Source organism: Erpetoichthys calabaricus, chromosome 9 (assembly GCF_900747795.2).
Source record: "Erpetoichthys calabaricus chromosome 9, fErpCal1.3, whole genome shotgun sequence".
NCBI lineage: Eukaryota > Metazoa > Chordata > Cladistia > Polypteriformes > Polypteridae > Erpetoichthys > Erpetoichthys calabaricus.
The window spans coordinates 179,209,203-179,353,381 of NC_041402.2; the positions used below are offsets into that span (position 1 = coordinate 179,209,203).

The window sequence follows — 144,179 nt, forward strand, 5'->3', positions numbered from 1 at the left end:
ATTATTATAGAAAAAAATCACTCAGCATAATTTGAAAGAGGCATGGAATGGACTGGACATAATTACTGGACTCCAGCAACCCACGCTCAAGAACTAGAAGAGAATGTGGACAAAGTAAACCACCTGAATGAGTTTTTTTTAATAGATTTTCCTCCACCACCACCTTCATCCAATGACAAAAATACACACACACACACCATCTCTACTGAAACACAAACTCCTACCACTACAGCTTGAATGGCCCAGGGATGAGTGCACCTCTGCCCTTCAGTACGGGTTCTCCATAACTGATGGCCAAGTGAGGAGGCCTCACACTAGAAAAGCAGATTGAGTCCGTCCTTGAGTTCTTAAGGCCTGCGCTGACCAACTGTGTGGTTTCACCTGTTCAGCCTGTCCCTAAGGCTCCAGAAAGTGCTGCTGCTGCATTGTAAGGTGGGCTCCTCACCATCTAATGACTACAGGCCAGTGGCACTTGCATCTCACATTATGAGAGGCTGGTCCTAGACCATACGAGTCCTCCTGTGGTAGACCACCTGCAGTTTGCCTATCAGATTAAAATGGGAATGGAAGATGCAATTACAGTATCTGTCTGCACCACAAGGCTTATATTCCCGTCTGGACCAAGCTGGCAGCACCATGAGGATTATGTTTTTAATTTCTCTGGGGCTTTCAATACCATCCAGCCCTTGGTGTTACGGCTCAAAAATATGCACAGTGGCTGAAGTGGAAAAAGAAAGAGCTGGTGGAACTCCCTGTTGGTTCTTCAGCCGCCTCTTACAGATATAAAGTTATAGACTCGATGCAGAATGCCAATTTTAGAATTTCTGCTGAGACTGCGGAGAAAGGAGATCTGAAATCACACCTGATTTCATGGTGGGGAGGGTGTATTATATGGGGGGGGGGGGGGTGTAGGTGTGTGGTACTCTACCCTGGAGGTGTGAAAGATGCTAATGTACAGAATCTGTTCTTGGAGGGCAGGGAGGGAGGCCTCCTTAGAAGTGTGAATGCCTGTTGAAAGGACAGATGTTTTATTTCTAAATACAGGTTGGTCATGGGGTTTGCATTATGAGAAGTGCTGCTGCACACCAGTACACGTACATTTACTCCAATCTGGCACACTTCAAGCACTGGATATGCCTATGGGGTCCTGGATAACGGACTGTCTGTCCGGCAGGCAGTTTAAGAGGCTCAAGGTCTGTGTCTGCAACACCATAAGGAGTTGTCCTTCTCTTCACCCTGTACACCTCGGACTATAAATGTAACAGAAGGTCATGTCAGATGCAGACATTTTCAGATGATTCTGCGCTAATGGGGGGTATTGATAAGGGAAATGAGAGCACAGAAGTCAGGTGGAGGACTCCGAGAACTGCCTGCAGCTCAACATCACGAAACCACAGTGCTGCTTATTTGGCCACACCAAAGAGACAGTTTGTCCAGTCACCATTCAGGGAGTGGATGTGGAGGTGGTGCACTCCAACAAGTACTTGGGGGTCTACGTCAATGACAGACTAGATTGGTCTCTGAACACAGAGGAACTGGAGAAGAAAGGGCAGAGCAGGCTCTTTCTTAGGAGACTTCAATTCTTTAATGTGGGTAGTGATATCCTTTACATGTTCTAGATGGCCAGTGTGGTGGGCTGGGTCGGTAACATCACTTCAAGAAAAGCCCACCAAATCAACAAGGCAGACTCAGTTATGGAGGAGAGAATGAAGACAAAGCTGACAGCCATTAAGAACAATGCTGAGATAACATATAGAAACCTTAAGAAATGTAACGTAGATACTTAATCCCAAAGCAGAATGCGGTAAGGTTCCCATTTCCCCTTTTTTGTGTGCATCATCAACTCTTTTTCCATTTTTTTTTGTGTGAACTGTTTGCTTTGAATTTCATTAAAATCTCCTCATTCACTCTTATTTTTCACGCTCAGTTGAAATGCCTGTCTGGTAGCTGCATCTGAACTATTTGGAAACCCTCAACAGACGCAGCTACCATGTCTTTATTATCTATCTGTCTATGACTAGTATTATCTAATCATGTCATGTCATTTTCTAACCTGCTAAATTCAGACCTGTGTTGTGGAGGAAGCTGGAGCCTATCCCAGCCAGCATAGGGAGCAAGGCAGGAGCAAACCCTGAGCAGGCATTGCAGTATCTATCTATCTATCTATCTATCTATCTATCTATCTATTATATAGTGCCTTTTATATCTATCTATCTATTATATAGTGCCTTTCACATCTATCTATCTATTATATAGTGCCTTTCACATCAGATAGATAGATGGATTAATAAAGTATCTATCTATGTACAGTGGTGTGAAAAACTGTTTGCCCCCTTCCTGATTTCTTATTCTTTTGCATGTTTGTCACACAAAATGTTTCTGATCATCAAACACATTTAACCATTAGTCAAATATAACACAAGTAAACACAAAATGCAGTTTGTAAATGGTGGTTTTTATTATTTAGGGAGAAAAAAAAATCCAAACCTACATGGCCCTGTGTGAAAAAGTAATTGCCCCCTGAACCTAATAACTGGTTGGGCCACCCTTAGCAGCAATAACTGCAATCAAGCGTTTGCGATAACTTGCAATGAGTCTTTTACAGCGCTCTGGAGGAATTTTGGCCCACTCATCTTTGCAAATTTGTTGTAATTCAGCTTTATTTGAAGGTTTTCTAGCATGAACCGCCTTTTTAAGGTCATGCCATAGCATCTCAATTGGATTCAGGTCAGGACTTTGACTAGGCCACTCCAAAGTCTTCATTTTGTTTTTCTTCAGCCATTCAGAGGTGGATTTGCTGGTGTGTTTTGGGTCATTGTCCTGTTGCAGCACCCAAGATCGCTTCAGCTTGAGTTGACGAACAGATGGCCGGACATTCTCCTTCAGGATTTTTTGGTAGACAGTAGAATTCATGGTTCCATCTATCACAGCAAGCCTTCCAGGTCCTGAAGCAGCAAAACAACCCCAGACCATCACACTACCACCACCATATTTTACTGTTGGTATGATGTTCTTTTTCTGAAATGCTGTGTTCCTTTTACGCCAGATGTAACGGGACATTTGCCTTCCAAAAAGTTCAACTTTTGTCTCATCAGTCCACAAGGTATTTTCCCAAAAGTCTTGGCAATCATTGAGATGTTTCTTAGCAAAATTGAGACGAGCCCTAATGTTCTTTTTGCTTAACAGTGGTTTGCGTCTTGGAAATCTGCCATGCAGGCCGTTTTTGCCCAGTCTCTTTCTTATGGTGGAGTCGTGAACACTGACCTTAATTGAGGCAAGTGAGGCCTGCAGTTCTTTAGACGTTGTCCTGGGGTCTTTTGTGACCTCTCGGATGAGTCGTCTCTGCGCTCTTGGGGTAATTTTGGTCGGCCGGCCACTACTGGGAAGGTTCACCACTGTTCCATGTTTTTGCCATTTGTGGATAATGGCTCTCACTGTGGTTCGCTGGAGTCCCAAAGCTTTAGAAATGGCTTTATAACCTTTACCAGACTGATAGATCTCAATTACTTCTGTTCTCATTTGTTCCTGAATTTCTTTGGATCTTGGCATGATGTCTAGCTTTTGAGGTGCTTTTGGTCTACTTCTCTGTGTCAGGCAGCTCCTATTTAAGTGATTCCTTGATTGAAACAGGTGTGGCAGTAATCAGGCCTGGGGGTGGCTACGGAAATTGAACTCAGGTGTGATACACCACAGTTAGGTTATTTTTTAACAAGGGGGCAATTACTTTTTCACACAGGGCCATGTAGGTTTGGATTTTTTTTCTCCCTAAATAATAAAAACCATCATTTAAAAACTGCATTTTGTGTTTACTTGTGTTATATTTGACTAATGGTTAAATGTGTTTGATGATCAGAAACATTTTGTGTGACAAACATGCAAAAGAATAAGAAATCAGGAAGGGGGCAAATAGTTTTTCACACCACTGTATCTCTGTCATTCTATCTAACTTGGTCTAATGGAGTGTGAAGGAGGCAGTATGCATAGTAATGTATTCCGCAGTGCCTTGCACCAGCGCTGCCAGGAAAGGCTTCAACTCCTGGAAACGTTGAAGAGAAAGAAGTAAGTGGGTTTGATTAAGTAGAGGTATACCATACTGTATTACTAATTCTTATAACTGCAATACCTATTCTCCCCATTTAATCTATATGCATTATTATACTTGAACTCCCAGGTCAGTCACTGACTCACCGCCCCTTCCCTGGACTCGTCTTTACGGAGACAGAGTCAAGTCCAATTTAAAGAAGTTCCATGTTATCGTGGCGGCAAACCTCTGCGCTTGAGCTCCGTGTCTTTGTGTTTGAGCGCCCTCTGGTGCCTCTTCTTAATAATTCAACTTCTGTTTCTTTTGGGTCTGCTCGCGATGATCTTTCTGTATTAAAGTTCTCACTGAGGATGTTCTCGCTACTTTTTTTCTACACGTTGTATTGTTCACTGAGACATTATTATTATTATTATTATTTGTCTGATGCCTTTATCCAAGGCGACTTACAACATTTGCTGTATATTTGGTTACATTTTGCTAAAATTAGTTTTATTATGAATGAATAAGCTAATGCCACTAGTTGCTTTTTCCTTGATATTTAGTGTAACGTGACTTTGTTTATTTCTGAGCCCAGAGGTGGGAAATTTTGGTCGTGGCCGAAATGAAATGGGACGTGAAGTGAGCCCTCAAATGACTAGCTAAGTGAGGGCATGAAGCACCACCAATTTCACTCCAACCAGTTTCTTAATGAGACGCTGATTCTCGCTGTTTATTAAACCCGTTATTTTATTCCATTGCTTATTGCTGCTCTCATTCTGCCACAGCGGACAACTCCAAAACTGTTGATATTCTTTTTTTTCTGAGACCACCGTCAAATGTTGGACCTTAGCAGATCAACATTACTGAGACGTTCAGCTTTCTTTATTTTCAGATATCGTATGTTGGACACAGGTTAGCTGGTCATGTGTTGGCTTGTTTTGTACCTCATTATTGTTTGGCTGCTAGTTAAGGTAAAAAAAAGTTAAGAGGTCTGAGTCTTAAATAGAAAGGTAATTAAAATGAAGGCAAAAGAGCCAATCAGAAGCAAAAACTGGTCGTTAATTAATTAAAGGGTTAGAATGAAAAACTACAGCCACTGCGGCCCTACAGGACTGGAGCTGGAGACCGCTGCGCTAGGAGGATACAACAGATCAAGAAAATCCGAACCTGTGTGCAGCAAGAGTCCTTTTAAATCAACAGCCCCTTGGTATTTGGCAAATCTGTTATCTCTTCATTTATGGAGCCTGTTACAGATCTAAATAAATAAAAGTTCTTTCCGGAAGCTTCAAGTGGATGGCTCTTTTGGGAACCAAAAATGGTTCCTCTACGGTATTGCTCTGAAGAAACCATTTAGAACATCATCTATCTATCTATCTAATTTTATTTTATTGTATTTGGTTCATGCTTTTAGTGAAGCTGTAATATGAACTTGTTTGTGCCGTCAATCATTTTATGAGGCTGTGTAGCGGGGTTCCGAAAGCTACAACCCCGCAGTCAGAAGTCTGATTGGTCGATTGAGGTGACGAACTTCTCCCTTCGACTCGACTGGCTGAGACTCACACCCTTTGCCCCACCTTTTGACGCTGATTGGTCATTTGATTACGTTTACAGTACGTTTGGCGCGATTAAACTACGGTCTCAAATCAAAAATGCAATACGAATGGAGGCGCCGCTAAGCGAAATGCAATGCGCCTGCTTTGCTGTTAGATACGACACACGATCTATGAACTGCAAATAAACTTTTGGATTGCATTGTGAACTGACAAGAAAATTGTGTGCCGTAGTGAAAAGGAATCGATCATTTGGTTGATATGTGCTTAGTTATGACATGATTAAACCATGCCCGAATAACCTTTCATAGTTCACTGTAGTGTCAATGAAATAAAAAATAAAAAAATAAGCAAACAAGCAATATATGCTCACAAGTCATTGTTTTCGTTTATTTATAGACAAATGTCACGATACATGCATTTATTTATTTATTTAATTTTATCCAGAATTTTCTTCCATATACTCCTATTAGAGCAGCGGTTCCCAAACTCAGCCTTGGGGACCCACGTTTGCTGCAGGTTTTTGTTTCAACCACCTTCACAATCTGTAGGTCATTTAAACTAATTGAGTTCATTTAATTTTCTGGTCTTTTTTCTCTTCTCATAATCTGCAGTCAGTAGAGTACAGAAGTGGCAGTGTGATCTTTACATTGGAAAATGTTTGTACTTTTTGGTATAGCTTTAAACACTCACCCTCTCTTGTGTTGTTTCTCTATTAGTTTGCCCTTTTTGTGTAGTTTCTGCCCCTCATTCTATTCTAATAATGACAACAATCTGCAGAGAAGACACTCGGGCAAACAACACTGAATGATGAAAAGCCAAAACTACTTCAGACTCAAACCCACCAATGTGCTCTTTTAGTAAATAGTGGAAAAGCAGAATGAAAATCATGATTATGATAAAAACTCACACACTGAGGTAAAAAAATAAATTATTCCTATGTAACATATAAAAACGCTTTGCACGTAACAATAAAAATTTACCAAACTTAGTTTTGAAATTTCTACACTGACCCCAAAACATGAAAATTGGAAAATAAGAACCTTCTTAATTAGGCTAGTCCAATTTAAAAAAAAAAAAACGGGAACCATAGAGGGTCCTCAGGACTGAGTCTGAGAACAACTGCACTACAGAAAAGAGAGCTGAGAATTTGTGAGTGGGGATAAACGTCAGTGAAGTTGATGTCTTTTCTTTACTAGAACGGCCACTAGATGGCAGCATTTTACAACTGAAAGAAGATCTGTTCGCAACAGGTACATAGATTGTATAACAATCTGAGAGTGTATAACATTGAGCCCCTAGCCATGCCGTCTCCATTTACAAACATTTGTGAAACAAAAACGGGTTGTTCTGAAGAGCTCAGTGACTTCAAGTGTGGTACTGTGATAGGATGCCTCTTTTGCAATAAGAAGGTTCATGAAATTTCATCCCTGCTGGACATTCCACGGTCAACTGTAAGTGGTATCATTGGAAAGTGGAAGCGTTTAGGAAACGACAGCAACTCAGCCATGAAGTGGAAGACCATGTAAAGTCACAGAGTGGGGTCAACAACTGCTAAGATGTATGGTGCGGAAAAGTAGCCAACGCTCTGCTGATTCCATAGCTGAAGAGTTCCAAACTACCACTGGCATTAACTGTGCGGTGGGAGATTCATGGAATGGATTAACATGGCTGAGCAGCTGCCTGTAAGCCTCACATCACCAAATTCAATGCCAAGCATCAGATGGAGTGAAGCACACCACCAACTGGACTGTGGAGCAGTGGAAATGTGTTCTATGTATTGAGAACTCATGCTTCTCTGTTTGGCAGTCAGATGGGGGAGTCTGAGTTTGGCAGATGCCATGAGAACGTTGTGCTTCAGCACACCAAAACATTTTGGACAACACTATGCTGCCGACTTTATGGAAACAGTTTGGGGAAGACCCTTTTCTATTCCAGGATGACTGTGCCCTATAAAGCCATGGTGGGATGAGTTTGGTGTGGAAAAACTTGACTGACTTAAACAGAGTCCTGACCTCAACACCAACAAACACCTTTGGGATAAACTGGAATGGAGATTGAGAGCCATGCCTTCTCAATCAGCATCAGTGCCTGACCTCATAAATGCTCTACGGAACGAATGGGCACAGATTCCCACAGAAACACTCCAAAGTCTTGTGGAAAGCCTTCCAAGAAGAGTGGAAGCTGTTAGAGGGAGAACAACTCCATTTTAAAGCCTATGTATTTGAATGCAGTGTCATTAAAGTCCCTGTTAGTGTAATGGTCTGGTGTCCCAATACTTTTGTCCATCTAGTGTAGATATGAAAGGCACTATATAATAGATAGATAGATAGATAGATAGATAGATAGATAGATAGATAGATAGATAGATAGATAGATAGATAGATAGATAGATAGATAGATAGATAGATAGAACATTATTTCCTGGGGAAATGTAACTCTTTACTGGCTCTTTTTAAATAAATAATTACATAAATAGATAGATAAATAGACATTTCTACATCCATGGTCAGGGACACACACCTGAATGACTAAAAGGGAAGAAGATTTAAGAACAAAGAAAACTCCTGGCTTGGCAGTCCCAGTCACAGTGAGACATTATTGTGGCAGTGATGGTCTCATGGTGTCTATCCTCACAGTGGTCCCCCTAGCCTGTGTTTGGCTGTCTGTCCCCACGTCACCCTGTCTGTATTAACTGTTGCTCAACTGCACCAGTGTGTATCGGTCCAATCTGATACTTTTTGTTATTCCAATGGTGTCAGTTTCCACACTTGATTTTTCCATCCATGCTATTTTTTATATTCAAGCCACTTATTTATTGATTGATTGGTTTGGTATTTGTCGATGCTGCCCACCTGTGTGACATCACTTGATTGGGTCCTGCTTCTCTGCTGCCTTGTTTTTGACTCACTCCTCCGTGGATCGACTGCTGTCATTACTGGAACTATGTATAGTTAATGGAGGGGTCAGACCCCAAGCTGGAATATCATATTGCAGCCTTGGTGATGGCCAAGGTGCAAACCATTAGCACCCAACTGACCGCATAGATTGCTTTATTGATTGCATTCACAGCAGTTTTGCCAATCGATGTATCAACATTCCTACAGTGTCTTCTTCAATCAACAATAATGCACAGTAAAACAAATAAAGACCGCAAACTACACCACAACATCATCAACTATTTAAACACTGGGGAAAACCTGTCACCAAATGAACCGCAAGTCCTGATTGATGGTCTTTGAGCAATCCCCTCCCCCAGACTCCTCCATTCTTTAATTCTCTCTGCCAACTCATATGCCAACTTTCTACCAGTTTCCAGCGCCCACCTGCCTGTAACTACACCATCATTGGCCTCTGGTACTGGGAAGGAGATGGAGTTTCACTTTTTTGTGTAGCACCAAGTTTCCACAGCTTCTGATAATATGAAATGAAAACTGGAATATTCCTGCGGCTCGTGCTGCAATGTGAGAATCTCATCAATGATGTAGGCTCGCGATTGTCTTTCCCTTCAGATTGAGAAATACAATCCTCTGCCCTGCACTGTAAATACGAAGGGCTGAATTATTAAAGTATGATTAGATAATAAGAGGAGAGGTGCTTTATTGAGGGATGTCTGAGATTCCAAGAGTGTGTTTGGGGGTTTGTCTGGGGTGGCAATGGAAGCAGGCGACCCTCAGTTCCTTTGAGAAATTAGAGAAGAGGAAGACAAGAGACTATCGGCCTATCCAGGGTGCGCTCCTCCTTGGTACGCAATGGGGCCGAGAAGAGTGTTGGGTTACTGACCATGAAATGGAAAATGCAGGATACATAGATAGATAGATAGATAGATAGATAGATAGATAGATAGATAGATAGATAGATAGATAGATAGATAGATAGATAGATAGATAGATAGATAGATAGTGCCTTTCACATCTATCTATCTATGTTAGATGGATAGATATATAGTGCCTTCACATCTATCTAACATAGATAGATAGATAGATAGATAGATAGATAGATAGATAGATAGATAGATAGATAGATAGATAGATGTGAAAGGCACTATATAACAGATAGATAGATAGATAGATAGATAGATAGATAGATAGATAGATAGATAGATAGATAGATAGATAGATAGATAGATAGATAGATAGATTAAAATAACGCGCTGCAACCAAGCTCCTGCCTCACTGGGTCACATGTTCTGGGCCTGCACCAAACTAACATCATTTTGGACAAAAATTTTTAAGTGCCTCTCAGACAGCCTTAGTATCACAATCCCTCCTAACCCACTAACAGCTGTGTTTGGTGTCCTTCCAGATGGACTTGAATTGGAGAAGGACAAACAAACGGTGATTGCATTCACTACACTCTTGGCACGCAGACTTATTTTGTTAAATTGGAAGAATCCTAATTCTCCTCTTATAAGTCAGTGGGAAACTGATGTTTTATATTATTTGAAATTGGAAAAAATCAAATTTTCAGTTAGAGGATCTGTACAAAATTTTTTCAAAACTTGGCAGGATTTAATCAATATTATTTTAGAATAAGAGAATTAACTATTATTGTATTTAACTCCCTTCTCCATCTCTTATTTATATAGATATTTACTTCTCCCCTTCTTTTGTCTAATGTTGCCTTATTAAAAAGCTTAAAGAAATTTTCCTTTAGCTAAGCTCTCCTTCTCAGGGATGGGGTTTGATTTGTTTTCAAATTTGTTGGGTTATAAATGGATCTGTTTGTATGGAATGATTACAATGAAAATTAATAAAATAAAAATATAAAAAAAAAATAAAAAAAAAATAACTATATATCTATTTGTCTGATATTACAGTGGTTTAGAAAACACATTAATGGAGGTTCTGGGACACTGTAACCTTTACTATACCTCCTTGTCCCATCTCCATCTCCTGCTGCTGAACTGCACCAAGAAGATTTCCTTGATTCCATTTACAATTCTTGGGATTCTGTTTTCTGCGTCGTTAACCTGCAATGGGCAGCCATATTAGGGATCAGGATTGCAGGATAATGGGGACAGTATGGGACCTACAATAAGGTGGCCGGAATACCACAGGGATTGTACTGTAGGTCAAATATCATATATTAATCAAGCGATAAAGAAACAGGAGAAAGGCAATGGTGGGTAATAGGAGACATCAAGGAGGGCTTTTACAATACAAATGGACTGCTGTTGTGAGTTACGGGTTGGTGGGGCTGAATGGGCTGCCTGGTTGCAGTACACCTAAAACCTGTATGGGGAGTCCCAAGAAGTTCAAAGATGGGTTGGAGGATACATACAGACGTGACGTTTGCCTAAGGCTCAAAAACCCGGAGTTGGGGGACGAGCTTAGAAAAGAGCTCAGATGGGCGGAGGAAGAGAGTGTCCAGAGTTTTAGGGAAAGACAGGTGGAGGAGTGAGACGGGAGTGCTTGGTGTAGCACTGGGTAGGTGGGATGGGGTGGACCGGCTGTCCTACCTTAACCAATAAAGGGTTGCCTAGGAAAAGCAAGATGGCCGACTTGATTGGAATTACTCTTTTACAGGTGATTGTGAATATTCACAACAATGTTGGGCTCCCGTTGTTAGGATGCACGATGGTTGTTATGGGTGTGTTCTCAGAGGTCATAACCTGGGTACTGGAACAGCATGGATATAAAAGGTCTTCCGGGGCCATCTTTCCCTATCTGAGTTGTACATAAAATAAATACAATTCTATTGCTTGCTAAAAACCTTCACGCTTTGATTGTTTGTGTATTGAACTTTTGCTTACGTCTTTCACTTTGTTTCTTGCTCCTCATTTTGTTCTTGACACACGTTTTCTTTGCTTCTCCCGCTTCTGACCTATTTCTGACATTCTGTCTTTTACTTTGAGAAATCTGTGAACTCAAACAAGTAAACAACCCCAGGTACCAACTGTTATACCCTGTGACCCCCTGATGTCACTTTTTTTTGTGACCCCTGCTGTTGCCATTAGCAACTGCTAAACAAAGCCACTGAAATAGTGCAGCCTGATGAAAACAAAATGGCGCAGTGGTAGAACGCAAATAAAGAACACACACATTTAAACAAATCACAAAATGCAAAGTTACCTTCTGAATTGGTTAAAAACACAAAGAGATAAAATTTTTGGAAGAACATGGCAAAACAACCACCAGTCATGACAGCAATGTCATTTTCTCTTCCCCTTTTTGTTTATTTTTCACTTTTCTGTTGCTCATTCCCTCCCCTGTGTATTATACTTATAATAAAGATGCCCGTTTTTATGACTTTGGAATCTTTAAGTTTCACTCCGGTTTCAGAGAATTATGATTTATTTATAATTTAATGGATATAGCGCTTTTTACAGACAGAGTGGAATCCCTTCAACCACCTCCGATGTGTAGCCTCCACCTGGATGATGCGATGGCAGCCATTTTTGTGTCAGTCTGTTCACCACCCATTAGCTATTGGGGAACTTTCTACAACATTCATTAGGCCCTTTAGAAAAGCCCAGTCTCGATAACTGAAACTTCTCCACATGACGATCAGCCTAGCAATGCAGCCGGACGCATCTCTTTGGGGGTCACTTTAGGTGGAGAAGCTGAATGAATGCTGGGTTTCCTTACTTCTGTTGGGTCTTTGTGACCTTGATAAATGATGTCCTCCAGTTCTTCTGCACACTGAGTTCCAGTCACGTTTGCATGATCTTTACTGGGACCCTCAGTACCAGTAAGGCTGGTACCGCGCCTACTTCCCCATGTCACTCGTCCAGGCTCTGAGCTGCTACTCTCATTTCCAAATACTCCCAATGAAACTGAGATGGCTTTTATCTTTCGCTTGTCAATTATAGATGATAATGAGCCTTCATTCCGAAACTCAACACCTTTACGTCCCATAGCGGCACACACCCATCCCAGGGGACAGCTAGCTGAATTATTGATGGTGAATCAGATAATGTCCTCACGGAGAGCCCAGTGGCCCCAGTCTGTCGGAGGCACATCTCGTTACAGCTCACCTGATCTGTTCATCTCACCCATTACCAATCTGACCGGTGTCCTGCCTGGTAGATGGCTGTATTGGACAGTTCTGTGTTTTGGAAATGAGCTTTGAGTCATGGCGACATGGGGAATAGACTAGTGGGGGTCCAGAGTCTTTGGATAACATTTTGTGTCTCCTTGTTGCCAAATCTCAATCAAGGTAAGTTGCGTATTTACCGTTTCCTTTTTGATCTAGGTGGGCGTTCAATAAAGTGGGCCCACCTCCAAAAGACCCTGATGCTGTGTTATCTCTGTGTTCTGCTCCTTTCCTTTAAAAGAGTTTGATCCTGTTAAATCACAGCAGCCTGTGCATCTGCTCTCTTGGATTCAGACGGCTCATCTCGTTAGTTCTTTAGTCTTACTTCTGAGATTTGATGCTGGGCTAACACATCTGATAGTTGTGGACGGCTGTTACGCTACTACATCACTAAAATGTCGAATCCTGCTAGTCTTCAGTGATCTGTAACTAGTCTGATCCTGTCAGACCTCGGTGTCCTGCAGTATTAACTTCACAGACGGATCCTGTCAGATGTCATTGTGTGGGATCTTCTATCCCTTTCCTTCAAAGAAGTGAAATAATGGCAGTGCCCTGCAGCCATACCTGCTAGAGTCAGACCCTGTGTGATTTTGGTGCCCTGCTCCTTTCACTTACATCCATCTTTGATTCCCTTGCAATTCAATCCTATTAATACTTCAGAAAGAAGTGGCATCTGGTAACAGGATTAATTGGTGACAGTACATCTGCCAATCTGATCAAGTTGTGTCCTGCAGCCTTACAGTCACAGTCCGAGTCTATTTGAATCAGCCTAATCTTCCACATGTCACTCTCAGGAGTCCTTTAAGGGGTCAACAATTTTTGCTCATTGGCTCTCTTTATTTTAATATCTAGAGTCTTTTGTTGAGCCTCCGTAGTCTGCAGCTTGCATTCTTATCCAAATGACTCTAAGCATTAAGGTGTTTTCTACTAAGATCATAATCCTTACAGATCTCATACTCTCTTATATTTATTTTCCTGGACTGGTTTACCTAAAATAATTGTCTCAGATATTGATATTCTGATATTTTCTCTCTTTCCCAAAAGTGTTAAAGCCTGTTAAATGTTTGATTTCTAGAACTCTGCCTGTTGCAGTCTTGACCCAGTTAGATCTCGGTGTCTCATAGGACTACACTAGGAGTTGGATTCTATCTGATGCTATTGTTCTATAACAGTTCAACAGTCAAATCCTGCCAGCTGTGCCATCTTAAGGCCCATCTTGACTCTTTTCAGTTTCTTTCCTAAAGAGTCAGATCCAATTCAGGAAGAAATAGCCCGAAGCCTTCCTGCTTTGTATTCTGATTGTGTCGAGTACTACTACATACTGGTTTCCAGTAAACACCCGCTCCTGTTAGACCTCTTTATATGACTTTACCTTCTTTCAAAAGACTCAAATGCTAGTAGATTTCAACATCTTACACCCGGACCCTTTGTAGTCTGATCCAGTCAGATCTCCATGTTCTGCAGAATTAACCTCTGTTGTGGGATCTTGCTTTGGGGTTCCTTAATTGGATTGGCTGGCACAGCGCTGACTCAGTTATGGAATGGCCAATAGGGGGAGGCAGCTGGATGGCCGAGGTCTCCAGGAATCTGAACAAATCCAAATCCTATCGTGTGATATCATCTACTATTGAATTCTGCTCTGTACTTGTAATTTTTCTATTGCACTATTATATTGTATTGATGATTACTTGTCTTCTGTTCTGTGTATTATACGGTACTAGCCAACCCGCGGCGTAACATACGCCGCATAATTATGTATTGATGGATGAACACTTGCTGAACGACACAGTTGTCCAAATGGGGTGGGTTTGTGGATACCACTGTGAGTGAATGAAAAGATGGACCTCTGGAGAGAGCAACATACAATTGTCCGTGACTGAAAGCGGGATCGTCTGTGACGATGGAGGCCACGCTGGTGAAAGTTACTTCATTGGTAGGGATAAGTTTCAGCACTTGTTCATTAAGGTGTACCGAGTCTTCGTTGTTGACGCTTAATATAGCTTGCGTACTGAGTTGTTCTGGAGTTACAGTTGAGAAACACTTTTTTAATGTCTTTTAAGCACAGGGAAAAAAAATGAACATGTGAAACATCTGTAATGTAATAAGCCACCAAGAAAAGTAACATTGCAACAATGCACGCTACGATTTGATCGCTGTAAACAGAAGTGAAAACAAAAATCGAGGCCAGTGCATTCTTTAACTGCCTTGTAGTGCAATGGTAGTGCTGCTGTTTTGCAGTAAGGAGACTGTGGAAGATTTTGGGTTCGCTTCCCGGTTTCTCCCTGTGTGGATAGCGCTTTGAATACTGAAAACACCGGTATATCAATGTAATGAAGTATTATTATTCTTATGCGTCCAGCGCTTTCTCTCTCGTGTGTGTGTGTGTGTGTGTGTGTGTTGCTCGCTCTCTCTCGCTCGCTGCACGTGTTCCTGCAGGCATACCAGTAAGTGAATGAAAAGATGGAACTCTGGAGAGAGCAACATACAACTGTCTGTGACTGAAAACTGGTTTTGGCAAATACATGCACATCTTTTTGAAAGTTTGGCCCTGTGCCTTATCAATTGTCATTGCAAAGGCAAATCTAACAGGAAATTGTCTTCGTGTTAAAGTAAAAGTCAAATTATCCGCGACAAACAAACTGTTTTACACGCTGCATACCAACTATGCCGCATAATCACGCCGCTTTTTTAATGTTTTTTAAGCAGAGGGAAAAAATGAACATTTGCAAAATCCGTAACGCCGCTTTCAGCAAGTACAATGCACACGCGTTTAATTTGTCAGCCACTTTTTGCCAGCTGTCTTTTCTGGTTTGGGCTGCTTTTGCAGTGTTACCGCTTGTGCATATTAAATCTTGAAATCCTTCGAGTAACTAATTAACTAACTAACACCCACCCACCCAGCTTGAGAGAAAAAAATGTGCCCGTTCTTTCATCATTTTGTTGCAGCCTATCAAAGACTTGCTGATCATGTTTTCTAGACTCAATATACAGTGGAACCTCGGTTCACGACCATAATTCGTTCCAAACCTCTGGTCATAAACCGATTTGTTCGTGAACCGAAGCAATTCCCCCATAGGATTGTATGTAAATACAATTAATCCGTTCCAGACCGTACGAACTGTATGTAAATATATTTTTTTAAAGATTTTTAAGCACAAATATAGTTAATTATACCATAGAATTCACAGTGTAATAGTAAAAACATTGAATAACACTGACATAAACACCCAGGCTCCCTGCTCAGCTGCATGCGCTCTCTCTCTCAGCAGCACGTGAGCCTCCCCAGCCCCACCCCCCCCCCTCTCTCTCTCTCTCTCTCTCAGCAGCACGTGAGCTTCCCCAGCCCCCCCCCCCCCCCATCTCTCTCTCTCAGCAGCACGGGAGCCTCCCCAGCCCCACCCCCCTCTCTCTCTCTCTCTCTCAGCAGCACGGGAGCCTCCCCAGCCCCACCCCCCTCTCTCTCTCTCTCTCAGCAGCACGTGAGCCTCCCCAGGCCACCCCCCCCTCTCTCAGCAGCACGCGAGCCCCTCCCCCTCTGTCTCTCAGAAGCACGCGAGCCCTCTCTCTCTCTGTAACATTGCAGCAGTTGTATAAACACTTTTTTTTTAAATGAGTTCTAACCACAAGTGAAAAAAAAGGAACATTTGAACAAATCCGAACTTTATTTAAAAGCCAACCAAGATAGTAACATTGCAGGAGTTCACCATTTTTAATCAGGCGACTGACAGTAGTGGAGTCAGGCACAGAGAAGGTCAGCTGCTGAGAAAGCGTCTTGACTGTTGCAGGGCGGTGAAGCAGGTGAGACGCTAAAGAAAAAGAGGCACAGGGTTTATTGGTTTTTAAAGACTGCTTCCTTCATTGTGTTTTAACCTCAGTTTTAAAGGATTGCGCGGCTCTCTCTGTAGCGCTGCCTGTGTGTGCCTCTGTCTCTCTCTGGCGCCGCCTCTGTGTGAACCAAGGTTCCACTGAGGTTGACTACTGAAAAGTCAACGTGGCTCAGAGCTGCATGTGGACTGTGGCACAGACAAACAGAAATGACGGCATGTTTTCCGAGGCGTGGCGTCCGAGTTGGTGGGCGTGGCTCTGCGAGTTGTCATCGTATCCAATGGTCTTAGAGTTGGTGGGCGTGGCTCCTTCCTGCGTGCGCCATGGGTGTCTTACTTGTCGGCGGCTTAGTGAATCCACGCCCCTTCCGGCGTGCTTTCTATGGGTGGCTACTCGTCTTCCGGCTTAGTGAATTATATATATAGATTTACCCCTTTTTTTTGACACCCACTGCACGCCCAACCTACTTGGAAAGGGGTCTCTCTTTGAACTGCCTTTCCCAAGGTTTCTTCCATTTTTTTTCCCTATAATTTGGGAGTTTTCCCTTGTCTTCTTAGAGAGTCAAGGCTGGGGGGTTGTAAAAAGGCAGGGCCTGTTAAAGCCCATTGCGGTACTTCTGGTGTGATTTTGGACTATATAAAAATAAATTGTATTGTATTGTATGATTTTTCCTCTAAAGTGCCAAATCCTCCCAGGGGGAGTCATTAATGTCACGAGTTATAGACAGAAGGCCCTTTGACAATTTGAATGTGTTTTGTGTCAATCATGTCGCACAGGGATGTCGGTTGTATTTTCCCCTTATAGTCAAGTAGGGATTGAAAATAACATGGCTGTGGTTCTCTATTCTGAATTTCTCATTCCATCGTGTAGTCTGGCATGGGGATATTAGTTTACATTACTGTCACATGTACAGAGTAGTATTATTATTTATTTAGTAGACTCCTTTATCCAAAGAGACTTACAAAGCAAGTTATAATACAGACAGGAATGATTAGAAGGAGCGGGTATCAAAAAGCAACACAAAACGAGATAAAAACCGAGCTAGAGGGAGTCGTACTACTAATACTACGTTGTATATCATTATACCCACAGTTAGACTAAAACACACATCAGGGTCCTAAACTTTACTTTGAGCAGTCCCAAAATATTTAAAGAAAAAGTGTGTTCTCCAAAGACACCTAAACATGAGTAAATTGGGTGAAGTTCGATAGTCAAAAGTGAGATCATTCCACAGCTTTGGAGCATGAATGGATAAGCACTGTCCAGTCTTGGCACATCCGAGAAAAAGAAGGATGGTAAGCAGGCAAGCACTGGCACAACGGAGAAGTCTTGAAGGGATATATGGAGAGACCAGAGGTTGGAGATATGGAGGTGCAGAACCATTCAAAGAGCCATAAGTCGAGATGAGGGTTTTGAGCTGAATCCTTGCAGAAACAGGAAGCCAGTGGAAAGGCTGAAGCAGAAGAGGATTGGGAGTGAAAAGAAGAACAGAGAATGCCAGCTGAGCAGCTGCAGTTGAAGGAGGCCTCGCCCCAGAGAGTTGCAATGGCACAGCTGAGAGAGAAACACTGCCTGAATAAGGAGTCGTGTGCCATAATTAGTGAGGAAGGGTCAAATCCTTAGAATATTATAAAGAAAGAAGCAACAATTGGGTTATTGAAGAAATATATTTAATTAATGAAAAATAGCTGTGCTACTGTACCTGTCAAAGAGGGGCTGAAATCTAAGTGATCAGCGGTTCATTAACATTGGCAGTGCACTATGCCATGAATATGTCTGTTATATGCCACTTGGCATGAGGTTTGTAAAAAAACAGTGTTAATGTCTGTGATGTGCCATCTGTTGGAATAACAAATGCAATGCATTTTATTACTAAAAATGGTTGTGATGCACCATCTTTTGGAATGACAGAAACATACTAGACAGATACACAGACAGACTTCTGTTTGTCATTTGGTATGGGATTCGTAAAAGCAGTGCTAATGTCTCCAGTGTACCAACTGTTGGAATGAGAATATGTGTTGTGCATTCTTTTGGAATGACAGAGGCATACCAGACAGACAGTTATATGTCATTTGGTATGGGATTCATAAAAAGCAATGTTCATTTTTGCGATGCATGATCTTTCAGAATGAAAAATGCAATGCATTTTATTACTAAACATGTTTGAGATGTTTGCGATGCACCATGTGTTGGAGTGACAAATGCATTGTGTTTTATTATTAAAATGGTTGTGATGTGCCATCTTTTGGAATTACAGAAACATATCAGACAGACAGTTATATGTTATTTGGTATGGGATTCATAAAAAGCAACGTTAATATTTGTGATGTGCCCACCTGTTTGTTGGAATGACAAACGTAATGCATTTTATTAGTAAAAATGGTTGTGATGTGCCATCTTTTGGAATGACAGAGACATACCAGACAGACAGTTATATTTCATTTGGTATGGGATTGGTAAAGAGCAATGTTCATTTTTGTGATGCATGATCTGTCGGAATGAAAAATGCAATGCATTTTATTACTAAAATATTTGAAATGTTCACGATGCACCATGTGTTGGAATGACAAATGTAATGCATTTTATTACTAAAAATGTTTGTGATGCTCCATCTTTTGGAATGGCAGACATAGCAGCCGGATGGACACACAGACACTTATCCTTTTATTTAGGTGGGTGATGTGTTCAGAGTCACAGCATGATATTTGACCATGACTGATGGTGAAAGGGAAACATCTTCAGGAGAGACATCTGAGGAAGGAAGGCAGAATCAGAATAGGCAAATATAGGATGTCAGACTTTGGAAGGTTAAGTTTAAGATGATGGCAGAGAGACAGCTGGAGATCTGGGGTGAAACCAGTGGGGTGAAAGAGAGAAATGAGAGGAAGACCTGTGCATCATCAGCACAGAGTTGGTAGGAGAAGCCATGAGAAGTAATAACATTGCCTATAGAGCAATTGTAGAGAGAGAGAGAAAAGATAAGTGGACCCAAGACGGAACCTTAAGGCACATCTGCTAGAGGAGTTTGACCAGGAGATACCAAAGGGGTTGGTCAGAAAGATAGAACTTGAAGCAGTCCAACGCAGAACCACACATTCTGAGTTTATCGAGTAAAGAAATGAGTGGTGAGCAGTATTGAATGCCGATGAAAGGTCAAGAAGGATAAGGACAGAGGAGATAGAAGCAGCTCGAGCAGATCTTAAAGTATCTGTGACAGAAAGCAGCAGAGTCTCGGTACAGTAATCCTCGCAGAGTGCAGTGAAATTCTTACTTGCATGCGCTCATCAACATGCAACACGCTGCTACTCTCCTGTGCCATGATTAGTCAGTAGAACTACCTTACCTCAAAAATGCTGTCTTCCCTATGAAAAACGTATTGACCATTTGTTTTTGGAAAAGTAAGCAGCCATCCCTCCTCAAGTACGATCCTGCCTGATCTTTGTACTGTCTAAACAGACTGATCCTGGTACAACACAGGAGCCTGCAGCTTCACTATTTTACAATACAATACAATACAATACAATACAATTTATTTTTTGTATAGCCCCAAATCACACAAGGAGTGCTGCAATGGGCTTTAACAGGCCCTGCCTTTTGACTCTCTATGAAGACAAGGAAAAACTCTCCAAAAAAAAACCTTGTAGGGAAAAAAATGGAAGAAAAAGGGTAAATACAACACAATACACAGAACAAAAACATAAGTCATCCTCAATACAATATTATAGTGCAATAGAAACATTGCAGGTACAGAGCAGAATTCAACAGTAGATGATATCACACAATAGGATTTGGATTTCTTCAGAGATTTCCTATTCAAATGATATCAACACTTAATCCCGAGTAGTTTCCCAAATAACAGTCTCATCCTATTAAACCTTTTTATTCTTTAAAAATTCTTTCCAGACTCGAATTGTCTCATCCCTGTTGCATTACCTGTGAACAGCTCAGCTCTATTCAACTACAGCAGCAGCCTCAAAGTACCCAATCCTGATCTGTCCTTGAGCTGTCTGATGACGTCACACCCTGCTATTCTGCTACCTTCAGTCTTAAAAGCATGACCCCCTTAGGAGAGCTTTACTCTCATGCATTTGAATCTTGCCAAGTGACATTTTCACATCACTGCATCCTTGCCCTACATCCTGAACTCCGATCCAGTCGGATTTTGCTATTCTGGTGGATTTTGTCTAATTTGCCTGATCCTGGCTGGATCTCGTTATAACGCAGTCTTGATTTATAGACTGTGATGCTCGGAAAAGTTTGTATTCTACTTCTTTACCCATTGCTCAATTTTTAGATGTTGATGCCACACAGCCACATACAACTCTCTTACAGCATTATCCCCAGGATCTGGCCCAGTTCAATCTTTGTATTCTGCTGCTTTTCTTTAAGGAGCTGGGCCCTGCTAAGCTATAGTGGCCTGCATTCTCATCATTTCAAGTCTTGGTGTCCAGTGATTCCCACCCAAGTGTCTTATTCTTTAGTTTTGCTTCAATTTCTATCTTGATTTTCATTTACTTTCCATCCAGAAAATCCAATGCTGCTAGAAATTCATATTCTCCACCATTTCTCAAATACTAGTTTTCATCGAGTGACACCAAACACAGCAGAGCCCTGGGTTCAAAAGCTACTTCAGTCATTTATCTTGTGGAGTTTACACAAGGATTTTCCTCACACATGCCTGGTAACTGGTACCCAGTGCATGAGAGTGGGTCTGTGTGTGTCCAGTACTGCTGAGAAGTAAAGGCTGCCATTCTCCAAACTGGGTTTGAAAAGGATGGTACATTTAAATAAGGACAGCTACCAGTGTGTGTAATTCAGAGAGAGAATGAGCAAGACTTAAGTGTCTGTTGAGCTGGCATAATAGTGGGCACCTTGTGTGCTGGAAACAACCATCCTGCAGTTTTACACACATCCCTATGTAGAATAATAATAATAATAATAATAATATTTATTAAGGCAAAACCAGTCCATATGTGAAAAGAGGCAGAAGAGATGTGAGCCAGCTGGTGTGGCACTGTAATGGTGTGTATTCATGGCACACAATAGATTTGTTGAAATTGGTAATAACTGAAGACTTAATCATTTTTGTACACCAGGGGCATTTTATGGCCTCAATATACCCCTCCAAGTTTTTTAGACCGTTCAGGCTCTACCACCTAAGATTATCCGAGTCTGCGAAAGGTTTGGGAATATAAAAATAAAACCGCCATTCAGTGGACTCCCCAGAAATCACGTCATTTTAATGGAGTGTGTGTGGGACGAGATGCAACAAAATATTCCAAGTACAAAATCCATCAGCAGCTACGAAAGGATTCGCCCTGAGCCAGCCTCTCTTTGCAGCACTTTTAATAGCTTGCTGTGTCCATCGCGTAAAGAATTAATGTAAATGAACTGACTGTGAGACAGGTGGACCCAACAAAGGTACCATGAAGTGACTACCCTGTAGTCTCATCCTGTAAGATGGCTCTGCTGGCAGGTGGTGGCTCCACTAGCTGATGTCATCAGAACCTGCTTGATCCCTGACTTTCTTTACTTTCAATCCTGTACAACTGAGATTTGAAATGTAAAAGCAGGTATTGTCACTGTCGGAAACTCTCAAATGATTCTGCACTAATGGAGTGTATTGACAAGGCGGGAGGAGGAAAGGGACAAGAGTCAGGTGGAGCACTCTGAGAATTGTCTGCAACTCAACATCAACAAACTAAGGAACTTCTTAATGACTTTCACTATAGATCCTCTATGTGGACGCCATTCATGAGGTGGTGCACTCTACTTGGGGGTCCACATCAAGGACAGGCTGGTAATACAAAACAACTTAAAAGACTACATTCCTTTATCGTGAGTAGTGACATCTTTTACATATTCTATTACTCTGTGATGGCCAGTGCAGTGTGACATCACTTCACAGGAGGCCCACCGAATCAAAAAGCTGATCAAGAAGGCAGGCTCACAGGGCCATCTTACCACCTGGGCAGGGTAGTGTGCTGGGGCCCCTGTTTTGATCGCAAAACAGAAACATACATTGGCATCAGAAACATTGTGGGCCCCTATGATCCTGGGGCTCCCGGCCAGTGCCCATTGTGCCCATATATTAAGACAGCGCTGACTGGTCAAAACTGATGGCCATGATGAACAATGCTGCACATCTTCTCTCTGACCACACTATGACTGAGGACTTTTCACCAACAAATTATTCAACAGAAGTGGGTGAAGAAACACCATGGGGGCTCCTTTATACCAATGACTTTATGATGCCTCACTGTAACTTAAAAACAGCTTTTATCCAAAAGCAATCATGGCCCTGAACTCCAAATAAAACTGTTCCATATCATTCTCCCAATGTGCAATATAGACCTTAAGTCAACCAGTGAAATTTGTATATGTAAGAAGTGCAATTTGTATATTTTGTAAAGTACTTTTATTACTATTCGGTTTGTTATTATTTTCTCTCTTCTTGTCTTTTTAACTCTTATGCCTCACACTGTGTCGACTGCACCTTCAATTTTGTTGTTCCTTTGTAAAAGTGACAATGACAATAAAGATCTATCTATCTGATTATTAGCCAAGTCAGAAAATATTCTTCCTTTTGATAACTCTTTGTGTGTGTTTGAGGGGAGCTGTAGTTGTTATATTTCTTTAAACTTCCTCTTTGGATAAATAAAGTTCTATCTAACTATTACATGGGGCAGAGTGGTGGCTCTGAGACTAGGGATCTGCACTGGTAATAGGAAGGTTGCCAGTTCAAATCCCGTAAACACCAAAAGTGACTTTACTTCATTGGGCCCTTGAGCAAGGCCCTTAACCTGCAGTTGCTCCATGCTGGGTATGACGTTCATCTGCATCCACCCCTGCATGTAGGCCCTTCAACCTGCAGGGAAAAACTGGGGGGTTGGTGGCCAGCCACCATAAAAAACCTCACCCTGGTCCCATTCCTTCTGAACTGGTGTGGTGCTGAGGTGTCACCCGTTGCATGGCTGCACTTGGGTCCTAATCTGGGATCCTGAGTTGGTTCGTTATGTGGTGGGTATGGCAATGCGTGGTATCAGCGTCTGCTCCTAACCACTCTCTCTCCTCTATTACAATATTTTACATCTATGTCATGTAATCCTGTCAGATAGAAGTATCCTGAAGCTTCGCAGCCTTGCATGTAGATGTGTAAAGTGTACGGTCCTTACAGTTTTCCGCTGAATAGCCTGATGCTGTAAGACCCTGGTGGCTTAGTCCGACCGTCTGGACTCTGATCCTGATACACTTTTAGTATTTTGCTATTTTCCCCTCTGCTGTCAGACTACAAAACTCTGTTCTTTCACTTGATTGAATCTGAGCTCTGTCAAGTATAAGGCTGCTGCGTTTTTCCACTGAATAGCCAGATCTGCTTAGACTCTTAGCTTGACCTCATGGCTTCTGGTCCTGTTAGATCAGGCAGTGTCGCGTGGTTTCCCCATTTGCAGTAGAGTTTCTCATCTCAGTAACAATGTGTAGCTGATGATTTTCCTTATTACACATGAAAATTATGATATCCTGTTACTGCTCAGTGATGGCTGAATACAGAAGTCTTCCTCTGGTACTATGGAATATATAATAGACCAGCTATAGAGAATGCTACATGCATATCTTAAGTAGACAAATTGCATTCCTTATCAATACGCACTCTGCAAACAAAAGCAATGCCACCTCTGACCCACACGAAGCAGAGCACACACACCCTTGGATGTTATGGATGTGAAAGGTTGCTGCATGTACCTCAGTGCTAACTTTCTCTAACTCTGTTTAAATGATTCCACCTGTTGGCCCGACTTCCTGGACCCTGATCCTGTCAGAGCTTGGCATTCCGCTGCGTATTCTCTAAACCGCCTGATGCTGTTTGATCTCACGGTCAGGATAACATCAGCTCTGAGTGCTCTGTAGTCATTCTGTCACTCTAGGCGCTTGATTCTGCTAGCATATGCATTTTTGTTTTTTGAGATCATTATTGCAGAAGATCAGTGTGAAGCTATAAGAAATCCACTCACACTGCAGAGTTGCTCCACCATTGTAAAATATGGCTTATGTGGGTATACGAGGCTTTGTTATTTGATTGCACTGTAAAAGTTTGGAAGTTCCTTTGTCCAAGTATATGTTAAAATTGTGGAATACCAAATGTATAACTAGAATTGGTTGGATTCAAATTAATAGTAGTGATAATAAAACATCTAAATACTTCATAGAATTATTTAGGAAATTGATTCTCTTTCCTGTTAGGGCTGGATATTATGGACCCCACGGACGTGGAGTATAAAAATATCCAGATGAAGGGGGTCCAAGGACAGTCTGTCATCTTGGACTGTGGGACATCTCTGCCTCAGCTCTACATCTGGGGCTACACCAAGCCAGGGACAGACAGCATGAAGGCCCTGCTTTACAACTATGGAAATGGACCTCGACTGCAGAGTCTGGCCAGCAGCCTCGGGACAGTGAGCGTGATAACAGGAAGCACATCGTTGAGCATCAGCAACCTGCAGTTGTCGGCTGAGGGCCTGTACACCTGCCAGGCCCTGTATTTAACAGAGACTGACGTCAAGATGGTCTACTACTACGTTGTGCTGTTGGTGCTCGGTGAGTAACTTGTATTCCTCTTCCCATTACCTGTACCCTGTGGCCTCTGGGTTTTCATGTTAAATGGTACCCCTTACCCTCTCTCTCTCTCTCCACAGTGCCCATCTCCAAGCCGACATTCCAAATCAGCCATATTTCTCCGGAGGAGGGCGATCCTCTGTCAGTATCCTGCACAGTCGATGCTGGGACGGGGCCAATCAGTTATGTATGGATGCAAGAGCCCTTGTCTGGAAACCCTATTGTGGTAATGCAGTCCAATAACAGCACAATTAACATGACCGCCGTCCATCGGAACCTCACGGGTCTGCACTTCTGCACAGCAGCTAATGAGGTCAACGAGGAGAAGAGTGAGCAGATCAGGGTGGAGGTCATCTGTAAGTACCTCTTCTCTTCAGCGTTATTCTGTTTCAACAGGTTTAAGACTTTAAAAACTGACCTGCTAATTTAAAAGATAAAGAATGTTGAGGAGCAAGTGGACTCAGTTCTCCAGAGTAGAGGAGACAGCTAACCCAGGGGTCTCAAATTCCAGTCCTGGAGGGTGTGGTATAGCGTGTCCGTGGCTACAACAAAATATGGCCAGGTTTTAAATCCATGATGCCGTGTCCCTCTCCATGGGCACAATTGCACGACCGTGGGGAGTAAATGAGGTAGTTGGGGTGAGTTGCACCTGCACGTGTGGGTGCGATTGTTCTCAATTGCTTCATTGGCTTCCAGCGGAGTGTGATTAAGGCTCTGCGCCCACTGAGACAGGTGTGTGTGTGTGTATATATAAAATAATTATATATGGACTGGCACAGAGGGATTAAAGAACATAAAATAGAGAAAAGATAGAACAGAAAGAAAGGAAAAGGCAGTCATAGGAGATGATCCAGACACCAGGAAGGAAAAGGCAGCTTGAGCTGGGGCTCTGGAAGGGAGCGCATGCTGAGGCGCTCTAGGGGCTGGTTCGCCCCACTGACTAAGCGTGTAGACTTTTTTGGTTTAGCATTTTTAATAAAAGCACTTGGGCACTTTTTCCATCATTCTCTGGCATCATCTGAGAATTGTCTTCATTTGTCAGAACTATCAACATAACTATCGACGGTGTTGGTTCAACAGACTCCCATGTGGTAAGTGGGAGTCTGTAGAGGACCAGCATCATCACAGAGGGCCGCAGTGGCTACCCCTTTTCACAATTAGTGACTGGTTGTTAGTGCTAATTAACTTCTTTTGAATTAATTAACTTCATTAATTAATGAAGAAAATTAACTGAAGTAAGGACCCTCTGAACTTATTTTTTATTAACTCTGAGGGTCTCCACTTCAGTTCATTTTCTTCACATTTCAATGACCTTTCATATGAAGAAGTGTTTGCCTGGTGGCTGACCTGAATGCCCCGGTCTTCAGTTTCCACTCGGTGGCCTCAAGGGGAATGAGTCAACCATATTGAATTTTAAAGAGGTAGGTTTGATTTCCACCTCACTATCTCAGCTCAGTTTTCTTAGCCCAGAGGGTTCTTCAGTTCAGTCCTGGAGAGAGGCAAGTTTTTTGTTCCAACCTCCAATGCATTAGAAGTGTTGCTCAAGAATATCCTGACTCACTTGTTAGGACTCCCAGCGCTCAATCACTTCTTCTGCTCTTAAACATCCCCATCCTCCATTTTGAATCGCTCCTCGTTTTCTTGAGGAGCTTCTCAATGGGACGCAAAGGACAAAAGAAGGCAACATGTTCACCATATCAACCATCCTCCCATTGACATTTGTGTGTGTGTTTATCGTGAAGGATTTGTTTGAATAAAATGTTAGAAATAAAAGAGCTGAAAATGATTAATATCCATGCCACAAATTATTTGAAAGAAATAAAGAAAGAAAGACCTTGTGTCATAAAAGGATAACACTAACTATCTTTTCAATAAATTTGCTGTGTTATTGACATGGGTTAGTTTATTCTTGGGGTGGAACAAAAGCCTACAGCCACCATGGCCCTTCAGCACATCACTTAAGCACCTCTGTCTTTGTCCATCAGAGCAAATCTATAGATTTATATTGGGAAAATCATAATATGACACCTGCGGTGGGTTGGCACCCTGCCCGGGATTGGTTCCTGCCTTGTGCCCTGTGTTGGCTGGGATTGGCTCCAGCAGACCCCCCGTGACCCTGTGTTCAGATTCAGCGGGTTGGAAAATGGATGGATGGATAATATGACACAGGGGGTTTGTGGTTTAACATAATACAGTATATTAACTCTTTAAGGGCTGAAAATTTTTTGTAGGCAACTCCATTTTCTAAAAAGCACACAAAGCAAAGATTTCACATGTAAATAAAGGTAAAATGTCTGTAGCTGTGGCTGCTGTCGGCTCCTGTTCAGCGTCTCTGGTGGTTGTGTAGGGGCAGCACAATGGCTGGTAGGAATGCATGGCGGGCCAGCTGCCTGGCCTGTCTGCTACGCAATTTGTTTTGTACCTCTTGCCATCATAAGTGGCAGTCCTCCCAAGCGAACGTTGCCATTGGTGCATCAGCTACACAAGCATGTTCGGCACCACGATCAACTGGGGACCGATCATCTGAAGCTGGTACCTCACTTTCATTTTCAGTCTCCATCTTCAGATCATTTGCATCAAAATTGGAGTCCGGCAAGTCAGATAATAATACACAAAATGTCATCCATGGAGCATTTTGCTTTGTGCATTCGCTTTGGTCTCTCGTCAGATGTCGATGCCATTTTAGAGGTTGTTTGCTCTTCGCTACTCACGTCTGCGCAGGAGATCGAGGTCAAATCAATGTAGTTAACTTTCCTTCTAGCAAAGAGAGAGTTGAACTAAAACATAACCATCCTCTACCCCTGAATTTTGACAAAAGTCAACATCAGCCCTGAAAGAGTTAATAAAATATGGAATTGGGCAGTTAGAGTACTGGGTCAGTTGGTGTATATCATTAGAGTCTCAGAACTGGTGGAACAGAAGAGGGAAAATGAGGAGCCATGAAATAATTGGGTGGGCAGCAAGTGTGTACCCAAAGAAGATTCTGTAAGTAAACAATATGGCTGGTTAACGGCAAGAGATTTGACAGATTAGACAACAAAAGGAAACTTAGTACATTACAACAGTGAGGGTATATAATGCAATGGAGGGTGAGTAACAGAGTGGAGCAGTGAGGCAAATGTGTAGAACATGGCGGGGGAAGAAATGAAAAAGGCAGGGCACTGGTTATCACCAAGTAGTAAGTCGCACCCTCAGTCCATGGTTGGTTGCTTTGCCATGTCTTGTACATTCATTGACCACACCACACCATTCACCCCAGTGTCTTTTGTCAACAGATGGCCCCGACCCACCAGCGATCAACATCACCCCTTATACGGTGACTGAGCAGGGCTACTCAGCGGTGGAGCAGCGTGCCGTATCCATGAGCTGCCAAGCCCCCTCTAACCCCCCCAGCAGCTACATCTGGTTCTACAACAATTCGCAGATCTCCACCGGCCAACAGTTCAACATCACCAAGATTTACCGGACACATGCAGGCTTCTACACCTGCCTGGCCCAGAACATCCAGCGCAACACACGGACCACCAGCACCATCAGCCTGGCAGTCTACTGTGAGTACTGTGCTGTGTGCCAAAAGTGCCATTTCCTTTGCCAGCTGCCATGCTCTTGCCACTTCACTCTGGCTTTCCTGCTTCATCTCTTTGCTGTCTGACTCTCCCAAACATGAGCCCCCCCTCTCCAGTGCAGAGCTCTGAGGTCTGGTTGGCATCTGAGGTAATGTGCTTTGGCTATGAGTGTGGGACAAGTGGGATGGGGCAGGGGGGATTATCATTAATGTTACTCAGCACTAAATTAAGGCTGATGCCAGGCAAGTACCCAGACTGTAAACCACTAACTCATTTTTTTACTAACCATAAATATGTTTAGATCTGCCAGATGGGACTCCCAAATGCATGATCCTCCCCAGTAACAATCACTCAGACCTCACCCTATCATGCCAGTGGGAAGGAGGATACCCCCTGGCTTCATTGCGCTGGACAACACCCGGGGTTAAGGAGCAAGCCAACGGTTCATTTTCTAATGTCAATCTAAGTCTCATTGGACACAAGACCCCCAACAACAGTCCTTTCACCTGCCTGGCATCCCATTTGGCACTGACAACAGAGGCCAGCTGCAGCATCACAGCACGTGAGTACCAAACAGTACATTTAATCAAGGTGTCAGCTTTTTATAGAACACCTTTCACAAGAAACTCTTTACAAAGTAAAGACATAATTGGCCACTAGAGGTTAGTCATGTCATATTCTCACCAAGTCAAAGTATATTCAAAAACTCATAGGAGATTCCACAAAGCTGGTGGCACAAAGTAAGGTCAGACATTTTAATGTAATGTCAAAGATGAGAAACTGAGTTCAGAACTTCACCTCCACCCATGATTCTTACGTCCTGAAGAAAGAGCTCTTATGCAGTATCCACCTCGCAAAGCAATTTACACTGTATTATCTACTAGCCGTCCTCCGCCCACGTAGTAGTGAAACACGACAGTGAGGAGGACCCTGCCCGGCTCCCCAATCCTGACGTCATGCTTCCCCCTCCCCTCAGCTTCTGTCTTGGATTAGTGCAAATATATCGCTCCTGCAAGTGAACTATGATACTTAGCATGATGAGAGAAGTCGCAAAATCAACTAGAATGTTCAAGCAAAATTATAGAAGAAAAACCACAATCGAAATCCATGAAACAGTTCTCTCCTTCGTTAACTATGCGGAGGTAAGGAGCACCCCGAGGCTGGTGCGTGAGTGAGTAGGGCGCTGCCCCCTCCTCTCGGTCCGCTGCGTGTCTCTTGGATTTGCACAAATAAATCTGTACCACAAGCGAACTATGATACATAGCATAATGAGAGAAGTCGCAAAATCAACTGGAATGTTCAAGAAAATTACAGAAAAAAAACACAATCTAAAATCCGTTAAGTAGTTCTCTCATGAAAAGTGGACAGACATACAGATAGACGTTGGATTTTAATAAAATTTTATATATATATATATATATATATATATATATATATATAAAAAGAGAGAGAGAGAGAGACTGACTTTCAGCATTAGTTCTAGTGCAGCCTTCAAGATGGAGCACTTAATAGTAATGGGTGTCTCACTGATCACAAGACGAAATTATGAATAGCCAAGAAAAATGATCAGCTGTTTGAGGGTGCCAGCTATCTTTACACCCCTTATCTTGCATGTAGCGCCTTCTGACTTGATTCTGTCCTCCTTGTAGTGCTGCCACCCAACGAGCCGGTCTGTTTGGCCATGCCCACAAGATTAAACGAGTACCTGATGTTAAAATGCAGCTGGGAAGGAGGCAAGCCACAAGCACTGCTGTGGTGGGCAGTCGGAGATGACCAAATGTTGGAAACTCCAGAAGAAAACTCCAAGATCGTCCTACTCCAATCTAACTCTTCCTACGGTGGAAAGCAGGTTGTGTGCTATGCCAAGCACCCTCTGGTGTCACAGATCAAGAAGTGCACCTTAAAACTTGGTGAGGGCCAGTGATGTACTAAGAAGTGTCACATGTGGAGATTTGGTGTTAGTTGTGTGTTGTTTTTAGTATGAATTTATTTTCTAACCCACAATGAACTCAAGTTGCTGCTGAAGTGGAAGTATAATGAGAACCAATGTTAGATATGGTTTCAATTTATCACAGGGTGCAGTCACACACACACACACACACAATCATTCACACCCAGTAAAGGGAGTTGCCGGTTAACGTAACACGCAAACTTTTTTAAGGTGTTTTTTTGAGGTGTTTACAAGTGAGCAAGTGGATAACCTCCCAGAGGTAAACGCGACTACTAAGGAGGTACTGGGGGATTTGGAAATTGTAGAGGGAGAAGTGCTGCTCACATTAAATAAGCTGAAATCAAACAAATCACCAGGACCAGATAATATTTACCCTCGAGTTCTTAAGGAGGCTAGTGAGTGCAGATATAAACCTTTGACACCTGTTTTTAGGAAGCCACTGCGCACTGGAGAGATTCCGAAGGGCTGGAAAATGGCAACTATCATCCCATTATATAAAAAGGGTGACCAGGCAGATCCAAGCAACTATAGGCCAGAAAGCTTAACATGCATCACAGGAAAATTAGTGGAAGGAATTATTAAGGATAAGATTGAGCAACACCTGGCAAGAATAGCAGATATTAGGAACAGTCAGCATTGGGTCAGAAGAGGAGGTCATGTTTTACTAACATGATGGAATTCTATGAGGAGGCAACAAAAGGATACGATCAGAGTGGAGCAGATGATATTATTTATCTTGACTTTCAGAAAGCATTTGATAAGGTGCCACATTAGAGGATGGGCATCACACTAAAAGAAGTGGGAGTTCAGGGTGATGTTTTTTAGATGGGTGCAGAATTGGCTAAGACACAGGAAGCAGCGGGTGATGGTGCGAAGAACCTCATCAGAATTGGCTGATGTTAAGAGTGGTGTCCAGCAGGGGGCAGTGCTAGGGCCGCTGCTATTTTAAACATGTATTCCTATCTAAATCATTTATATAAGTAACAAGCTGGTTAAGTTTGCAGATGATACCAAGATAGGTGAATTAGCAGATAATTTGGAATCAATTATATCATTACAGAAGGACTTGGACAGCATACAGGCTTGGGCAGATTTGTGGCAGATGAAATTTAATATCAGTAAATGTAAAGTATTACATTATACACTAGGAAGTAAAAACGTTAGGTTTGAATACACAATGGGCGGGCGGAAAATTGAAAGTCCACCTTATGAGAAGGATTTAAGAGTCATAGTGGACTCTAAGCTATCGACTTCCTGACAGTGTTCAGAAGCCATTAAGAAGGCTAACAGAATGTCAGGTTATATAGCGCCTTGATATGTGGAGTACAAGTCACAGGATATGATACTGAAGCTTTATAACACACTGGTGAGGCCTCTTCTGGAGGTATGTGTGCACTTTTGGTCTCCAGGCTACAAAAAGGACATAACAGCACTAGAAAATGTCCAGAGAAGAGTAACTGGGCTGATTGAGGGGCTACAGGGGATGAGTTATGAGGAAAGATTAAAAGAGCTGAGCCTTTACAGTTTAAGCAAAAGGAGATTAAGAGGAGACATGACTGAAGTGTTTAAAATTATGAAGGGAATTAGTACAGTGGATCAAGACTTATTTTAAAATGAGTTCATCAAGAACACAGGGATACAGCTGGAAACTTGTTAAGGGTAAATTTCACACAAACATTAGGAAGTTTTTCTTTACACAAAGAGCGATAAGACACTTGGAATAAGCGACCAAGTAGTATGGTAGACATTAAGACCTTAGGGACTTTCAAAACTCGACTTGATTTTTTTTGGAAGAACTGGCAAGCTTTGTTGGGCTGAATGGCCTGTTCTCATCTACAGTGTTCTAATGTTCTAAAGGTGGAAGGAAAATCAAAGTGTTTGGAGAAAATCCACAAAGACACGGGAGGATGTGTAAAGTCCACAAAGGTTATTTCTGAGCCCATGGAGTTTGGAGCTCTGAAGCATTAGCGCTGATCACTTTGTCACAATGTTGCCCTAATAACATGTATTATTATTGATTATGATGATGGATCATTACCATCCATTCATTTTCCTAACCCACTTATTACAATACAATTGTGTGGGGAACTAAAGCTTATCTGACAGCAATCAAGTCAAGATGAACTAACATGAGAAGACATCGCAGAGCACACACACTCATAAAGGGCCAATTTAGAATCAACAAATTGATCTAGCGTACATCTTCTAGAGTGGAGATATAACAAAAGTTCTTCGAAAAACCCAAAGGGAGAAAGTGCAAACCCCCTACAATGTGGTCAACCAGACAACAGAAACAGGTCCTTGCTATGTCCCATTGAGCTTGCAGCACCAACTACTATATAATCATGCCATGCCATCATGCTGCTATTGTTATTATTACTACTACTACTACTACTATTCGTGACAATTGTAGTGGCAGTACAGTATCCTTCACTCCTGATCTCAGTAAAGTAGGCCTAGATAATTAAAGAGTGATGAGGACTTATCATAGAGTAACATTCTCAAATGTATTAAATCCAGTTCAGAGTCGCAGGTGCTTGGACCCTTTCCCACTAGCACTGGGCACATGGCAGGAAACAGCTCTGGACAGGACAGAGTCCGCTCATACACATATATTCAGAAGAGATCAGTTTGAATTATCAACTCCCCTAAACACTACGTCCTCATGGATGTTAGGGAGGAAAACTGCAGTACTTGGTACCAAACTCACTCCATGTGGGAAAACATCAAGATGTGTGCGCTGAATCTGCAAGGCAGCTGGACTAACTACTGCATTAGCCATTCCACCCATATGGGCGAACTGTCCTGTCTAAATTGGGGTCGTATGAACGTGTGGTGCCCCACCCAGGTTTCATTCCTGCTGTGTGACATGCAGGCTGTGGTTCCATGCAACATTATTAAACAGGGTTACTAAATAGAAGGATCTGCATGTCCATTACTGCATGACATTCTTGTGTTTTATTGTTTGTTTTCCAGTGTTACTCTAGATGTAAAGTGAAAGTGTGCTCTATACAAATTAAATGAAATAAAAGCTCCCATCATGTGTGAAAAATATATTGATAAATTTCATTATGTTGTAACACTGGTGTCATCCTTCTTTCTTAATCCACTTTAAGACCACAATGACACTATGCCTGACCAGTCAGCATTTCACACTAGGCAGGAATCGGACACCAGTGACACATGGTCACTAGTCCATCACAGGACCCACTCTCTCTCGCACCCAATTTTGAATTATCAAATCACCCAATCTACACACTGGAGATGTAATAAAGGAAAACTACTCTAGACCGGGGTGGGCAAAGTCGGTCCTGGAGCGATGCACTGACTGCAGTTTATGTTCCAGCTCAGTTTCTTAATGAGAAGTCAATTATTGCTGATGACGCACTTATTGCTTAAGTGTTATTTTTGATGCTTCATTTTAGTGGTCTCGCTTGTTAATGTTCCCCACCCTTAATTGCTTATTTCAATCTTAAACTGCTGCATTCAGTGTTTTAATGGCTCCTTATTAGCAATAAGATGTAAATGACAAAGCAGCCAGCAGTTCACCATCTAGCTTTTTTCCCCCCAATTACATCTGTGTGTGTTCGTCATACACGGTTTGATTTAATAAAACACTTAATAGAAAAATGTGACAGACTGAAAATTATCCGTTTTAGGCTTTAAATCATTTGGATGATATCCTTGGAAAGGAAAAAATCTACGATATAAGAATCTAACATTGGTCTGAGATTGGCAAGGATTGGTTTCTAATTAAGCAATTGGGTTGGAATGAAAACCTGTAGCCACTGCAGCTCTCCAGAATCAACATTGCCCATCCCTGCTGTAGACAAAAGAAAAGCATGGAAATATCAGCTAGGGCAGGGGTGGGCAAAGTCAATCCTGGAGGGCTGCAGTGGTTACAGGATTTTGTTCCACCCCAGTTACTTAATTAAAAAACAATCCTTGTCAATAATTACATTTCATAGCTTGTTAGTGCTTTAACTCTGCCATGTCAGGTCACTCTCGTATCCTACATTTGTTTTTTCCTTTCTAAGGATATCTTCCAAATGATTTGAAGTCTAAAACAGACGAGTAATTCTCAGTCCTTCACTTTTTTTCTCTTCACTTTCCTTCCAAGTATTTAATTAAAGCAAACAGTGCATGAGAAATACACACAGGTGTAAATGGACACAAGCTAAATAGAGAAATGCTGGTTACTTTTGTCATTTGCATCTTATTGCTAATAAGGAGCAATTAAAGACTAAAGGCAATTAAAGGCTGTTTAAGACTACAATAAGCAATAAGGGTTCCAAATCTTAATGAGCGAGACAACTAAAATGAAGCAGAAGTATCACTTGAGCAATAAGCACTTCTTATTAAGCAACTGGGTTGGAACAAAAACCTGCAGCCACTGTGACCCTCCAGCCACTTTGCCCACCCCTGGGCTAGGGATTCAAACCTTAGGATACTGAATGATGGTTACCTTAGAAACAATGCCTTCAAAAACAGAGTGAATGGGTGCTTTGACTTTTATTTCCCCATAACAGTTAACGTTTTCAGGGTTTGACGTCTTCCTCCCTGACCACTCACTAAAGCTCTGTGTCTTTCAGAGGCCCCCGTGCTGATTACTCAACGTAGCTCGGTCAGCGTTTACGAGGGCAGTGACGTCCAACTCACTTGCCTCCTGAAGGCCACCTACCCTTCCTCCGAGATCCTCTGGTTCAACAACCAAAACCAGAACACTGTGAACGACCCTCAGAAGTACCTGCTACAGTACGAGTCTTCATGGTCCAATCTGACAGTGCGAGAGACAGAGGAGAACAGTGACAGTGGCGAGTACTGGTGCACAGCTTCCAACGCCGTGGGAGGGGCGCAGATTCCCATTTTTCTTCAGGTCAAGAGTAAGTGTGTCATTAAAGGACACTGGAGACTAGTGTATTTTATGAGGGAGCGTTTAATGAGCTTATGTAGAAGTGTACTGCGCGAATGTGTGTGAATCGCAATGGCTTGTTCTGATGCATGCCATGTTTTGTAGGTGCGTATAATGTGCACGTCTATATATGTGCTTCATTCAGTTCATGATACCAAGGGTGCGAATTCATAAGAGTTATGGTGCTCGAAACAACACCACTACTAGGCGACAGGGCCAGATTAACTCTACGGTTCCTCTGGCACCACTTGTTCCCCCCACAAGCACACACACTCAGGAGACAAATTAAATGCAACATCTAGTATAAATTAAAAAATGTAATAAGGGAGTATTGAAGGCAAACAAACTTCCAAAAGACATACACCTGGGACCTAGATCCATTTTCTTAAATCCCAAATGAAGGCCCATTGGAGTGAGTTTCTATTACAGTCCATGGAATCAATCGCAAATATTAATGATTTGAGAATCAGTTTTATTGTTCTTTTCAACATGCACAAATATTAGAAAACTTTGCTTTTAGTTTGCAATTCCAGTTTCTCTGGAGACATCTTTTTGCATTTAAAAACAGAACGAAGAATACCCAAGGAAGCTAACGACGAACAGCGAGACTATATGGAATAATCTGCGCACGCGGAGTGAAGTCTCGCGATCTCGCGTGATTTCAAATTGCATCCACAACACCTGATTCCCCTCCCCAATTGGAAGCATCATAAAAAGTACTGATTTGACAGACACGCAGATTACAAGAAGAGTACGAGCCTTTACATAAAGTGCACTGTTCGCCATTCGCTAAACATAAACGTGTGGACAAATTACCAAAGCAAGTGATTTGCGTTTGCCTGTCAGTAACACTCAAGTGAGGCGGACGGCAGGCTGAGAACTCCTGCACTAAACTGACGCCTGGCGATTTAATTTTCTCAACCTGAGCCACCACAGGCTCAACAGAAAGCTGGTGCTTAGTATAGGAGTTCCAACGTGAACATTTCAGTTTCATTTAGGAAATTAAGTTACTCGTTTATTTCCGAGGGCGTATGTTTAATTTTAATTAAACCGATGAATGTAGGCGTGCAGACGCAGCCATCGAGAGGTTTATAAAGCTTGAATTCGATATTTCGCGTTTAGGTTTTTTGGTGCAGGTGCAGGTGCCCCCCCCGGACACATACTTATTACCCACATGGTTATCCCTGCCCTGCTTAGATTTGTGTAAAAAAGACAGGGCACCCGGGAGTCACGCTGCTGTTCGATATCCTTTTATGCTATGATTAAGACAACATGGGTGCTGAATGAGATCGTTAATAAGACGAATTAAAAAAAGTCAGCCTTTCCACTTGTACAAGCACAAAACAGCGAAGAGAAGGACTAATAAATGTCATTAAAATATCCCTTATTCATATATTAGAACTATACAAAGTTTAACAGCACTTTAGTTAGGTAAACGATACCTTTTAATACTACCATAAAAATAATCCAAATAAAAGCTCCCTCTGTACTTGCCTCTCTCTCTCTCTCTCTCTCTCTCTCTCTCTCTCTCTTCAGCCTAATTTAGCGCGGACTGAGGAAAAAGCGCGCAAAACCCAGAAATAATGCAACAGCTGGGGGGGCAAAGGTCAACAAAAAAGAAAACAAAACAAAGCAGAATAAATAATTTAATCATAATTTAGATTAAATAAAAATTACTAAATGAAAGTTTTGGGGTGAAGTTAAGCACATTAAATAAAACCCTGTTACACGTGCATATCAGCCCTGTCTTCACTTTCTTTCAGCGACCTGAGGCAAAGCTGCCAGTTGCGCGGTCATCCCGCCCAACGGGGCTATTTTTGATTGGTTAGAGGAATGACTTTCGCGGGTCGCGTTTTTGTTTTTTTTCGGGGCTTCTTTTGAAGAAACAACACGATATTTTGTATACGGAAAGACCATTCATGGCAGCAAAAGTGAAAAGAATCTGGAAGAAGCAGAGCCAAGCTGCAGTATTACCACAAACCCCAGAGCTGCGTTATCACTCCCTCCGTTTCAGGTCATTAGGAAAGACACCTGGGCAAGACAGTCGTCCGAAATGCTGGACACAGGTGCAGTATGGTTATTAAAAAAAAAAAAACAACTTACAGCTGGCTATTAGTTAGTAATAGTAATCGGGGATGCGGCATATGAACGTCGACCAGGAAGTGAGGCGCTCAAATAAATGAATGTACTGCAGGATGTGGCGACGCACTTCACTGACAAAGAAAATAAATACTCACCAAGAATCAAAAGCACACAAGAAGTATTAACAATTCTTAATGAACGAAAACAGGAAAAAATTTGTTTTATGTGCACTCAAAATGTGAACTATTCAGGATTTTCAATTTTTAAACTTGAATGTTTATGTTTGCTATTAAGATTGACCTCACTTTTTTTTCTGGTTACTATCTATCTATATATATAATTCACTAAGTCCATGGCAAGCAAGACGCACGCAAGACAGAGCCACGCCCACCAACAATTCACTAAGCAGCCGACCATGGCACGCGTGACAGAGCCACGCCCACCAACTCTAACCCTCCTCCCACGTCCATTACCTTCACATTGTTTTCCTTTTATTTCTGATCCCGTTCAACAACTATATGGCGACATCGACTTCTCAACTGTGACTCCGGAACAACTCAGTACGCGAGTTATATTAAGCGTCACCAACGAAGACTCCATCCATCCATCCATCCATTGTCTCCCGCTTATCCGAGGTCGGGTAGCAGCAGCTTGAGTAGAGATGCCCAGACTTCCCTCTCCCCGGCCACTTCTTCTAGCTCTTCCGGGAGAATCCCAAGGCGTTCCCAGGCCAGTCGAGAGACATAGTCCCTCCAACGTGTCCTGGGTCTTCCCCGGGGCCTCCTCCCGGTTAGACGTGCCCGGAACACCTCACCAGGGAGGCGTCCAGGAGGCATCCTGATGAGATGCCCGAGCCACCTCATCTGACTCCTCTCGATGCGGAGGAGCAGCGGCTCTACTCTGAGCCCCTCCCGGATGACTGAGCTTCTCACCCTATCTTTAAGGGAAAGCCCAGACACCCTGCGGAGGAAACTCATTTCAGCCGCTTGTATTCGCGATCTCGTTCTTTCAGTCACTACCCATAGCTCATGACCATAGGTGAGGGTAGGAACATAGATCGACTGGTAAATTGAGAGCTTCGCCTTACGGCTCAGCTCCTTCTTTCACCACGACAGACCGATGCAGAGCCCGCATTACTGCGGATGCCACACCAATCCGCCTGTCGATCTCACGCTCCATTCTTCCCTCATTCGTGAACAAGACCCCGAGATACTTGAACTCCTCCACTTGGGGCAGGATTTCGCTACCAACCCTGAGAGGGCACTCCACCCTTTTCCGGCTGAGGACCATGGTCTCGGATTTGGAGGTGCTGATTCTCATCCCAGCCGCTTCACACTCGGCTGCGAACCAATCCAGAGAGAGCTGAAGATCACGGCCTGATGAAGCAAACAGGACAACATCATCTGCAAAAAGCAGTGACCCAATCCTGAGCCCACCAATCCGGACCCCCTCAACGCCCTGGCTGCGCCTAGAAATTCTGTCCATAAAAGTTATGAACAGAATCGGTGACAAAGGGCAGCCCTGGCGGAGTCCAACTCTCACTGGAAACGGGTTCGACTTACTGCCGGCAATGCGGACCAGGCTCTGGCACCGATCGTACAGGGACCGAACAGCCCTTATCAGGGGGGCCGGTACCCCATACTCTCGGAGTACCCCCCACAGGATTCCCCGAGGGACACGGTCGAATGCCTTTTCCAAGTCCACAAAACACATGTAGACTGGTTGGGCAAACTCCCATGCACCCTCCAGGACCCTGCTAACGGTGTAGAGCTGGTCCACTGTTCCGCGACCAGGACAAAAACCACACTGTTCCTCCTGAATCCGAGGCTCGACTATCCAACGGACCCTCCTCTCCAGGACCCCTGAATAGACTTTTCCAGGGAGGCTGAGGAGTGTGATCCCTCTGTAGTTGGAACACACCCTCCGATCCCCCTTCTTAAAGAGGGGGCCCACCACTCCGGTCTGCCAATCCAGAGGCACTGTCCCTGATGTCCATGCAATGTTGCAGAGGCGTGTCAACCAAGACAGTCCTACAACATCCAGAGCCTTGAGGAACTCCGGGTGTATCTCATCCACCCCCGGGGCCCTGCCACCAAGGAGTTTTTTGACCACCTCGGTGACCTCAGTCCCAGAGATGGGGGAGCCCACCTCTGAGTCCCCAGGCTCTGCTTCCTCATTGGAAGGCATGTTAATGGGATTGAGGAGGTCTTCGAAGTACTCCCCCCACCGACCCACAACGTCGAACCAACGAAGACTCGCTACACTTTAATGAACAAGTGCTGAAACTTATCCCTACCGATGAAGTAACTTTCACCAGCGTTGCCTCCATCGTCACAGACGATCCTGCAGACCAAGTTTCATTCCCCGAAGAATTTCTTAACTGTCTTACTCCCACTGGCATGCCTCTGCATAAACTCCAAATTAATATAGGTTCAGTCGTCATGCTTCTCAGAAACCTCATGCCAGCAAGAAGTCTCTGTGATGGCACTAGACTGACTGTTCTCGGCATTCACCGCAATGTACTGGAGTGTAAAACTATCGTAGCTCCTACCTCACAAACTGTCCTTATTCCCCGGATATCCCTGACCCCATCAGATTCAAATTTGCCTTTTACTTTTACACTTAGACAATTTCCTGTTAGATTGGCCTTTGCAATGACAAATAATAAGGCACAGGGACAAACTTTCAAAACAATATGCCTGTATCTGCCAAACCAGTTTTTAGTCACGGACAATTGTATGTTGCTCTCTCCAGAGTTCCATCTTTTCATTCACTCACAGTCGTATCCTCAAACCCACCCCATTTGGACAACTGTGTCGTTCAGGAAGTGTTCACCCATCAGTAAATAATTATGTGGCGTATGCTACGCCCGCGGGTTGGCTAGTAATCCAAATTTCTTCAATGTAACACTAACACAATTCATTTATTTTGAAACAAAGCAATTCAGTTATCTTATTTTAACAGAAGCAACATCCATCTCAGGGACTGTTGTCATTGCTCACTTATTTTATGTTAATCCATCCATCCATCCATTATCCAACCCGCTATATCCAAAACTGCAGGGTCAGGGGGGTCTGCCAGAGCCAATCCCAGCCCACCGCAGGGTGCACACACACCAAGCACACACTAGGGCCAATTTAGGATCGCCAGTGCACCTCGCCTGCATGTCTTTGGACTGTGAGAGGAAACCGGAGCACCCGGAGGAAACCCACGCAGACACGAACCCAGGTCTCCTTACTGTGAGGCAGCAGCGCTACCACTGCTCCACCGTGCTGTCCCTCCTCAACACATGATATTCCCATTTTCCCTCTACACAGTTAAATAAAGTTGATTTAACTGAAAATAATCAAGTTTTAATGCACATGACTGTTCCATGTTTGCATGAAGTGTGATATTTTGCATAAAGCTCCGCCCCTTTTTGTTGACAACACATTCCGAGGGACCCCCACATCGCTGTATACTTGGAAAGAAACGTTAAAGACTTTTAGTCAGTTGATTTTTTTATATGCTTTCAGAAAAGCATCTTTTTCTTTGTTTACGATAACAGTGTAATTAGTGTTAAGATCACATTAGAAGTTCTATCAACCAAAATATCATATAATATGAGAACCACTTCACACTTAGCTGACCTTTTGTGTCCTATGCATTTACTTGATCACACCACTGTCCTCAATTTTCATTCGTGTGTAATGAAATAAGGTTCAGTTGACTTAAAAATACATACTCTCAATGAAATAAACATATGTAATTTAGGTTTATCAGTTACTTTACGTCTACACAAAGATGTTCATTTAAATTACCTTAACTATGTCATGTTTTGTTTCTTCCTACAGTCTAAAGACATGCAGGTTAGGTGTATTGTCGATTCTAAATTGTCCCTAGTGTGTGCCTGGCGTGTGTGTGTGCACCCTGCGGTGGACTGGCGCCCTGTGTTGGCTGGGATTGGCTCCAGCAGACCCCAGTGACCCTGTAGTTACGATATAGCGGGTTGGATAATGGATGGATGGATGGATGGATGTCATGTTTTCTGAACACAAAGTGAATGCATCAATTTAAAAAAAAAGTTAAAGTTTAAAACTACTCAGACTAATTGTGTGGAACCAGCATCCATGTCTGAATTAAGTTTATTTAACAAATCATTTTTTTTAAATGTGACAATCCGATTTAGGTTATATATGTTTTTGTGTAGGTTTGGTGTAACTACATGACCAGTTCAGGTATTTTTTGGAGGTTTCAATTTAAAAGAAAATAATCCTTGGTTTGTGGTGTGTAATTTACAGCATTCCACGACTTATTATTTTTTTTTCCACTTCAAACACTGCCGCAGATTTGTTACATGATCTGTAATTATGTATACATTGCACCCCCACCTGTGGGAGATACAATCTGTGCTCCATGGACTCTCGTCTCAAGAACGTGCAGTGGCAGTGTGAATGTGCACTTTTCGGGGGTGTGTGTGATTGTTTTGCCCTGCGTACACAAACGCATGTTATATGAGCTGAAGTGTGCAGAATATGCATGTGTGTGTGCTTGACTATACACTCACCAGCCACTTTATTAGGTACACCTTCCTGGTACCATGTCAAATCCCCTTTTGCCTTCAGAACCGCCCTAATTCTTGGTGGCATCGATTCAACAAGGTGCCGGGAAGCATTCCTCAGCTCTGATGACTGTAGAGGCCTATTGAGTCCAGTGAACTCATTGTCGTGTTCAAGAAACCAGTTTGAGATGACCTGAGCTTTGTGACATGGTGTGTTATCCTGTGGGAAGTGGCCATCAGAAGATGAGTACACAGCGGTCATAAAGGGATGGACATGGTCAGCAGCAATACTCAGGTAGTCTGTGGCATTTAAATGATGCTCAATTGGTATGAAGGGGCCAAAAGTGTGCCAAGAAAATATTCCCCGCACCATTACACCAGGTGGCGCAGTGGGTAGCGCTGCTGGCTAACAGTAAGGAGACCCGGGTTCGCTTCCTGGGTCCTCCCTGTGTGGAGTTTGCATGTTCTCCCCCGTGTCAGCATGGGTTTCCTGGGTGCATTGGCGATCCTAAATTGTCCCTAGTGTGTGCTTGGTGTGTGTGTGTGGCCTGGGTTTGTTCCTGCCTTGTGCCCTATGTTGGCTGGGATTGGCTCCAGCAGACCTCCATGACCCTGTAGTTAGGATATAGCGGGTTGGACAATGACTGACTGACCATTATACCACCAGCACCACCAGCCTGAACCATTGATACAAGGCAGGATGGTATCCATGTGTTCATGTTGTTTACACCAAATTCTGACCCTGCCATCTGAATGTCACAGCAGAAATCGAGACTCATCAGACCAGCAATGTTTTTTAAAGTTCTGTTGTCCAATTTTGGTGTGAATTGTAGCCTCAGTTGCCTGTTCTTAGCTGACAGGAGTGGCCCCTGGTGTGGTCTCCTGCTGCTGTAGCCCACCTGCTTCAAGGGTTGACGTGTTGTGGGTTCAGAGATGCTCTTCAGTTGTAATGAGTGATTATTTGAGTTACTGTTGCCTTTTTATCAGCTCAGACCATTCTGGCCATTCTCCCTTAACCACCGACATCAACAAGGCATTTTTGCCCACAGAACGTCTCACTGGATATTTTCCCTTTTTCAGACCATTCTCTGTAAATCTTAGAGATGGTTGGGCATGAAAATCCCAGTAGATCCGCAGTTTCTGAAATACTCAGAACGGCACGTCGGACACCAACAACCAGGCCACATTCAGAGTCACTTCAGTCCCCTTTCTGATGCTCAGTTTGAACTTCAGCAGGACATCTTCACAAAGTCTATGAGCTGAAATGCTGTCATGTGATTGGCTGATTAGACATTTGAGTTAGCAAGCAGTTGAACAGGTGTGCCTAATAAAGTGGCCGGTGAGTGTATGTACTCTGTGTATTCCTGTGGCAAGAATGTACAATGGCAGAGTGAATGTGCGCTTTCAGAGTTATTTGTGACTGTTTTGCCCCACGTGTATGGACACATGTTATATGAGGTGAAGTGTGCAGCATATGTACTGTATATGTGTGCGCTTGGACCTGAAAGCCTGCAGTCTAAAGTGGATTTATTGAACTGATTTCTCAGAAATGCCAACTGATGAGTGGATGACTTGTGAGTGTGTGTGTGCTGTACACAAGTGTCCACACAGTCTGAGAACACACATACAGTGGATTCAGAAAGTAACAAGACCTCTTCACTTTCTGTTCACTTTTTAGTATTTTAATTTTAAATGGGTACAATTGCAAGTTTTTCCCATCAATCTACACTGGACTTATAATGTTTTCAGTTTCTCATTATGGGTTATTGAGTGTAGCTTGAGGAGCAAAAATGGCAAATGTACCCATTTCAAATTAAGTCTACAATACAGTCGTGGCCAAAGGTTTTGAGAATGACACAAATATTAATTTTCATAAAGTTTGCTGGCGGCACGGTGGTGCAGTGGGTAGCGCTGCTGCCTCGCAGTTGGGAGACCTGTGGACCTGGGTTCGATTCCCGGGTCCTCCCTGCGTGGAGTTTGCATGTTCTCCCCGTGTCTGTGTGGGTTTCCTCCGGGCACTCCGGTTTCCTCCCACATTCCAAAGACATGCAGGTTAGGTGGATTGGCGATTCTAAATTGTCCCTAGTGTGTGCTTGGTGTGTGGGTGTGTTTGTGTGTGTCCTGCGGTGGGTTGGCACCCTGCCCGGGATTGGTTCCTGCCTTGTGCCCTGTGTTGGCTGGGATTGGCTCCAGCAGACCCCTGTGTTCGGATTCAGCGGGTTGGAAAATGGATGGATGGATAAAGTTTGCTGCCTCAGTTTTTATGATGGCCATTTGCACAAACTCCAGAATGTTCTGAAGAGTGATCAGATGAATTGCAATTAATTACAAAGTCATCTGAACTTCATCTCATAAAATGACTGCATGCCAGTCCTGCCACCAAAGGACCTGCTGACATAATTTCAGTGATTTCTTGTTCACACGGGTGAGACTGTGTGACGAGGACAAGGCTGGAGGTCATTCTGTCAGGCTGATCGAGTTACAATAGAGAGGTGAAGAAGGCTTCAAGGCGCCCAAGAAAGTCCAGCAAGCTCCAGGAGCATCTCCTAAAGTTGATTCAGCTGTGGGCACCACCAGGGCAGAGCTTGCTCAGAAATGGCAGCAGGTGTGAGTGAGGCAAAGACTTTTGGAGGATGGCCTGGTGGGTGTCAAGAAGGGCAGCAAAGAAGCTAAGAAACACATCAGGGACGGACTGATATTCTGGGATTGGACTGCTGAGGGAAAGTCATTTTCTCTGATGAATCCCCTTTCCAATTTTTTGGGGTACCCGGAAAAAAGAAAAGATGAGTGGTGCTACCATCAGTCCTGTGTCGGGCCAACAGTAAAGCATCCTGAGACCATTCATGTCACATGGGGTTGCTTCTCAGCCAAGGCAGTGGGCTCACTCACAAATGGGCCTAAGAACAAAACCATGAATAAAGAATGTAAACAAAACATTCTACGAGGGCAACTTCTCCCACCCATCCAAGAACAGTTTGGTGACCAACGATGAACAATCCAGCATGATGAAGCACCGGGCCATAAGGCAAAAGTGATAACTAAGTGGTGCAGGGAACAAAACAGTGAAATTGGGGGTCCATGGCCAGGATAGTCCCCATTGAGAAACTTGTGGTCAATCCTCAAGAGGCGGGTGGACAAACAAATCCCCACCAATTCTGACTCATTCATAACTCCAAGTATCAATTGTGCAAGAATGGGCTGCCATCAGTTAGGATTTGGCCCAAAAGTTGATTGCCAGCCTGCCAGGGTGAACAGCAGAGGTCTTGAAAAAGGAAGACGGGCCAACACTGCAAATATGGACTGTTTGCATAAACTTCATGTCATTGTCAATAAAAGCCTTTGAAACTTCTGAAATGTTTGTCATTCTACCTCAGTGTACCATCTAAAAAAACACTGAAGCAGAAAACTTAATGAAAACCAACAGTTGGGTCATTCTCAAACCTTTTGGCCACGACTGTACAATAACATGCAAAGGAAGTGAAGCTGTCTGAATTCTGTTTGAACCCACTTTAAGTGTGTGCTATCATGTGACTGTGCATTAAGTGTGACCAGGACGTTCTCAATTCTCATGCTTGTCCATCTATCAATCAGCACTAAAGCTTCTTGCACTTCTTTTCAGAATACCCAACACCACCTAATGTGACCATCAGCAGAATCCTGTACAGCCGGCAGAGAACCGAAGTGGACCTTGAATGGCAGACCAAAGGCCCTGGAGACTTGACTGGCTTCTTGGTCCAGAGGCAAGTGGCCCGAAAATCTGGTCGTTCCAGTCGGGCCATGTCTTGGGAAACGGTGGCCTCTTCCATAGAGCCAGACATCAGGGGTCATAAGCTGAGTGGACTGGACCCCTCTGTCTTATATGCTTTCCGCATTATGGCTGTCAATCATCGCACCACAGGGTACCCCTCTGAGGTGAAGACTCCAGGTAAGATGCCTCTTCCTCTAAGACATTGGGAGTCCAGTCTCAGTACGGAAAGGTCAAAACATCTGGGATCTCTGCATTTGGGGTGAAGTGAGCTAGGGGATATGTCAGATGATGCAAATTTATATAGTACCTTTCACTGGATTTATTCTATGATTGGTTTTAGAACAATTACAGAAAGTAAAAGGAATGACAAAAACTGAAGAGCTGACATGCTCAAAAAGCCCATCAGCTATGCTGTCATTCCTCAAGTCTGGCCAGACCAAGAGCTGCTTAGAGCATTCTAGAACTAGCCGGAGTGGTAGACACCCCGTGCTACCACTCCGACTGGAGAGAGGGGGCAAGTGTAAAGACCTAGGGCCTCCCTTCAAGCCACTCATTCCATCTGTGAGGTCTGCCTACTGACCCCCATCACCTGTTCAGATCTCCCTGTCTTCTTTCCTCACTCTTTCGTTTGCCCTTTTGTTTGAGTGTGTGACCTTCTATACTTTTTACCTTGATGGTACAGACTGTAGAAATATGCCAGGGAATATTTTATAGACCCGGTTGAGTCAGAATTGCATTTGGAAGTGTAGCTTATGATGTCAAAAGAGGCCAGCTGTGAACAAGGAAGGTTAGAGGAGAAGGAGTGCAACTCAGATTAGATAGAGAAGATGGTGAAGAACTCACCCAAACCCCTGGCCCCATGCCCACTTCTGGTTAACACCAGTGTGGCATTTTGCTCTGATGTCCATCAGGTCTTGGAGATTGTACCGTAGATACTCGCATATTAGTCAATCTTGCAGATAAGTCGAGTGTATTGTTTTAAGCCGAAAATTACGAAATTTGTTATGACCCGCGTATAAGTCGAGGGTAAAACTTGACAGCTATCAGAGATAGAGGGTGACAAACAGCTGTTAATGGTGACAAAACTCACTGTAATGTCACAGGCATTCCCCTTTGTGCTTGGAGAAATGCTAGACTCGTTGACTCTGCAACTAATCCTTACGTGTGCGTGAGTTGCGAAATGTAAACAAAGGCAAGATGGCATCGATATGTCGCAAGGGAGCGAAGCGAGTGCAGAAAAGGAAACACTCGGCAGACGATGTTTTGCACATTATTGCTGAGTCGGACTCTGATTTTTCAGAATCGGATTTTATTGACAGTGATCAGGAATCGAGCAAGAGGGTGAAATCCTTGCGTGTGCGTGAGTTGCGAAATGTAAACAAAGGCAAGATGGCGTCGATATGTAACAAGGGAGAGAAGAGAGTGCAGAAAAGAAAACACTCGGCAGACGATGTTTTGCACATTATCGCTGAGTCGGACTCTGATTTTTCAGAATCGGATGTTATTGATAGTGATCAGGAATCGAGCAAGAGAGTGAGAATCCGGCATCAGCTGATCGGACACCAGCCAATGCTGCCCCAGCTGATCGGCTGCCAGCTGAACGCATTCGCAGATGCAGCTACGGCAAGGTTTGCGTGGGAGGAATACCCAGACATTGATCTGTGGGAGCCGAACTGGCTACCGGAGTTGACAAGACAGCATGGCTTGCTGTTGGACACGACAGATCGAACTGGCTACCGGAGTTGACAAGACAGCATGGCTTGCTGTTGGACACGGCAGATCACCCGCTGCTGGACTACTTCAGGCTGCTCTCTCGTGATGCTGCTTTTCAGCTACTGTCAGACGAGACAAACAGGTAGGCAGAGAAATTTTTTGAATCGTGGGCTGCGCTTGCATCGCATTGATAGCGTGCGTTGCCTTGGTTCTTTTGATTCCAAATCTGGTTGCACGTGGCAGCTAATGGTATGTTTGTTATCTAAAACCTGCAAAAGCTAATGCTCAAATTCAAGTATTTCACAGTTTAAAGAATTATTTAATGAAATTAGAAAAAAACTAGCTAATTAGCAATAGTATTGCTGGCTTATAATTATTTCAAAGACCTTGGGAAACGGCAGATGACCGGTGACTTAACACCGTGAAGCGTTGAGTGTACAATGTCATTACCCAAATTCTATGGACAATTGTGTTGCCCCGCGGATAAGTCGATTCTGTTTTTTTTAATGAATTTTAAGGCATACATTTTTCGACTTATACGCGAGTATCTACGGTAAGTCAGAGGCCAAAATGCTCTTCCATATTATGGGGACACCCTCTAGTCCTTAATGACTGGCCCCATGTCTAATAAGAGTGTATTATTGATGGCCTTTTGGTCCAACTTGTGCACCTACACTGAGGCGCCCATGTAGTAGTCAGCGTCCAGTGCCTCTTGTATACGTATATTTGAGGATGGTCAGTGTCTGGGCCCTTTATGCATGCATATCTTTAGAGAAGCACAACATTTCACGGTCAGCATGTGGCTAGGTTTCACATGGTGGTCCTAAATGTGGGTTGTTTTATAGTGGTCAGCGTTAGTATTCACAGACAAGTCTCCCTGATCTTTGTGTTCTAGCACTGTGCAAAAACTCAAATTCCAGATTCAGTATGTTGTTTTGCAGCGGACCCCCCATTCAATGCCTACCCGGCTGTCATCGGAGCGGCTGTTGCTGGCATGATCTTGGCCACGGTGGCCACGATGTTGGTTTTCCAGTACATCGTCCGCAATCGTAATAACAATCCACGTAAGTTGACCTAATCTGGGGTAGGGGAGTGTCATGGGGGGCAGTTCACTAGGTCATCAGGGGCAGTGTGGTCACACAGCTGTTCACATCTCTTTGGTAGTTTGGCTGGACACATCACATCAAAGAAGCTCTACTGACCAAATATCTCTCAGTCCTTTAATGGTCGTCCTCATTCTGAGGGCCCCACACACATCCCTCTGTTTCACATCCTTACACTCTGAGCCTGATCTTTGCCTAGATCAGTGGTGTCCAACTCCCGACCTGGTGGGCCACAGTGGCTGCAGGTTTCCATTCTAACCATCTTCTTAATTAGTGAGCCGTTTTCCTGCAGATTATCTTGTTGTGCCTTCGTTTTGATTGACGTGACTCAGACCCTTTAGTTGTTTCTTTTTTTTTCTTTTTCTTTTTGCTGCTGCTGAAGAATGTGAATTTCCCATTGGGATTAATAAAGTATCTATCTATCTATCTATCTATCTATCTATCTATCTATCTATCTATCTATCTATCTATCTATCTATCTTTTTCCTTAATGAGCAGCCAAACAATAATGAGACACAAAACGAGCCGTCGCATGACCAGCTCACCTGAAAATAAAGAAAACTGAAGGTCTCAGTCACGTGGGGCTGCTCAGGACAACAAAACATCTTGATGGTGGTCTTAGAAAAAAACAGAAAATGAACAGTGTGCCGTGGCGGAATGAGAGCAGTCACAAGTCAGGATATTCAATCACGGCTTGAATTAACAACAAGAACTGGCTTCTCATTAAGACACTGGTTGGAGTGAAAGTGACTGGAGTTTGAAATCCCAGTGTAGCTGGTCATCTGTGAGCTTGCTTCACGTCTCATTTCTGTTTGGCGGCCATTTAATGAAGAAACGAATCAGAGCCCTTAAAAACAGGGCTACTAAAATGAAGGGAAAAGGAGTTCATCAGCAGTGAAAACTGCTCACTGATTAGGAAAACGGTTAAAATGAAGACCTGCAGCCACTGCAGCCCACCAGGACCGGATCTGGACACCCCTGTCCTAGATGTTCAATGGCACACTAGTCTTGCTCTGATGTTCTTTTTCCTGACACCCCTCACATACAGGATGCATCTGTCCAATGCCTTTCTGATTGTAGATGCAGTTGGATAACAACTTTTATTTTACCTGTAGATCTCACCATAAAGTTTTTGGGGTTTCAGAGACTTCTTTTAATATGAAATGATCAGCTCTCAGGCTGAATTTGCTGGGGGTGGCCAGTCCTGGACAAATTCGCAGTCGTTTGAAGTCTATGCCCACTTGTAGATAATTTTCCTTGCGGTGAAGTTACTGATTTCAAACACTTTGGTCATCTGCTAGGATTCCACAATCTTCTTTCAGAGGGCCTTAAACAGCTTTTATGGTCTTGGCAAGATGACACCACACATACGTCAATAGAAAAGAGAACACCAGACCCCCTGGATATCCGTAGTTTAAATTGGACAGTCCGGTCCACTTGCACATGTTGGAACGTATAAATGCACCGGAGATTCTCACCTTGAAAGAAGGCTCTAGGAGTCGAAGTAATTAGTATTATTGTAATAAACAATAAGGTGGACTCGACCCAATCACGATGAGCTGAGCCCTGATCAAGCCAAAAGTCACATCATATATAACCATTTCTTATCACCCTGGCCTCACTAGCAGCAGCTCATTCGCTGACTACCCTGACTCCCTATTCTAACTGGCCTCCTTCAGGCCGTCCTTGTAGCCACCAATATTTCTTGTGTCTCCTCATTCAGTATCATTCCTTGCCACCCTTATTTCCTGGCTGGCTTCCAACCGGTATGTGTTCCCCCTTTTCTGACCTCGGGCTGACCCCATTCATCTTTCTCCCCCTTCCTCATTCTTTGGGTTATGAGATATTTGTAGCTTTCCTGCTTTCTGATCTCATTAAAAAAGAAATATGGCATATGCCTTAATTACTTAGCATACCTTCTTCTTCTTCTTTCAGCTGCTCCCGTTAGGGGTCGCCACAGCGGATCATCTTGTTGCATATCTTCCTGTCCTCTCCATCTTGCTCTGTTACACTCACCACCTGCATGTCTTCTATCACCACATCCAAAAACCTTCTCTTAGGCCTTCCTCTTTTCCTCTTCCCTGGCAGCTCCATCCTCATCATCCTTCTCCCACTATACCCAGCATCTCTCCTCTGCACAGGTCCAGACCAACGCAATCTCGCCTCTCTGACTTTGTCTCCCAACCGTCCAACTTGAGCTGACCCACTAATGTCCTCATTTCTAATCCTGTCCATCCTCGTCACACCCAATGCAAATCTTAGCATCTTTAACTCTGCCACCTCCAGCTCGGTCTCCTGTGCCACCGTCTCCCACCCATATAACATAGCTGGTTTCACTACCGTCCTGTAGGCCTTTCCCTTTCCCTCTTGCTGATACCCATCTGTCACAAATCACTCCTGACACTCTTCTCCACCCACTCCACCCTGCCTGCACTCTCTTTTGTAAAAGTCCACACTAAGTTTAATTCTCATAAAAGTTCATATTAAGTTTATATCTACTTGTGCTAATACACGACTTTTTATTTTCCATACACACTCCCTAAGGAGACGCTAATCATTGGCACCTCATCTGGAACTCCTGATTCTGAGTCTTTTGGATTTGAAGTGGTGACAAGTGTAGGGGTGGACTTACTTTTTCCATGTGACAAATTGGCATTTTGGTTTATTTGGATTATGAGAATGAATATGCCATGCCAATTTTCTGCGTCTTTTGTTCAAGTACATCACATTTATCTGTAGGCACTGCTGGGAAGAAGATCGAATGTTTGTCTCTTTAAATATGTCAACAATTTCCATGGGGATGGAGTTCCTCACATGAGTTTAGATGGTGCCAGTCTTTATCTTCAGCGTCACTGCCCTCCTGTAGAGACCCCGAAATCCCTCGGAGCCTCATCTCTCTTCATATCACATCCTCATGTGAAGAGGTTAGCCATGAACTTGGGGGCTCCAAAACTCTATTGCCAAAAGTATTGAGACGCCTGCCTTCACACACACATGAACTTTACTGACATCCCACTCTTAATACACAGGCTTTAACATGGAGTCGGACCACCTTTTGCACCACTAACAGCTTCAGCTCTTCTGGGAAGGCTTTCCATAAGGTGTAGGAGTGTGTTCATGGAGACTTGTGACCAGGAGAGCATTTGTGAGGTCAGGCACTGATGTTGGATGAGAAGGTCTGGCTCACCCTCTCGCAGCCTCCGCTGTAAGGTCGAGGTCAGGGCTCTGTGAAGATCACTCAAGTTCCTCCACACCAAACTCGCTCCTCCATTTCTTTATAGACCTTGCTCTGTGCACTGGTGTGTGCGCAGTCATGTTGCCATCCCCAAACCGTTCCCACATAGTTGAAATTGTCCAAAATGGCTTTGTATGCTGAAGCATTAAGAGTTCCTTTCATTGGAACTAAGGGGCCAAGCCCAACCCCTGATAAACAACCTCACACCATAATCCCCCCTCCACCAAACTTAACACAATGCCGTCAGGTGAGTACTGTTCTACTGGTAACCACCAAACCCAGATTTGTCCATCAGATTGCGTGATTCGTCACTCCAGAAGACACTTCTGCAGTGCTCTCGAGTCCAGTAGGACGCGGTGGGCTTTACATCACTGTGTCCAACGCTTTGGTGATGTCATGCTTGGCCATGGAGACCCATCCCATGAAGCTCTCTGTCTACGCTGCACTGTTCGTGAGCTTTTGGAGGTCTGTATCTATTGACTCAGCAGAAAGCTGGCGACTTCTGAACACCTCCGCATGTGCTGTCCTCGCTCTGTGATTTGATGTGGCCTACCACTTCATGGCTGAGTTGCTGTTGTTCCCAATTACTTTCACTTTGTCATAACACCACTGACAGTGGACCGTGGAATACCGGGCTATTCAAAATGAAAGAGCAGATTTCAAACATGTATTTCAAACAAACCGTATAAGATAGAAACACATTCCGCACATCACTGGATAGAGAAAAGTTTATAAAGTTTAAAAGCCCGCCTAAAAGTACCAGTGAATGCCACTGAGCGCTGTTTCTCGTGTATAGTAAAATGGCAACAACACCACATGAGAAATCATTTTGCGTGCTGGAATTTGCGAAGTGCGAGTCCATTGTTCAAGTGCAACGTGAATTCTGCCGACGGTTCAACAAACAGCCGCCTCTTCATTAGCAAATTTATGAGTGGCATAAAAAATTCGTAGAAGAAGGTTGAAGGTGCAAACCTAAAAGCACTCACTGGTCGTCCATGCAGGTTTCCGAGTTTCCGAGGTGCATTCAAACGGAGCCCCAGGAAATCCACATCACGTGAAGTTTGTCAGGCTACACATGGTGCTCATGTTGACTGCATGCAACCTCAAGGACCACAGGACCAAACTTTGAACTTTCCTGTACCAGTGTAATGTGTTTGGGTTTGGATACTTTCACGATTCTCTGGGAGACCTTCGATTCTATTATTCTTCCTTCTGCATCCATCTTTCCAGTACAGCAAGTCTGTCTCCCGAGTTTTTTGCATTCAGAATTTGCAGCCATCGCTTTTCCATCAGATGTTCGGCTGTTTCAATTCTAGTCGTGATTTCTGCTTAACGTCTTCCAAGTGCTCTCCGTTTATTCTCAAACTTAAGACGCATTTTCCTGAATTTGTTCCTCAAATTTTTTTGTTAGCATACCTTTAGAGCAGGGGTCCCCAAGTCCGGTCCTGGAGGACCACCATGGCTACAGGTTTTCATTTTAACCCTTTTTATAACGAGTGCCCTGCTTGTGCTGCTAATTATCTTCTTGTGAATTCATTTTAATTGACTTCTCTTTTTAAGATTTGTTCCCCTGAATTTCTTTATCGTTCCTCTGATTTGCTTCATTTCTTTCCTTAAATGGCACCCAAACAGAAATGAAATGTGAAGTGAGGGAGCCAACAGAAGACCACCTAAGTCAGGGCCTCCATCTCCAAACCAATTTCATTCCAACCAGCTGCTTAATGAGGCTCTGATTCTTGTTGTTAATTCAACTCGTTCTTTAATTCCGTGGCTTTGTTGATTCTGACTTTGTTGATTTTCTCGTTTCTGAGAGCGCTGGTCAAATGTTTAGGGGACCTGAACAGATCGACATTCCTGAGACCTCCATCTTTCTTTATTTTCAGATTTTGTATGATGGACACCAGTTGTTTTTGGCTCATTTTGTATCTCATTATTGTTTGGCAGCTAATTATGGAAAAAGAAACAATTGAGGGGTCTGAGTCTTCAAGAACAGGTCAAATAAAATGAATGGAAAAGACGTTAATGAGCAGCAGAAACAGGTCACTCATTAAGAAAAGGGTGAGAATGAAAACCTTCAGCCATTGCGGCCCTCCAGGACCGGAGTTGGCGACTCCTGCTGTAAAGGCTGCCTCAAAGCGATTATTCACACGTCTCTCCAGGTCTTTAATATCCTGCCGCAGCTTCTCGTTTGTCTTGAGCAGATCATTTCTTTCTTTCTTTCTTTCTTGAGCTCCTTTATGTCTTGAGCGGTGGCCGTGGTGGCCATTGCACTGATCATTACCTTCAGTTCGGACAGATCGTTTCGGCCTTCGTGCTCTGCGGGTGAAGTGACAAGCCCTGTTACAGCCGATGCTCCCGGCACACGAGGAGTAGATGAAAACGCTGAAGGCCAGGCCATTTCTAGTTTCAATGGATCTCCTGGAATCGACGAGCCATCCTGACTGCATCACTTGCACTTTCACTCTCGACTGGGAGACGATGCAGCGGACCGGGGTCCCGGGAGATCCATCTCTGTAAGGCCGTACCTTGAGGTTGGACTTGGACTTGATGCCTGTCTAGGCTTTGGATTTCTTTCTGAGCCCCTTTCTTACCGCTTATGTTGTGGAGCTTGACCTGGACACAGGCAGGGAGACACGTTCATGTCACCCAACGCATGTTTATTTACGCCTATACTATTTACAATTGTGCCACACAACCTCCAAAGACCCCAAAAGTCCTGGCCACCACACAATGCCTTTTCCTTAAAAGGGAAGGCGGCCCCTTTTATACAAGCCCGGATCGGCTCCAGGTGCTTCCCGAAACTCCTCCGCGGACACTCCCCTGTGTGGCAGAAGTGCCGACTGTGCACCCGGAAGCCCTCCAGGTGTCCCCAGTCCGGGTGTGGCGGAAGTGCTGAGGTCCAGGGCTCTCTAGGCACTCTAGGTGACCACAGGCCCCTACAGGGTTGGGCTTCCAAGCCCTGCACCCGTGGCCCCCAACACAACCAGGGTGGTCGCCCCCTTGTGGTCTGGAGGAGGCGCAAGACCTCCTCCGGTCCTCCCGGGCGTCCCGGCTGGGTACCACCCCCAGCGGTCTGCCACAATGTTTATATGTGAACCTCCTCAAGTTGGGTGAATACAGGATACCTCGGGATGATAAAAAATAAGACAAAAATTAACACCGCAGCTGACGGACGAGACCAACAGCTGCTCTTTCTTTTTGAACAGCCTGGTATTTAGTAGCGAGGACATTTCACGAATGGACTTAATGCACAGGTGGCATCCTATCACAGTGCCAGGCTTGAACTCACTGAGCTCCTGAGAGCGACCCATTGTGTCACAAATGTGCATAGAAACCAGCAGTCTGCATGCCGAGGGGCTCGAATTTATACACCTGTGGCGATGGAAGCAACTGGAACACCCAAATTCAGTGATTTGGAGGGGGGGGTGGAGATTGGGGGGGGTCCCAATACTTTGGGCAATATAGTGTAAGTCAGAAAGTACCAGCTTACCCAGTTGAGCTAAACTGAACAGGCGGGCTTCTTCTGACTTCCATCTGCAGTTGTGAGGGTGTCATATCACACAGTGGTGGGTTTTCTCTCTCCATCTTCATCCTCACTGCCCCTCACCACATTTAGAGTGGTCATTGACATTGGTGAAAATTAGAGGCGGTCACTTGGGGTCAAAGGTTGCAACAGGGCCTCTCACCTTGTCCTTGTTCTTCTCCCACAGGACTGCATGACATGATCTTTGGAATGTAAGTATCGCCACTCCTGCTCTCTTCATTTGAGCCCCCCCCCCTTTTTAGAAGCCACCACCAGGTGATGACCACCCTGTGTCTTTTTAGGCCTCCACCCAACATGCAGGAGAACATCCAACCAGAAGATGAGCTGGAAGCGGGTCAAAATGAAGATGGAGAAGCTCAGGCTACACAGGTGCAGGTAGCTCCACAGCAGGCAGGTGAGCACAAGGGCTATGGGACCACCTGATAAGGGGGAGGACAGACTGCCCAGGTGGAAGGGGCAGGAAGGTTACATTTGGACTGAACATCTGGCACTGTGTTATCCTACAGGAGGCTCCCCTTCTGAAGGTCCGTCCCCCTCCACAGAGGCCGCTGCTGCCCCCCCAGTAGCGGGGGATGACAACGAGCCAGTCAGCGTCACCATCACCGTGACTGCAAACCCTTGAGGTCCACCCCAGGGTTACTGTCACCTTAGGAACAGAAAGCCGATGATCCAAAATTCTGACCAGCAGCCAGTGTGCCAGTTGTCCAGCTGCCCAATAAAGCGCTTATTTCGTTTGATTTTTGCCTTCCTGTTTGCTTCTTTTCAAGTCTTTTGGATTAAAGTTCTTGGCAGGGCTCATAATGACACACCCGGGACCACCTCCAGGCGGTAAGAATGTTAACTACTGGGCGAGACAAATGACCATCCCTGACTCTTATCACATCTCCGACCAGAAGGATGAGCCGAGGAAAGGCTCCCCTGATATCTCTCGACACCACGGGATGGGCCATGGTGGGGGGGGGGACAAAAGGACCACTTGTTTCCAAGCTAAAGGCCAACAGAGCTGTCATCACATGGGCAGACAGTCTGGTGTCACAGCCCGGTGTCATTGAAGTGAAGATTGGGGGGACAAGCAGATAATGGGCTCTGAAGAAAGAAGTGCGGACAGCCGGGGTTAAGCAGGGGTCCTCCTCTGTGCATTGTGCAGACCTTCCAAAACTAAATCCCACCTCGCCCCCCCGCAAGCAGACACACACAAGAATCCATAGCCAGTGTTTAATCTCGAGACCGTGCCTTTCCACCGTGCTAATATGTCTGAACCTAGAAGAGACCAGAATCCCCCTTTGTCCACCAGTGTATGTCTGCTGAGTGTTGTCCGTGACGTCCCAGGATCCTCCGACATCATCCTTCACTATCATTGGTAAGGCTTTGGATATCAGACCCTGAGGCTGCGGGTTCAAATCCCACTACTACTCTGTGTGACCCTCTTCTACTGCCCATGCTACACTTACTGGAAAAACAACTAAAGAAATATAAGCACTTGCATCTCAGATGTTACATGAAGACGTCAGCTAAGTAATGATAATGGAAGTTGGCCTTTTCATTATTTCAGGTCACCTAATATGTTGTGGACCACCGGGGCGCGTACAGCCACACCAACCCGACACAGACAGGCAGAGACACGAGTTTGCCACACAACACACATTTTATCACAGCTGGGAAGTGCTTTACCTCGCTCCGCACAGCACAATACAGTCCAAAGTGCTAATGCCAATAGACAGTCCTTTTCTTTTCCTTTTCTTCTCCCTCCTCTTCCTCCACCACTGCTTCCTCCTCCTCCTCCTCCTCCTGACAAGCTTCGTCCACCTCCTCCCAACTCTCCAAATTCAGTGAGGCGGCTCCTTTTCTTCCACTCCTGGCGGTGCTCTGGGTGGTTCATCAGGATTACCTGGAATCACTCCCAGGTGTGGCGGAAATCCATTAAATGGCTCTGCAGCTCCCCCTGGCAGCTCCCTACGGAACCCAACAGGCCTGCACCAAACTCCAGCTCCCAGCATGCCTTATCAGAAACCCAGGAGGGCTGCCCTCTAGCGTCCCAGGGGAGGTATTACCTCAGCAATGCTCTCTCTCAGCCAAACCCCAGGTCCTTCCATTCCACTGGCGTCCCGGCCGGGTAATAGCCGAGGCCACCAGTCACAATGTGAATGCAAAAATACCCTGTACAGCTGCCATCCCAAAAAAAGCCCCATTGGTATGGCTTTACCCGTGCCTGGATAGCTGCCTTAAGAAAAATGAGACTCGCCAGCCTGGCATGAGTGGTCAGTGTGGATGTCTTCAGACCTGAGTGTCACTCAACCTTGGCACCACTTATGATAGCAGGTGCCCGCTCACTCCACGATGTCCTACTGAAGGCGTCCCATCTCATCCACTAACCTCTCTGGGACCATGGCAGTCACACACACTACAGTGCTTATAAAATGTCTTCACCATTTCTCGTTGTACAACATTGAATCCCAGTGGATTGAATTTGTCTTCTCTGACGCTCATCAACAGAATTGGACTCTTTAATGTCAAAGTGAGAACAAAAAATAAGATAATTGATGGCATTCAACCCCATCAAGTCCGCAGTTAGTAGATGGCAGCCATGATAACCTTGAGGGTGTGTGCTCAGGTCTTTCGCTATCAGCTCTGCCATTGTCTGCTTCTTCTTCCTTTTGTTCTCCTCTTCCTCCTCCTCTTCCTTCTTCTTCTTCGCATCCTCCTCCTCCTCATTTTTCTTCTTCATCTTCTTCTTCTCTTCCTCCTTCTTCTTCTTGATCTTCTTTTCCTCCTCCTCTTCCTTCTTCTTCTTCTCATCATCCTCCTCCTCCTCCTTCTTCTTTTTCATCTTCTTCTCCCCTTCCTTCTTCTTCTTCTCGTCCTCCTCCTGTTCATTCTTCATCTTCTTCTTTTCTTCCTCCTTCTTCTTCTTGTTCTCCTCTTCCTCCTCCTCTTCCTTCTTCTTCTTCTCGTCCTCCTCATTCTTCTTCTTCATCTTCATCTACTCCTCCTTGTTCTTCTTCTTGTTCTCCTTTTCCTCCTCCTCTTCCTTCTTCTTCTTCTCATCCTCCTCCTCCTCATTCTTCTTCTTCATCTTCTTCTTCTCTTCCTCCTTCTCCTTCTTGTTCTTCTTGTTCTCCTCTTCCTCCTCCTCTTCCTTCTTCTTCTTCTCGTCATCCTCCTCCTCCTTCTTCTTTTTCATCTTCTCCTCCCCTTCCTTCTTCTTCTTCTCATCCTCCTCCTGTTCATTCTTCTTCATCTTCTTCTTCTCTTCCTCCTTCTTCTTCTTGTTCTTCTTGTTCTCCTCTTCCTCCTCCTCTTCCTTCTTCTTCTCGTCCTCCTCATTCTTCTTCTTCATCTTCTTCTTCTCTTCCTCCTTCTTCTTCTTGTTCTTCTTGTTCTCCTCTTCCTCCTCTTTCTTCTTCTCATCGTCCTCCTCCTCCTTCTTCTTCTTTTTCATCTTCTCCTCCCCTTCCTTCTTCTTCTTCTTCTTATTATTATAAGCTCTGTCAAATGTAATGGCAATTGTGAATGAAGAGCCTTCTTCATGTCCAGCCATTGTGATAGAAACAAACATTTGTAGTAATAAAATACATTACGTTTGTCATTCCAACAGATGGCTCTTCACAGACATCTGTAGTAATAAAATGCAATGCATTTGTCATTCCAACAGATGGCAATCACAAACATTTGTAATAATAAATGAATTGCATTTTTCAATCCAACAGGTGGTAGATCACAAACTTTAGCACTGCTTTTACAAATCCCATACCAAGTGGTATATAACAGAGGCATACCAACAGGACAGCCACACAGACACTTGTTCTTTCATTAAGGTGGATTTGCTGCTTTCTGTCAGTCCGGCGTTTACTCCCTGTTGGATGGATTCAGTGTTAATGTTTGCAGTGCAGTGTGTGTCTGTTCAGGTGCTATGTCTCTGTCATATTCCATTTGCTATGGGATTTGTCGTAGCAGTGGTAATGTTTGTGATGCACCACCTGTCTGGACACACAGACACTTGTACTTTATGAAGGTGAATTGTGATGTACACAAACAGCAAGTAAGAGCTTCTCTTTTTTGAAATGTACCTCACATCGGCTCCATGTCTTTAGTAAATGGTTAACCGCTGGATTTCTGGCAAATTGATGACAGTTAGTGTTGGCTGGAGCACAGAGCAGAACACAAAGGGGTGCTTTGAGCAGGATTTCTTTTTAATGGCTAAATAGGCTGCTGTGGTTTCATGGACTCCTACCTCATTCTAGTGTTTTAGTGTTTGAATATTTTCAGGTCAGTAAATGAACTGCTGTGGTTTGTTTCCTGCCTTGCGCTCTGTGTTGGCTGGGATTGGCTCCAGCAGACCCCCATAACCCTGTAGTTAGGATATAGTGGATTGGATAATGGATGGATGGATAAATAAACTGAAAGTCTGGAAAGCGCCACACTGCCTTCATCTTGAGATCTTAGACTCGCCTTTGTAATATTCAGTCGGAATGGGCGAAATGGTGACGGAGCAACACAGGATAAAGTGAGTTTACAAAAGAAAATAAGTTTGTGAAAGAAGACAAAAATATAATAATAAAAGATTAATTAATATAAGAATATACTTTTTATTATGAATCTCTTCAGCTCTTATGTGTTTATGTTTCTTTTACCATTTGGTTGTCTTATATGTTGGGTTTTTATTGTACAGCACTTGATGTTGTTTTTAAAGTGCTTTATGAATTAATTAATTAATATTAGGAATATTATAGGAATATTTAAATTAGATGGAGCTTTTAGGTGCATAAAACACCAATCTAGCTGGACTTTTGATTGTGGGTATTTAACAGGAGTTTAACAGGCAGGTGACTTTTCGATGTTCCCAAACACAAAAAAATTCCAAAAATGCCCAGAAGAGAGGGAAATACTAATGGAAACCCTGGCCACAAACAACAAGATAGATAGATAGATAGATAGATAGATAGATAGATAGATAGATAGATAGATAGATAGATAGATAGATAGATAGATAGATAGATAGATAGATAGATAGATAGATAGATAGATAGATAGATAGATACTTTATTAATCCCAAGGGGAAATTCACTAGTGAATTCACTACCTTACACAAGTGCAGTGTATTATCATTATGAAGTACAGAATTATTTTCACAAAATGCTCTGCTAACAAAATAAGCTCCAAGGAGCAGAATAAGGCAAATGGCAGAGAAGACAATGCCTGCAAAAGCAAGCAAAGTCCAAGTGCGAAATCCAATGAGGGGTCAAAAGACACAGCAAAACAGTCACCAAAATCGAGTAAATCACAAAATAGAGCAAAGACACAGGAGGACTCACCACCACACACCTCAGCGCACTCACAATGAACCACAGGGGACTTGGGGGGTTTCTCTCAGCCTTTATAGGAGTGAGGGCAGTTCATTGGTGCTGATGGGCAGGTGGCCTCGCCTCTTGGGGAACCACCCACACAACACACAGAGCATCAAAGGAGATACATAAGTGCACAGAAACTAAATAACCAACAATATTAACATAAAGAAAAGAATAAAAATGAACAAGAAAGGGGAGGAGCTCTGGCTGAAACACAACAGCAGAAGGTTTGGCCAGCGAGCGCATGACACAGGCTCATAAGATGACAATAAGCCGAGGATACTGGGATGCATGCAAATAAACTGCAGAAAATGTGAAGATATGCAAATAACTCAAAGGTGTTATTACTATTCGATTTAAATCTTTACACTTCACCAAGTCATGGAGGAACCGTTATCATCTTACACTGACTTCACTCCCTGACCAGCCATGTTGAAGACCCTCCAAAGAGACAGAGAGAGAGAGAGAGAGAGAAAGCTCTTGACAAGATCACCCGGCTCCTTCAGGACACATGAACACTCGAGCAGCTGCCCCCGTTCTCAAAACGGAGAGGGGTCCGGCAAGGCTGCGCCATCTCACCCCTACTGTTTGACACTCTGAGCGATGCAGTAATGCCATCAAGGGGTGCGGTAAGAAGTCGACGGATATGTCACGGACGTCAGGGCCGTCTCTGTAGACGGTGACGCCGAAGCTACAGACGCTCTGCACACAGTTGCAAATGAGGGGCAACCGTGTGGACTGAAACGAAATGTAATGGGGTCCGCCGGGTCTCCAGCTTCAGTCTACTTTAATGGCATTCAGCCTGAGCTCAAATACAGTCAGGTCCATACACATTTGGACAGGGACACAACTTACATAACTATGGCGCCGTGTGCCACCACAATTTGAAATGACGCCATCAAGATGTGACTGAAGTGGAGGCGTTCAGCTTTAATTTAAATTTAACTGAAATATCAATGAGCCGTTTAGGAATGACAGCCATTTTTATAGATGGTTCCACCCATTTCCAGGGGCTCAGAAGTTTAAGGACATTTGACTGACCAGTTGTCCCATAGCCAGGTGTGAGCAGGCCTCTCATTATTTCATGAACTACTAAGCAGGTAGAAGGTCTGGAGTTGATACCAAAGTGTGTCGCGGTGAATTCTCAATATGAGGTCCAAAGAGCTGGCCATGTAAGTAAAAGCAGGCAGAGAAAACAAAACAAACCCTTTAGAGTGCTAGCAGAAACACCAGGAGTGGTCAACTCAACTACTTAAAGAGGAGGAACACACTGGTGAGCTCAACAACACCAGAAGACAACTGTGCTGGGTGATCACAGAATTCTGTCCTTGGTGAAGAAGAACAACTTCACAACCTTCTGCCAAATCGAGACCACCCTCCGTGAGGCAGACATGTCATCACCAAAGTCTACAATCAAGAGAAGACTTCATGAAGGTAAAGACAAAGGGTTTACTACGAGGGGCAAACCACTGGTGAGCCTCAAGCATAGGGAGGACAGATTAGACTTTGACAGAAAACATTACTTAAAAGCCTGTCCAGTTCTGGGACAGTTCTCTTTGGACAAATGAAACTAAGATCACTGTGTACCAGAATGATGGAAAGAGAAGAGTATGGAGAAGAGAAGGAAGGGCTCATGATCTGATGAATACCACATCCTCTGTGAAACATGGTGGAGGCCGTGTTATGGCCTGATCACAGATGGCTGCCAATGGAAGTCACTCACTGGTGTTTATTGATGATATGACTGCTGGCAGAAGTAGCAGGATGAATTCTGAAGTGTCCAGGGCTGCACTGTCTGCTCAGATTGAGACAAATGCTACAGAACTGGCAGGATGACACTTCACAGTACAGATGGACGATGCAACAAAATATACTGTGACTTCAAACCGAGGGCTTTTCAAGACAAAGAAGTGGAATTTTCTTCAATGGCCGAGTCAATAAACCAACCTCAACTCAACTGGACGTGTGAGTCACATGATGAAGACAAAACTGATGGCAGAAAGTCCAACAAACAAGCAGTGCCTTTAATCTCTTTTGGGTTTTGTATCTCTGTCTTTCCATCTCTGTGTTCGTTACAATAATATTAATGACGTTGCCAAATGGCAGCAATTCCGTGCAGCTTGGCGTGACATCCTACCTTATTTGGTTTTCCTCCTTTTTCTGGTCGTACTGCTTTGAATGTTATGATTATTATTATTACTGTCTTTGTGGTGAAGCCTCAGCGTTAGTATCAGAAAACTACAAAATGTCTTCAAGAGGGGTGCCGTAAAACCGTGATGTCGATCAGTCATTCTCAGGCGTCTCACTGCGACTGGGAGTTGGACCTTTCGTGACTTCTTCTCAGGTCCTACTCTGTGGTGGGACAGATTCTTATCCGACTCAGACTATCAGTGCATTTGCTAGAAGTAATTCAGAGAGAGAGTGAGAGAGAGAGAGAGAGACAGGTTGGGAGCATGCGCTGATAGCACGCTGCCGCACTCACCACACGTCGAACCACCTGGATTGGCACCCGAGTGCGGCGGGTGACACCTCAGCACCAAACTAGAACAGAGGTGCTGGAGAGCCAATCCTTCCACCAACCCCCAAGTTTTCCCTGTAAGATGGAGGACCTGTGGGCCCCAATTTCAAATCCTGCACTCAGTCTTTGTCCATATGGAGGAGGCATGTTCTCTGCATGACCAGTTAGGTTTTTTTCTTCCAAAGAATATGTGAGTGCATTCAGAATGAGGACATTAGAGGGTCAGCTCAGGTTTGACAGTTTGGGAGACAAAGTCAGAGAGGCGAGATTGCGTTGGTCTGGACATGTGCAGAGGAGAGATACTGGGGATATTGGGAGAAGGATATTAAGGATAGAGCTGCCAGGCAAGAGGAAGGTCTAAGAAGGTTTATGGATGTGGTGAGAGAAGACATGAAGGTGATGGGGATGACAGAGCAAGATGGTGAGGACAGGAAGATATGGAAGAAGATGGTCCACTCTGGTGACCCCTAACAGGAGCAGCTGAAAGAAGAAGAAGAAGGTCGGATCAGGTTGGAAGGTTTGGGAGACAAAGTCAGAGAGGCAAGATTGCGTTGGTTTGGACATGTGCAGTGGAGAGATGCTGGGGATATATTGAGAGAAGGATGCTAAGGATAGAACTACTAGGTAAGAGGAACAGAGGAAGGCCTAAGAGAAGGTTTAGGGATGTGCTGAGAGAAGACATGAAGGTGATGGGGGTGACAGAGCAAAATGGAGAGGACAGGAAAATATGGAAGAAGATGATGCGCTGTGGTGACCCCTAACAGGAGCAGCTGAAAGAAGAAGAAGAAGAGGGTCAGATCAAGTTGGAAGGTTTGGGAGACAAAGTCAGAGAGGTGAGATTGCATTGTTTTGGACATGTGCAGAGGAGAGATGCTGGGTATATTGGGAGAAGGATGTTAAGGATAGAGCTGCCAAGCAAGAGAAAAAGAGGAAGGTCTAAGAGAAGGTTTATGGATGTGCTGAGAGAGGACATGCAGGTGATGGGTGTGACAGAGCAAAATGGAGAGGACAGGAAGATATGGAAACAGGTGATCCACTGTGGCAACCCCTAACAGAAGCAGCTGAAAGAAGAAGAAGAAGGTCAGATCAGGTTGGAAGGTTTGGGAGACACAGTCAGAGAGGCGAGATTGCGTTGGTTTGTACATGTGCAGTGGAGACATGAAGGTGATGAGTGTGACAGAGTGAGATGGAGAGGACAGGAAGATATGGAAGAAGAAGAAGAAGATGTGTGTGCATTCGGCTACCAGGAAGCTCTAAACTGGTCTAACGTGTGGTGCGTGTATCGGTGGTCCATGCAGTAGGCTGGCGTCCTGTCCAGTGCTCTTTGGAGAGGCTCCAGTCTCACACAGACTAAAGGGGCTTGAGGGCCCCAAGTCAGAAGTTCCAGGTTGTGGTGCTTTTGGGGTTCTCAGGTACCAGGGTGTGGTAAAGCTTTTTAGAAATGTAAGATATTTTTGGTACATTACACCAATCTTTGCTGCCTCCTGTGAGGAATCTCTGGAACTTCTAAGGTTCTCATTGCAGAGTCCAAGAAATATTTTCTCAGAAACAGCAAAATGATCATAACAAAAAAGCAAGAACATGTAAAGAAAGCAAGCACCACAACCATAAGAAGAGGAAACAAAATACATTTCATACAGGAAAGAAAGATATATTCCATAAGTTGGTTACGTATATGGCTGCCAAGTTTATTGAGTACTGTAAGGGACGCCATGCGAAGACAGAGCTGTTTTGAGAACCTTACCCGATGGCCATGGATGGATACCAGGAGACAGTTTGCACGGGACATTGTCTCCCCCAGAACACTAGATGGCAGCCCTTCCTGGGTGTTGCCAGGAAGACCGCAGGGAGGACTGACGAGTCCTGTTGTGTCGGTCTCCTACTCCACAGCTTCGGGACACCAGGAAGTGCTGACGGTGTATAATAAAAGGAGCAGCCCCACTTCAACCTGGGAGCCTGAGTCGGGAGGAGGAGGAGGAGGATGAAGCTTGTTGAAAGAGGATGAGACAAAGTTGTAGTGCGGTTGTGTTGTGAGGAACTCATCCTTGTAAGAGTTTCACACCAAACACAAACCTGTTGTTTGTGGCAAACTTGTGTCCGAGCCGGTGGGTTGGGAGTCTGGGGAGCTGCAGCGCCCCCTGGTGAGCACAGCACACAAACCCCTCTGCCTATTGATCTAACTCCACTGCTGCCTACAAGGACTGTCTGACCCTGATGGATTACCAAAAGCTTGCAGCAAGTGACGCCATCTTGAACTTTTAGAGGCTGGCCCTGGATGCGGAAAGTTCCAGACACACAGTTGGCGACCTCACAAACCCTTCCAGAGACAACAGAGCCCGGCAGCGTGGCACACAGCAAAGGCTGAAGTGCTGACAGGCTGCTTTTCTTGCCCGTCCTGTGGATGGACACCTGTCAGTGGGCAGCAGCTCCCTATTTGGCGCGCGTTGACAAGCGGCTCTCCGACAGCTGGACAGGAGGCACAATGGGAACCGTTGTTCCGATAAGCAAGCTATAAATAAAGACCTCCATTTTGGAGGCAAAGCCACCGGGTCAAGTCGCACATCTCTCCTCACCTCTAGAGAGCCGCCAGCGTTCTCTGTTAGTGCAATGACGGCGTGTGGACTGCAGGTGGCACTCCTGGGCATAAATTACAGAGAATCTCCACCTGGGATGGCAAGGCAGCCTTCAAGCCACAAGTCTATGGCCATTTTAATTCATTTAGCCTTTCTATACGAGACACTGCAGAGTTGGAGAAAAGATTATTAGCACTTGGCATAACTTTGACTTTATTGTTCTGCAAAGGGCCTTAGCTAAATTGGCACAAAGTGGAGGTAAGTAGCAAATGGCAGATACCAGAAAAAAATGTCTGACATGCCCGGAAAATGATTCTCCCCCCTATATAAATAAATCCACGAGTTGAAAATAACAATCTCACCAAAATGTAAATTTACTGTACCAGCTCGTATGAGTGTGACCCGCTACGGGCAGATTGGACAATGTTGGTATATCACGTATACAGGTCACACAGAGTCCTCCCTGCGTGGAGTTTGCATGTTCTCCCCGTGTCTGTGTGGGTTTCCTCCCACAATCCAAAGACATGCCGGTTAGGTCGACTGGCGATTCTAAATTGGCCCTGGTGTGTGCTGGGTGTGTGTGTCCTGCAGTGGGTTGGCGCCCTGCCCAGGACTGGTTCCCTGCCTTGTGCCCTGTGTTGGCTGGGATTGGCTCCAGCAGACCCCCGTGACCCTGTGTTCGGATTCAGCGGGTTGGCGGATGGATGGATGGATGGATGGAGGTCACACAGACACAGCATACGCTTTTCATTCATGGTCTTCACTGGGCACTTTGTGTTGATTTGGCAGATTTTATTTATTTTACTTTATGTTTTCTTATTCACAACCTTCTGTTTCATGTATTGATGTATTATTTGGTGTTTAATGTTTGCTATGGCGGCACAGTGGGTAGCGCTGCTGCCTCGCAGTTGTGAGACCTGGGGACCTGGGTTCGCTTCCCGGGTCCTCCCTGCGTGGAGTTTGCATGTTCTCCCCGTGTCTGCGTGGGTTTCCTCCCACGGTCCAAAGACATGCAGGTTAGGTGGATTGGCGATTCTAAATTGGCCCTAGTGTGTGCTTGTTGTGTGGGTGTGTTTGTGTGTGTCCTGCGGTGGGTTGGCACCCTGCCCGGGATTGGTTCCTGCCTTGTGCCCTGTGTTGGCTGGGATTGGCTCCAGCAGACCCCCCGTGACCCTGTGTTCGGATTCAGCGGGTTGGAAAATGGATGGATGGATGTTTGCTATTTATTTATATGCATGGTTATTATTTCATCGGTTTTATTGTTTCTTATTCTAATTCAGATCCTTCAGCATCATGCATTAAAATATTACTTGGTGTTTGACGTTTAATATTATGCCTGCCTATGGTTATTATTATTTGATCATTTTTTGTGCTTTTATTCTTCTTGCACTGTTCTGTATATTTGTGAAGTTCTTTGAACACACAGTGTCACACTCGTGCGTACGGGAGGCTGCTAAATGGACCAAATGAAGGTAATGCCATACCAGGCCAGGGGGTGGCGGGCTGCACTAAACCTTCCTCTTTTATCTCTGCAGACCAAACATGGGAAACTCTGCCTGATTCAGGGCCAGTGATGTCACTTCCGGTCCCCAGCCTCAATGACATCACTTCCACCTGCCTGCCTTAAATTCAAGACAACTTCCTCTGTACCTTCAGCTCCGTACACATCTGGGCAACTTATTTTGCCTTTTTTGCAGCCAGGCTTCAAGTATATGGGTGGCTGTCCCAAACCCTTCAGCAGGTGGCACAGTGGTAAGTGGTGCTGCTTTGCAGTAAGGTGACTGTGGAAGATTGTGGGTTCGCTTCCCGGTTCCTCCCTGTGTGGATAGCGCTTTGAGTACTGAGAAAAGTGCTATATAAATGTAATGAATTATTATTATTATGTATCAAGAATGTTTATTTTCACAATGGAAAAGGCACTATATATATATATATATATATATATATATATATATACACATACTACTATATTATATATATATATATATATAACACAGATATATACATGTGTATATATATATATATATATATATATATATATATATATATATATATATATATATATACACATACACACATACACATACACACACATACTAGGGGGCTTTGCCCCCCTGCTCGCTATGCTACTTTTGTCTCACTGCCTTCTCTTGCAGGACGTTAAAGTGTCTCAAAGAAAATCACGTATCGTCTCCTTCCAATATTTTTTTTTTATAATAAGAGAGATACACACATACATATTATATATATATATATATATATATATATATATATATATATATATATATATATATATATATCCACCTTAATAAAAGCAACAGTACCTATGAGGTCAGTCAAGTAATGCCCCAACATAACAATTGACGTTGTGAGCATTACCTGACCTGTCTCATAGGTATTGCAGGCTGCACTTAGACCCATCTCAATAACAGGATAACTGTCTGTCTGTGTTGGTCCAGTTGCTATATCTCTGTCATTCCAGAAGATGGCACATCACAAACTGTTTTAGACATAAAATGCATTGCCTTTGTCATTCCAACAGATGGTGCATCACAAACCTTAACACTGCTTTTAAGAATCCCATACGAAATGGCATATCACAGAGACATGCACATGGCCTGGTACACTGCAAACGTTAACACTGAGGTCAACATTGCTTACTTGAATTTCAACACATCTTAGATGGGCAGGATAATGTGTGTATATATGTATATTGCATAGTTTACTCTCAAATAATGCATAGAGTATGCAACATGTGTTTTGCCCTCATTTGGTGGCAGGTGTTTGCCGAGGGCAGACCAACCACATGCGTTACCTGGTAGGTAACCACCCATACAATCAGGTCGGGACTCAGACTACGAATGCAATGAATATATACAGTATACTGTATATACTAGTCATTTAGCCCGATACAATAACGGGTGCTAGAACAGTAGTGCATAAACATTAGTAGGAACAGTCTGTATTAAATGGCAAGGGACTTTGACCTCATTCTTTTTGTTGGTCGTATTTTTCTTTCTTTCAGCCTTTCTTTTGTTGATGTTTACTTGCTGAGCTGACCGTTCTTCGTGGGCTGCCGCCGTGTATTGTGTGTCTTTAATTTTCTGTGACAGTAATACTGTCTTGTACATCAGTAATATACCTTTACTTTTCTCTGGCGGTAATACAGGCGTGCGCGTCGGTAATATGCCTTTAATCTCCTCTGACAGTAATACTGGCTTGTATGTGGCTGTAATATGACTCACTGGATTGTGTACCTTTAATTTCCTCTCGTAGCAATACTGGTTTGTATTTCCCTAAAATGCCTGTAAGTTTCTCTGACAGTAATATCGCGCATCGCACCGTGCCCCCGTGCATGCGCACTTCACCAGAAGACACACACACACGGACACCTGGACTCACACAGGGATTTTATTAAAGGAGGATATATATATATATATATATATATATATATATATATATATATATATATACATACATATATATATATATATATATATATATATACACACACACATGCATATATACACACACACACACACACTTAGCAGGCTTTGCCCCCTACTCGTTTCGCTCACCCACCTCACAACCCCCCCTTACGGCACACTTTATGCTAGCCACTTCGCGTCTCTGCCACTCGTGCTGTGAAGGGGGGGCTGAACGCATACTAAGGAGATGCAGATGGATCAGCTGCTGGCTTGCTGCTAGCTGCTACCGAGCTGCGTGATCTGCATGTCAGTCTGCGTGTTGATCATTTAAAAGCCTGTACAGCAGCTGTCCTTTTGTCTCATGGTACTTCAAAGTGTCTCCCCGAGATGATCACATCTCAACCCAACAATTTTTTTATGAGATATATATTAATATATTATTATATATTATTAATTATATATTAAATACATTATTATATATTACTATATATTAATATATAATATATATATACATTACTAGACAAAGAGCCTGTTTCGACAACGTAAGATGAAACGGGTACGAGTGGAATAGCAATAAGTATAAGCACCACAAACCTGATATAGGTGTATTGAATGAATGCGTAATTGAATCAGAATGTGTAATTAGGCCTCGAGCTGTAGTCGAAATCACCTTTCAGGCCTCTAGAGCTTTAATCGAAGTCGCCTTTCCCTTTGAATTTTTGCGGCCGTAAATCAGCCGCCTGCCGCGATTTCGGTCTCGTAAGGTTTTTCGGGAAGCTGTGCAGAAGGCGACTGCACATTCGGCTTCGGACGGACGTGAGTGAGTGAGTGAGGAGGCTGGCGAATTATGTATTAAGATATATACACACAGTACTGTACAAAAGTTTTAGGCAGGTGTGAAAAAATGCTGTAAACAAAGAATGCTTTCAGAAATATAAATAATGATTGTTTATTGTTATCAATTTACAAAATGCAAAGTGAGCGAACAAAAGAGAAATCTAAATCAAATCAATATTTGGTGTCGCTACCTTTTGCCTTCAAACCAGCATCAATTCTTATAGGTCCACTTGCACAAAGTCAGGGATTTTGTAGGATTCTAGTCAGGTGTCTGATCAACCAATTCTACCAAACAGGTGCTAATGATCATCAATGTCACACGGAGGTTGAAACACAGTCATTAACTGAAACAGAAACAGCTTAAAACTGGGTGAGGAACAGCCAAACTCTACTACCAAGGTGAGGTTGTGGAAGACAGTGTCATGTCATGGCAAGATTGAGAACAGCAACAAGTCACAAGGTAGTTCTACTGCATCAGCAAGGTCTCTCCTAGACAAAAATTTCAAAGCAGACTGGGGTTTCAAGATGTGCTGTTCAAGCTCAAAGCAAAAAGAAACGGGCAACGTCGAGGATCGTAGACGCAGTGGTCAGCCAAGGAAACAATGCAGCAGATGAAAGACACATCAAGCTTATTACCCTTCGAAATCGGAAGATGTCCAGCAGTGCCATCAGCTCAGAACTGGCAGAAACCAGTGGGACCCAGGTACACCCATCTACTGTCCGGAGAAGTCTGGCCAGAAGTGGACTTTATGGAAGAGTTGCAGCCAAAAAGCCATACCTCTGACGTGGAAACAAGGCTAAGCGACTCAAGTATGCATGAAAACATAGGAACTGGGGTGCAGAAAAATGGCAGCAGGTGCTCTGGACTGATGAGTCAAAATTTGAAATATTTGGCTGTAGCAGAAGGCAGTTTGTTCGTCGAAGGGCTGGAGAGCAGTACAATAATGAGTGTCTGCAGGCAACAGTGAAGCATGGTGGAGGTTCCTTGAACGTTTGGGGCTGCATTTCTGCAAATGGAGTTGGAGGTTTGGTCAGGATTAATGGTGTTCTCAATGCTGAGAAATACAGGCAGATACTTATCCATCATGCAGTACCATCAGGGAGGTGTATGATTGGCCCCACATTTATTCTGCAGCAGGACAACGACCCCAAACAAACAGCCAAAGTTATTAAGAACGTAAAGAACAACAAGAAGTCCTGGAAGTGATGGTATGGCCCCCACAGAGCCCTGATCTCAACATCATCGAGTGTGTCTGGGATTACATGAAGAGACCGAAGGATGTGAGGAAGCCGACATCCACAGATGATCTGGGGTTAGTTCTCCAAAATGTTTGGAACAACCTACCAGCCGAGTTCCTTCAAAAACTGTGTGCAAGTGTACCTAGAAGAACTGATGCTGTTTTGAATGCAAAGGGTGGTCACACCAAATATTGATTTGATTTAGATTTCTCTTTTGTTCATTCACTGCATTTTGTTGATTGATGAAAATAAATGATTAACACTTCCATTTTTGAAAGCATTCTTTGTTTACAGCATTTTTTCACACCTGCCTCACTTTTGCACAGTATATATATATATATAATATATAGTTAGTTCCTGCCAAATAATAGAAAGAGCACATGGCACATGTTACACCCTGACTGGGGCTCATCATCTGTATGTATGTTTGCTTCCCCTTGCAGGAATCAAACGTTGGACATCAGTGCCTGAAGCAAAGCATCAGCTGTTATGCCATGGCTGCTGGTGTAGCTCAGAGTATTACATGCATAGATCTGATCACAATCTCCCGCTCTATTTTTATATATACACACACACATACATACATACATACAGGACAGCACAGTGGCACCACCGTCTTAAAGTAGGGAGAGACCAGAGTTTGCATCCCACATCCCAACTGTGTCCATGTCAGTTTCTTTCCACAGTCCAAAAACATGGAGCTTAGGCAAATTGACAACATCAAACTGGCCTTAGTGGAGATGAGAATGAGGTGAACCCCTCAAATTACATTTCACCTCAAAATGTCGCTGGCTTCTGCAGGTACTCCATCCAAAAGAGGTATGGTGCAAACATCCCCCCCCCTCCCCCAAATGCAGGCAGGCACCCCAGCTTACTACAAAGTCTTGAAACAAAGAGCGACTTAAGAACATTGCTGTTAGTTACAATGGCCAGTGGAGGCCAAGTGGTCTTCTGGTCTTGATCCCCTGCAGATTGCAAAACCATTCCTGACAGTTTTTTGTTTTTCAGGCATAAAATGCATTGCCTTTGACATTCCAACAGACTGTACATCACAACCCTCTGACATCTGACTCATTATTGAAGACCTCGATTATGACGCCATCCATACAAGGACCCCTAATTTCAGCTAGTTACACATTTGTTATGCAAGCCTGCATTTGTTTGTTATTTATTCATTATTCTTCTCATCTAATTCTGCTTTCCTTTTCTTCTGGTTCTTTGACATCTTGTAAAGCACTCTTGAGTTGCCTCCTGTGTATGATAAGGTACCATAGAAATATAAATATTGTGGTTTATCCGGTCTGGAAATGCATACAGGTCTCCACAAAACTTAGCTGCTTGTGTCCCCCTGTACAAATCTGTGCAAAGATTCATTCTGAAAGTTAGTTGGTGTGCCCACCTCCTCAGGCAGCACGCACCACTTGGTGGCCCCCCGTTATTTACATACTGTACCATATGAAGGACTTTGATTTAAATATACCCCAATGTGTGAACAATAAGAAAAACGCAAAACAATGCGGCTGTTCTTCGAGCTAAATTTACAACGGACTTCTATTTAACGGACAGGAACTGCAGACCTCGGCTCAGAACCAATCAATGCACTTTATAACAATATTTTAAATGTATAAAGTGAAGGCAGCATGGTGAATCACATTCAAAGACCACGCACAAGGGGGATCGCTCATTTAAATTAAAAAATTAAGACAACTGAAACACCTCAAATTAAAATGCATCCAAATAAAGTTCGGGGAAAAAAAAAAAAACGTGCGTCTTAAATTAGAAGCAATACGGGGGTGTGTGGGTGTGCTCGCGTGCGCAGGCTCCATCAGGTAGCACGTGATTGGCTGTCAGAAAAAGGGGCGCGCACAACGGTGCTGGGAGGCGGGCACGCCCTCTCTAAATGTGACACGCCCAGCGATTTTCAGTAAATTGACGTGGCGACAAGATCAGCCACTGCAGTCGGTAGAAGTCGACTAGACGTCACGCAATGGGACATTTGCTTGTGTGCCCACAATGCCTAATATTTTATAATGCAGTCCATCACCGCACACACTCTTCCGTATTGGACCACTATATGAGGGGATGAACACCTGTGGACAGAGCTAAAACCCAAGCAAGGTGAAAGGGGAGACTGTCATGGAGGTGTGAGACGGCAGCTTTACCCATACTGTTGACCAGGTCGCGGGTTCCCAACTTGTCCTTTCAAAGAAATTACTGGTACTGAACGGCAGCAACTCCCCCACCCCAAAAAATAAAGCGAAGGAGTCAGACAGACAAACAAACATTTCAACAGAAGGAAGTGCAGGTTTATTATGAACTGAATACATCCGGGAGCCGAGCCCTGAGCGGCGGCGCTGTAAATATTTACATAGTGAAAGAGACCCGAGCTCCGTGGGCGACCGCTCGGTAGGTAAGGCTTTGCCTTTGTTGGGTGGGGTGGGGGTCCACCATTGGGTCGCTCAAGCATCAGAGACTACACAACACAGGAGAGCCGGCAAGTATGAAGCAGAATACAGGAGAAAAAAAAATATATAAAAAAACAACGGAGAATAAATAAACCAGGACTTCTGGCAGAGACTGTAGACTAGAAAACTTTCAAATAGAAAAATAACTTTCTCTTTCTCTTTACATTGCAGGATTGTCACAAATACAAAAGTCCACAAAACTGTACACAGACTCACTCTTGGTAAGGAAGAAATCAACAAAAAGCTAAGCACTGGTGGTAGAAGGGGTGCAAACGTCACTCGTAGAGGTGCCCAGGGTTACCAGAGGCGTCAGCGCCCGGCAGGATGGGCACAGGCTGGCACACACACATATACACACACCAACACAGAATGGGCAATAAAAAGCGGGGCAGATGACAAGAGGTCACAAATTGCCAACAAAGGTGTGTGCATCTAGAAGATTAAAAGGAGGGCCATGACAAACTGGGCTGGCATCAGAACGTGAGAAGAAAAATAAAAACAGCAAATGGAAAGCAGCCACACGGAGAGCGGATGATGGAGGTGACAATAAACAGGCCTGAATCGCTAGTTGTTGTCACCGTAGCTTAGAATTGCAAGTGGCGATCAGCTGTGTGAGCAAGTCCTGCAATGGACTGGCACCCTGCCCAGTGCTATCAGGATTGACTCCAGCCTGTCATGACCCTGAAGTGGTTTAAGCAGATGTGACCATCGATTATATATATTACTCGCAAACTAATTGGGGCTAAAACATTCACCTTGATTTTAAATCAAAAGTTAAATTACCCGATATGCGGATAGCAGCAACCGGGCGGGCATTTTACTAGGGGGCCAGAAAAGTTTATTCTAATTAAAGCACAGCGCCCCCCCCCATGTGACTTGGTATATACGTGTTTAGAGTTTACAACGAAGTGCACATTTTTAGGACCACACGTCCTAAAATGTTTGAGTACTTAGTGTTATAATACGAGAGGCGCTGAAAAACGTGTTATTTTAGGCTTACAGTTCATCACGTTAGCCACTAGGGGGCCACATAATCCAATAAAGCTTGGAAACAAGCAGGCACAAGGTGACAAGAGTAAAATAGAAGATGCTAGAAATGGGGGGGGGGGGTTAAAGAGGGGGCAGCAGAAGCGGCAAGTGCTGAAATGTCCAATAAGCTCAGGATGAGAAATAAGGGTACGAGGAAGAAGGGGGGATCCCAAACAAACCCAGGAGTGAGAAGCAAAGTATGCCTCAAAAGTAAAAATATGCAAAGGTGGGCAAGAGACACTGGGTGGTCAGTTTTTACAAAAGAGAAAAGACGGTTCAGCAAACACACACACAAACACACACTCTCTCTCTCTCTCTCTCTCTCTCTCTCTCTCTCTAGTGATAAGCTCAGAAGAAAAGTCCTGCGTCTTTTATATTATTTCATACCTTTATACACACACAACGGCCCGTGTCCCCTCTCCGTGGAGACATTTTCATCAGAAAGCATAAATAATTATAATATAATAATAATAATAATATAATAGGCAAAAACTCTTTTGAAACTGATACATTCATATCAAATATTTCACTACTAAAAAATAAAAATAAATAAATGTGCTCAGGAGTCCTGTAGCTGTGTCCGTCTGAACACTCCAGCACAGTTGTCCATAGCACAGCCGCCCAGCGTCGAGCACTCCGACGTCCAGGCGGCCGTCTCTTCAGAGTCCAATGGGGAGAAAACCAGCGCATCCCAACACAAACTGGAGCCCTCCAATTCTGGGGTCAGGCTTTGCTCTGAAAAGCACAAGAAACAAAAGAAAGAATTGGTCGAGTAAAGGAGGCTTAAGTTCAGACCTCAAGTCAGTCATGGGGGGCAAGATATGCAAGTCCAGGGCTCACACAGTTGGGTTACTGGACTGGGAATTGAGAGTAAGGGGATCAAGCAAGTGGTTAGGAGCCTGTCTTGGAAGGAACAGTCAGTGATGGGCTCATATGGTCGAGACCAAGACAAAAGTGTGGACGGGAGGAGCCCACCTGTCGGGGTGCAAAATCTAGAATAGGGGTGGAGGGGCTTAACTGGCTGGGCTAGTTTTAGGAACCACAGGAAGGAGATCTAGATAAGAAGAGCCTGTCTGGGTGGATGCAACACTCAAAGATTTAGGAGGTGGTAGGCCAGTGTCCCAGAACTTGGAACCATGTGCAGGGTGCCCAACTGGTCCAAGACACGTACCGTGATGCGACACAACTCATCCGTCTGGGTGCAAAAAATAAGTGTCGTGTAGGCTTAGTGGAGTAAGCACGGGAAACCAGACGTGAGGAGCTCATTTCGGTGGGGTTCAGGATGTGAAAAGCCAGGGCTATCTCCATAGAAGGATGGAATGGGTGAGGAGGTAGAATTGGGCTGCCCGGACAGAGTATGAGAACCACACGCCAGGAACAACTGTAGCCGAGTTCTGGTGGGGAATCTGGATGTGAAATGCTCATCATGGATTATTGGCAGAAGTGGGAAGGTCAGCTCAGGTTGGACGGTTTGGAGACAAAGTCGGAGAGGCGAGATTGCGTTGGTTTGGACATGTGCAGAGGAGAGATGCAGGGTATATTGGGAGAAGAATATTAAGGATAGAGCTGCCAGGCAAGAGGAAGGTCTAAGAGAAGGTTTATGGATGTGGTGAGAGAGGACATGCAGGTGATGGGGGTGACAGAGCAAAAGGTAGAGGACAGAAAGATATGGAAGAAGATGATCTGTTGTGGCAACCCCTAACGGGAGCAGCCGAAAGGAGAAGGAGGTAGAAGTGGGATTTAGGGTGCTGTTTGGTTGGCTGGAATAATCCTGGGATCTGAACAACAAGGGCATGGACAGTTAAAGTAGTGTTGGCAGCCAGGAGTTCAGCTGGTTAAGTTCAAGACTGGTAACTGAGTGTAAAGGAGCTCGCCCATCTGGGTCCTAAATGGGACCAGTTATAGGACTGAGCCAACTGTAGTAAGGCCTGGGGATACATGTGAGGAGCTCATTTGTCTGGGTCCTAAATGGGAATAGGTGGTGGAGGGGCTTGGCTGGCCGTACATGCGAGGTGCAATTTGGGGACGTTGCTTGTATTTACTCCAGTCATCTTGTACGACGGTGGGGTCGCTGGTTATACTCTACTCACTCTGCAGTTATGTATAAACCGGAACAGGCTGAGCTGGCTGGACTAGGCCAGGGGGACGCGTGTGAAGAGCTCATCTGATGGGACTGATTCATGACCAAGATCAGAATGTGAAGAGCCTGTCTGATGGGTTTCAACACTGGTAGGGGTGGTGGGGTTGGGATGGAGAGCACATTGCTGGGAGCTCAGCTAGCTGGCTTCAAGTACAGAGAAATCGGGATGTGAAAAAGCTTGAGAGTAAAACTGTACCCAAGAATGCCAATTGATTGAAATAAGCTTGGGATACGGCCGGGTCCATCAAGGTTTAGTACTGTGTCCCAAAGGGGTCGGGCACAGGACTGGGACGTAAGTGATCTGAATGTCTGCGGGCCAGTGCACCAGTTAAAATGCTGCGAAAGTGGCGGTTTCTGACAACAGGACAGGACATTGGGTCTTCAAGGAGCAGAACGCACCTGTAATAATTATCATCATTACCTGGCTGCTCTTCGCCTTGAGGCGCTGCCTGCACATCCCCAAGCTGGCAGCAGGCATGCAGTTCGTTTGGCTCACTGGAGAAAGTGCAAGGCAGTTCCGTGGAGGATGCGGGAACATGAACTCCCTTTACCCCATCACCAGAGTCTCCATGGCCCTCACTGACCGAGCTGGAGTCGCAGCGAGGGGTCGAAGGCGCGTGGTTCAAAGGCACCATCTCCAGACTGTCCTGCCGGCACGGCGACACTCTGTGAACAACAGGGAGGCTGTAGTTGGACTTGGAGAAACATCTGCAGGGGGAGACGGATATTTAAAACAAAAATCTGTCCAACCCATTTAAAAAAAAAAAAAAATCTTAAATACAGCAGGGTGAAAATTTTATAGGATGAGCATTAGGGGCGATAGTAGCAACTTAAATTAATGGACAGTGTCACACACGTGCACATGGGAGGCAGTCTAAGGGCTCCGGTTAGAACAAAGCGCAGAGTGTCTCCCTCTTCCAGCAGAAGGAAAGCCCGCCTAGAACTCCGCCCACTTCTGGCTCAGACCACACCCTCCTACACACCTCACTTCCGGCTGAGAACCCACCTCTTCCTGCCCCGCGCTCATAAGTCAGGTGGCACTCCACTTCTCTAGTCAGTTTTTCTTAGGACTCAGTCATTTATGTCCATCCTTTTTGCAGTTTTTTTTTTTTTTTTTTTTTGTGAAACCTTGCAATTTCAGGTTGTGGATCTCCCCATAACCGTTAACTTGTTTTTGTCCCTCTTTTAAAACAGATACTGTTGGATTCCACTTATGTTCATCAGTTTCAAACTACTTTGTTTTCCTGTCTGCGTCTTTGTGTACCCATTATATAATTACAATGAGAAGTCAATTGACTAACTGAACCAACACAAGGGGTCATTTTGCTTGACCTCTCATTGCATCCATAATGGCTAACGTGGTACAACAACCAACTATCAAGTAATTAGAAATTTGTAATGTTGCCATTGAATTTACCTCTGAACTTGTTTAGCCTCCTTAGCCTTACAATTTTTCTCGAAAACAAAAAGTGTTGTGTTTTTTGGCTTGAAAAATGGCATTTTTATTAAATCTCATTTTGCTACTGTAAAAATGTGCAAAACATTAAAAGGACAAAGTCAGATGTATAATAATGATACAAATAAAATTAATGATGAACAACACGAACAGCACACTGTACATGTGCGAGTGACGTGAGTGTCACTTTCGGATTCCCAGAATTCCCTTTTAGCATCACTGACCAGTTCAATTTTAGTGCTTGAACACTCCAAATCACATCATTACTGCTTGCAAGACCCCATTATGAGGCTAGAAGACTACATCAGTGCCCAGGTAACACTCAAGCCTGACTCATCCATACTGCTGCCCGCATAACACTTGAATGCTTTTAGCACCGTTCTTACAGCCCGAGTGATCCCCGGGTCTAACACTAATAAGGTTAAGTGGTCTGAGCCGGTCAGTGAAAAGTGCGATACCAAAAAAATGTAAAATTGTAATACAACAACTGCAGAGCGGGCGGCACAGTGGCAGCATTGCTGCCTCACAGTAAGGAGACCTGGGTTTGCTTCCCGGGTCCTCCCTGCATGGAGTTTGCATGTTCTCCCCGTGTCTGCGTGGGTTTCCTCCCACAGTCCAAAGACATGCAGGTTAAGTGCACTGGTGATCCTAAATTGTTCCTAGTGTGTGTGTGCACCCAGCCCTGGGTTTGTGCCTGCCTTGTGTCATGTGTTGGTTGGGATTGGCTCCAGCAGACCCCCCGTGACCCTGTGTTAGGATATAGCGGGTTGGATAATGACTACAGAGCAATGAAAATTCCACCCTAGTAGTGCCCACTCACCCACAGCCCCCACCATCAACCAAGGCAGTACACTGACCTGTTGTTGTTGCGACAGTTTCGACAGTTAACACACTCCGAGGGATCCATCTGGGGTAAAGCTTTATACATCCCACCTCCCTGTCAAAACGGAAAAACATGTCACGTTATGCCAGGAGCCAAAATGTGCCTCCACCCTGCCTGGCACAGACAGATGTCCTTGCTGCACCACTCTTGAATGAAGCAACTTACATTTCGAAGGTGTGGTGTGGTGTGCTCGTAGCCGAGGGACATCTCATAACATGGGCAGCCTGTACCGCCATTGAGAGTAGCTGTTCCTGCTCCAGACACTTTGTGGTGCAGATGCGGGCAACCATTGCAGAGAGAGCCATTGGACACGTAGCTGCTGTGAACACCACCATTAATCAAACTGGTGCCGGGCAGTGTGGTGTACTCCATGTGGCCATTCATCTCTGCCCCCTGATACAGGTACCCTGGGGGGTCATACTCTGGAAAGTGAAGAAAGGCATCATAATTAGAGGGATCCGTGAGAAGGAGTGGGCCATAAGCTGAATGCTTTTACCATTTGAGAAGGTAAGCGGGGCAACAAAGACTGAGGAGTGACAACAGTAGGCATCTGATCAAAAGCGGGTACACTTTGGCGGGGCATTAGGTCTATTTACTCAACTACTTTTACATGACGGGTTGGGTTTGTGGATTACACTCACTTTGTTGTGTGTGCTGCTGGCGGCTCTTCCACAGGCAGATGCAGATGAACACAACAAGGATGAGCACCATCAGGCCAAGCATGCAGCCCACAATCAAGTACAGGGTGTCTCTACTGTGCAGCACAGGACTATGGGAGCCACTACCTACTCCACGTTCCAGGGGGTTTGACGGAGTCACCAGGTCATCAGGTAGGACGACGGGGAAGTCCGAGGCACCAGGGGCCCGCTTCACTGAGGTGAAAGATAGAGACAGTTAGTTATATAAAACAATTTCCATCAACACCTGACGCACATTGAGGATTAGCCACCCATGGGAAGAACACAAGACGACAGACAAACAAGGGGATACCACTCAATCCATCAATTAGTTGGCAAACTGCGGAGGTGTCCGAATACAGTAACCACCCCCACCCCCCCCCAATTTAACATCTGAATTACTGTGAACTCGCACCACAACACATCATTTTGGTAAACTGCTGGTGGTCAGTCATGAACCTGCAACATCAGGCTCTGAAGTGTCCGCCTTGTAGTGTGCAGCAACAGCAGAGCTCCGCTACTCGGCGGACTCCCGACGCTGCAAGCGGAGCAAATCCTGGTAATGTCAGCCAATCTCTCGCTCTCTCTTAATTGGTCAGCCCCCCAACTCTTCTGCGCAGCACTGCCACTGCACTTCACCCATCCACAATGCAAATCCCATCCTCGTCACCAATTGATCTGCTAAAAGTGAATTGGTGTGGTCAGTCGTGACTCCACAATATCGGGCTAGTCACAGCCGCCATGTAACCTGAACAAACAAAAGCTCTCCATTTGATAAGGTTTACCATGGGGCAACAATGGGCACCATAGACCACTGTAGTATCAGAAAGGTTTTTTCTCATCGGAACACAAAGATTTAAAACTTTCTCTCGCCCATCACTACAAACTACATGGGAGAAAGCCACATATACACACATATATTGTGTGTGTGTGTGTGTGTGTGAATGTATATTGTGATGGATGGCCTGCTAAATATTCTGGCCCACACCTCCAGGCTGCCAGGTGGAGCCCTCCCAAAAGCATGGAGGTTCCCCGAATTCCAGCAGGGCCTTATGGACCGTGTAGTTTGTATACACAGCCCTGCTGGATACCCTGGGGACCACCGGGAGTCGCTGTAGGGAGACTGTCGGACGCTTACGTGCCCTATAACCCGGAAGTGCGTCATGGTCACATGACAAGAAGAAACGACGTGCTTCCGGGTTGAAGAAACGGACTTTTACCCTGACCCGGAAGTAATAAGGACTTGTGGTTTGTGGGACAGGAACACCTCCAGGTCAGGGTGTATAAAAGGACTCTGGGAAAGCCCAGACATTGAGCGGAGCTGGGAGGAAGGGTGGCGGAGTGTTTATATATTCAGTAATCAATAATAAAGCACAAATAGTGTGGAGTGAGGGGTGCTTTGTGCACATTATTATTATAAAAATAAAAAGTCTTGGACTTTTTACCTGGTGTTTGGCGTACTACCTGAGGGTTCGAGAGGTCGATAACAGCCTCAACTGTTACAATATCTACATACATACATACACATACACAATCCATCTTGTGGGCGGAGTATTACTTCAAATACAGAAAAATATTTAATATAGGGATATTAAAATGAGGTTCTATATGCAGCTCATCCAGGTGCTTTTAAAGCTAGTAGGCATAACAATATACAGACATTCATAAACGGGCCACACGCCTGATACGAAGCACGTTTGGGCTTGGCCAGAATGTAGAATGGAGATCCTGCAGCAACCCAAGCTTTTCCTGTTTTGAAGAAGTGTTGGTGAGGCCAGCAAGGGGGCGCTTGCCCTGTGGTCCATGTGTGGATCCCAATGCCCAAGTGCAATGACAGGGGCACTGTGCTGTAAATATGAGCCATCCTTCGCAAAACTGAGGTCCAGACTCTGTAGTCATAAATGATCCCTAGGCATCCATTGTTTAAAAAAAAAAAAAAAAAAAAAAAAAAAAAAAAAAAAACACAGGTGTATCTCGATGTTCTGGCTAAAAGTCCCACCATGGCCTAGGCTTTCTGGCCCCTGTAATCATACCCTTTCTCCAAATAACTCTCTCTCAACCTACCAGCTAATGTGTGATGAGCAGACTGGCACAAAATGGCGTTTTGTTGTATCCTGCAGATGGGTGCTGCGTATTGGTAGTGGTTGAAGGGGCTCCCCGCTCACCATGTAAAGCTCTTTGAGTAGTGAGAAAAGCACAACATAAAATGTAAATAAAGGGTTTCTAGGTCAACTCCCTCACTCAGTAGCTTTTTTTTAAGGATATCCCATAACTCTGTGCGAAGCAATACTTCCAAGCATCCGTCTTATACTTCTCCTTAACTTCCACTGGCATCCTGGAGTACATGATCCCATATTTTAATCAAAAAAATGCAGCTGGAGGAGTTCCACTCATGTACTAAGTAAGGTAAGGAAACGGACTGGCAGCTGCAATATTTTATGTGCCCCACAGTCCCCCCCACAGAAAATACACTGGGACAAGCCGACAGAGAATCTCAGGAACTCTCCCTTTGTCCACTCACCCTTGGTCTCACAGATCATGACGTTGCTGAACTCGCTCTCGCCACCCTCATTGAAGCACTGCATCTTGATGTCGTATGAAGTCTCTGGCTGCAGCTGGCTGATGAGGTGCCAGTGTTTGGTCCCTGGGTGAAGAAAGGTGAAACGACACGCGTGGGTGACTTGCTCACACACCGCACTCCCGTCTGCATTTTTATCCCACTGCATGCCTTGTAAGGATCTGTTCAGTTTTTCTTGGCAGAACTCCCACCATCAAGAGTTCTTTTTTTTATTTTTGGGTGGGCTGCATCGCTTGCAGGACCCCATGACAAGAAAAAAGAAAGCAGCACTTGCCAACCAAATTTGTCCAGCGCTCACTACCGAAGAACCGCTCGGTGATGCCATTCCTCTCTTTATTCAGGTCTACCCATGCCATATTCCCATTCCGCACAACAGAGCCCCCCCCCCCCCAAACTTTCTTCCATGTACTTACAGCCACCATAACTGCCCAGCAGCTAGTATAACCAATCAATGCGTTGCCCCTTCCAAGTTTTCAGTCAGCCAGCCCCCAGTTCAACAGTGCTCACTGAAACAAGCCACATCTCCCAATTGTTTTAGAGTACGGGGTCTGCAAAGTCAGTCCTGGAAGACCACAGTTGCTGCAGCAACATTTCTTAATGGGAAGAAGTCCATGAATGCTTAAGCAACATTTTAGATGTCCCGCTTATTAAGATTCTCCACCCTTATTTGCTTCTTTTAGTCTTAACCCTGCTCCGGTACCATAAAAAAAAAAAATAAATAAATCTTACGTCGACCGTGACCCCATAGAGAGGAAAATTTTTTTTTTTACTATATTACAAGAATAAAAACACTTTGTTTTTCTCCAAATATTACACAACAAATGTTTGTACTCAAATATCGACGAACTGAGGCGTATTTGTCTTAGAAACTTTCAAATCGCCTATATAGAAGAAGATACAGAAAATGTATTACAAATTTCAAATAATATTGCACAACACTTCATGTGCAAGTTTCTGATTATTTTACATCACTGCAGGCCTACTTTTACTGCTGGCATTGTGTTACCTCGTAATACGAGAAAAATATCTATATAAAAAGGTAGGTACTATGGGGTCCATTTGACCACAAATGCAAATAAAAAAACAATAAACAGAACCTCATCATAAGAACCAACTTTTCCCATCTCCTCTCAAACATATGCAGTTTTTAATGTCTGGAAAACATTTGGGATTGAATCACTTAAGAGATCTGTACATAGACGTCATCTTTGCATCCTACAAACGACTACGTTCCAAATTTAACTTTCCAGCAACACATTTCTTTCACTTCCTTCAAATCAGAAACTTTGTTAAAACAGAACCTGCCCAATTTTCCTCACCTCCCACCTACCTCTATACTGGAAAAAATATTGATCAGTCTCGAGGACTCAGAGCGCATTTCTGCAATTTATATATTTATATAACCATTTTACAGTCCCTCCCTTTCAAAGATCCAAGAGGATAGTGGGAAAAGGATCTCTCACTCAACATCTCAGAAAAGGAGTGGAAGGTAGCGATGCGGGGAATCCACTCGAGCTCCATATGCGCACAGCATAGAATTATTCAACTCAAAATTATATTAAAATCGAGCACATCTGTCTCGCTTAAAATTGTCCAAAATGGTTTCCAGGGCGAGAGTCAACCTGTGAACATTGCAATCAAGTTCTATCCTCATTGGGTCACATATTTTGAACCTACACCAAATTAACATCATTCTGAACCAAAATCTTTACAGGCCTATCAGATGGCCTTAGTGTCCCAATCCCTCCTAATCCACTAACAGCTGTGTTTGGGGGGCTCACAGAGGGGCTTAAAGTGGAGAAGGACAAACAAACTGGAATGGCCTTTACTACAGTATTGACACATAGGATTCTTCCAATTGAACAAGACGAGTCTAACTCGCCTCTGTTAAGTCAGTGGGTAACTGATGTTATATACTATTTGAAATTGGAAAAAATCAAATTCGTACTTGGAGGATCTGTGCAGAACCTTTTCAAAACCTGGCAGGATCTGATCAATAACATTTTAGATTAAGCTTTTAAGGCACCGAGGAAGAAGATTCTCTCCACTTTTTTTTCCCTTTTATTTTTATTAACTTATTAATTTACTTATTTTTACTAGCTTTAAGTTTTACTCTGCTGGCTTAGTGCTCTTTCTCAGGGGTGGGGGTTGATTTGTTTTCGATCTTATATTTGTAAAAACTTATTTGTATGGAATGTTGTGTGATTTCAATAAAATAAAAAAAAAAAAAAAAGGACACAAACTAGCAAACGTGTGTAACGTTGTTCGGAACCAAGGCCTTATGAAAATAATGTGAAAGGCGAGGTCACCAAACCAAGGCCTGGATGTCTAAGAATTTTAAGCTGAACAGCAGTAAAACTAAAGCTCTTTTACTTGGCACCCCCCCCAACAACTTCGTTCCTCTGTAAATTTTATTTCCTTTTCTGACTGTACCATTACCCTCTCCCCTTCAGTTACAAATCTGGGTGTCAAGTTAGACTCCCATCTGTCATTTGATACACGTGTCCATCACCTTTGTAAAATTGCATTCCTTCATCTTCCGAAATATAGCCAAACTCCGTCCCTACCTCTCCCTCTGTGATGCTGAAAAGCTGGTTCATGTCTTTGTCTCATCCAGACTGGACTATTGTAATGCCCTCCTCATCGGGATCCCCAGCAAGAGCCTTCGAAAGCTCCAACAAATTCAAAATAGTGCTGCAAGAATCCTGATGAGGGTGCGGAAATATGAACACATTTCAACAAATCCTCCGGTCACGTCATTGGCTCCCTATTCACATCCGTATTGAATACAAACTCTGTTTACTCACCAGTGCATCCATGGAAATGCTCCACAATATCTCAAGGAACTCCTTATACTACAATCCACTGCAAGAAACCTCCATTTCGCAAATACCTACTGCCTTCGTACAATGGGTGACCGAGCCTTGGCAGCTGCTGCTCCATGGCTATGGAATGCCCAACCAGACAGCCGGAGAACACAGCAGATTGTGGGCCGTTTTAAAAATCAGCTAAAGACTTTTCTATTTAGGAAAGCTTATTAACAAGAATGCTAATTACTGTTGTTTTATCTCTGTTTTTATGTTGCTGTGCTTTTGTTTAAACTTTAGTAGTAAATCTCAAAGTGCTGCATAATGTAAAGTGCCCTATAAATAAAATGCATTATTATTATTACCAATCATGATAATTTAAAAAAAATAAATAAATAAAATAAAAAAAACACCATGGGTCAAAGAGACCCCAAGGTACCACAGCAGAGTTAAACTGCTACTTTAACAGCTTTACTTGCTGCTTCTTATCAATAAGAGAATGACAATGACAAAGGAACCAGCAGCTCTCCATCAAACTCGCTTCCATAGATAGATACTTTATTAATCCCAATGGGAAATTCACATTATCCAGCAGCAGTATACGGATACAATAAATAAATAATATTAAAGATTGATGATAATAATAATGCAGGTGAAAAACAGACAATAACTTTGTATAATGTTAAATGTTAACGTTTACCCCCAGGGGTGGAATTGAAGAGTCTCATAGTTTGGGGGAGGAACGATCTCCTCAGTCTGTCAGTGGAGCAGGACAGTGACGGCAGTCTGTCGCTGAAGCTGCTCTTCTGTCTGGAGATGATACTATTTAGTGGATGCAGTGGATTCTCCATAATTGATAGGAGCCTGCTGAGCGCCCTTCACTCTGCCACAGATGTTAAACTGTCCAGCTCCATGCCAACAATAGAGCCTGCCTTCCTCACCAGTTTGTCCAAGCGTGAGGCGTCTTTCTTCTTAATGCTGCCTCCCCAGCACACTACTGCGTAGAAGAGGGCGCTCGCCACAACTGTCTGATGGAACATCTGCAGCATCTTATTGCAGATGTTAAGGACGCCAGTCTTCTAAGGAAGTATAACCGGCTCTGTCCTTTCTTGCACAGATCATCAGTATTGGCAGTCCAGTCTAATTTATCATCCAGCTGCACTCCCAGATATTTATAGGTCTGCACCCTCTGCACACAGTCACCTCTGATGATCATAGGGTCCATGAGGGGTCTGGGCCTCCTAAAATCCACCACCAGCTTCTTGGTTTTGCTGGTGTTCAGTTGTAGGTGGTTTGAGTCGCACCATTTAACAAAGTCCTTGATTAGGTCCCTATACTCCTCCTCCTGCCCACTCCTGATGCAGCCCACGATAGCAGTGTCATCAGCAAACTTTTGCACGTGTCAGGACTCCGAGTTGTGTTGGAAGTCCGATGTATATAGGCTGAACAGGACTGGAGAAAGTACAGTCCCTTGTGGCGCTCCTGTGCTGCGGACCACAATGTCAGACGTGCAGTTCTTAAGACGCACATACTGAGGTCTGTCTTTAAGATAGTCCACGATCCATGCCACTAGGTATGAATCTAAATCATTGACGCCTGTGTGTATTCATTATGAACTGTTTGGTTTAATAAGATTAAACAAAACGTAAACTTGTAAAACTGAAGAGAAGCAAACTGTAGAGAAAAAACTGAAAGACAAATACTCCTCTGCTTCTGGCTACAAATCACTTGCATGATATCCTTAGAAAATAAAATTTAACACAGAAGAATGACCTCACATGGCAGAATGACAAGACATACAATTAAAGAAGATCAGTTAATGGCAATAATTGGATTCTAAATCAAGCAATCGAGTTGGAACAAATACTCCAGGACGGACTTGGCAGACCCCTGCCATCACCTCCCATAGTGGTAATTACTTTTATTAATACATCATGGCGCCACCTGGTGCTGCCAGGGATCATTCTCCCATTACTACAGACACCAACTGTGACCACAAAGACCACTTTCTAGTGTGCATTAGCCCTTGCTACTGAACCGTACCGGTTTCTGAAGCCCCCCCCACTGCCTGTCATGGCTACTGAGGCACATATCCCAGTGGGCCCAGCTACTCCATTACTCAAAGAGCACATCATATAATTGATAAACCACTTATTCCATATAGCACTTCTCCACCGGAAACATCATCCCGCGACCACTTGCACATGCAGTACAACTGCCTGAATGTTTGTACAGCTGGAGCCCTGGCAAGTTAAGCGATTTCACTGTAGTAGTGAGAAAGCAACATCTTGGCCACTAGGGGGCCACATTGCCTTCAAACCTCACGTACCAGGTGTTAGGTGGACTTGCTAAAGCAACTTAAAGTATTTCAAATCAAAAATCCCAATCCTGTATTAATTCCTGAGGGAAAATGGTCCTTCTGTATGACCTTTCGGAGGTCAGAGTGCAGGGTCAGACACTGTATAGCACCTCGGAGCAATTTTCAGGTTAAGATTCTTGCTCAAGCGCTCAATGGAGTAGGATCCCTTCTACGTTAAGGGTTGTCGGCTTGCTGACCAACTTTAGGATGACATTCCAATGAATAAAATTACACATAAAAAGGAAGTACTGGATGTCTTACTTTAGGTAATTTTTTTTATATTTTTTTTTTTTAACAAATGAAGAGGTCAACTAAATGACTTGCCCCAAGACACACTGAAAATTTGCAACACAGACTTAAATGGGTGGCCTTGAGTTTTAAAGTCCATCCGTTTCAACTTCAATCCAAACTCATTTACATGATTGTTGGTTGAGCAGAGGCTTTAAGGAGGACCTGACCTGGGGATTGGGGTTGTTGATGGATTAGGTTACAGTCCAAGGCCGGCCACTTTTACACACATACCCAATAGTTGGCCAGTTAATTAACCTAACAAGTATGTTCTCCAGAAGGGTAGAAGAATGGAGGAACCAGAGACCCCAATACAGACACAGAGAGAATATGTAAAAACCTACACATGTAGAGTCAGTGGGCCAAGATTTGAACCCTGGTCCCTGAAGCTGTGGGCAGAAGCACTCATCACTGTGGTTACCATGTCAGCCATGGTCTAGACCAGGGGTGGGCAAATTCATTCCTGGAGGGCCGCAGTGGCTGCGGGTTTTTGTTCTAACCCAGTTGCTTAATTAGAAAACAATCCTTGCCAATAATTACATTTCATGGCTTGTTTGTGCTTTAACTCTGCTATGTCAAGTTATTCTCATATCCTAGATTTTTTTTTCCATTCTAAGGATATCATCCAAATACTTTGAAGTGTAAAACGGATGGGTAATTCTCAGTCCTTCACTTTTTTCTCTTCTCTTTCCTTCCAAGTATTTAATTAAACCAAATAGTGCATGATAAATACACACAGGTGTAAAGGGTAACAAGCAAAATGGATAACTGCTGGTTTCTTTTGTCATTTGCATCTTTTTGCTAATAAGGAGCAATTAAAAACCAAGAATGCAGCTGTTTAAGACTTAAATAAGCAATAAGGGTTCATAATCTTAACGAGGGAGATAACTAAAATGAAGCAGAAGTGTTTCTAGAGCAATAAGTGCTTCTTATTAAGCAATTGGGTTAGAACAAATACCTGCAGCCACTGCGGCCCTCCAGGAATGAATTTGCCCACCCCTGGTATAGACCAGGGGTGTACAAAGTCGGTCCTGGTGGGCCATAGTGGCTGCAGGTTTTTATTTGAATCCATTTACTTAATTAGGATAAAAAAAAAATACCAATGTTGGATCACATTCAATTTTAGGGCTTATTAAGCATTTTTACTACAGAAGCTGAGAGAGGACATGCAATATTGTTTTTTTTTTTTTTTTTTTTTTTTTTTAAATTGTCTCCTCAAGATAAGACTAATTTTATCGTGATGTTGAGAAAAAGAAAATGTTTTCTTGACATAATAATTTTATCGTGATCTCAAGAAAACAAAACTTAACCTTTGCTCCTGGCATCAGGCTCGCTTATTGCGACGCCTATACAGCTGAAGCCTTGCTAACCGTCTTCTTAAATGACGGACACCAACGTTATTATTTTCTAAACTATGGCATAAATATATTTCAGCCTGCGTCAGCCCTCGATTGAACAAAAAAATAATGGATCTGCTCTTCTGCCATTTCAAACAGGGCGTGGCTTCAATAAGCTGAACATTAAAAGTTAAGATACAATTATTTCAGAATTTCGAGAAAACATGATCTTGTGTTTTATTGAGATCTCGATAAAACAGTTCATTTCTCGAGATCTCAATAAAATTAGTCCATTATCTCGAGAAAACAATTTAAAAATGTAACAATATTGCACATCCTCTCTCGGCTTCTGCATTTTACAATGCCATGTCAGGTCATTCTTACATAGTAGAGATTTCCCTTTCCAAAGATGTCATCTAAATGTTTTGTAGCCTGAAGCGAAGAGCTAATTCTCTTGTCCTTCACTTTGTTCTCTCCCCTTTCCTTACAAACCCATCCATCTTCTTAACCTGCTAATCCATATACCAATAAACAGTGACGGATGGGCAGTGCAGATCTGGGTGCAAATGACACTGAATGCTAAAAAGGAAAAAAAAAAATCTCTACATTAACGTCATGCTCATCCATCCATCTTCAAAACCCACTTAATCCAAAGCAGGGTCATGAGGAAGCTCGCACCTATGCCAGTAAGAACTGGGCATAAGACAGGAACACTCCCTGGATGGGATGCCAGTCCACTGCAGGATGAACACACACACACGGTCCAGTTTGGTATTTCTGGCCCTCCTAACCTGCATGTATCTGGACTCTGGGAGGAAACCTACTCAAACTCAGGGAGATCAGACAAACTCCAGGCAGAGCCCACCTAGGTCATGAACGCAGGTCTCCCAACAGTACCACCGTGTCTCCAATGCCATGTTCATTTGGGGGATAATTGGTAAGAAAAGGTTCAAATCCATGGTACTCAAGCTCTGTCCCAAGGACCACCATAACTGCAGATGTTCTTCTACCTTTAGCTGGACTCCTGCCTTTATTAAGCCGGCTGCTGTTTCCTCCCCTCTGTCTGCCTTTTGCGTCAATCCAGAAATTGCAAAACAGGTTTGAATTTTTTTTAATTGGAATATAACAAGTAGGGCGGCACGGTGGCGTAGTGGGTAGCGCTGCTGCCTCGCAGTTGGGAGACCTGGGTTCGCTTCCCAGGTCCACCCCGCGTGCAGTTTGCATGTTCTCCCCGTGTCTGCGTGGGTTTCCTCCGGGCGCTCCGGTTTCCTCCCACAGTCCAAAGACATGCAGGTTAGGTGGATTGGCGATTCTAAATTGGCCCTAGTGTGTGCTTGGTGTGTGGCTGTGTTTGTGTGTGTCCTGCGGTGGGTTGGCACCCTGCCCAGGATTGGTTCCTGCCTTGTGCCCTGTGTTGGCTGGGATTGGCTCCAGCAGACCCCCGTGACCCTGTGTTCGGATTCAGCGGGTTGGAAAATGGATGGATGGATGGATATAACAAGTACTTGTTTCTATAAATTTAGCCACTCTTAAACAAACACTCTGCCCATTTAGTTCTTCCTAGTTACTAACTGGCACTGAAGCAGCGGCTCTCCTTTAGCATTCAGATCCTCTGCAACTTTTACAACTGCACTGTTGAGAGCATCTTGATCAGCTGCACCACTGTGTGGTACGGAAACACTACTGCTATGGACCACAAAACTCCTGCAGAGAGTGGTAAAGACTGCTGAGAAGATGACCGGGACTCCACTGCCCTCTCTGCAGAGCATCTAGAACTGCAGAGTCCACAGGAGAATTGCCTCGATCCTCAGGGACCCCTCCCAACCCAAACTGTTCACACTTCTACCCTCAGGCAGGAGGTATAGAAGTATGAAATGCAGGACTTCCAGGCTAAAGAACTCTTTCCCTCAATGCCATTAGACTCCTAAATAACTGACTGGAGTTTATAACCATGGTCCACCTCATTGTATCTACCTCACACAACTGTATTTGACTTGTCCATCACACACCTACCTGCACATTACACTTTATACTTCTGTTTTTATACTTTATGCTGCCTCTTGTTACTTATTTATGTTTATCTTCATACGTTGGTTTTGTCATTTGGTGTGGACAGCAAAGAAAGAATTTCATTGTATGGGGAAACGGGTTTCCTTACCGTGCACATGACAAACTTTGAACTTGAACAGTGTAATTTGCACCCGAGTTTGCACCGCTTGTCACTAATTGCCAGTATCTGGATACAATTCAGGCAGCAACGTCCACAGACAAAAGTAATAGTAAAATGGTAAATGGGAGTCAAATATTCGGAGTCCGCCTTAAAACACAAAAGTCTGAATTTCTTTTACAGTTAAAACAACATACTGTCATTTCTCAGAACGTAAAATAAGTTAAGGCAAGCTAATTCAACAACGTGAACAGTTAGATACGGGGCGGACCCTTTCTCTGCAGGTCTGCATTCCCAGCCAGCTTCACTAATCAGAGGGGGACCCCCCTATGACTGAACTGGTGAACCCCCCCGGTCTAGAGCCCAATTCCCTAATCACCAAGCCTCACAGTGTCCAGATGTAATGTACACCGACTCACCTTGGACAATGTCCTTCTTGTAGTCGCTGTCGTTGTCACTGTCGGTGGGCCGGTAGTAGATGTAGAAGCCCTGGATCGGAGTGTTATTGTTGCTTGACGGCGTGTACTGCAAGTGAGAAGAAGCAGAAGAGCCTTTTACTCGTGGAGCTTTACACAGGAAAGTCGAGAGTTATGACTCGTCAAGTGATTGCCTTCTAAAGCAGGGGTCTCCAAGTCCAGTCCTGGAGGACCACCGTGGCTGCAGGTTTTCTTTCTAACCCCCCCTTTTTTATTTTTTAAATGAGTGCCCTGTTTATGCTGCTAATTAACTTCTTGTGAATTCATTTTAATTGAATTGCTTTTTTAAGATTTGTTCCCCTGAATTTCTTCATCGTTCCTCTGATTAGCTTCATTTCTTTCCTTAAATGGCACCCAAACAGAAATTAAATGTGAAGTGAGTGAGCCAACAGAAGACCACCTAAGTCAGGGTTTCCAACTCCAAACCATTTCACTCCAACCAGCTGCTTAATGAGGTGCCAATATTCATTGTTAATTAAACTCGTTCTTTAATTCTGTGGCTTTGTTGCTTCTGACATTGTTGATTTTCTCTTTCTAAGAGTTCTGTTAAAATGTTTAGGGGGACCTGAGCAGATCGACATTCCTGAGACCGTCATCTTTCTTTATTTTCAGATATTGTATGATGGAAACCAGTTGTTTTGGTTCATTTTGTGTCTCATTAGTGTTTGGCTGCTAATTGCAGAAAAAGAAACAATTAAGGGGTCCGAGTCTTCAAGCACATCCATCCATTGTCTCCCGCTTATCCGAGGTCGGGTCGCGGGGGCAGCAGCTTGAGCAGAGATGCCCAGACTTCCCTCTTCCCGGCCACTTCTTCTAGCTCTTCCGGGAGAATCCCAAGGCGTTCCCAGGCCAGTCGAGAGACATAGTCCCTCCAACGTGTCCTGGGTCTTCCCTGGGGCCTCCTCCCGGTTGGACGTGCCCGGAACACCTCACCAGGGAGGCGTCCAGGAGGCATCCTGATCAGATGCCCGAGCCACCTCATCTGACTCCTCTCGATGCGGAGGAGCAGCGGCTCTAATCTGAGCCCCTCCCGGATGACTGAGCTTCTCACCCTATCTTTAAGACACCCTGCGGAGGAAACTCATTTCAGCCGCTTGTATTCGCGATCTCGTTCTTTTGGTCACTACCCATAGTTCATGACCATAGGTGAGGGTAGGAACATAGATCGACTGGTAAATTGAGAGCTTCGCCTTGCGGCTCAGCTCCTTTCTCACCACGACAGACCGATGCAGCGCCCGCATTACTGCGGATGCCGCACCGATCCGCCTGTCGATCTCACGCTCCATTCTTCCCTCACTCGTGAACAAGATCCCGAGATACTTGAACTCCTCCACTTGAGGCAGGATCTCGCCACCAACCCTGAGAGGGCACTCCACCCTTTTCCGGCTGAGGACCATGGTCTCAGATTTGGAGATGCTGATTCTCATCCCAGCCGCTTCACACTCGGCTGCAAACCGATCCAGAGAGAGCTGAAGATCACGGCCTGATGAAGCAAACAGGACATCATCATCTGCAAAAAGCAGTGACCCAATCCTGAGCCCACCAAACCGGACCCCCTCAACGCCCTGGCTGCGCCTAGAAATTCTGTCCATAAAAGTTATGAACAGAATCGGTGACAAAGGGCAGCCCTGGCGGAGTCCAACTCTCACTGGAAACGGGTTCGACTTACTGCCGGCAATGCGGACGAAGCTCTGGCACCGATCGTACAGGGACCGAACAGCCCTTATCAGGGGGGCCGGTACCCCATACTCTCGGAGTACCCTCCACAGGATTCCCCGAGGGACACGGTCTTCAAGCACAAGTCAAATAAAATTAGTTCAAAAGAAGTTAACTAGCAGCAAAAACAGTTCACTCATTAAGAAAAGGGTTAGAATAAAACCTGCAGCCATGGTGGTCCTCCAGGACCGGAGTTGGTGACCCCTGTTCTACAGGACAGGTATACATGGTGGGATGTGCTAATAAAATGACCACACACTGTCCCCCAAACCTCATATGTCCCAATTCCTTAGCATTTTCAGTCCAATCCCCACTTCCCAGCATCTCTTTCCCAATCTTCTTTTCTTTGGCTGACAGAGTAGGCCCGAACAGCAACACACATACACCAGAGTGATGGTCTACACTCACTGTCCATCTCAGCATGATCTGGGTGTCACTGATGGCCTCGGTGTTGTCAATGCGTGGTCCTGCAATCGGCCGGTTGGAGACCCTGTTGCTGAAACCTGCCACTTGATAAGGGCGCGAGGCAGCACTGTGTGGACTCTCCCCATACATGTTTATCGCACTCACGCGGAACTTGTAGGCAGACCCTGCAAAACATGCACGGTAGCGGTGGTGTGAAACAATACAAGCACAAATGCTCTGGCGCCCACCCGGATCTCAGTCCCTGCCAGCCCAGCACTCACCTGCCTCTAGGTTCTTCACTTCCACTGACAACTTGGAGGGTGGGATGTTGTCAGCTGCTACCATCCAGTCAGAGTTGCGGCCCAGGCGGCGGTACTCCACCCGAAAGGCAGTGATGGGAGAACCGCCATTAGCCCTCGGGATCCAAGTCACGTAAACGGAACTCTGTGTTGCCATGGAAACCGTAGGGCGGTCCGGAGCCTCGGGTACTGTCATGGAACCCCAAAAAGAAAACCACAATTAGCCAAGGGACCTTACAATCTATTTTGAGCAGGTGAGGGCAACCAAAACACATCTAGGACCCACGAGCAAAACTACCTCACACTCATGCAAACACACGTGCGCGACAAACGGACACAAAGGACGCCAGGGCACACTTGGCGTGCAGCACAGGAAGGATACTTACTGGGCACTTCTGGCTACACAGGCAGCACAGAAAGAAGAACAAGAGAAGAGCGTTAGTAGACTGGCCGAACTGGTCCTCTGGATGTTAGGGTGGTAGTCAAGCTAAAAATGCTCAAATGTGAATGAGCTGCAGCTGCCAAGTTGGACGGACAGACAGAGGGCACACACTATGCCACGCATTTCTTAAAAGCGCCAGCATTGCTTCTATCCTTACCCCCACTGTGTCGGGACAGGTCTGGAACCACCACCCCATAGTTGGTGTGCAGCCCCTCGTCCAACGGCTGCCGCTTTGGCACGCTGGCGGGAATGGAAGGAACTTGTGGGATCTTCTTTGAGGATGAAGAAGTCCTCTCTGACAAAACAAAAACACAAAAATGGTCACTTAATGAGCTGCTGGTAGTTGAGAGGAATGCCTGCTTATGTGCTGCCCAGCAGTCCTACCTTTACTGGTACGGAAGGTGAGCATCGCCGGTTGTCCCTCGCCCGCTGCACTGCGGGCAACCATGAGCACCTCATAGAGGCTAGAGGGATCCAGTTCGGTGAGTCGCAGCTCATTCTCGCTGCCTGGCACCCTCACCGAGTGCCAAGCTCCCACCATGTTCCCTTTGTCATCCAGCTGTAAAGAAATGACAGGCACAGCATGAGACCTGCAGCCTTGACCAAGTGCTTTGATGCCAGCCTGGTTCCACCACATACACAAAGACAACTTACCTTGCGATAGCGAACAAAGTAGGCGTTGATTGGAGTCCCCCAGTCACGTCCAGGCCGCCACACCAGATCGTAGGTGTCGGGTTTGTGGGTCTGCGGGGCGCTGAGGATGATGGGTGCCTCAGGAGTGGCACCACCGCTGCTCCTGGTTGTAGGGGACGTGGATTTGTCTTCACCTAAACCCTCACTGTAGTCTTCACCCTCGTCACCTTGCACCAAGCCGACGCCACCCGAGGGTGTGGCAGAAGATAGGGTGGTGCTTTCAAGGGGTGCTGTTATCGAGAGAACGAGACTGACACACCATATTCTACTGCATCACACACACCAACTCACCACACTCACAGCAAATTATGGAAACAGAAAAATGTAACAAACGCCACCATTAAGGCACAGCCACCTGGGCTCAAATGTCTCGATTTGTTTCTTTATATTTATTTTGCAAATTTTGTTATTAATTATAGGGCCTATAGAAAAGTATTCACCCCCTTTGACATTTCCACATTTTATGGTTTTACAACCAGGAATCACAGTGGATTTCATTTGGCTTTTTTGACCCTGATCAACAGAAAAGACCCTTTAATGTCAAAGTGGTCAAAATTAACGGAAAAACACAAAACAATTTATCATATAAGCAGTCACCTCCTTCAATGTGACGCCCCTAAACCATCACAGGGGCAGCCAACATGGCTTCAGAAGAGCCAGAATTATTTCAATGGAGGTCCCCTTGTCTGGGGTTCAACATGTAGTCTAAGTGCACCTGAATGTGGAAGGGCCAGCTCAGTATGGTGGGCTAACCCATACAAAAAGAAAAGAACACTCCAAACAATTCCATGAAAGGGGAGAGAGACAAGGAACTATTCAAGTCCCTGAAGATCCAGTTAAATCAAATCATTAAGAAATGGAAAGAGCATGGCACAGCTGTAAATCTGTTAGAGCAGGCCATCGGCAAAAACTGCGTGGTCGTGTATGAAGACAACGACAAGCGAGTGAAGCCATTGAGAGACCGGGGATAACTCTGAAGGAGTTACAAGGTACAGTGGCTCGTATCAGAACTGTGCAGACAACAACTGTGCCAGGGCACTTCACCAGTCTTTATTGGAGAGTGGCAAATGGGGGGTGGGGGGGAAATACACAGGACATCTCAGCAGAAGAGGCCTAGAAGACCCTGAAGTCAGCTGGATGAAGGTTCTACAGTCTGACAAGACCAAAATTGAGCTTATAGGCCATCAGACTAAAACACAATGTCACACTGTACCTTATCAATCAAGAGCACATCATCCTCACCGTTAAGTATGGAGGTGGAGGCAGCATTGGGGGGCTCTGAGGACGCTTCACTGCAGCAGGCCCTAGGAGTCTTGTGAGGGGAAAATGAATGCAGAAAATACTGGAGGGAAAAACGTGCACTTGGTTTTCTCCGCAAGACAAAGGTGCCAAAGCTACAGAAGAATGGCCTCAAAAACAACAATGCGAACGGCCTGTAGTGCAGATATCAATCCAACTAAGAATCTGGTGCTGGACTTGATGGTTGGGGGGAAAAAAGGTTCAGGAACATCAAGATACCTGACAAAAGATTGAGCAGCCCTGAAAAGAGAGATGTGCACACAGACTCAAGGCTGACAACCTGAAGGAAGTGAATACCTAAGAGATCAGCCATTTTGCATTTTACTCTTGGAAGTCATTTATTCCACTTTGCAGAGATCAGCTTTCACCTTAACATTAAAAACAGTCTGTTAATGAATAATAAAACTGTCAAAATTAAATCCTCCGAGATTCGATGCTGTGTAGAACAATATAAATAAGAAAACTTCCACGATGGCAAATATTTTTTTATAGGCCCGCTTATGTATACGTTGCACAAGGGTGCCGTTCCCACCGTGGTAATTCATTTACCCAACATCTCACTCTTAACATATATAGATGGTTACTGCACCCAGGGCTCATAAGTGGGTATGGTGTTGTGGGTAAGCCTTTGGACTTCAAATCCTCAGGTTGTGGGCTGCACTCCTGCTACTGACACTGCGAGACCCCTGAGCAAGTCATGTGACCTACCTATACTCCAATTGGAAAACCAAAAGAAATGGAGTCAATCATCTTCTTATATAATACTGTATACTGTGGCTCTCTGTCTGTCCAGAATTTTACATCACCTGTAGCTCGCAAACCATTTGACTGAATGACCTGAAATTTGGTACACATATACTACGTGACGTCTACTATGCGCTTTCAGGGTGATGATTGACCTCCAAGGTTATTCATTTTTTTATTTTATTGTAGAATCAACTCTCGTCAGTGGCCAGCATGGTGGCCGTGTGGTGCATGTGTACGAGCGCCATTCTCATCTCCACCACCTTCGCTATCCCTTCCCCTACCTCTTCATATCTTAGGTCTCCAATCTGCCTCAAGAATGATTTAAGTGCCAGCTTCAGTGAAAATTTAAGGAAAATGTACTAAGTAATTACAACATAAACACTGACTTAATCGGTTTTAACGCGAAAAGAAGAGCTGCTCAGGAAGCAACAAGCGCATCAACCTCTGAGCAAACGAATGGTAAACGTACAGAGAAAAAGGAGCTAAACTAACAAATAATAAAAATAGTTATTTATTGAGCGCCTTTCACAAACCCAAGGTTGCTTTACATACAGAATTAAAAAAAAAAAAATTTACGCAGATGACAAAAGTTCATAGAAGAGGAAAGTTTTCAGTCGAGAGATTTAAAGGTGGAGAAAGAGGAGCAATCTCGGAGAGACTGAGGAAGAGAGTTCCAGAGTTGAGTCTGGTGTGTGGGACAGTAAGGAGATTGGCGCTTGAGGACCTGAGAGAGCGACAAGGAGTGTAAGGAGCTGAGCGAGGTAGATGGCGGCAAAGGTTATGTAGGGCTTTGAAGGCGAGAAGCAGAATCTTGAATTTAATCCTTGATGGAACCGGTAACCAGTGAAGCGGAGAGAGAACAGGGGAGATGTGAGCAAAACGCTTTGTGTGGGTGAGGACTCTAGCTGCAGAGTTCTGAATATACTGTAGCTTCTGTATAGATTTTTGCAGGGAGGCCAATGAAGAGCACATTATCGTGCAGTCCGCTGTTACTGGTTGTATCATAAATGTTGTAAGTCGCCTTAAATTAAAGGTGTCAGCCGAAATAAGTGAACATGCATAATATTAGAAAAGTGCCAACCACCATTTCCTACTTTTTTTAATACCACTCTTGGGGAGATTGCTTTCTTAATCCAAGTCTTGTATTGTTTAGCCATCCTTGTCTTAAGCTCTCCTCTATTTAGTGGTGAGTGGGTCACACGACTACACAGCCAGGGGACCTCCCCAGTCCTCATCCCAACTCCACTCTTTAACACCACAGACGTCTACTGGGAGCCTTCCTGCTATGTAGGTGGGTAGATGGTGAAGTAGGTGGTTTTAGACCTGTGACTGCCTGGATGCAGTTCCCATTACTAGACACATCAGACAAACAAGAGGATACCAAACCAAAACGTGGTTTCTTACCCACAGAAATAAAGGCTTCAGCCTGCACGCTGCCCATCTCGTTGGTGCCTTCACACACGTATTTGCCCGAGTGCCACTGAGTGGCCGCCTGAATGTACAACAAACTGGTGCCAGCCCTGGACATTGCCACATGAAGCGTTTCACCTGCAGAGGTCTTCGCAGAGTCGTGAGGAGCCTGGGAGAGGAGCAGGAGGGAAGGGTGGCTGCTGATTGGCCCTTGAGAATCATACCATCGAATCAGAGGGGGTGGGTGACCAGTGGCGTTACAGGAAAGGGAAACAAAGTCTCCCTCAGAGACCTTCACGTCCGACGGATGCAGAGAAATGACCGGCTTAGAGGCGGGGCCTATGGAAGAGATGGACAGGGACAATTCACACCACAGCTTAATGCATGAAAATCTTCATAAATGCAAGGCACTATATACTTTATTTCATTCATTCTCAGCTACAAGATAGAAAGAAACTGACCCTGCTTTAAGCAGCCTGTCACTTCTAGACACAAGTAATTAAGGCAAACAGCTACACATAAAAAGGGGAATTGTGGGAAAAAACTACACAAGCATAAAAGACCAGGCACAGACAGGTGCGATTAAAGCTAATAAAGTGCTTTCACACAACGTCACAACAAAGTTTCAACTCCATGTCAGTAAGGATCTTACCCGACTCGACAATCAGTTGGGCACTGGACTGTACTGAACCCAAGCCATTGTCCGCTAAGCACTGGTAAAGACCACCATCAGCCACCTCGACAGAAAGGATGCGAAGTCGAGTCTTAGAAAGCTGGTATCGTGGAGATGGATGGAGAGGCACACCATTGTGCAACCACGTGACATTGGGTACTGGGTCACCTGCAGCCATACAGGTAAAGCGGGCCGTTGATTTCAGGGGCACAGTCTGGTCTGCAAGTGGACGCAGCAGTGAGGTGGGCTCTAGAAAGCAGAAGAGAGCAAGTTTAAAAAAAAAAAAAAAAAAAACCACACACACACACAAAAGAAATGGCCAAAAAAAGCCCACTGCCCAGTTTATGGCAATCAGCTCACCCAAGACTTGCATGGTGTAACTGGCTGTCTGAGTCTCACCAGCCTCCGACTCGGCGACACACTGGTATTCCCCCGTATCGGTCTCCCTCAAGCTGTCCCACTGCAGGTTTCCATGATGGATCCGCCGGCGACCTGTCTCGGGAAGTTCCCGTCCTCCACGGGTCCATCGCACAGTGGTGGGAGAGCCGCCAGCAGTGACGCACTCCAGGGTCAGAGAGTCCGAGAGAAGTGGCGTGACAACTTGGGTAGAGGTGGGGTGCAGAATCCGGAGAGGAGAGTCCCGCTGCCGGCCTGATGGTAAGAGAGGGAGGGAGGAGGAAGTTTCAGAGCTGGCCAGCAGATGGCCCCAGAGTGCCTCACACAGGGGCGTATTGTATTAGTTATTACCGCAGACGTTCATAAGGTCATTATTGTCACATGTACAGAGGGCAGTGAAATTCTTACTTGCACATGCTAATCAACGTGCAACACGTCACCACTCCCCAACGCCATGGTCAGTGAGCACGTGCAGCATACGTTAACGGACAACTCTAAACTTAAACAACTGCTTGTGTGCAAAGCAATGGACTGGCACTCTCTGCCAACTTCCCTCACTTTTTCTAGTCATCTCAACAGGCATTAGGTTTGCCAACTTTACAGGATGATAAAGAAAAGCAGGGAGTACCCAGGGAGGTTAAAAACCCACATAGACACAGGGAAACAAAACCACCACTCCGTGGTGGCAATGACCTGTTCGGATTCAGCTCCCAGTCCCCCTGGAGCCACAAGGAAAGCAGAAGTTAAAAAAGATGGCATAGTGTTACGCTTTGTACAGTCATTCCTCTTTAATCGGATTTCTCAATGCAATGGCTATTTTTTATAAGTAAGGGTAGATATAGACGGACAGATATGAAAGGCACTATATCACACACAGATGATATGAAAGGCACTATATAACAGACAGGTCTATATACACAAGCACAGGGGAGTAATCCGGTGTACTAATGCCGCCTCTACCTTCCCTAGAGGAGCAGTAAGACCCAGTCTCCTCCTTCCTTCGATTCCCGACCATCAGATGACCATTTCCCTCTAGATGACCTGCCTCATCTTATTCCGTACAATAAAAAGCCAACAGCCTTGCTGTGCAGTCAGTTTTCTTCAGGACTAAAAGTTTATGACTACTTGCTTAGCTAGTTACTTGCTTTCTGCAAAAAAAAAAAAAAAATTGCAATATACGGGGCGGATCCCCAACCCTTTTCATTCTGTTCCGTCTCGCTCTACAATTTTTTATATCTCTATTATATAACAAAAACCCTGGGACAAGACAAGACTTTTTACAGGGAGATATTTTCATGTCCCGCGAGACAAGACTTTGTGCCAAGAGATTTAACCACCCCAGGGCCGTAAATAAAAGACAAAAAGAGTAGATGACAAAGTAGAACGTTGTAAAGAATTCAAAAATGTTGGCGCAATACACATGCAGAGCAGGTTAGAGATAATGGAAGTACGAAAATTCGAAAGTCCCAAAAAACTGATGGTAAAGATCGCATTAACGCAAACAAATAGAAATGATTACTCAATGAAATAACGGAACAGCGAAAAGAGATTGAATATATTGTTCTGCTTTAAACTTGGTAGATCATCTAATTCATGTTGCCATCAAGGAAAAGCAGTGTTTCTTCACAATGAAGAGGTGTTTCCGCGAGAATTAAAAGATTTGTTGTTTGGTGAAAGTGAAATCCACAAACGCGAAGTGGGTTGGCGAGCACCACCAATTTAGCATCCAGAATATTCTTGGACTATAACACACATCTCATCCATCATGCCTCTTACAAAGTGATGCCACACTATGCCCACTTATGACACGGCAGCTGCCAACACTTAACCCAACTGCACATCCTGGCATCATCTGGCACAAAGCACTTAGAGCAATGGTTTCATCAGTATGCCACTTTTATCTCACTGTACCATCAGCAGGCACACTACACAGACCTTCAGACTCTCTCAGCATTTCTTCACAGCACATCTGCTAAAGGATTACAGCTTGGATTTTACGGCCTATGAAGTCACAAACTCAAAGTGCTGGCACATGGATTCAATGGGGCTTTTAAATTCTTCCATGATGACACGGTTTCAGTTTCAAACCAAAAACACCGACGTGTGAAATACTGCAGAAAAACAAACATTAAGGATGAATGAGGTGGGATTGAAGAACAGGAAAGTGAGATAACAAGCAGGAGTGGGGGACTAGCCACTAAATGAACCACTAAAATTATGGACCAAGTCAGTCATAAGTGATGGGGCTGAAGCCCCAAAGAATCTGCACAAAGAAGGATCAGCTGACATTTTCTTTACTGATGGCAGGCAGTGTGTCAGAGTGAACAAGCAACTAGGTTGACTCGTACAAGTGGCTAACAAGTGTAAAATGTGGAGTGATCAGATGACAACACAGGATGATAACAGCAATGAAGGGCAGGATTAGCCAAAACGGCCAAGGCCAGACCAAAAAAAAAAAATTAAAAGTTCTACAAGGGAGTAAGGCAGGACTAAACAGGAAAAATTATGAGCTACTAAGAGAGAAATGTAGAGACCTCAAATGACAGAACTCTTCCTGGACAAGTCCAGAGTGTGACGTGTGCCCGTTATGGCTGGTCTGGGGATGGGGTACGGAGTTGGACTATTTGCAGTTACAGTAAAACAGAAGCAACATGACTAATTAGGAATTAGTGGAACAGCCAAACAGGAGAGAGAGAGAGAGAGAGAGAGAGACCAAATAAGAGCATGGCTGAAGACAAAAGGGGGAGGAGCCACATAAGAACCAAAGTCAAGGAAAAGGGGAGGAGTTAGGGGGAGTGGGTGGGGAAAAGCAACTGAATGCTTGCAAAAAAGCTGAGGTGACATTACACAACTTCAAGTCTTCAAACCTCACAACTGCAGTTTCTGGTCTCATCACCCGAGCAGGTCAATTTACACAACTAGAAATGAAATCACTGGGGATGTCAAACTACCTGACTGTATGATGCCTTTCAAGCCCAGTTTCAAATTTTGAAAGAATCGAATTGGACACAGTGGGACTGACCGGAAAGCAGGAGACAGAGCTGGAGGTGGCAGAGTTAAAGATGCTAAGATTTGCACTGGGTGTGAAGTGCACAGACAGGATTAGAAATGAGGACATTAGAGGGTCAGCTCAAGTTGGACGGTTGGGAGACAAAGTCAGAGAGGCGAGATTGCATTGGTTTGGACATGTGCAGTGGAGACATGCTGGGTATTTTGGGAGAAGGATGAGGAGGATGGAGCTGCCAGGTAAGAGGAAAAGAGGAAGGTCTAAGAGAAGGTCTATGGAGGTGGTGAGTGTGACAGAGCAAGAGGTAGAGGACAGGAAGATATGGAAGAAGATGATCTGCTGTGGCAACCCCTAATGGGTGCAGCCGAAAGAAGGATTCCTATATAACTGTTGAGTACATTTTAATATGTTTTTTCTAGGGAAATAACAGTTTGTGTAAATAGCCCAGGAGTCCAATTAAAAACAGAAGCTGGAACACAGGGGGGTCCCCCAGAATGGAGTTTGAAAATCCCCGATTTAGAATGTGTTGAATCATTACGGAAGCACTCGGGAGAGAGCATACGGGTGTGAGCAGATTTATGACTGATGAAATTTAATATACTGTATGTACATACACGTAAAGTATTTCATGGAGGAAGAAAAATTGTTAGAAAAGAATACCCAATGGGAGCTCTGAAACTTGAACGCGCCCCTTTATGAGAAGGACTTCGCGAAGAGTCCACTAGGGCTCCTATCGACTGCCAGATAGTGTTCAGAAGCCATGAAGAAGGCTAACGGAACATCAGGTTATATAGCGCCTTGATGTGTGGAGTACAAGTCACAGGAGGTCCTGCTCAAGCTTTATAACACACTGGTGAGGCCTAATCTGGAGTACTGGGGGTAGTTTTGGTCTCCAGGCTACAAAAAAAAAATAAATACATAAAAGGTGGTGCTAGAAAAGGTCCAGACAAGAGAAACTTGGCTGATTCAATGCTGGGACTGAGTTATGAGGAAAGACTGAGGGAGTTAAACATTTAAGAAAGTGGAGAGATTACGAGGAAACATTACTGAGTGTTTAAAACAGGGATGTCCAACTCCGGGCCTGGAGGGCTGCAGGTTTTCATTCTAACCCTTTTCCTAATCAGTGACCAGTTTTCACTGCTAAATAAACTTCTTTTCCCTTCATTTTAATAGCCTTGTTTTTAAGGATTCAGTCCTCTGAATTGATTCCTTTTTTCATTAAATGGCAGCCAAACAGACATGCAATGTTAAACGGAAACAGATGACCAGCAACACTGGGATTTCAAACTCCAACTAATCTCTTAATGGAGGAGTTGATTTGCGCTGTTAATTAAGCCTGTTATTTAATTCCATGGCTTGTTGCTGCTCTCATTCTGCCACAGCAGACACTTCCAAAACTGTTGAGTTTTTCCGTTTTATCTAAAGAACGCTCTAAAAATGTTTTGGTGACCTGAGAGATCACCCTTCCCGAGACCTTCACCTTTCTTTATGTTCAGATATTGTGCGAAGGGCACAGGTGAGCTGGTCGTATGGCGTTTGTTTTGTGCCTCATTATTGTTTGGCTGTTAGTTAAGGAAATAAAACTAAAGGGGGCCGAGTCAAGTTAATTAAAACTAAGGCAAAAGAAGTTAATTAGCAACAAAAACTGGTCAATAATGAAGATGGTTAGAATGAAAATCTGCAGCCACAGAGTTGGACACCCGTGGTTTAAAACTATGAAAGGAATTAGCCCAGTGGTTGAGGACTGTTGCATTAAAATGAGTTCGTTCATCAAGAACACAGCTGAAAACTTTAGGATGAACTTCACACAAACGTCAGGAAGGCAGCGAGAACCTGAGACACACAAAAGAAGTGTAACTGTGACATTCAAAACCTGACTTGATGTTGTTTTGGAGGAATGAGGTGGACAGGATTGGCAAGCTTTGTTGAGCCGACGAGAAGGGGACATTTCTAACGCTCTCACGCTAAGAAAGCAATATGAAGCAAAACTAGAAGACCCAATGAGAACATACTTTCAAACACTTCAGAGAGTCTACCTTCTCAAAAGCCTTAATGCCTTCAGCCCCGTCACATGCATCATTACACCAGGGCTGGATAAGGTTGGTAACTCACCTTGGACACTGAGCCGGGTGCCATGTCGTTCCACCTTGAGCTCTCGAGTCACTGAGTTAAAGGCTCCACACTTGTAGACTCCCTGGTCCTGGGACGACACGGACAGGATCTGCAGGCTGCCAGAAGGCAGAATGATGTATTTATCTGCCGACAGAAGAAAGCGCGATTATGGGGCAAGTGCAGGCTACTTTTTAGGGTGGACTTCATGCTACACGTCTTCCCTCTTTGCCTCACCTGCCTCGGGTTCCAGCCACTTTCCTCGAAAGCGGAAGCGAGCCTGGGCTGCGGGGACGCTGTGTGGCAGATGACACCCAATGCGGGCAGTGCCGCCTTCCTCGACCGTTAATGATCTCTGAGGCAGCTCCTCAAATTCAGACAGATCTATAGGAAGAGATTTCAGATGGTAAGCGGTAGTTGCACACATCTACACTCCACCTCCTGTAACCCGTTTTAACCACAAGTTTGCCCAATGGTGAGAAGAATCTGGAGTTGAAGGAAGAGTAATATATGAGCAATGGGTCCCCTCCACAAGTCAGTAACATCCAGACTATGAAGGGTCTGCCCACAGCCACCCAACAACCCATGTTGCCCGTGCCCACCAGCAACACCACCATAGCCAGGATTTACTGGATGCCTCCGTAGACAGCCAGCTGGTCACCTACAACTTGTTTTGGCTGCTGACCACCTGCTTAGCGCTGCTACTGCTCTAACTGCAGCGGGTTCATTCTGTTAACGGACTTCCGTTTGGCTTCCAGCCCCCCCCCCCATATCTGCCCTCAAGCTGCAGCCACACTCCCATCCTTCCTAACGAGCTCTGGGCAGCTCCACAGGAAGCCCGCTGGCTCATAAAGGCGCCCGTAGGGAGACTTTGGCCAAGTGCCTGACGGAAACATCACAGCTCTTCATCTGACCCCCCGGGTCGCAGAGACCACTGGGAATACAAGTCTGAGGAAACAACGGGCCAAAAAAACAAAAAGGAAAAAAACTCTGCCAAAGCCGGCACAAGTCGAACATTAAGGGACAAAATACAAGCTCCCAACAGGCCAGACCACACGGTGGCACTGAACGCCAGGCCAGGCCATGCCCACCTACCGGCAATGGAGATGTAGGAATTCCTGCTGACCAAAGCTGCTGTGGCATCACCAGCCAGGCACTGGTATCGTCCGACATGGTGGGGCTGTAGAGACGGAATGGACAGTCGTCCCTGCGAGACCTCAACTCCGGAGAGGAGCTGCCCCACCAGCGGCTGACCATTAAACAGCCAGGAAAGTGGGAACGAGGCAGGCTCCACAGCACACTGAAGCTCGACTGGACCGCCAAGCTTCTGGGAGGTGGATAGGGGCTCCAGGAGGAAGTGAGGAGAAACTTCTGCAGGTAAAGAAAAAAGGGGCAAAGTCAGGAGAATGGTACACACCTGTACCAACCCCCCCCCCCCCCCGATTTTTCTATGGCATCCAAGATTTACCTGAGCAGGAAACCCAGCCGGCGAAGAGCAGCCAGACAAATCCAGGAAGGATGAGCGAAAGAGGACCCATCACAGCGCATCTGCCACACAAACGGGGGCCGCAGCAGGAGAGCGATGTGGCCAGAGGAGCCCTGGAAGAGCAAGAGAGAAACAATCATGGCAACCTGCCCCTTACTCATCTCAGAATCTACCCATCAAGATTCCCGTATTATTAAAATTGCCCGCGGGCCACTAGGCTCTCCCTGACCATCTCAACCTTCAAGGTCTACCCTTTACCTGTCATCTCTCACTTATTCCTTATTGCTTCCTGCTAAAAGGTTTGTCATCCCCAGTGCTTCCTCCAGGGTCACATGACCTCTTGATCACCCAAAGTCCTCATCCTACCCCCTTACAGTCAGTGGGATTTTTGCCTGGTCAACCCTTCTCCAGGGTCGACACACAATGCTTGTCCATTCTTCACAGGTCTATCTGCCCAACCACTGGTCTCACCCTCAGCAACTTCCAAGTGCCCACCCCTGCCCAGTCTTCAATACCATCAACCACCACACATGCCAGCCCACAGAAAGCACTCGGCCTACTCCTTGCCTCATCATGGTCATCATGCTATAAAAGGGAACCAATGTCCACCTACCTACCTGTTGTAGTCCATCCAGGCCCATTCCTTGAAGTTTCAGTCTAATATACAACAGCTGCCCACCTTTGCTTATATCCCCCCAAACCCGGCCATCACATGGTGCTCTTCTTCAGTTACTAGCCCCTGTATGCTCATTTCCAATAACGCTCAGTCATTCTCTACGTCTTGTCTCAAATGTATACCAGACCAACTCCAGGGTCTGCACGATTTGAAATGAAACCCTCAAACTGAAACGACAAAGGCACAGTAACAGGTTGTCCCCCACCCCACCGTCACCTTCAGTGTCCAAAAGCCATGCAAACCATTTAACCGATTTGGGAGATAAGACAACAGCACGATGTGAGTGGCCATCAGAAACAGGAATACACGATAAAAAATGACAACCAAACCAGAAGATGATGCTCTCCAAAGTGGGCACGTTGCCACCTTCGACAATGAAGTTTGTATCTCACGTTCTTTTACTGCTCCCCACCAATGACAGGTAACCGATAAAGCATGGCGACAAACCGCTCAAATCCCCATCTCAGGATACAAACTGGGACTCTGCCAGCACGATCTCAATCTTGTCTCGCTGAGGGGGCGCAGGAAGCCACCGAGACAGGTGGACGCAGGTTTGCAGGGGAGATAAGAGAGGGCACAAGAGGAAGCGAAGCAGAGTAAACAGATGGGTGCAGATAGGCAGCACGGAGCATGGCGGCGGAAGGGCTGCCAGCATCACATGCGGCGAGCGGGAAAGACACTCTGCCAAGCTTGATGTGATGTCTCGTACAGGACGCTTTATGCAATTTCAACAACGTGATGGGGGTCCGACAAGGCGCGAATGGCCCTAAAAGCCACAGAAGCAGGGGGTGACGTCCATCATGGTGAATTAAATAACATGGACAAAGAGGCCAAGGGGTCCACACTGATGCCAGAGGCACAACACAAGATGCAAGAGAGAGGAGCTGCAGGGAACAAAAATAAAGCAAAACTTCATCGATCCAATGATCTACTCAACACACCTTTGGTGGCACAGTCAGTCCTAAATTTGGTGCCCAACACTGGACTGGGCACGGGGCACATTCCAGGCCAATAAATAAACTACTCTATATTTACATATATATAAAATCCTAAGCCTAAAAGTGCAGCGGTGACGCTTTTATGTCACGCTTTAAATCGGGTTTATTTTAAAACCTATATGTACATGTTTGGTATCATTCTTTTCAGAATTTACTGAACTTTAACATGATGTCATTAGATTTTCAGATTCATATTCCCGTTTTAAATTATAAACTTAAAAAAAAAAAAAAAAAAAATCAAGAACTCATGTGCCACGAGACAAGACTGTGCCAAAAGATTTAACCATGCCGGGCCGGAAATAAAAGACAAAGAGTGGGACAGCTGTTGTGCAGGCTTTTAAATGTTCAAAGCGCCACACGAGATGGAGATCACACGGCACGGCAGCAGCTGATTGAACAAAGAGGAGGTATAAAAAAAACTTTTCCCATTGTATCACCATTTAAGAGGGGGTTTCGGAGAAGCGACTGCATCTTCTAGGGGTGCGTGCAGCCCCCTCTTTCCAACGTGAGTGGCAGAGACATGAAGTGGCCAGGGGGAACCCCCTAGTAATATTATTATTACTATTATTATTATTAATAAGCATGTGCTTCAGGCTTGAGAAGAAACAGGCAGACTTGCAGAAAGAACAATGAGGGCGCATGGAACTTCTCAGGTGCTGCTGTGGACTCGAACCCGGAATCTTAAAGTGGTCATTCACACCATCCTCCACACTCCCATCACATTTTCTAATTTGCTTATGCAGTTCAAGGGGCCATTCCACTAGTATCCAACACAAATAAAGACCATAACTAAAAAGGGGGGGGGAGGGATGGCACACACTCCTGAAGCCAAAGGGCCAAATTCAGAACCAACATCAAAAATGTCTGCGTTATGAAATCTCATTTTACTTTGAATTGAAAGTGTTTGAAAATGCTGGGTTTTTTTTTTGTTGTGATGGGGTGAAAGCCCACAAGAACACAGACACTGCAGTTGCCCAAATCTGTGTGCCATGTGCGCTTCGAGTCCTCCATTACTAAACCCAATGATTCCAACTTCAGATTGACAGAGGTCATGGTGTACCCCTGGCAGTATCACATGTAAGACCAGAAACTGCAACCTGAGATAGGGTGCTGGGTACACAGACACAAAACAGCCGCCATTACGGACACTAGGCCCATTAGGAGTCAAACGGACATGCAGGCTCAATTTTCATTTAGCACCTTACACAGAAAAGAGAGATAGGGGTTAGGAGCACACGCTGACACAACGCATTGCCGCACCCACCACACGACAAACCAACTCAAGATCCCAGATTAGGACCCGAGTGCAGCCATGCAACGGGTGACACTGCAGCACCACACTAGTTCAGATGGAGTGGAACAGTGCGAGTTTTTTTTTATTTTTTTTATGGTGGCTGCAGTGCCAATTCTGCCACCAACCCCCAGGTTTTTCCCTGCAGTTTGGAGGGCCTTCATGCAGGGGTGGTGGCAGATGAACATCATACCAAAGACAAAGCAATTGCAGGTTTAGGGCCTTGCTCGAGAGTCCAACAGAGTAGAGTCCCTTTTGGCATTTAAGGGAATCGAACCGGCCACCTTCTGATTCCCAGTGCAGATCCCTAGCCAATGAGCCACCACTCTGTCACACAGAAAAGGCCATTAAATAAAAAAAAACTACAATTCAGTTCAAAAATGCACAGGACAACATGCCCGTTTCCAGATACAAAACAAAGGGGTGCATGGGACTTCATCTCAGAATTTCACTTCCATACACCCCATCACACTGTAAAGAATGGAGGAGGCCAGACTGGTCCAAGCCTGCACATGTGAACACCTCTATCCCCCCTGTGCCCACCAAAGCAGTTCAGAGAAGTAAACTAATGGGGAGTCAAAGAGATGCAACACAGTACAGCACTTTGGGAAGGTGACCACTCTGAAGGCTCTCCAACACTCAACAACAAATATGCACATTTCTGTGCCCAACTCCTTATACGTTTGGTCATTTCTGGTTACAATTTTATTTATCAGGTGGCGTGGTGGCACTGCTGTGTCGCAACAAGGTGACCCATCGGTTCAAGTCCTGGATGCTCCCTGTGTGAATTCTGCATGATCTCTGTTGGTTTCCTCCCAGAGAAGTGCAAGTCAGAAGGACCGGCGATGCTAAATTTGTCCCCTGATACATGCGTGTCCACCCTGCAATGGGCTGGCACCCTGTCCAAGGACTGATCCTGCCTTGTGCCCAATGCTTGCTGGGACAGGCTCCAGGTTCCCTCTGACCCTGCTCTGAATAAGCAGTTCGGACAGCGAATGATTGGATGTTTCCTTACGCCCTCTGCTGTACAATCGTATGTACGCACCATTCAAATCAAGCGTCTCTGAAGGGAATTAGGACCCCTTTAGCTTAAATAAGGCACAGAGGACAAGGAATTGGGTGAAGCAAAAAAGGAGACATGCCCGCTGTGCAAGTGAACCAAAGATGCCAGCAGGAGAGGCACAGAATGCTTGCCAAGGAGGAAACCTGCGTTAATAGGAGCGAAAGGCTGCCCACGCAGAGCTGTGCCAGCATCTAACCAGGCATTCCAGCTGTCTCAGTGCCCACTAGGCAAGGTGTCACGGGTTGTAAGACAGTTCAATACATATATTTCACCCAGCTGGGTGGGCAAGACGAGCCCCGCATTCCAACCTTGAATATCAGCAGATGCAATCCGGCACACAACTCAGCAGGGTCCCCCCTGCTCCGAGGAGGATTTTGTGGGTAAGCTCCCCCCCACCCCAATGTACCCGTCTCACAGCTCACTCTAAACCCCCAGACTCATCTTTCATTCTTGAGCGGTGGGGTAAGTCTTTTCACCCCCCAGCCCCCCAATCCGTTACGTAAACCCATCAGTTTGATGGACGTCCTCTTCACCGGCAGTGACAGCCAAGCGGAATGGCGCGGCCCTGCCCCGGAGCGTGTGCTGTCTCTCAAAAAGGAACGGAGCCAGCAGATACAGCGGCTTCCATGCATTCCTGAAGCTTCACATGTCCGACTAACCAAAAAAAAAAAAAAAAAAACGGGGGGAGAAGCACCCACCCCACAAAACCTCACTTGCATGCAGCTTTGAAGGAAAGAAAGAAGGGGACGCCCCTACCTTTCTAGGCCACTATTCTTTGGCATTTAACCTCATCCAAAGTTAGCCTTGGGAGAGAAAGGGGGCACATTATCTTATTTATAAGTTGTCCGGAGGTGGAAAGGGTTGCTGTACCTGACCTGTGTCCCTCACTAAGCGAGTCAGAAGATACACACCAGGCTGCGACCGGGCCCAACGTTACAATGATCAGGAGTGAAAGCCAGGAGCGCCGCATTCAAGAGATAAATCAAAGCGGCCTAAATAAAGACGGCGGTCCTACAGTCAGCTGTGTGTTTTACAAACAGACTCCATAGAAACGTGCGCTGCTCCACAATGGAAGCTCGACTCAAATAAATGGGAGTCTGCATTCCACCGCGGCTCTCTGAAGCGACAGTTTCTACGCACCATACCAAGCGAGCAGCCTGACCTCAAATCCTGGAAAGCAACACATCCCAGCACCCCCAAAACCCACCAATGGTTAAGACTGAAGCAAACTCGCAACACACAGGCAAAACTTGGGGCAACCATATCAAGTCCACTAACTCCGTCAATGCCAAGAATTATGCCAACGCGGCTGTCAGAGACAGATCTCTGCTGCCGACCACTGTATGTTCAAACACGGCGTGGCGTAGTTGGACCCCTGATGTTTGTGGGTTCAAATCCTGCCGCTGTGAGATCACAAGCAAGTCACTTTACCAGCCTGTGCGCCAACTGCAAAAAAAATGTTTCACGTCGCCTTGGATAAATGGGTCAGACAAACAGGAAGGATTAATATGGCAGGCAGAGTGGCACAGTGGGTAAGCCTTGGAGACCTCAAACCCTGAGGTTATGGGTTCAAATCCAGCTACAGGACACGTGGCGACCATGAGCAAGTCACTTCGCCTACCTGAACTCCAATTGGAAAAACAAAGGAAATGCCAACTAACTACATCTCTTAACTGTTTTAGGTCAACTAGGATAAGAGGGGTCAACCCACCAAATAAATATTGTTGAACGCAGTTAAACCATGCAGATGAAGCACGTTCTCCCCGGGCCCACGTGGGTTTAGAATCACTGCAATCGTCTCTCACAGACAACAACAAGGCGAGGGGTGCCCTTAAGTTTGACCAGCAGGTGTGTATCCCCGAGATGAACGGATGTCTCATTCAGGAGTGTTTCCTTGAATGGAAGTCTTTTCTTTTGAAATGACCCTTTTTTGGATAAATGGAGAGACAGATTTTGGGCAAGCGAGAAAATGTACATTTATTTGTTTGGCTGAAGCCTTTATCGAAAGTGATTTACAACTTTAGAGATACAAATGGTTACATCACCCATCTGTGCTCCAAAGTGCTTTAAAAGTAAAGTGACTTGCTTTGGGGGGTCACACACAGTGTCTGTGGAGGGCTTTGAACCCACAGCCTCGGTGTCTGAAGTCCACAAAGCCTTAAACCACTGCGCCCCACTGCCTGCCTATATGAACAAAACGGGACCGCCGAGCCAACAACTAACTTCTGCAGCACTGGGCAAGATGGATGTTTGTGAGACAGAGTCACAGATTTATTTTAAATCAGGGTGCCAACCATAGTGCCACCTGTAGAAAAACAATGGAACCACATATACAAACAAATGGCGGATATTTAGCAACATCGACCTCGCCACGTGTGCTTCTGAGTCGACGGGAAAAGTCTTCTAAGGAAATGAAAGAAAAGACGCAGCCATTTCCTGCTGTCTCAGATCGAGATGACCGTCTAGAATTGTCACACTACCCCCTCACGTGCACATAGCCTTCCAAGTGTCCACAACATCGGGGGGCAGTGGTAACCATGACGCAAGGCTGTACCTTCAAATCACAAAACGCTTGTCCCTCTATTCAGATCTGCACAAGTCCGAGTGTACCGTGTACATCGTAAGAGCTACAGCTGCCATGTCACTTTGGAGAAGTGTATCAACTGACCAGGCTTTAGCGTGGATAACAGTACTGTCAACTTGTGAGTGGAGGTTACAATATGGCTGGACACCTGTACTCAGTTCAACCCTCTTCCCAAACCCATCTGTCTGATGCCAGCTAATACAAGTGTGGCAGTGCCCATTACTTGAACAGCCAGAGGGACCGAAAACCACCGTCACACTTCACTTGATATTGTTCTTTCTAGGATGCATTATGACGGCCTCTGGTGAAGCTTCTCTTACCTGCCCGTGACCCTATTCCTTGGGATTTCACTTAGTCCACGAAAGACACGATGGGCCATCACTGTGGATGGCAGGAACTACAGCAGGGCTGCTTCAGTGTGAAAATCTAGGCAGGCATCAGAAACTCAGACGGAAGGTCTACGTGACGCTGCCCACCATCCGGCACAGAAGAACTCGAGGGGATGAAAGCTCCCCGATTTCAACGTTGCCTCTCACACACACACACACGTGTAGTTCCCGCACACAAGCCCCGCGCCCAGGGCCCTGAAAGACGCTCTTTGTGTTGATTTGAGGTGAACGCGCACTTCGAGGAAAACAAGGTCGCTCGTTAATGAGCCTTAATAAGGGGGTGCTGCCTTCCACGAAGCGCCAGAGGAGAGCAACGCCCAGTTGGAAACGAGCAACTCCACCACAGTGGTGGGTGGGGACTGACCACCTCTTTCCAAACAGGGCAAAACACAAACCCCGTGGCTTGTGAAAAAGAAAAAAAAATAAACAGAACCAACGCGGCCCTCCAAGAACCAGTCTGGACAGCAGGACATTCATGGGAGAGTCACTTTACGACAGCCGCAACATATTTATCAGTTTGTCACCTCGAATGGTCACACCTGAGGAAAGAAAAACAATTGAGAGTGCCACCTTCGTACTGACAAGAACTTAAGCCAGATGTGACAATTAAGGTGGGCACTGCAACAGAATGTCATTCCTGGCAGCAGGTTGGTGAAATGTTCGCTGCTGAACTGTCAAGTACAGAGGTTCAAATTTTAAAGGTGACAAGCCATTCCAAAAAGACCCAGATAACATCTGGACCCCATGTTAATACCCTAATCTGATTAATAAAGTATCTATCTATCTATCTATCTAATCTGCTTGACGATTAAAGCCGATATTTAAATGGGCACTCACTTGTTGACTAACATCCACCACCACACGATTGCCTGGCAGTGTTACATAATGATTACGAATTTAGACTTTAGGCCCAAAGGCTGTGGGCTCAAATCCCGCTACTGACACTGTGTGACACCCCCAACCCAAGTAAGTTGCTTCACCTACCTGTGCTCCATTTGGAAAAAATAACTAATGTAGCCACAGACATTGTAAATGTTGTTAAGTCACAGAAAATGTGGTGTGGTGTGGCGTGGCTAAGGCTTTGATGAGGTTATGGGTTCAAATTCTACCGATGCTGTGTGACCCTGAGCAAGTCACCTGCCTGTGCTGCAATTAGAAAACCAAAAGAAATTAAACCAATTGTATCATAAATGTTGCAAGTCACCTTGGATATAAAGGTGTCAGCCACATAAGCAAATGTAATTTAATGAATAAAGGCATCTGGTAAATAATAAAAATAATTGGTAGCAGTGCCATTAAGAGAGCAAGGTCCTTGGCGAAAACAATAATGGCAATATTAGGCCACTCACCAACTGAAAAAGTGTCCCAATTGCGGAGGGGTGGCTGACGTACTTCAGCTCCACCTGTACTGAAACAAAGCCTCCCGTGCAGCATCTTTCTGGTGATTCACGCTGGTAACGGCGCTATATAAAATGCATTCACTGATCCGAACACGTAACACCAACCCTGAATAGTTAACCGTAGAAGCGTCCCAAAAAGAGCCACCGCCGCACCCCACCTAAATGAGGCAGGCAATCCGAGCAGGTAAAATAGGGTCAGTGGGACCTGTCCTAAAACACCGGCAGCCCCCCCGGTTCGCAATGCACAGAGACTGCGGAGACGGAGGCCGGTACGGCGCGACGCGGCGTTGAGCTTCACGAAGCTCGCGCTGGCGGAGGACTTTGTTCCAAAGTTGGAAGTCACTCGACTCTTTCGTACTTTTTTTCTCTCTTTTTACAGAGAAGATGATATTTCTCGGGGGGAGCGCTGCCGCAGTCGTGACCCCCGTAAGACAATGGCTCGCGGATAGCATTCTTCCCCCTCCCCGACGTCCTGGGGGCATCAAGAACGTGTGGAAAGGGCGAGCCGGAGCTCGAGGACACAGAAGGCAGCATTTTCTGAAGACATGTTGCGCGTTCCGTCTCGCGGTTACTTTGTAGAACACGGCCTCGGGCGCCAGTGACTGTACGCCATACCGACGTGAAAGGAAAGAAGGAAAAATATGGGGGGAAAAAGCGGAGCCAGCGCTGCGAGTGAAAGCCGAACGCGCTTCGCAAACAACTTCAGTTTTAGCCAAAAAACAAAAAAAGAAGCCTCGGATAAACAGGCGGCCGGCCGGAGTTGCAGAGCTCAACGTCGCGGCAACTTTCCAAAAACGAAGTGCCCCTCCATTCCGGGTAGGCGGCAGCAGCAGACCTTCCCCTCTCGTGCAGTCCCCCCGCGACACATGCCTTGGTGGGGTAAGCCCCCCAGCTCTCATTTACTTAACTTACCTCTGCTTCACAGTGGCGGCTCAGCCGCGGCGACGGGGGCCACGCTGGAACGCGCATCCTTCCCGCGGTAGATCCGCACGGGACCCTCCATGGGAGGCTGGCGTGGGGCGGAGAAGCCGTGCCGAGACACGGAGAAAGTTTGGTCAGAGTTGGACGGTGGTGGAGTGGTGCCGAAGTGCTCTCCGCCAAACAGTCAGGGACTAACAGAGTGCGGCGGCGCCTGGTGCGCGCACACACACACATACTGGAGGGGACGGGGCTGGCCGAGCTGCAGCCCACCCCCGGCTACGTAGAAAAGGGGAGAGGCGAGGTTCAGACTCCGCAAAACAAAGGCCAAAAAAAAAAAAACAACTTAACCCCCCCCGACACACACATCTACCCCTTCGGGGGATAAAAAAAAATTCTTGAAAGATCAAACAGCAAGTCCTTGTGGGTTTGAAGAGTCGGTCTGCCGAAGTGCAGGTAAGTGAAGGTCCTGCCAAAAACACTTCCACTTTAGTGCTGTGTGCAAAATAAAAATCCGTCCGGCGCTGATTGGCAAAGAACACTTTATAGCGCCCACACCTGCAGGGAGGGTCGGCGGAAATCCAAGGTGCGTTTTCTTTACAGCGCCTTGCAAAGCGGAGTATTTATTTAACCGTATGGCCAGGAGCTGCTTTTATAACCCATAAGTTTTCTTTTATTTCATATTATTATTAGTATCATTGTTATATTTCTGATGATTATGATTTGCGCTTCCAATTTGTATTTTAAACCGCAAAAGTTAGTTTTGTCGAGCTCCTTTAAAGGGATCGGGGTACCCCCCCAAATCTTTTAAACTTCAAACATTAAATCTTTTAAATTTAGGTCGGGGTGTGCATAAGAAATGTAGACCTTTACTTTGTGAGGTAGAAGTACATAATAAGCAAGAGTAGGTGTGTCAGATATTTGAAATATTAAAATGTGTGCTTCGATTTAAATGAGTCAAGTCTAAATTTGTAACAGAAATCCGTCATTTTTCACCCCCTGCTAGAGATCCATAGGGGGCTAGGTCCTTAGGAAATGATAAAAACTGAATAGCAGGGCCGTCTTAACAGCATCATAGCCCCCCAAACCAGGCAAATTAGAGCATGGGGGCCCCTGTTTTGATAGTAAAGCAGAAACATACATAGGCATCAGAAAAAAGTGGGCCCCTAAGCACGTAAGGCCCCCTCATGCCCATGTGTTAAGACGGCCCTGCTCAATAACACCATTTTTGTAATTGGTCACCCTGAAATAGTTTGAAACGATAACCCCACACACACTTATATTTCGAATATGACTTTTTTCACCATAGGGGGCTAAATCATGAGATAAGGATTAAAAATAACATCATATTTGTAATCGCTGACCTCAAAATAGTCAGGAATGATACCCCATATGCTTATTTTTGAAATTTCTCATTTTTTACCTTCTTGGACTGGCTCTTAGAGGGGGCTAGGACCCCCAGTAAATAATAAAATATATTTGTGATCAGCAACCTCCAAATCACATAAAATGACACTCCACATGCCTATATTTCCGATACCCTGTTTTTTTCAGAATTTTGTGAAAAGGAGTCACTTTGGGGCGGCACAGTGGCGCAGTGGATAGCGCTGCTGCCTCGCAGTTAGGAGACCTGGGTCCTCCCTGTGTGGAGGTTGCATGTTCTCCCTGTGTCTGCGTGGGTTTCCTCCCACAGTCCAAAGACATGCAGGTTAGGTGCTTTGGCGATTCTAAATTGTCCCTAGTGTGTGCTTGGTGTGTGGGTGTGTGTGCCCTGCGGTGGGCTGGCGCCCTGCCCTGGGTTTGTTTCCTGCCTTGCGCCCTGTGTTGGCTAGGATTGGCTCCAGCAGACCCCCGTGACCCTGTAGTTAGGATATAGCGGGTTGGATAATGGATAGATGGAGTCACTTTGACCACTCGTATCCCATTAGGGGTCGGTTGATTTGACCTGCACAATTTCAAGTCCTTGGGATCTCTTTAGTTGAAGACACCTACCGGTCTACTCTTTATCATATCTTTTTATGTCATTTTTTTATCCCATGCTGGTTAGGTGAATTGGAGAAGTTAAATTGGTCGTAGTGTGTGTGTGTGTGTGTGTGTGTGTGGGTGTTTGTGTGTGTGTGCTCGCCGTGCTATGGACTGTCACCCTGTCCAGGGTTTCTTCCTGCCTTGTACCCTATGCTAGAGACCCCAGAACCAGTAACTCTTTATCGTAAAGGTGTAATTTCCACTACAAAATATTGTCTAAAAATGAGGATTGTTTGGGGTCTGGAGGGCCATAAATAGGGAGGAATCTCAAAAAGCTTAACGTCTTACAGAACTCGACTTCAAGACAAGACGAATGGTGTATCATATGTGGGGGTTTCTCGTACTGGTGATTAATTAGTAATTAGTAATTTTTATGGACACAAAATGTTTCCTGTGATATGGTATACCATTATGTATGTGGGATCATTTTAATTTGTGGGAAAAAATGGGGTTTTCTATATTTGATTATTCACAGTATAGCTTGTTAGGACACACTGGGCATTCCACAATGCATACTAGGCATTCCTCCATTTTATAACCAGCTTAGTTAGCCAAGTCATGGCACTGACAGTTAAGAGTTTGTCCAGGCAGAACTGGGTACAAAAGAGCAAATGCTGCCAGCCCAACACATGGCACACTCCTGCTTACACCCACACTGGGCAAACTTAGGGTCACCGACTAAACTAACACACAAACATCTTTGTGTTTTTACATTTGATTCCATGATCTCAAATGCACTGCTCTCCTACTGTGCACTTCTGGATAGCGTAATCGTTTTTTGACACATTCGCAGGGGTCACTATTGTCACATGGCGCTCTCATTTTTCATTTTCTATGAGTATCTTTTTTATTTCTTTTTAAGCCTTTTGCCTTGACTTTTCCATTGACTGTCCAATCGGCTCTCCATTTATATAGCACCATTAACGGTGGATACCATTACAAGTTTTTATTTTAATTTCTTATTTTGTCTTTTATTTTTCTTCTCTTCATTATGTAAAGCACTTTGAGCTACTTTTTGTATGAAAATGTGCTATATAAATAAATGCTGTTGTTGTTGTTGTTATTGAGATCACCTTCATTCTCCTGTCTTGGTTTTGATACTATAGTAAAGGTATGTCCATCCATTCGTTTTCTAAGCCCACTGCATCCTGATCAGTGTCACTGGGAAGCTAGACACTCTCCCAGCAGGCACAGGGTACAAGGCAGGAACAATCCCCGTTCAGGGCACCAGTACATCACAGGGTGAATGAACAAATATACATACACACATGAACATTGTCCAATTTATTATTACCAATCCACCTAACCTTTGGGATTGTGAAAGGAAACCGAAACAAGAAAGAAGAAGCTCATGCAGGTAGGACCCGGGAGGTGAACCCTAGTCTCCTTATTCCAAGGCAGCGGCACTACCTAACACTATGGCACTGTGCCGCCCCGTCAGAGGTGTGTATTTACATATTTACATAAACCCTTTTGAATGTCACTGGTAAATTCACTGCATTGAGTGTCATCTTTTACAGTTTACCTTGTAAAGTGTATAAAAGTTTTTTTGCAATGCAGGTGCAGGGATCGAATAGCCCTTTAACAAAGTTGTTTGTCTGGATCAGGACCCTGGCAGTTTTGTACATTTTCTCCCATCAGTGCTCGCTGAACACGTGCTAGGAGGACTGAGCACAACCAGACTAGGAGATCTCCAGGTAAGATATATATAGCACCTTTTACGAGGCCAAGGCTTTTTAGAAACAAATTTATCATATACTTTATATATAGTGTCTTATAGATAGATAGATGTCAAAGGCACTATAAAATAGATAGATGTGAAAGGCACTATAAAATAGATTGACAGACAAGTACACACCCTATATGGACAAAAGTATTTCGACACCTGACCATTACACCAACAGGGACTTTAATGACACTCCATTCAAATACCTAGACTTTAGAATGGAGTCGCTCTCCCTTTGCAGCTCTAGCAGCTTCCACACTTCTTGGAAGGCTTTCCACAAGACTTTGGAGTGTTTCTGTGGGAATCTGTGCCCATTCATTCCATAGACCATTTATGAGGTCAGGCAGTGATGTTGGACGAGAAGGCCCAGCTCACAATCTCCATTCCAGTTCATCCCAAAGTTGTCCAGTGGGGTTGAGGTCAGGACTCTGTGTGGGTCAGTCAAGTTCTTCCACACCAAACTCATCCCACCATGTATTTATGGGGCACAGTCATGCTGGAATAGAAAAGGGTCTTCCCCAAGCTGTTTCCATAAAGTTGGCAGCATAGTGTTGTCCAAAATGTCTTGGTGTTGCTGAAGCATTGAGATTGCCCTTCACTAGAAGTAAGAGGCTTAACCCAAATCCTGAAAAACAGCCCCACACTATTATCCCTCCTCCACCAAATTTCACAGTTGGCACATTGCAGTCAGGCAGGTAACATTCTTCCGGCATCTGCCAAACCAGACTTGCCCATCTGACTTCCAAACAGAGAAGCGTGATTCCTCACTCCATACGACACATTTCCACTGCTTGCTTCACTCCATCTGTCGCTTGGCATTGGACCTGGTGATGTGAGGCTTGCAGGCAGCTGCTCAGCCATGTTAATCCATTCCATGAAGCTCCCACCACACAGTTAATGCCAGTGGATGTTTGGAACTCATCAGCTATGGAATCAGCAGAGCGTTGGCTACTTTTCTGCACCATACACCTTAGCAGTTGTTGACCCCACTCTGTGATTTTATGTGGTCTTCTGTTTCATGGCTGAGTTGTAGTTGTTCCTAAACGCTTCCACTTTCCAATGATACCACTTACAGTTGACCATAGAATGTCCAGCAGGGATGAAATTTCATGAACCTTCTTATTGCAAAAGTGGCATCACAGTACCACACTTGAAGTCACCGAGCTCTTCAGAACAACCCATGTTGTTTCACAAATGTTTGTAAATGGAGACGGCATGGCCAGGGACTCAATGTTATACACCTGTGGCAGTGCGTCTGATTGAAATGCCTGAATTTAATAATTACGAGGTGAGTTCCAATACTTTCGTCCATATAATGTGGGTTGATAGATAAGACTTTATTTGTCCCCAGGTTTAAATTTGGCTTCATGGTAAATCTTGTCTTAAGGTGCTTTACAGGAACAATGCATTTGTTTCCCTGTTCCTCATTGTGAGTAATAGAAGACTGAATTGGGATTGAGCCCATTAACTCAGTTTTCTGAATTAACTACCAGGGTGCCCCCCCTCAAATCCATCCACTGACGACTTAAGAAAGGCATTACTGATTCTAGCACACTGACTCACTGGTTAGCACTTATGCCAAATGGTGCAGGTCTGCCTGATCAGCCCAAAGCTGGCACAGTAGAAGTGTGTTAGGGGGAATGTGTGTGATGGGGGATCGATTTTATGTTTGCAACACACTGAGCAGCACTTATTGAAATTCTCGAAACGAGAACGGCTGCAGAGTGTGAATCTACACAGTGTTGCTTCTGCTCTCGATCTCGTCCGCTGTGGACACCAGTCCAAGGCCTTTTTCAAGTGTACAGTACACAAGCTGTTTGTATTGTTGTTTCCATGACTGTGTTTAATATTATGAGCACTGGAAGGCGACGTGACTCGCTCGGTGACGCACAGAGTGTCAGTGGTGGTGATCGCGCTGACCTGAGGTTTACATAATGCCATCCTATAGTAAACACCGGCCCAAGGTGGTTTACAAGTGCAGAGCCACAGTACGGTTGTTTACACTTACATATAGAACGTGTATACAGTCATAAGTATGTATATATAAATGTTGTGTCTATATTTATATATAGATAGATAGATTTACTGCCTGAGTACCATCAGGTGTATGGACTCGCACGTGAACGCACTCACAATTCATGTTGGGCATTGTAACCTTATCTTTGTGGTTTTATATGGGGACATTCTATAGCAAACGTTCTGTCACGTCACTAGCGTATAACTGTGGCACAATCGTCTGTGTGCCAGTGTTTAATAACGTGGGCGCCGACAGGAATGCACAGACAGAGTGGTAATGGTGGGCATTGCACAAACCCGAGCTTTACATTGTTCCATTCTATTACATCTCGCCTGAAGAAGGGATTTGCATATTGTAATCTTTATAATTAGCCAATAAAAGGGGTCATTTTGCTTGACTTCTCACCACATTCATAATGCCTGACGCAGTACAGCACCCTAGTACTACAGATTAACTCTGCAAGTGAAGTGCTATAGTGTAACGGTTTACATATAATAGATACAGTATAGTACAGTGCTTCCCAAACTCAGTCCTGAGGACCCCCAGTGTGGCTGCAGGTTTTCATTCCAGCCAAATTCACAATTCGTGATAATAACTCACTTATTTCATTTCATTCATTTAGATGGTCTTTTTTACTTTCTCTTTTTCTGCCTTTAGAAAAGCACAGCAGTATGATTTTTACATTTATAAGACACTAGGAGGCTTTGCCCCCTGCTCACTTTGCTTGCCAACCCCCGGGCGGGTGCTACACGCTAGCCTCTTCACTGTTCTGCCACTCGCCTATGTGGCTGCGGATGTACAATTTAAACAGATTGTTATTTTCATGGGAATTGTTACATATGCATAATAGAACTAACTATTTTACATTACAGCGATTAATTAACCATCCAACCATTTTCCAACCCGCTGAATCCGAACACAGGGTCACGGGGGTCTGCTGGAGCCAATCCCAGCCAACACAGGGCACAAGGCAGGAAACAATCCTGGGCAGGGTGCCAACCCACCGCAGGACACACACAAACACACCCACACACCAGGGCCAATTTAGAATCGCCAATCCACCTAACCTGCGTGTCTTTGGACTGTGGGAGGAAACCAGAGCGCCCGGAGGAAAGCCACGCAGACACGGGGAGAACATGCAAACTCCACGCAGGGAGGACCCGGGAAGCGAACCCAGGTCCCCATATCTCCCAACTGCGAGGCAGCAGCGCTACCCACTGCGCCATCGTGCCGCCCCTAATTAACCATATTAAAAAAATAGTAAATCATAATAAATCAAAAGTAAATTATGTTTCATGTTGCACTAGAGGTATTCGTTGCGTTATATGTTTTCGTTCTGTTTGGCTTTGAATTTTGATTCCATGTTTGGACTTACATCGTGACAATACAATGTATAACTGCCTGTGAGTGAATATCGTTTCTTTTTCTGTAATGAATAAACTGACTTTTATCGAATGTTTGTCCCTGCAATTTGTTAATTGTCATAGCAGAAGCTGTTCTAATGGGAAACTGTAAATGTTTTAATCCGAACGGCATATCAAGATCTCCTCTGATCTCTAAGGTTATCCCTTGAAGATGGACTACATTACCTTTCTTGTCGCCTGTTAAAATTTTACATGTCAGAATTGTTCGACCAATTTTGAACACAACTAAACTTCTCCCATTGCATAGCCCATCACTCAGACATAAATTACACAATAACATTACAATACATCCTTCTTTCTACAGTAATTCAGCCAGTAGAAGACCAGACGGTGTTAACGGTTGTAAATATTCTTCGTTATATTGTAAATTGATGTTTTCATCTTCCTCATCATCACCACCAGCTGTCTCAGCACAGTCTATTGATGCGCATTTAACCAATTGGCCGTGTAAATTCGTTTGACTGCCTCGTTTCTCGATGCTAGGATTACCCGTGTACTCATTTTTTCTGTTGATAACCATTTGTGATAAAATTCTTCAATAAGATTTGGATATAATAAGTCTTCTTTTATTGGGAACTTAAAGAGAGGAAAATGTTAAAATTTATAAGAGCTGAGAGCGCAGGAACTGTGTCTGACAATAGCATTGACACCAATGAGAGGTGAGAGGATTGCGGGCGTGGGCCATTAACAGGAAGTGGTTAAGAGGAGGGCGGGACTTCAAAAAATCTCATGGCAAAAGTCTTGTGGGACTTGAAAAAATCTTCCAAAAAGTCTCATCTCATCGTAGGATTTTTTTTTTTATATAATAGAGAGATTTAGAAATATTTCTACTTGTGCCCTCAAACGCTTACCTCTCTTTTGTTGTTGTCCTATTGCTTTGTTATTTTTTTGTGCAGTTTGCACCGTTCATTGTATCCTCATAATGATCATTAAAACAAGCAGAGCTGACAGCCAGATAAACAACACTGAAGGATGTAAGGCTGCAATAACTTGAGCGTCAGACCCACTAATTAGTAGATAATAAATTAAACAATCAGAACACCGGGAAAAGCAGAATGAAAATCAGGCTGAAAATGCTTAAAAAGTAAAAAAAAAAAAAAAAAAAGCTATCCTCTTATAAGTTCTTAGTACATTTTAATAAAAATTTCCCAATTTAGTTTTGTTATTTCTCCAGTGACTCCAAAACACAGAAACTGGGAAATAACAGCTCACTTCATTGGGATATGAGTCCAATTAAAAACAGAAGTTGGTTTGAACAGCAACAGGGGGGTCCCCAGGACTGAGTTTGGGAAGCACTGCTATAGTATGTTTGTTCATACCAGGGGTCCTGGAGGGCCGCAGCAGTGGCTGCAGGTTTTTGTTCCAACCCAGTTTCTTAAAGAGAAGTCAATTATTGCTGATGATGCACTTATTGCTTAAGTGACATATTAAAGCTTCCTTTTAGTGGTCTCACTTGTTCAGATTCCCCACCCTTAATTGCTTATTTCACTCTTAAACAGCTGCGTTCTGTGTTTTAATGGCTCCTTATTACCAATAAGATGTAAATGACAAAGCAGCCAGCAGTTCTCCATTTAACTTGTTTCCGTTTACACCTGTGTCTGTTCATCATGCGCTGTTTGGTTTAATAAAATGCTCAATAGAAAAATGTGACAGACTGAAAATGATCAGTTTCAGGCTTCAAATTATTTGGATGATATCCTTGGAAAGGAAAAAAAAATCTTTAAGAACCTTACATTGCAGACTAACAAGCCATAAAATTAAATAAGGTCTGAGATTGACAAGGATTGGTTTCTAATTAAGCAATTGGTTTGGAATGAAAACCTGTAGCCACTGCGGCTCTCCAGGACCAACGTTGCCCACCCCTGGTATATACCGTCTCACACACGCGCCTCTGTGGGTCACTCTCCGGGCTAATCTGAGGTATGTAGTACTGCTCCAGGCCAAGAGGGGGCACTGGTAGTAACCTTGTCCTCTTTTGTTCCCTTCCACAGCACAGAACAGATGCCCAGTAAGGCCTACTGACTCCACCCCTCCAGTCCCCCCTCCTTATAAATCCTGCAGTTACCAACAAGGAGGTGTTCATTCTTTTACTGAAAGCACCGCAGAGCTCCTTTCTGACCTGCCAAGCCATTTCTAGCCTGACGAGATGGCTATTTTGTTTTTGAAGCAGACCTTCTTATATTGGCTCCTTTTTTATTTTTGGGTTTTGTTTTGTCTGGAATTAAATGGGGACCATTGGGTTGGCACCCCAGTATTTTTCCTTGGTATCTTGCTGTTACTTTCTTGTCCACAACAATCTGTATATGCAGTATATGTGTGTGCCCCTTCACTTTCTGTATGTTTATTGTGTTATATAGATTGAACTTTAAATGGATTCATTTGCCATTTTTACCCATCAGTCTACACTCCTGTACCCATTGTGACAAAGTGAAATTATGCCTTCAAGAAGGTTTGAAAATTTATTTAACATCCAAAACTAAAATGTCTCCTTCATGGAAGCATTCAGACTCTCAATTCAGTACTTTGTAGAAGCCCCTTCGGCCGCATTGAGTCTTCTTGTTGGGTCTTTACAAGCTTTGCACACTTGGATTGGGGCAGTTGATCCCATTCTTTCTGGCAGATCCTGTCAAGCTCCATTAGACTGGATGTAAAGTGTCTGCAAGCTGCCATCTTCGGGTCTCTCCTATGGGGTTTAAGTCTGTTCATTGGCTAGACCTCTAAGGGACACTAAGAGACTTGTCCCAAAGCCACTCCGGCTTTGGGTCATTGTTTTGCTGGAAGGTGAATGGTTGCCACAAGTCCTTTTCAACCCTAAGTAGATTTTCTTCAAGGACCCTTCTGTATTTGCTTGCATTTCTCCTCCACTCAATTCTGATCGGTCCCCCTATCCCTGCACCCCCATACCCTGATGCTGCCAGCCCCATTCTTCACTGTAGGGATTATATTAGGTAGGTGATGAGCGACGCCTGGTCTTCACCAGACATTGAGCTTGGAGTTCTGCTCAAAGGGTTCAATTTTTTTGTCTCATCAGACCAGAGAGTCTTTCTCCTCACGTTCTCAGAGTTGTTTGAGCGCCATTTGGTAAACTCCAAGTGGGAGGTAGCCCCTGTACCATGAGTGCCTGATTGATGGAGTGTGGCTGAGAAAGTCATCATTCCAAACAGATTCTTCCATCTCAGCAGAGAACTTCTGAAGCCCTGTTAGAGTGACCTGATACCACCTGTAAGGCATGGTGGTAGTAATGTTCTTTTTTTGGGGCTCCATTGCTGCTTTAGAGCCTGGGCAGCTCATCCTCATAGAATCCACTATGAAGTCTTCAATGTACAAGAGGGTACTTGAAGATCAAAGCACAACTGAAAGGGGTTCTTGCAACATGACAATGACCCTTAATGTTACCCTGTAAATCCACCAGGGAATGACTGCAAAAAACGTAATGGAAGATTCCGGAACGGCCAAGTCAAAGCCCAGAACTGAGATGTTGTGGGGAGATTTGAAATGGGCTGTTCATGCAAGACACCCCTCAAACATCATACAGCATAGAGGAGTGGGGAGAACGTTCTCCCGGTCACAATCAGTGAGTGCTAGACCCCACACCTACTAGAGGGGGCAATACCAGCCAGTGGTGGACTTGCTTTTGTCACAGATAGAAATAGCATATATCAGTCTTTTTCCCATTGAATAAATTATTATTGGTGTTTATCGTCTATGGCGGAGGAGCACAAGCTTTAGATTTGTCAAAAAAAATTAAATCTCCTGTATTCGACATGTTAGGGTCCCCTGATGCCAAAAACATTGATGATGGTTGTGTGTGTGTGTGTGTGTGTGTCACAGTTTCTTGAGGATGGTCTCAAGCTAAAATGGCTGGACGGAAAAATACCAAACTAGAAACTTCAGCCTGTTATGAGATGACGATGTGCTGATTAGTTTTTGAGCCAAATCGTGTAAGAGAAAGAGGCAGCATTCTTGAGCAGCGTTTCTCAACCTTTTTTGCCCTTGCGGAACCCTTGAAATAATATTCATGTTCTAGGGAACTCCTTCATAATAATTATAACATTATTAGTATTTTTTTAATCTATAAATTTAAAGATCAAAAGGAAAACACATAGCATAATTTAACAATAATAACTCCTGTATTTAATCGTCTGTTTGCAATTTTCAAAACAATAAGATAAATCAAAATAAAATGTCATATAAGCAAATGTATGTGCGCTAGTTGCTGTATGGTAAGTGAAGCACGGACAGCATTGCCGCACATCCCGGTGGCTGTTAATACAACTAACAGAAACTCAAATTTATTCCTTTTAGAGAAGGTTTATTATTTTCTTCCACTGTTCAACTTTATTTATTTGCCACTGCTATTTATTACTATTTCTCACAGAACCCTTAAGGAACCCCAGTTGAGAAAAGCTGCTCTTGAGGAACCCTCAAATACCATTATTCTGCAATGAATGATGAATTCTGATTGCTATCGTAATGACAGATTTTATGATTAGAAAGATCAGCATCAGAGCCATAAAGAATTACTGAAATGTTAGAGAAGAGTTCGAGTAACGTGGTTCCTAAGACAATACAATACAATTCTTCTTCTTCTTCTTTCGGCTGCTCCCGTTAGGGGTTGCCACAACGGATCATCTTCTTCCATATCTTTCTGTCCTCTCCATCTTGCTCTGTCATATCCATCACCTTCATGTCCTCTCTCACCACTTCCACAAACCTTCTCTTAGGCCTTCCTCCTTTCCCCCTACCTGGCAGCTCCATCCTCATCATCCTTCTCCCAATATACCCAGCATCTCTCCTCTGCACATGTCCAAATCAACACAATCTCGCCTCTCTGACTTTGTCTCCAGACTGTCCCACCTGAGCTGACCCTCTAATGTCCTCATTTCTAATCCTGTCCATCCTTGTCACACCCAGTGCAAATCTTAACATCTTTAACTCTGCCAGCTCCAGCTCTGTCTCTTGCTTTCTGGTCAGTGCCACCGTCTCCAACCCATATAACACAGCTGGTCTCACTACCGTCCTGTAGACCTTCCCTTTTACTCTTGCTGATATCCGTCTGTCACAAATCACTCCTGACACTCTTCTCCACCCTGCCTGCACTCTCTTCTTTTCCTCTCTTCCATACTCTCCATTACTCTGTACTGTTGATCCCACCTCATCCACCTTCACCAACTCTACTCCCTCCATCCTCACCATTCCACTGACCTCCCTCTCATTTACACACATGTATTCTGTTTTGTTCCTACTGACCTTCATTCCTCTCCTCTCCAGAGCATATCTCCACCTCTCCAGGGTCTCCTCAACCTGCTCCGTACTCTCGCTACAGATCACAATGTCATCAGCAAACATCACAGTCCACGGGGACTCCTGTCTAATCTCATCTGTCAACGTGTCCATCACCATTGCAAATAAAACAATATGGTGCAATAACAATTAAAATAACATCACGTTTGTGTGTAGGCACCATAGAAATGAAGATCAGATCTTGATATGTCCACATATGTTAAAAAGAAATGGAGTGCATTTACTTTTCCACACAACTGTCATTAAACACTCATACCATAAAGATTCCACATTAAAGGCACACACTAAATGCCATGTTTTAAGTCAGCACAGCAGAAGAAGGCGAAAGACTTTGGAAACGTTTACCAGGAATGGACAATGAGCTTAAAGTTCAGCGAGAGGAGGACCCAGAAAAATCAAATAATAAGAAGGAGCCTTGGTCTGAGGATTCAGAACTACAAAAAAGAGTGACATGCAAAGATCATCCTCTGCCTCTTCTGCATTTGGCCTGGCGTCTAATTAGACCAGCATCAGGAAGCAGTAAGCCGTTCCCTGGGGGTCATTCTCCGAATTTCTGGACACTGAGGCCCTGCTATCCCATGCTGGTGCAGCCGTGTGTGTTTGGGGGGGAGGCGGGGGGAGGGATGGTGCTTAAGTTCTTCACCCACCAGTATTCCTTTGTATGTTACTTGGACTACGGTGTTAAGGTCAGGACTCGAGCGATTTGCCTGCCCATTCCCTCCTTTATATTTCATATATTGTTATATATATGGTGGGCAGCTCGACTTGCACATTCAAGACAATAATTCTTCTTCTTCTTTTGGCTGCTCCTGTTAGGGGTCCTAACAGCGGATCATCATTTTCCATATCTTTCTGTCCTCTACCTCTTGTTCTGTCACACCCATCACCACATCCATAAACCTTCTCTTAGGCCTTCCTCTTTTCCTCTTACCTGACAGCTCCATCCTCATCATCCTTCTCCCAATATACTCATCATCTCTCCTCTGCACATGTCCAGACCAACGCAATCTCGCCTCTCTAACTTTGTCTCCAAACCGTCCCACCTCAGCTGACCCTCTAATGTCCTCATTTCTAATCCTGTCCATCTTCAGTCACACGCAGTGCAAACCTTAACATCTTTAACTCTGCCACCTCCAGCTCTGTCTCCTGTGCCACCATATCCAACCCATATAACATACCTGGTCTCACTACCATCCTTTAGACCTTCCCTTTCACTCTTGCTGATACCCGTCTATCACAAATTAATATATTTTATTTATATAGCGCCTTACACATACTCAGGGAGCTTAAGGTGTGTTACTGATTGTATTTTTAATGGTACAGCACCAGGTAGGTTAAGTGACATCTTTGTGGGTCATATAGTGAATTGAACTGGCAGCCTTGTGACTTCCAGTCCAGCACCTTATCCACTATGCCACATTACCAGTACACCCCATGGATATTGTTTTCTTTTTCAAATTATTTGACCAGACAAATATTAGATCTTCATGCAAGCAGTGCCTACAGATGAAAGTGACATACGGATTTGTCACCTGCAAGAAAGGCAGTCCATCCCTTCATTTAGTCCCTCTTAATAATCCATACAATTAGAAGCAGTTGTTCCAATTTAGCTGTCCTTGTGGAGTTTGCAGGTGGACCTGACTGTCCTAATAAAACAGTAGATATCGAGGGTCTGGTGTTCTCTTTGTTTCTGACGTATGTGATGTCATCATGACAAGATCAGCAGAGCGCTCTTAAGGGTTTAGAAAGAAGGTTCTGGATGTCTAGGAGTCTGGAGATCACCAAGTTATCTGAAATCAATCAGTCCACTGTATTTAGAGCATCATCTCATGACGTAGATTTCTAAGGACTGCTGATTATGCCCACAAATGGCAAATTTAGCCCAGGAGCTGACCATTTGATGCTAAACAAAGTCTCCAGGAACCCCTTAAAGGTCATCACAGGACCTGCAGGTAACTCTTCCAAAAGTTGGTGACAAATTGCCGCCTTCTGCAATCGGAAAGAGTTTGGACAAACATGACCTGCGTTAGAGGTGTGCCAGGAAAAAGGAACTCGGTGACCCAAACAATAATGAGATACAAAATGAGCCAAAACAACTTGTGTCCATCATACAATATCTGAAAATAAAGAAAGATGGAGGTCTTGGGAATGTTAATCCGCTCAGGTCCCCTAAACATTTTAACAGAGCTCTTAGAAAAGAGAAAATCAACAATGTCCAAAATGTCTGCTATTGCACAATGAGAGCAGCAACAAGCCATGGAATGGAAGAACGGGTTTAATTAATGATAAGACTCGACACGTAATTAAGCAACTGCTTGAAGTTGAAGGCCCTGACTTAGCTGGTCTTCTGTTTGCTCACTCACTTCATGTTTCATTTCTGTTTAAGGAAAGAACTGAAGAAATTCAGAGAAACAATGAAGAAATTCAAGGTAACAAATTTTTAAAAAGTCAATTAAAATGAATGGAAAAGGAGTTAATTAGCAGCAAAAACAGGTCACCAATTAAGAAAAGGGTGAGAATGAAAACGTGCGGCCTTCCAGGACCGAAGTTAGAGATCCCTGATCCAAGCAAAGAGTAGGCCTTCTGGAACAAAGTGATCTGGACAGACGAATCAAAGACAGCAGTAGACGTGTTTGGTGCAAACCAAAGACGACATTTCAAGAGAGGAACCTCATACCAACTGGGAAGCAGGGTGGTGGCAATGTTCTGGTTTGGGACTTCGCTTTGCTATCTCATGGCCTGGGAAGTTTGCAGTCATCAAGTCAACTCTGAATTCTGCATCATATCAAAGTGTGCTTGAGGAGGATGTGAGGCCATCTGACTAAAAGTTGAAGTTGAAGCATAAGTAGACCTTCCAAGCACACCAAGGAATGGCTCACAAATTAGAAATGGAGGGATTTGGACTGGCCTACTTAAAGCCCTGATTTGAATTGGTTGGTGATTTGAAACGTGCTAAGAAACCCACAACCATCTTGCAACTGAAGGAATTTTGCCTGGAGAAGTGGTCAGGAATTTCACAAAGTCAGAGACTGGTGGGCGGTGATGGAAAACACCTACAAGAAGCCATTTCTGCTAAAGTGGGCTTCTGAGGCCAAGGGTGGACTTACTTTTTCCTCAGTTGGCCATTGCAGTTATTGAGTTTTTGTTGAATAAATAATTGAAAAGGCACATTTTCACTAGCCACTTTATAAAGTACACCTTGCTAGAACCTGGCTGGACCCCATTTTGCCTTCAGAACTGCTGTAATTCTTTGTGGTGTCTATTCAACAAGGTGGTGGAAACATTCCTCAGGGATTGTGGTCCAGAGTGACATGATAGCATCACGCAGTTGCTGCAGATTTGTCAGCTGCCCATCCATGATGCGAATCTCCTGTCCCACCACATCCCAAAGATGCTCTACTGAATTGAGATCTGGTGACTGTGGAGGCCATTTGAGTCCAGTGAACTCATTGTCATGTTCAAGAAACCAGTTTGAGATGATATGAACTTTGTGATGTGGTGTGTTATCCTGCTATAAGTAGCCATCAGAAGATGAGTACACTGCGGTCATAAAGGGATGGACATGAGCAGCAGCAATACTCAGGTAGGCTGTGGCATTTAAACGATGCTCAGTTGGTAATAAGGGGCCCAAAGTGTGCCAAGAAAATATCCCCCACACCATTAAACCACCAGCAGCCTGAACCGTTGATACAAGGGCAGGATGGATCCAGGCTTTCATGTCGTTCTGACCCCACCATCAGTAGAAATCAAGACTCATCAGACCAGGTGACGTTTTTTTCAATCTTCAGTTGTCCTATTTAGGTGAGTCCATGTGAATTGTAGCCTTAGTCGCCTGTTCTTAGATGATAGGAGTGGCCCCCGGTGTGGTCTCCTGCTGCTGTAGCCCACCTGCTTCAAGGCTTGACGTGTTGTGTGTTCAGAGATGCTCTTCACTTATAATAAGTGCTTATCTGAGTTACTGTTGCCTTTCTGTCAGCTCAAACCAGTCTGGCCATTCTCCTCTGACCTCTGGCATCAACAAGAGAGAGCTGCCACTCACTGCATATTCTCCCTTTTTCAGTCCATTCTCTGTAAATCCTTGAGATAGTTGTGTGTGACAATCCCCAGTAGATCAGCAGTTTCTGAAATACTCAGAGCAGCCCATCTGGCACCAACAACCAGGCCACATTCAACGTCACTTCAGTCTTCTTTCTGATGCTCGGTTTGAACTTCAGCAGGTCGTTCTGATAAGTCTACCTGCCGAAATGCACTGAGTTGCTGCCATGTGATTGGCTGATTAATCCACCTAATAAAGTGGCCAGTGGGTGTATACAGTAGGCACTGTTTGCATGAAGACCCACTGTTTGACTGTTCAGATGTCCTCAATTTCCATGGAGTGTTTTTCCTTTTTTCACATGTCTGTATATGTGGAGTCAGGGCAATGTCAAACTTATCTTTCATAAGGGGGGGGGGGGGGTCGCTATATAAGCACTATTCCCCCACTGGATTAATGCAGCTGGCCGCCCCAGCATTCAAAGACCCCTACAAGCCAGCTCTGTGACTCTCAATTTCCCACTGAATTCTTTCATTTTGAAATGCAAAGGGGGGATAAAATGTACACAGAGCAAACATCTGAAGGCTCCGTCAGAGGAGCGAGCATCTGACCTCTCCATTTTACTCCTCATACATATGAATGGCGCAGGCAAACATAACACAGGGGGGGCTGCATCTTCACGTGCTACACAGGCCTTTACTCACTTCCCCGGCTCTGGAATTTCCTGCCAAGTCCAAGAAGTCTTCTGTGAGTTTCAGATGAATAATCCGAAGTTCCTTAATAACCGCCAGTCCAAGCAGGTGCTGGCTGTGGCATTTCATGTTTCTTTTCTTTTCTTCATTGCAGGTTTAATGCAAGGCACTACATAATGGAGTTGGCCTTACATTGTTATTCTCAGTCAGTTAGTTTGGAAGATGTCGCAATGAGTGGTGCAGCGGTTCATCCTGGAATTACCCGCTCGCTGACACATTTAATTTTCTTTCTTTTTTTTCCTGCCCCACCTGTGGAAAAAAGAGCAAGTTATGGCCAGGTATGGGAAAGAGAGAGTGAGAGAGAGAGAGAGTGGAGAAGATGAAAGCCGTAAGTAAAACGAGGAGGCGGAGCCTGCAAGCCCATCCCTGTTCACACACACTCAAGTGCCAGTCAGTCTGGCAAGGTCACTGGTGCGATTGGACACACTCTTCGGTGAATGCCTGCCGACCGCTGGGGCCCTGACTCTCTGACTCGCTGGCTGTCTGCAGGGAGCAGCGCCGAACAAAGGCCAGGGGAAGGGGGGCGCTGGGCTTGCCAGGCAGGAGCTCTCTGGGAAAAGGGCTCAAGAGATTCCCCAGACCAGCGGCATGCCTGCCAGCTGATGCGGCTGGGGGCGGGGGGGTGGTCAAGAGGGCAGGGGGTTAGTGAGGGACTGGGATAGCAGGGCAGGATCAGCTCACTCCAGGGTGCAGGACTAGACTGGACTGGAGTGAAGTAGAGAGGAGTATGAAGGAGGACTGAATTGAAGCAAGGCCAGCTTCGTACTTACAACGTGTCTGCAATCAGAAGGTAGTGGGTTTGGGGTAGACAGAAGCAGGATCAGCCCATCACGCCTGCCCACTGCTAGGATCCGCCACCAGGGGTTGTGTGATAGGTGGAAGGACACTTGAGGACATCAAGGAAGTGTTGGGGTGCCAGCCAGGTTGCCCCATTTAATCCTAACTCAAATATTATTAAAGAAAACAGGCACTCAATGGCACAAATAGAAATAAGAAGCAGCCTTTGGTTAACGGTGTGGTAAAGGGGGGTCTATTCCAGGAACTCATTTCTGGTTGCAGTTTGGGTTCAGATTGAGATCACTGTCTCTCTCTCTGGGGCATCTGGTCTTTCATAGTGCTCTGACCAGAAGGGATGGAGTCATTTGCCCTCACTGGGCATCTTCATGCCACTGTAGATGGAAAAAGGAGACAATAATGTTAGTGACAGTGCCCCCTCTGGCTTCAGGGTAGTATCACCCACAAACACGCATGCGTGACATGGGTTAAGGTGCTTGGAGAAGATCTGGATTGAAAAGGGGAATGGGCCACAAGAAGAACAGGAGGAGAAAGATAAATACAGGACCAGGTAAACGCTTGGTAAAGATCTGAGCTAGAATGGGTAGGCACAAGCAGGATCAGCCTACTATATATTGCAATATCCCACTGTAGAAGAGGGGCAAGTGTGCAGATACAAGTAGGATCAGCCAGCTGGCACCACATGAGGGGGTTCAGGTACTTGGAGGAGCTGTGAATCAGGCTGGTACTTGAAGAAGATATGGACTGGGATGGGTAGGCACAAGCAGGATCAGCCTACCACATGATGCAGTATTCCACTGTAGAAGAGGGGAAAGTGAGCAGATACAAGTAGAATCAGCTAGCTGGCACCACATGAGGGGGTTCAGGTACTCGGAAGAGCTGTGGATTGGAAAGGGGAGTGAGGCATCAGCAGAAAAGGTGGGAAAGATAAATACAGGATCAGGCAGGTAGTTTGTGAAGATCTGGGCCAGAATGGATAGGCACATGCAGGATCAGCCTACCACATATTGTAATATCCCACTGTAGAAGAGGGGGAAGTGTGCAGATAGAAGTAGGATCAGCCAGCTGGCACCACATGAGGGGGTTCAGGTACTTGGAAGAGCTGTGGATCAGGCTGGTACTTGAAGAAGATATAGACTGGGATGGATAGGCACAAGAAGGATCAGCCTACCACATGATGCAGTATTCCACTGTAGAAGAGGGGAAAGTGAGCAGATACAAGTAGAATCAGCTAGCTGGCACCACATGAGGGGGTTCAGGTACTCGGAAGAGCTGTGGATTGGAAAGGGAAGTGAGGCATAAGCAGAAAAGGTGGGAAAGAGAAATACAGGATCAGGCAGGTAGTTTGTGAAGATCTGGGCCAGAATGGATAGGCACAAGCAGGATCAGCCTACCACGTGGTGCAATATTCCACCGTAGACGAGGGAAAAGTGGGCAGAATCAAGCAGGATCAACCACCTGACATCAGGTGGTGGTCTAGAAGTGGGGGTTAAGGTTAAAAGAACACTAGCACTTGGTGAAGATCTGGACTGGAATGAGGTGTGAGGCACAAGCATGGGGTGTTAGACGTAAGTAGGATCCCATTATAACAAAGGAGAAGTGTGCAGAGGACAGACTCAAGCAGAATCAGTCACCTGGCTCCAGGTGAAGCTCTAGATAAGAGAGTTAAGGTAAAAGGAGGGACAGGCTGGCACTCAGAGGTGACCTGGACTGAAAAGAGAAGGATTGAATTATAGTGGGGCCAGCTTCACACTTACAGCATGTCTGTAACAGAAGAGAATGGTTTGAGGAGACACAAGGAGAATCAAGATCAGCCTACCACATGTTGCAATATCCTGCTGTAGCAGAAGTGTGCAGACGCTGATCGGGTCAGACACCTAGCACAAGGTGATGGTCTAGAAAAGGGGGTTAAGGTTAAAGGAGATGTTGTACGGATCTGCACTGGAATGGATATTCACAAGCAGGATCAGCCTTACCACCTGGTGCCAGCTCTCATTGTAGCAAAGGAGAAGCAGGCAGAGGGCAGTGTCAGCCACCTGGTACAGGAGGAGATCTGGGCTGGTGGGGGGAATTAGGCATAAGTGGAATCAGTTTACCACATGGTGTAAGATCTCATTGGATCCCAAAGGAGAAGCAAGAAGGATCACCCACCTAGAATTTAGTGCATTTCTGTAACAGAACCACGAAGAAGGTGAGATTGGACCGTAACTTGGAGAACTGAACTGACACATACTGTTGTTGAAAAATACTGTGACTGAACAAAAAAAAGTTGAATCATTCACCTAAAACTAAATATAGACCTGGAAATGAGCAAAAGACAGGGTTCAAATAAAAGCGAATGAAGACTGTCACCTGGTTAAGATCTGGAAAGAAGAGTAGGAGATTAGGGACAATCAGGATCAGCCTAGCATATTGTTCAGATGTTTACTATGGCTGAAAAGAATCACACAGATAACAGGCAGGATCAGCCACCATCTAAAATCCAGCAGAAGTGGAAATTAAGACAAAAGCAGAGTTAGGCTGGCACATGAAGTGAGATCCTGACAGGAATGAGGAGAAAGAGAATCAGAGAGAAGCAGGATCAGCCACATGTGGTTCAGGATTTCACTGAAAGTGTGCAAACACTGACACGGTCAAGCCCCATAGCACTAAGCGCAAGTCTGGAAATGAGAAAAGATGGAAGGTGGGACTAAAATCAGGATCTTACAGCTTGACTGGGTTTTGGCCTGGATTTCAAGACCAGCAGGATCAGCCGAAGTAGGGCAAAGTGTGCTGACATCAGTAGGCCAACACTGGGTGTAAGCTCAACGGTGAAAAGAAATGAGGGGCCAGACAAAAGAAGGATCAGGGGGACACTTGATAGACGTTTGGGGCTGAAATGGAGGTTAGCCGCAAGCAAGATCAGCCAATCACTTGAGATATTAGTAGAAAACTCAGCAGGCACTTGGGGTGAAACAAACAATATCGGTCATACTCCATGGTCCAATACTCCACCCTCAATAAGAGACATCAGCTTTACACCTGGGTTTCCAGGGTGGTCAGTTGGGGTTAACACAAGTTTAGCATGTGAGGCCAGTCTGTTAGTAGAAAAGAGAGGGACGGCGGACAGCCATGGACGGGATCAGCTTCCTTTTGGGATGTAGTGAACCGGGTGGAATCAGATAGGATTGTCTGTCTTATTTTTGGATGTCATAGGTTGGTGGGGGGGGGGGGGGGGTATAAACGGACACTCCTGCACAGATTTCATTTGCAAAACCCAACCGAGAGTCTCTCTGCGCCCCCTGCAGGCCATGCGCCAGGCAGTTACCCAGGAGACGGGGAGTGTAAGAGAAGCACTTGGGATGGCCGAAAAGTTGTGAATGGGAGATTCCTGAAGCACGTGGGGGGGCGGGCTAGAGGGGGGCACCCACTCTATATTAGAGTCTATATAAATAGGAACTGCTGTTTTAAGCACTTCCTGTCTGCAGAGTCCAAGCAGCACAAGCCAAACAAACACTTCAAATCCCAGTTGGCCGTCATCTCCTGTTGAAGTGAGGCAGCAGTTCCAAGTGCAGTGCACGCCTCAGCGCCGGCCATGGCCACTTATTAGCAAGCTCGACGTGTTCACAAGACCAAGGTGCCCAGATGCGCTGTGTTCCAACCCTAACCCCCACCCCCTTTTCTAGCTTCCCAGTTCCTGCCAGTCCTTTACTCCCTGGGACGTTCACTCTGCCTAAATGTTCTAAATGGCAGTGATCTCTGACCCTGGGGTCAGGCTGAAATGCACTTCCTGAGCTAGAGCTTAAAAGTCAAGGAATGATGGAGAGGTCGAGGCGGCAGGAACCTTTTCGAGCTGCCACATCTGCTAAAGTCGTTCTCGTCGGGGGCATGGCGAGGACAACGGGTGGACAATCCTGTGAGAAGATGAAGAACGTCCACACCTGTTTCCCTCTGCGGTCTCTTCATTTTGTCGAAGCAGAAACCTTGACAATTTTTAAGAAGCATCTGGAGGAGATGTTGGTTGACAGCTTAGCTATGGGCTAAACAAACGAGCCTGATGGACTGAATGGTCACATTTCTTATACTCATAGGGGTCAGTGCCCTCACACGTACAGGTAGCAGTGAAACTCTTACTTGCATGGGCGCCCTTGGGATTGCCAAACGTCTTGTAGAAACCCCAGGACTATGAAGCTGTCCTTCCGCGCACGTCTCCTGAAACCTGAGCCAGATGAGCAGCAGGACGAATCCTGCGTGCGTGTCTACTACTCTGTTTGACTGATCACACACATGCGTGGTATGGACGGGCACGCCTGACATCTTAATAAAGAGCTGGCGCCTCACAGCGCACCACAGCCGTGTCCAATGGACTTCATTCCTTGACCTTGCGGTCATGCCGACTCCATTTTCTCCGCCTGTTACATGAGGCCTGCACTGAGGTCCCTTGAGACTGGGCTGGCCAAGCAGAGGCCCATGTGGACGCGTGTGGAGCAAAACAACAGGAGCAGCCGAGTCTCGCAGGAGAGGATCCATCGTGTCCGAGCTTTGGTGGCGCCGCCACAGGTTGATCTTAGTGCTGAAAGGTGGACTGAATCGTTGGTGAGCAAAAGGCAACTTTGTATCCCGCTGCATCGTAAGCAAGGTGTCACGACCTCTGAGGACACACCCCCTAACAACGCAGGTAGTGGTCCTAACGACGTGAAACAAAATGGCACCATCTGATAATGAGCAAATATGGTGGCGAAAAATAGCCCCAAGAATTGATGACATTAAAAAAAGTATACACATAACGAATAAAATGGATTCAGGGGGTCATGAACCCCCCCCCAGAATGAATGTCACTATGTGGTAAAAAGAACTTAAAACTTTAAAAAGACAGAAATCCTCAACACTCCTTTGTAGACTTTGTGAGCGGGCGGTGGATATAAAGCATTTTTGGGATGCCAACCGGGTCGCCCCCTTTATTCGTCGCCAGACGAAACGAAAAAAGGAAAGAACAATAGGCGGCTTTGTGTTAATCCCTCTCATCAATAGTAAGGCAAAAGTTTGGAAACGACACGGTGCTCCGTCCGGCGGCTTACTAAGGCCTCAAATAACATCTTCGACCTGGTACGGCCGGCTTTTATTGTGGTCAGACTGGAAGGAGGCGGGGCTAGGTGTTCTTATTGGGCGGCTTCTCCGAGGGAAGTAGACAAAGAGGACAAACTTAGCTGGACACCCCCACCCCCCCCCCGACCATTTTGGCCGGTTATTACATACCTATGCAATGCACATGTGTGAAAACTTGTTTCTTAAACTCAAGTGTTTCCTTTCCCTTCAGAGGCATTTTCATATATTTTGGGATATTTATATCATAGTAAGGGTTCCGTATTCGCTAAGTAGGGTTATGTCAATACCAGCTGCAAAAGCTAAAATCCATGAATAGTAGGGTTCTAACTTAATTTTAAAATTTCTGTGTTGGCTGGGATTGGCTCCAGCAGACCCCCGTGACCCTGTGTTTGGATTCAGCGGGTTGGAAAATGAATGGATGGATGAATGGATGTCATTTATGCAGATCCAAGTAGTGAACCGAATTTACAAGAGATAAGCGAGATGTTTAACATTATGGAAAAGAGATTTAGATCTGTAATTATTTGATACTGTCACACACGTGTCCACGGGAGGCAGCTAAAGGGCTCAAAAGAAGGTAATTCCTGATCAGACCAGGGGGTGGCAGAGTGCATTAATCCTTCCTCTTATCTCCGCAGGCCAAAAGCAGGAAATTCCACCTGGTCCTGCCCAACCCGCCCCAGAAGATGTCACTTCCAGCCCCGCCTCCCAAGAAGTCGTAGGCGGATGACCTCATTTCCGATTCCGGTCCCAAGATCCCTCCTCTTCCTGCTGTTCAACTGCACTCTATTGCCAAAAGTATTGGGACACCTGCCTTCACACACATGAACTTTAATGCCATCCCATAGGCTTTAATGTGGAGTTGGCCCCTTTGCACCTCTAACAGCTTCAACTCTTCTGGGAAGGCTTCCCACGAGGTGTAGGAGTGTGTTCATGGAGACCTGCAACCAGGAGAGCATTTGTGAGGTCAGGCACTGATGTTGGATGAGAAGGCCTGGCTCACCCACTCACAGCCTCCGCTCTAATTCATCCCAAAGGTGTTCTGTCGGGTTGAGGTCAGGGCTCTGTGCAGGCCACTCAAGTTCCTCCACACCAAGAATTCGATTTCACCTGGCATTGTTTTTCTGGGATGGCTGAGTTTTGGCCGGGTGTGAATTGGATTGTTGCTATGGTGTTTCCTGGTGGTCTCTGGAGCCTGCATATTCCAAGGCTATGGATGAGTCTTCCACCGACTTTGAGATCAGCAGAATCTGTTGAACTGTTGGGACGCATTTGTTCAGACTGGCATTGGGATAGCACTGTCATATATGAGTGTTTTTTGTATTGCTATTGCTCTCTATTTTCTTTAGATATTTCATTTTATTCTATGTTTTACATTTATTTACTTGTCCGACGCCTGTTTCCAAAGTGAATTACAACATTTGAGATACAATTGGTTATATTTCTTTTGTTTTTCCAATTGTTTTGTTGTTCAGCACTTTGTGACTTTTGTCTGTGATCAGCACTTTACATTTTGACTTTTATTTATTTTTAGTATAGTAAAGGTCTTTACATTTCCTCCGCTTGTCCTATCCTTATGTATGTATTGCACCGCAGTCCTGATATTTCATGCCACTGCATGCTGCAATAGATAGATAGATAGATAGATAGATAGATAGATAGATAGATAGATAGATAGATAGATAGATAGATAGATAGATAGATAGATAGATAGATAGATAGATAGATAGATAGATAGATATGAAAGGCACTATATAATAGATAGATAGATAGATAGATAGATAGATAGATAGATAGATAGATAGATAGATAGATAGATAGATAGATAGATAGATAGATAGATAGATATGAAAGGCACTATATAATAGATAGATAGATAGATAGATAGATAGATAGATAGATAGATAGATAGATAGATAGATAGATAGATAGATAGATAGATAGATAGATAGATACGAAAGGCACTATATAATAGATAGATAGATAGATAGATAGATAGATAGATAGATAGATAGATAGATAGATAGATAGATAGATAGATAGATAGATATCTATTATATAGTGCCTTTCACATATTTATCTATCCAAGGGGCGTGGCCTCTGTCATATCCTTCCTGAAGGACCACCCTCAGCCCATGTATTGTGAGACTTCATTGGTCCGTTGTCATTTGGAGTGTGTAATGAATTGTGAGCATCAATTTTCTATCTTGTGGATTTTTTGCTTCTGGTTTCTGGATTTTGTTTTGGGATTGCAGAACGATTTGTTCACTGTAGGTTGTATTTGTAGATTTGTAGCTAGATAGATAGATAGATAGATAGATAGATAGATAGATAGATAGATAGATAGATAGATAGATAGATAGATAGATAGATAGATAGATAGATAGAAATGAAAGGCACTATATAATAGATAGATAGATAGATAGATAGATAGATAGATAGATAGATAGATAGATAGATAGATAGATAGATAGATAGATAGATAGATAGATACTTTATTAATCCCAAGGGAAAATTCACATTCTCCAGCAGCAGTATGCTGATAAAGAAAATATTAATATTAAAGAGTGATAACAATGCAGGTATACAGACAGTCAATAACTTTGAATAATGTTAACGTTTACACCCCCCGGGTGGAATTGAAGAGTTGCATAGTGTCAGTCAATACTGTGTATGGATAGAATGACAATAAAGCCACTTGACTTTTCTTTTTAATTCATTTTTGTGGCTGTGCTACACAAAAAGGACTTCAATTCCCAGCAGTCCCGGGATCACTACGTCACTAGTGTGGAAGAATAATTTTAGGATAACATAGTATTCATCTTAAAGACATAAGCAGGGGTGTCGAACTCCAGGCCTGGAAGGCCGCAGTGGCTGCAGGTTTTCATTCTAACCCTTTTCCTAATCAGTGACCAGTTTTCACTGCTAATTAACTCCTTTTCCCTTCATTTTAATAGCCCTGTTTTTAAGGATTAAAGGAATGCATTCGTTTCTTCATTAAATGATAGCCAAACGGAAATGAGATGTGAAACGAGCCGACAGATGACCAGCTAAGCTGGGATTTCAAACTCCAACCAATCTCTTAATGAGAAGCTGATTCTTGCTGTTAATTAAACCCGTTATTTAATTTCATGGCTTGTTGCTGCTCTCCTTCTGCCACAGCAGACATTTTCAAAACTGTTGATTTTTCTGTTTTTTCTAAGAACACCGTCATGATGTTTTAGTGACCTGAGAGATTATCCCTACTGAGACCATCACCTTTCTTTATTTTCAGATACTGTATGATGGGCACAGAGGAGCTGGTCATGTGGCGCCTCGTTTTGTGTCTCATTATTGTTTGGCTGCTAATTAAAGAAAAAGAGACAACTAAGGGGCCTGAGTCAAGTTAATTAAAACTAAGGCAAAAGAAGTTGATTAGCAGAAAAAACAGGTCACTAATGAAGAAGAAGGTTAGAATGAAAACCTGCAGCCACTGCGGCCCTCCAGGACTGGAGTTCGACACCCGTGACATAAAGGGTTAATAAATGTTAAACCTTTTCAGGCATATCAGGAAACCAGATAAAAGGTCAAGTGAACAGTAAAATATACTAAAGGATGACTAAGAGATGACTAAGAAGTCAGCAGATGTCTGTAAACAACCAGAATGGACAGTTATTACAGGCACATGAATTTCAATGGGGGTTTGCGGCTCAACTCAAACCAGAATATAATTTAATTGACTTTTATTTTATACTTTACTAGCCGTCCCCAGCGGCTTTACCCACATAATAGTCAAACAGGACAAACTTTAAAAATAAATAAACAAAAAGCTAAGCGGAGGCAAGTTACGCTCCAAAACGCAGAGGCAGACCGACTTGAACGGAGGCTGGCACGTGAGCGAGGAGGGCGCCACCTGGCTCCCCACTCCTGACGTCACACTTCCCCCTCTCTTCGGCCCGCAGCCTCTGTCACGGATTAGTGTGAATAAATCACTCCTGCAAGCAAACTATGATTCTTAACACAATGAGAGGAGTCGCAAAATCAACCAGAATGTTCAAGCAAATTACAGAAAAAAAACAAAAATCTAAATCTGTTAAGTAGTTCTGTCGTTCGAATACACACACACACACACACACAGACATAATCCCAAAAATGGCATTTTCTGACTCAGGGAGGTCTAAAACATCGAGATTCATCAAAATCTCGAAATGGTACTTTTGGACGATTCCAATACTTTCCTTACACTTCGTATATGAGAAAGTCAGGGAGATCTAAAATGTCGAGATTCATCAAAATCTCAACATCGAATCTTTGGACGATTACAATATTTTCCCAATATTTCGTATATGAGAAAGTAAAAACTTATAGTGCACATTGATAGTCAGAACAAATCTATATAATAAAAGTCCAGCGTGGCGTCCGTGTCCGGGTCCGGGTTTCTTTTGGCTGTATAGCCGCCCCCGTAGAAAAGCCCCAGTCCTTCCCCTCTCAGAATTCCTGCTTACCCCCCTCCGTTCTTTCCCCTTTGTGCATGTGAGTATTTCGAGCCCCGCGTCTGAGTCGGATGGTTCCCCTGGTCACCAATTCGTGTGTTTCAAGCTGCGATTTTCTATTTTCTCCCTTCCGGCCCACTATGCCTTTCCATCTTCAGATACCCATGTGCACTTGTACGGAGGAGACCTTACGGAACAATGCCGAAACGAAAGGCAACTGAACCTGCTGCTGCGAGAGACGACACATTACAGCGTGATCACGAAGCAAAGAGGCAAAGGCTAACCAGTCGCTTGCAAGAAACGGACACTCAGCATTCACACAGATTAGTTCAACGACGCGACACTGCCGCACAACGAAAGGCAACTGAAACCCCTACAGAGAGAGAAGACAGATTATGGCGTGATCGTGAAAGAAAGAGGCAAAAGCGTACCAATGAGACACCCGACGAGAGGTCCTTACGATTGCAAAACAACCGTAATAGACAAACTCCTACAGAGA

At 44.7% G+C, this 144,179-nt stretch overlaps 2 protein-coding genes across 3 annotated transcripts; one reads left to right on the forward strand and one right to left on the reverse strand.

Moving 5' to 3' along the window:
- The first annotated feature begins 24,682 nt into the window (after positions 1–24,682).
- Positions 24,683–56,161, forward strand: LOC114657691 (V-set and immunoglobulin domain-containing protein 10-like 2). The gene is made up of 11 exons (XM_028809566.2): positions 24,683–25,032; positions 25,131–25,406; positions 28,326–28,601; positions 28,918–29,178; positions 30,266–30,526; positions 35,160–35,450; positions 45,721–46,026; positions 48,504–48,626; positions 55,611–55,635; positions 55,726–55,838; positions 55,951–56,161. The coding sequence occupies exons 1-11, from the start codon at positions 24,690–24,692 to the stop codon at positions 56,064–56,066; spliced, it is 2,391 nt and encodes a 796-aa protein (XP_028665399.2). The 5' UTR covers positions 24,683–24,689; the 3' UTR covers positions 56,067–56,161.
- Positions 56,162–73,674: 17,513 nt separating this feature from the next.
- On the reverse strand, positions 73,675–116,357 carry cdon (cell adhesion associated, oncogene regulated). 2 transcript variants are annotated; one of them, XM_028808458.2, is made up of 20 exons: positions 116,042–116,357; positions 106,711–106,841; positions 106,338–106,613; positions 105,480–105,626; positions 105,246–105,389; positions 100,091–100,381; positions 99,710–99,979; positions 99,052–99,396; positions 95,563–95,831; positions 95,293–95,467; positions 95,066–95,203; positions 94,449–94,655; positions 94,171–94,352; positions 91,990–92,095; positions 82,556–82,678; positions 79,999–80,229; positions 79,523–79,779; positions 79,332–79,411; positions 77,440–77,684; positions 73,675–75,613 (listed from the first exon to the last, which is right to left on the reverse strand). In XM_028808458.2, the coding sequence occupies exons 2-20, from the start codon at positions 106,778–106,780 to the stop codon at positions 75,438–75,440; spliced, it is 3,732 nt and encodes a 1,243-aa protein (XP_028664291.2). In that variant the 5' UTR covers positions 106,781–106,841; positions 116,042–116,357; the 3' UTR covers positions 73,675–75,437. The 2 variants fall into 2 exon arrangements, with proteins under 2 accessions (XP_028664291.2, XP_028664290.2); XM_028808457.2 differs by having other exon boundaries at positions 77,440–77,726.
- Positions 116,358–144,179: the final 27,822 nt, after the last annotated feature.

Excerpts from the sequence above, each read along its gene's own strand:
- LOC114657691 (XM_028809566.2), top strand. The coding sequence starts at position 24,690 with ATGGACCCCACGGACGTGGAGTATAAAAATATCCAGATGAAGGGGGTC. Across the intron at positions 35,451-45,720 it reads CATTTTTCTTCAGGTCAAGA|AATACCCAACACCACCTAAT; the intron begins GTAAGTGTGTCA and ends ACTTCTTTTCAG. Across the intron at positions 48,627-55,610 it reads CAATCGTAATAACAATCCAC|GACTGCATGACATGATCTTT; the intron begins GTAAGTTGACCT and ends CTTCTCCCACAG.
- cdon (XM_028808457.2), bottom strand. The coding sequence starts at position 106,780 with ATGGGTCCTCTTTCGCTCATCCTTCCTGGATTTGTCTGGCTGCTCTTC. Across the intron at positions 82,679-91,989 it reads CAAGAAGGACATTGTCCAAG|GGACCAAACACTGGCACCTC; the intron begins GTGAGTCGGTGT and ends TTCTTCACCCAG. Across the intron at positions 77,727-79,331 it reads AACTGTCGCAACAACAACAG|ATGTTTCTCCAAGTCCAACT; the intron begins GTCAGTGTACTG and ends CTCCCCCTGCAG.